Source organism: Apostichopus japonicus, chromosome 15 (assembly GCF_037975245.1).
Source record: "Apostichopus japonicus isolate 1M-3 chromosome 15, ASM3797524v1, whole genome shotgun sequence".
Lineage (NCBI taxonomy): Eukaryota > Metazoa > Echinodermata > Holothuroidea > Aspidochirotida > Stichopodidae > Apostichopus > Apostichopus japonicus.
In genome coordinates this window covers 11933392-12077570 of record NC_092575.1, presented here as the reverse complement: position 1 = coordinate 12077570, position 144179 = coordinate 11933392, and the positions used below count along the sequence as shown (strand labels likewise).

The window sequence follows — 144179 nt, the reverse complement described above, 5'->3', positions numbered from 1 at the left end:
CACTACAATACTGCATATTAGCAAGCAAATGCATTTTTAGTTACCGTGATATCATCACAGACTACTGTCATCAACTTCCTCTCAGCATCGCGGGCTAGCGCTAACTATTATATGTTCCATTCAATAAACCATATCTGGAGACTGGAGTTAGGGATAATATATTGAGATGGGGCTTTCAACTAACAGTGTGTGTACTGTCCATTCTCTTCAAGATGAGTGTTACCTTGTCCGCCACCAGAATACCCCTTTAATATACCCTAAGAGTAACTTTAATTTTAAGGCTCAGAACCAGCAAGACAGAACCTTTCAAAACTTTAAATCAATTTTTGTTTGAACCTTGACCTTTTTTATACTCGTGTCACAGTGAGACCCAGGTTCATCTTTCGACCGAAAGCTACAAAAGTTATTGTTTCGTAGGCTGTTTTTCTTGTCTCTTAAATTTCATTAACCTTGAGAATTCACTGAATTCCTGTGAGTTATCAGCAAAATTACATACGACATGTTTCTTACATGAGACGTTAAGAGCAAGTTATCAAGTAATACGAGCTCTCATATATTCTTAATATAAAGAAGGTCAGAGGTCACCGGCGTAACAGGGTGCTGCATCTTCGATGTGGGTGGGGAGATGTGAGTCACGTGACCTATACACATGATGTTATGACACATAATGTTTAAACCTATCACATTCTCATGTGAAATCTTTCAGGATGAAACCGACAAAACTGACACGAGAGAGCCTGTCATGTCCCATTCTGAAGAGACACTAACTATAGCACCATGGCACGCCGAATCATTTCTGATGTCATTTCGGATCTTATGCTAGCAGATTTTGTAACGTTTTGTTACTGCTTTTGTTTGTGCAATGAATTTGTCACAATATAGAAAACGATCTTACTCAAACTTGTCTATTAAACTCATATCATGCAACGAATGGTATCGGGGGGAGGGAGGGGTGGGGTGTGCACCCACCCCTCCCAACATCACAAAATCGTCCTTTCTAGCTGCAAAGGTTTCATAAGGTGCAAAACGTCTTCATCTGATTGCGTTTGCGACAAAAGCTCTTCGTTTTGACGTTTGAGGCAGTATGCACGTTTTCATTAAAACAGTCCTTTCCGTGTGAAATGGCAACATATAGGTTTTCAATGTCCCTCACCGAACGGAGTTTGTGACAATGTACATGGATTTCACATTCGAAGCTCCATGCGTAGCGCAAATTGCATATTAGCCGAATTGTCCTGTTCTTTACTGCTGGAAAGGCATCGGAGGCTACAAACGGCCGTACGCGCGCTTCAAACTGGCTACCCCCCCCCCTCCCCCAATTAAACACCCTTCCAGATGAAACAAGTGTTGTTGAAGGTTTTAGACTCTGGGAGTTCCAACGTGTGTGTGTGTGAGTGGGGTGGAGGGGAGGGGAGGGGCGGGGAAGGGTTAGTCTTTACGTGACCTTGACTAAAACTGGTTGTAGCAGATCGATAACACGAGAATATGTTTGTGTATCATGGGTTAATACCTATCTCTTTCACAACGGTTTACGGTTTACTTCTCTGCAGTGTTCTTTCCATTAAACAGAACAAGGACACAGTGTTCTCTTGAAACTGCTCAATATTACGGTCGAATGCAACTTGATATATTTCTGCTGCATATATTCTACAAAGACTGACAAAAATAAGAAATGGCCAAATATAGTCCTCCTTTTAACACTTCGTTTCACTGCCCGGATCTTCATAGGGTTGTTTTCTTCTCCTCAATGAGCCATTTGATTGTCTAATTTGAATCTCAAAAAATTCTGAGAAATAATTCGGGTGATTAGACCCAAAAAGGAATTGAAGTAATTCAGCGAAGGTTGAGCAACTTTATCCCTGCTACTGCTACGTATAATTTCATAAAAATGCAATCTCTTTTTTTTCAAGTTCTTTGCATTGCAAAGATCAAAAGCCAATCATGAATATGTAACATACACCTCCTCGGATTTTTGCATATCTGTTTTATTCTGTTTACTTTTTGTTTTCTCGAGAAAAAGAAAAGAAAAACACAGAATAGTTGATATTGAAAGATTTCGAAATAATCGACGCAAGTGTACAGTGATGTTTGAAACAAAGGGGAGAGGGGAGGGGGGGGGGATAAAAAGAGGTAAGCGGACTCGGAGGCAATATTCGGTAGAAACCGAGATAGCGGTGTAAATGCATGACGTTGACAAAACGGTAAGAAATGCCAGCACGGAGGATGCTACAATTTGAGACTTCTACTGGTTCTAAAAGCTCTCATTATTCTTTAATTGTGGATATGAAAGTCCTCCTTGTAGATCCGCCCCTGGAAACAACTTGGGGAATCACTATTGGATCATGGAATATTTCTTTAAATCGTCGTATACTGACGATAAGAGGTTCCTAGTGCAAGCGTGTTGATGCAAAAACTCCAACAAGTTCTCACAAGAAAAGCGGGTTAGGTTTGGAATTGGGGGAGATAAATATTTCATTGGGGAGAAGGAATCTCACATTGAGAGGTTGAACGTAAAGGACACACAAATGCGTGATAAATTTATGTATATTTGTGAGATGATACATGCATTTTCGTTGTCTATTTGTTCCCCCAAAAAACATTCATTCTGCCTGCAGTTTTAAAAAAAGGGGCCCCAACAAATTCAATGACGAGACATTTCTTCAACTTTGAGCCGTCTTATAAGTTATGAAACCTATCAAACAAAGTTAGGGAAAAGATGGGCAACTTGCACGGTACCCCCGAGGGCACACGAACACGCGTTGGTTTCTCTCTCGGGGTCCATGCCGAAGGATAAGCGGAAACTCCCGAGGGTATTGCGGGAACATCCTTCGCCAAGAGGAGGAAGAAGAGGCGTAGTATGGGAGAAGCAAATCGGTCGTGACAGCCAAAACTTGACGGAAAAGATGAATGAACCCCGTCAGGGAATCAAGGCATGAAAAAGTCAGCTGTACTTTCCTTAGCTATATAGAAGAGAATACCACCACTGCAGACAGTACGACGTGGTGGGTCAAAGGAAATCCGAGATACATGAAAGCAAAGAGTCGTAAATATGATGAAAACTGTCAGTTTATACCACATTGGAAGGTACCCAAGGAAGAAGCAATATCTTATCTGACAACTTAAAGGAGCCATGAATAAATATATACACCAGCTTTTCCTGTTTGGTTAATGGTAAAAGATGCTAAATCCATGAAAAGGTCGCATAAACTGATGATATAGCTATAAATAATGAAGAATGTTTGTTTCATAAGAATATTAAAGCTTTTTTTCATGAAATTTTATGAAATATCAAACTCATTGTTCGTGTCCGAGGTTGAGTTGGCTGCCATTTTGATCAAATTGTGACGTCAGCAGGTCAAAGTGATTCTAAAAAATTTTGTTGCCCAGACGATTGCTTCATATTAATATCATTGAAATGCAAATGCGACTTGGAAATTGGAAAAATGTCCAACTTTTCTCCCGTTTTTTAATTTGACTTTTGAAGCTAGTGAAATCAATTTTCGTATTATTTTGATATCGGAAAGCAATGTGAATGTAAATCAACTCAAGAATGGGTTTCAACAAAAGAAACAGACCGTTGAGTGAAGTTGTTATAAAAATACCGTTAATCATTTATTTAGAACCGAGACATTAACAAATAACATATAGACCCCTTTTTTTGTTATAGGTGAAACCTGGGATTTAGTAAAGCAGCGTTCGTTGGTACGTGTAAGAGGCATAAACACATTACATCATCTTAGCCTAATTTATGGTGCTGCACCTTCTCACGTAAGACAGTTCTGATTACACGAAACAGCATATCGATGAAAGGATATAGAATATAGAATGAATGGTTTACGGTTTTACGTTCGCGATGCTAAGAGCATAATCAGCCGTAATCACAATTATCTCACGATTTGGCTCTGCGGTTAAGTTATATCCTTCATATATGTGAACTTATCGATCGATCGAAATCCGTCAGAATGCGATAGATTGATACTTGTAAAAGTTAATGTGCTCGAAGCAAGAAAAATTGCCCTAACTTCGCGCATGCGATGATGTTTACTGTAAAATTCCGGCAAATGGATGAACTAATTCACGGAAGAGCCACAGTCAGAATACGAAATTGATGTTTACTTTTTACACTGTAGCAATTTTAACCGTTTTTGTCAAGGCTCTGTGGATGAAAATTGTGTTCGAAAAAGTAGGTACAAGTCGACTTATGTACACGGCAGCTACAGTGTCTGTCAGTACAGCTACGTATATATAACAGTGTACTAGAAGTTAGGGAACATATACGCAGTTCTGTTACACTACCAGTCCACAGTCATGGGCGGATTTAGCTTGTGGGGGCCCGGGCCAGAATAGTTGGGGGACCCTTTACAGGCGCGTATCCAGGATTTTCTAACCCGGGGGGCGCGAATTACTATCTAAGCGGAGCGCCACCATCGGTTGGCGCGCAGCGTACAAGAAAATTTCTTGTTTTGAAACCCCCCAGATCACCGGAAACGGCACTTCTCGGGCTTGAAATGACCAACCAGATGTTCACTTTTTGCCTGAGAACCAAGTATTTCCTAATAGTTTTTTTTTTCCATCCATAACCTTTTTGAAGATTGTCAACCCGGCACACATCATGTTCGACCTGATCGCATCTCCTGTGGGTCTTTGCTTTTGTAGGTGATTCTACGTCGCGGCCCACAATACCCGTCAGCCCCACTTTTCAAGGTTTTAAGCCCCATATTTGTTCAGAATTTGAAATTCACATTTCTCGTGAATAAACTCACTTCAAAACATACCCATAATGTTGTACAAAATTTCATCTATGGACAACCAATATAGAAAAAACTTCCTTCAACCCCTAACAGACCGGTCAAAATTGCACGAGTAGAGGGAAGTGTGATGTAGAATGTTGGTCAGAAATTTTCGAAAATTCAGACACAGTTAATTTATTGGTGTAGAAATATTAAAACCTGTTATAACGGCTATTATAAAACTTGGTTGAAGGAAATGAAAAAAATAGCAGATATTTCCGAAACCGAACACTACACACATAGGCGTAGGAGGCGCGGCGGCAGTGGCGAAGCTAGGGGTATTTGTCAGGAGTGGCGAGAATGGTCTGAAGGGGCGCTTTCGACACTATCTAAGCGGAGCGCCACCACTGGTTGGCGCGTAGCGTACAGAAAATTTTTGAGTTAAGATACTCCCTAGATCGCCGGAAATGACCCTGTCCGGGCCTAACTAATTTGCAGATAAACGAAGAATAAGATGTCATCGCCAAATTACACCAACAATATGTGACAAATGTCAATAAGATGAGAGCGCAATAAAAAGTCAATAATCTAGAATAAGTAAAAAGTGGTAAAGAGCTGAAAAAGGCGTCAGCAGTCCATTCGAGTCCGTCAGTGGGGCATCCACCCCCCTGACCATATGGACGCTCCGCCACTTCGCGGCGGGGGTGCAGGCCCTAATTCGCCATTACTAATGTAAAAGAGAGTTTTGACATAATTGGACCTCCCTGCTTTTTATACATCTACATGAGACATGTCGTTGTTTACATTAGCATCCCGCGGTATACTGCGCAATTTGAACGGACCGTACGGTACATGATGGCATGCGATGTAATAACCGATGCTTGCTTACATGATATTGACATGAACATGTTGAACTCGCGCTTAGCGCGCGAAAATTTTTGGTTATTTTTTCAGGCAAGTCGGACAGTTTTGAGGCTTTTCATCCTGGAACGCCATTTTCATGCTCACTGATATGTTGTGATATCTGCTGTTTGCGTTACAAATTCGAACAGGCGCGTAGCGAGGAATTTGCCAAGGGAGGGGCGAAGCCTGTAGGCAAATTATCTAAGCGTAGCGCCACCATAGGTTGGCGCGAAGCGTACAAGCAAATTTTGGCCCAAAATGTCTCTGGAAATGACACTTCCCAGGCCTTGTAAGTTGCCTCTAAGCACTTTCTATTTTGAAATTTCTTAGCGATATCATTTAAAAAAATGCTGAATGGGGGGGGGGCGGGCGGTCGCCCCATCCCAAAATGAGTCATGTTCCCCGACGACACGGTCGAGTTCGAGACCAGCCACAGTTGGTTTCATAGCACAATTCTACACACGCGTTATGATACACCATATATAGTATATATATATAGATCATTATAGTGAGAGAGGAAAATTGAAACGTCAAAAAATGGAGTTGTCGGTGTAAGGGGTAGGGTGAGTCACACTTTTACGAAATCATTGATCCGTCACTGGCTACCCTTCAGCGCTGTAATGATGTCACTGTTCTTCTTTCTCTTCCCGGTGTCTTCGCGTTTTGCCTTTACTCCCTCTTTTCTCCTTTTTCTCTCTTTCTTCTTTTTCTTTTCCCTTCCTTCCTCTCCTCCTCCTCTTTTTTCCCCTCTTTTTTCCTTTTTTCTTCTCTTTTTTTCTCTTCTCTTTTTCTTACCCGGGGGGCGCGCGCCCCCAACGCCCCCCCCTGGATACGCACCTGCTTTACGATTAGGTCCACTATCTAAGCGTAGCGCCGCCATAGTTTGGCGCGTATAGCGTGCACGAAAATTTTGGCAGAAAATGCTTCCCAGATCGCTGGAAATGGCACTTCCCGGACTTTGCATCTAAACATTAATTTACATTTGTAAACACTGAATTAATGGGGTTTGTGGTGTCACGTGTGTGACAAGTTACGCAAATGCCGTAGAATAAAGACCATGCATCCTTATAGGCCTCATGTATTTATGGAAAGACAACTTTTGTTCAGTGTGGAGTTTCGAACAAAGGTCCGTATTTTACATATTGACCATCGACGGACGGACGGACGGACGGACGGACGGACGGACGGACGGACGGACGGACGGACGGACGGACGGACGGACGGACGGACGGACGGACGGACGGACGGACGGACGGACGGACGGACGGACGGACGGACGGACGGACGGACGGACGGACGGACGGAAAAGCATGTTATGCCTCCATTTTTGGGACACCCAAATGTGGGGCCCCTAAATGACATTCTCATATTTGCTTAAAGCAAGTTTGGGCGTTTGGTCTACACGTCAGTTCTGCATGGCGTATATTATTTCTAATTGATAAAAACTAATAATATATCCTACTGGATTTTTGCATCACGTTATGACAGCTATAACGAGCGAGTTATCAATTATCTTGAACCGATTCTACACATTTTCTCGCCCAAATACTTTGTTCATGTTAGTAGTGATCACTTGCCAAAAAAAAAAGCCCAACGTTTTCGACCAGTTTGCTATTATTTGAAATAACAACTAATCATAACATAATCATACTCGTAACGATTCAAAGCTGCTTCACTGAGGTGCCTTTATGATCCATCCTTCTCAGGATTGATTGTTTCAATATACTGCCATTTCATTTCCAGAATATTTCTTACCTATTTTTGACCGCTGTACAGAATAGCACTTTCCTTCGTGATACTTTGCGCATGCTCTGTAAAAACACAACCAACCAGACATAATAATTTAAGTTCATGACGTCATTACGCTAACTTTCAAAATGAGATGCGACAACAAAGTGTTTTTTTTTCTACTTGATGCGTCAGTTTGACCATATTTCGAAAAAGTCGAGCGCACGCAAAAAAAAAAAAAAAAAAACATTGTCCACGACACATCAGGAAAACCGGTGAAGAGTATAATACGCGGTACGCCTTTGTGATCTCGACGGTTCTTCCACCCTTTGGTACCCAAAGGTCTAATTGACACAAGAACAACTATATTCTTGTCCTCCCTGGGACAAGGAGTCCCTCTGGATATGGTGAGATTATTCAACTTGACAGAGACGTTGACACCGTATCTTGAAAACAGAGGATAGAGTTATAACGAAGTTAAAAGCAGATACATTTGTCTGTACACCTGTTTTCGATCCTTTACTCTAGGGCCATATCGTTTTCAAGCTCAAAGAACGACATGAAAAAAAAGAGAGGAAAACAAATAAAATAACGTACGAGAATCAATAAACAGCTTGAATCATGATGCGGACCGTAGGAATGCTTTATCAAAACATTGATTTCTTGAATGTCGTGCTCTTCGTCAACCATCCCCACTCTCCCCCCCCCCCCCCACCATCAAGGGTTTATCTCCGACCCGTTGCCGCTTCGTCGGTTCTACTTTGCCTACGACAAGGTTTTTTTCACTGCTCCCTCCCTAATCCTCTCCCCAACCCCATGGCAAAAAAAGATGTTCTTATATACAACATTGGGTCCCTATGGAGCTGAAGTTAGCCAAACCTTCAATGTCCCCGTATCTATGTTGATAAAAAATATTCTGTGCCGTACTTTAGTTCATATAAATGTTAGCATATTCCACTCTCGCAGATTCGCGATCTTTCCATCTAATTATAGAATAGTGACGTAAGGAAAGACTTTCTTTGTAAAGCGCCTTTTGTCTACTGATTTGGCGCTATGTATAAGTCTCATTTATTATTATTATTTTTATTAAAGAGTGACTCCACACTGATGTCCGAGTTACTGATCAACAGGCAGCGCCTTAGCAAGAGTAACGAAAAAGGATGACTTTATAGGCAGGAATTTAGCCTTGATACGTCATAAATGCGAAAGTGCTTTATCTATAGCTATTCCTATTTTCAACATAACCATCTTTAAAAAATATGTTAAAATGTCTGTAAATGCTCATTTTAGAGTACATTGATGATGCCCCCAGTTGAATGCCTAGCACTATCTGTTCATCCATTGTTTTAAAAATTCTCATCTCAACCACAAATGTTGTTTTAAAATGCATATAAACAGCACCCTTGGATATCGTTGAATACCATTTGCTGTGGCCCAGTGGATAAAGTCGGTGGTATTTGAAGCAATTAGGCTTAGCAATCGGGAGGTTCCAGGTTCGACACCCGGCCGGGTCATGGTAAGGTGGGTTTTACATACAAGAGCAATCTACGGTTTACCCATCTGAAATGACTTTCTAAATTGAAAAGATTCCAAATTTGAGTTTAAAATGTTGAATTGGAAGCCACCTGACGTGTAAGTTGTAATCAATTAGCCCTTGCGGGTTTCTCCCATGCACATTTGTGGTCGCTAAACGTTGTAAAAATAACTGTTGATTATGATTATTATTTGCACATGAAAAATCTGTAACAGACCGTAGTGAGGTACTGTAATCTATCATATAGGCTGTTTTCTTATTACTTTGAGTTGCTTCTGAGGAACGTTTATGTTACACACAAGTAGTTTAGAGTCCGTGGCGAGGTAGGGCTGGGGGTGGGGGTATACGATTCGCAGCGCTTCTGGGACTTCTTGTTCTCTCGTAGGGAGCTTAAAGTATGAAAATACATGTCACGGAGGGGTATTAAATTTCTCCGGAATGTATTATAAGACTTGAGGGAGCTGGCACTCCCCCTCCCCCTGCAGACGCCCATGAAATGGGCTGCTCTCACTCAATACAATTTTAACTCATTTTTACATTAATTCGAGGGTGATTCATATTCCCTCTTAACAACATTCATTTTCTCTATTAACTACATGAAAACATTGCTGCATATTTTCATACGAAGTCTTTCATAATGAACCACTGTTTTGGACACTTTCGTTTCAAATGAAAGATCTTATTTGTAAGCAAAATGAAGGAATTTCAAGTTTTGCGATTACTATTTGGCTACCGCTAGTTAAAATTTTATTTAATTTGTACAGCCAAGGACTGTGGGCCATTCCTTCCAGCATTTGTTACTTATAATTATTTTTAAATTTTTTGAGTGAGAGAAACTTCTATAGGGGCGGGGGGGGAGGGGGGATGCAGAAGTAATTTCTTGTTTGATAGTTTCAAGGTTCTGCCTTCATTAACATGAATTAAGTTAACCAGTCATGTTAACCCGGAATTCCTAATTTAACACATATCATATTCCTTAACATCACCCATACATACAAACACACATACACACACAGATCACAGGAGACCACTCAATGATTAATGACAAATGTTATCATATGGCAAAGTATTTATTTCAGATTGCTTGTGATAGTACTGTATGCATATTTCATATAAAATGTAATTTCTCATTAGCATCATAGAAAAATGGAATAACTGAGTTAACAAATTGATTATTTTGTGGATTCATATTTGCACATTCAAATATGGATGTAAAGATCTTAATTATAATAAATATTAACTCAGATTTGATTTTACCCACAAACCATGTTATGATTTCAACATAAAAAAAAAAAAAAAAAATGAGTCTACGTAATTGATAGAGGATTTTATAAAATTCTACTATTTTTTTGTCCAATTTCACTTCATCATTTTGCCCATATAAATTCATTTGCAGTAACCTAACAGTCAAATGGCACTAGGCTCTCCCTACTTACCTGACAAAGACAATACTAAAGCTCTTTGGAACTAACTATGACTAGCATAACAATCACCAAAAATCAATTTACTTAGAATAAAATACTAGCAACTTAAGTTGAAAGAATATAATATGACATTCTTCTTGCGACAGTACTTCAAATAGGTGGCTCATGTACAATGAATTAAAAAAAATTAGCTCTTATTGCGTTTAGCTTAATATTGTGCTATTGTTCTTTGCATACTAGATAAAAACTAACCAACTGAATTGGCCGATGCTAAGTTCAAACCTAGTGTTGGAATTCAAAGAGAAAACTTCCTTCATCCCTTTGACGGTTCTAGTAACTATAATGCCCATTAGAAATATCTGTCTGATGTATAATTAATTCATATGTCAATTGGCTGGATGATTTTTGGAGCCAAAGGCCCCAAAAACATATATATATATATTATATCCATAAATACCCAGAAGCTACTTCAAACATAATTTTCAATTGATAAAAAAATAAGTTTTGCTTTAAGAGCAATAAATTACTGAGGTACTGAAAGGCAGTGTATACATGTAAGAGAACTTGGCTTCAGGAATTAATCAAAAATAGTAAGACCCTACATAATTCACCATAATCTACACATCTAACCAATACAATGATATAAAATGAATGGTAACATATCCTGCATACAACATGTTATACTATCAATTTTACCCTAACTAGCTCAGACTTTTTGCCCTCCACACGAAATGGTGGCGCTATTTTACTATGTGGTGACTTCACTAATGAAACTATGAATATGTGGGGCCTACAGTTCCTATTGTTTCTAGAGTTTATCATTCCCTGTAGAAAGTGTTCAAGATTGTTTTCTTAATGCTTTAAGGAGTTGTTCATAATTAGTAATTCCATTACAGAATTTCAAACATGACCCTGGGGTGTACATTTCCCCAAAATTGCATTTTTGAGTTTATGTTGTAACTTTTATGTCATTCTTACTAAACTGTGTTAAATGCACACATAATGGGGATGTCCAATATTTCTACCGAGGGTGATTCATATCGGTCCTTACCCGCATTCTCTTTCCTTTATCCGTTAAGAACTGCCAGACTACACTATAGTCAACAAAAAATCTACTTTTAAATAAATACCCTATTTGGCCTTATTTGCTACCTTTCCTACTTCACTGTTAGCAGGTATGTTCTTCCAATCATATTCTTAAACACATCTACTTCTGAGCTGTCATTCTCTGATTGGTCCTCACTCCCGGCCTGATCCGCTACCGATTTGTTGAAAGACTCTTCCTGTCCCTCGTCCATGCACATGTCCTTTGCGATGTCTGCGTATTTGTAGGTCCCGAGAACCTCACATTGACAATTGTCTGTAAATATAATCAGGGGTAGCGATGAAGATGACATCTCTCAATTGAAATAAAACACATTCACAGTCACTTTTTTTCTCCTCAAAAGTTTGCAGAATTCACTAATGATTGTATAATGGTATTATACACAGATAAAAAAAACCTGTATGATGTATTAATGTAGCTAGGCCAGGACTAACTTGCTTAAAACTCTGGACTGGGGCTATTGTAGGCTAGGCTAATTTATACCAACTAATCACATCCATCTTGAGCAACAAGAAGTGGGAGTGAATATGGCTTTAGGAACAGGTGGAGAGAAGGAGGGGGGGTGGGGGGGTAAGGAACTTCTCCCCATAGTTGACAGTTTGAGATCAGAGTATGGTTCTGTCCGATAGACCCACCATTCAACGGTGTGTGCTGGTTGAATCATCCATTTTCATCTACTCTTTGCTTTCATCTCTCTGCCTTTTGTTCTGCCCAAATTATTCTATTCAATGTTCAATAAAGTTGTCTGTTCATCTGCATCTATTTCCAATGTATCTTTAAGATCTACTATCATTTCAATGCGCCTTTCAAGAAGATCCTACTATCATCCAAATGTCAGGCCTCTCCAACTTTTTAAATATTTCCTATACAGGCATTTTGCAGTAGATAAGCAGTACTTCAACACTTTTTTTAAATATATTTTGTTTTTATATGATCAGTGAGCAATCCAGGATTTCTCTGAAGGGTGGGGGGAGGAGAGGGGGTGGTGGGAGGGAGGTGAGGCAGAAGACAAGTATAGGTAGATATGAAATTTATTACCATGAAAATTGTCATAGGAAAACATCGATAAATGTGAGAAATGCCCACAGTTTTGGGCAAATTTATGCTTGCTACTAGTTTTTGTGTGCGAAAAAAAAACACATTCAGCCCCCCTCCCCCTCCTTACCCCCATGATCATCCCTTAATCATACATTCCAAATTGATGGAATGTGGTCACCATAAAACTTACCATAAAGTCTCCTGACATCTGCCTCCAACAAGTGGGTAATATCTGCAACAAGATACAAAAATAAAGTATTTTAACCCTACCCTACCGTAAACTTATCAAGCTTAAAAGTCATACATAAATGATATTATAAACAACCACCTAAAGACAGTTCTTTGTACTCATGACAATGGATTTTTAACCAGATGACCACGTGGCTTAGAAATGTGAAAAAACTTTTTAAAGTTTTTATTGGCTTTTGGCAAATGGTAAACAAACTGCAGCTTGATGTGTAAATCATCAACATCCTTTCAGCTTTCTCCACGCACACATACGGCTCTATCTTCAGAACTATAATTTTTGAACGGTAGATTCAATCCCATTCACCACTGTAGTGTCAAGTACAGTATGTCACCCACCATAGCTAAACATAAATATACCACTTACGGTCTCCATCCCCCCCCCCCCTCCCCATAGCACCGGTGATTGTAATTTCAGGTATCAAGTTGATCAAAACATTTCCCTCAATTTTCAGTAGTAAAAGTTTACCAGATTTCATTCTCCTGACCTAACCCCTCCAACCTCAATCAAAATAGCTTAGAATTAGTATTACAAATTTGATGTCCTTTCTTAGAAATAATTCAAACTTATTTGCTACTGCAGACTTGAAAAGCTTCGCCTGTCCACAATTTACGAAAGGGACGTTCATTCGGGCTCAAAATTGAAAGGAATTTAATTAATATTCTGACTACTGTCCATCAATTAATGTCGGCTGCAAAACATGTTCTTGATTGTGATTTCTGTAGAATTTTATCCTTCAGACTGTGTTTCTTTCTTTCTTGCAAATTTGTTTGATCTTTTCCGATAGGCCAATGGTCAACTTTCAGATTTTGGATAAAACACGTCTGACATGAAGAAAACAGAACCGACCTTTTAGGATTTCACCGTTATCATCGTAGACCTCAAAGAGATCCAGCAGTACCTTCGTGCCAGGCTTCATAAATTGCTTGATGAGTTCAACGTAACTGTGGAGACATTTTCATACAATGGATTTGTAGGTCATGGCAGTGGTGGGGTAATGAAGATGAAAAAATTAGAGGGTGTTGCAGGGGGGAGGGGGCAAGGAAATCCAAAGATTCACAGTTGGTATTACCATTATTCCCTCCGAAAAATCAAATCCAAAATCAAACAAGACTTGAGAGATCATATTAACAGCAGGTTTCATCTTACCAAAATCTAATATTTAATGCCAAAAGCTTTACACATTTTTAATTTGAAAATCTCCACAGCTGATGCTGATGAGTAGTGATCCTATAGGGCACACAGTGTGTAAAAGGAGAGTTAAGATGGCTGATGATGTTGACAGAGAAACTATCGTTGGGAAGTCTCAACAAGGCAACTATTGTATCGATATTGTAAGCTCTATGACTACTTTTGCAAGTATGCTCAGCATACTTGAAATGCATGTTATGCTCTGTGGCAGTTTGCTCGTGGCAATGTAGGATTTGGGACCTAAAGTTGATCTTTTTCGCTTCTGTGGCTTGATTATTTCCCCCCATGTTATCCAATTAATGTCCAAATTAACATCCAAATTGCCCGCATAAGAGCCCATGACAACTTTTAAGGCTTTTGTTAGCTCATAATTTACAAGTGTACATACACACTTGCATCTCCCTAAAATATATTGATATTGTCTTTTCAGTGCAAACTCCAATTGCTCAACACCTAGACTAAACACCTCTTTGAGGTTACCTTTCCCCTCTTCCTCCCATTTGAGATAACCTGTGGACCCCTTGAAGCTCAGAGTGAGAATACTGATAAGAGCAGTTTGAGTGCATGTTTAAAGCAAGACTATCAACTCTATGAAGCAGATTTCATTCCTGGATGACTGTATGTTTTGTTGTTATCAACTCTATAGAGCCCCTTCAGAAACTAAACTGAACTGAATTTTGACCAAACTTTGTTCACCAAAAGAAATCATAGCATTCTAGAATTCACAGATTAATTGTAGCTTTAATTTTGGAGTGATCATGTTTTAAAGGTTTTCAGACTTTGACAACTGTTGACCTCATGTGACCTTTACCAAATTCAATAGGGCTCTTGCACTCACCAAGCTGGATCTACCTACCACGTATGATTCAACCCTGTGTCTGTTGAGAGATCGTGTTTACAAGCCATGTTTGACTATTTCCCATCAAACCCAATCCACTGATGAATATTAATGAGGTAACATTTGTTGTTGCAAAGAACACGTACTTACTGTGTTGTTACATGACCATACCGAGTATGAACTAAATCGCACATACGATTGGAGAGATATTGATGTTTTAAGAATTTTACGTTAATTCCTGCCCACTCATTAATATTCACGAAATGAGAACCAAAACCAATAGGGCATATCTACACATCATGGAGCATCTACCCACCCCAGTATGACATTGATTCAACCTGTGTATATTGAGATATCATGTTTACAAGCTAGCCATCACATACACACACACATGTTTGTATTACATTCAGACCGAGGACCCCATTTATTATTTTCCATTGTTCAAATCCACGTACCCTAACCTTAACAATACCCCATACAATAGAATTCGGCGGAGGCCGTGGTGATTATTTAGAAATCACAACCGAGGACCTGGAATTCTTTTGTTCAAGTCCTCGGTCAGATAGAAAAACAAATGCACACATACATGTTTGTATTACATTCAGACCGAGGACCCCATTGTATTTTCCATTGTTCAAATCCACATACCCTAACCTTAACAATACCCCATACAATAGAATTCTTCCGAGGACGTGGTGATTCTTTAGAAATCACAACCGAGGACCTAGAATTGTTTTGTTCAAGTCCTCGGTCAGATAGCAAAACAAACGCACACCCACACACCAGAATAACTGCCAAGGTTACTGAGCCTTCGGCATCGTATAAAGCAAAGAGAGTTAAAAGTGGGCAATTTGGGTGATTACATAATCATTATAACCACAGTAATACATGACCAAAACTCTGACTTACTCTGAAACCTTGCTTTTCGGCATTGCATTAAGGCTCCCCCTGTCCCAGATCACATCAAACTCCTTCAATACATCTCTGTTGACAAGGAAAGTACAATATATACAAGGAAAGTGGCAATAAAAAGTTAAAAACCTCTGTTCTCTAAAATGTATCCAATGTTTACAGAAAAAGAACACAAGAAAGTTTGCATTGGAAGGGGAAAGTTGCATTGTCTAAATTTTGAAAACAGTTAGGACAAGAAACCCCAGCGCCACACCCTTTCCTTTTCAAAATCATGTCCGATCTACCCCTGAAAAGTTCTTCTTGAAAGGAAATGCTAGTTAATCAAATGCAACTTAATCAAATGCAATTAATCGGGGGGGGGGGGGGGCAGATTATGCAATCTTGTGTAATGTTTATAAATACATAGACCTGTGGGATTCTAACAATTTCCAAAACATATGTATTCTTTACTTTTTACTATTTTAATAGCAAGATTTTTCTTGAAACCCTCCTCTTCACATACAAATAAATTTAAAGTTTTTTTTTCATATAAAAATTTTCCTCATTTATAACGGTTTTTGATACAGTTTTTACATACAAAGTTTTTATATATAAAGATTTTCACATATAATTTTTTTTTATAACCACATAAGGGTCTTCACATATAAAGGGGGTGTGATTCTAGGTCACATTGTGTGTAAATTTCTGTGGTCTCTGACTAAGCATCCCTATATAGCCTCACCCCCCCCCCCCCCACCCTCCCCAACTCCCTCCTCCAATAGCAAAAAAAGATTCACCCCAACTAAAGATTAAACAACTAAATTCCTAGACCAAAGTACATACCATGCTATGATCAATAAGTCATATAAATATCTTCCCAACTGAGAATTTCTTTATTCTCTCACAAAAATGACTTACTTTGTCAACGCGAAGTAATCGCACACATAGAATTCAATCTTGCCATCTTTGCTCTGCAATCAGAACAAACAAACGATCAGAATGTAAACAACCAGGAAAGCCTTGGTTTATATTTAATATGAATATTTTTTCTTGGAAGAGGATGTGAAAGTGTGAAGGGGGGATGCGAAAATTTAGAAATAAAAATGACTACAATCATATATGAAATTTTGTTAGCAAAATGTTAATTCATGGTTTTGGAAGATTATAAAACATCAACACTTAAAGTTGGTGAGGGATTATTCATAAGACCTCATGGTATTCATGTGAATGGCTATTGTGTTTTAAAAAATATTGTCAAGGAAAAATTTCTATCATGAGATGATTAAAAGATGTGAAAATTTAGCTTCAGATTAATGCTGGTTTAAATAAATAATAAATTGTTTTATCAGCTGAACATTTGACAATTCCTACTACCATCTTCAAAGTAACAGTGAATACAGGACTTCCATGGAAACAAATTTTGTGATTTTCCTAAAATATCTCTATCAACCAATCACATATCAGTTATAAAGTATATCTTGGACTCAATCCATGGGAGGAGTAGGGCGTTAAAGACATAAACAGAATGCGTCTTTTTCATGAAAAGTTGTTATCACTATCAGAATTGAAACTTTAAATGGTTTCTATGAATCTGCTACGAAGATAATGTTATATAATACTAAAGACTGAAAGCTTTAGATTCAATAAAACCAAGAGTCATTATAAAAACTTTCATTTCCTCTCTGTTCAACCAAAACAATTAATCTGATTATTCAAAAACATTAAGTGAAACAATTAATCCAATCGTCTGGCTAAATCCAAAAACATGTGTCTCTTGTCAATTAATATCCAAAAAATTTTCATGACTTTTTAAACTCTTGGAAGTGTTATTGCTTACCTTTGGCAATTTTGTTTGCAGGATTGGAAACCCAGCTTCAAATATGTGTGATTTTCTTGGGTTTTGTTTGTTTCTGATGAAACAAGACAAACACAAATGAAATCATGTAAATTACTCACTTTGTACAGTGTGCAGTTTTCTATATTTGAGATTTCAGATTCCGTGTATTCTATTTGGTTTTCAGCAAAAAAGTCTACTGCTGCCCTTGGTGCACAGTCTATTCCAACCACCCGATGACCCTTGTCAGCCAACCTGGTGAAGATGCAAAACAAATTAAGGAACAAAAATGGAAATTAAGGCACAGAGGGAGTGGGGGGGAGGGCAAAGTGGAATAAATTATATTTTTAACTTTATAAGGTAAGTATACAAGTGAGAAAGTGAATTTTTCTTGATATTGGGTTCAGTCAGCTCATCAAATCACAACTTTCGTCAAAACACAAATTTCAACTCAATATTATTCAATATAAACCCTAATGCATTGCCTGAATTCTGCCTACATTCTGTAATCTATAAGCAATAAAATATGACACTTGAAGGAGACAATGTTCCTGTCTTGCACTTAAAGGGGACACAACCATCATTTTTGGCTTACATGACCGTAGAGATCTTTGTGCAGAACAACTCCCAAGCAGCAAGAACAATCAAGAAAACCATAACAAATAGAGGAACATGTTCCTTAATGATGTCTTTTCTCAATGTAGATCCATCCATCACTGAAAAGATGAGATCTGCAAACTGCATGGAATGCCATCTGTTTATATAATGTGTGAAACAGAAAAGAAAAGAGAAACATGTTACCACTTCATGTCGAGGGACTTTCCGCACAAGGGAAGGAAGAATCGCATCTGTGATCCACTGTCATCCACTAATCTCTCATAGTATTTTATGAGGAGGCTGCAGGAAAAGAAAGACAGATAATTATTTATACATGTATACTGATAAAGAATTCGGTCCAGAAATATGTTACTATGACAAAAACAACAATGAATGGAGGAGAGGAAACCAAAAACTGTCACCAAGGCCATACAACTACTTTATAGTAGATAGACCTATTCTACTTTAAACATTCTTTAATTTTAAGAAGAGAAAATAAATGTCATGACTTTAATGAACACTTTCAGGAATTCATGTTGTGAGAATTGTTGAGTTCATAAAAGTATGATATCAAAAGCTTATATATGAGAGAAACAACTGCATGAGGACAGCATTTTACACTTAAAATTCAACCTGGCGATCTATGGAAAATCCACTTTTACCAATGTTAATGAATATTGAGAGGAAACAGAGTTGCACTTTCAAGGAGTGTTTTGCCTTGATTTTTGGTAAATGTAGTGTACTTTAAATGTATATACTATGCAATACTAAAATCTCATAGTAATGTACAGCAGTTCACTTTACAGTTTCTAGTCAACTTTAATTTCAAAAGAGACATTTTTAATTTTAAATTTTGCTTTTTATTTATGGTTAATGGTAAAGTGATGAAGTGTCTCTGCAGCCAAAAAAATATTTAAAAAATTTAAAAAGGGAAAAAAATATAACAAAATATATTTGAAACTGAACGTAAGTCTTACTCATTGATTACATTACAGTGGAATCCCCATTGACCTTCATCCCATCCTTTGGTCCAGCTTTCAATGCTGTACATAGACTCATCATGTTGATGTGATTCTCCTTCTGCCATTGTAAAATATTGTATTGCATTACCTAATTCACATTTGGGTGTCCTGCATGAAGAAGAATGAAAAAAAAAAGAAGCAAATATTAATTATGAAAGGAGATAGTATATATAACTTTCGACCATCAGTACTACTGCAAAGAATTAGTTTACAGAACTACACGGAAGAAGCATCTCAGTGTGATATTTCTTTTAAATCTAAGTCATGTAATGCCAAATAAACACAGCAACTAGCCTGTGAAAAGAATTTGGTCTGTGGTGAGTGATGTAATCCATTCTTTTTGTAGAACAAATCTTGATGGGGACATAGCTATAAGGCTTCCTCCTCCTAGTGATTGTCTCTTGACAATGCTCAGCTTGCTAGGCTCATAATGTGGATTTATATGCATTTTATGTGGTCAAAACTTGCAACATGAAATATGAATTCAGTTTACTTGACACCTTTGCCACAGACAACCTACAAGTGGTGAAGATCAGTTTCCAATCTGAGTCAATTGTGGGTAGCAAAAGTGGGCCGGTACACCTTTATGGATTCCCTAGCAGCTATAAACCTGGGAAGTCCTACTTTTAAATTATAATGATTGAGAAATTCATTGGCAAATGTGTAAAAATTGTTGATAGTCTTTAGTGTGCCATAAGTCATCCCACCCATCAAATAATTATGGGTCCACATTTGCAGGGGCGGATCCAGGGGGGGGGCCCGGGGGGCCCGGGCCCCCCCTTTTTGAAAATCCTGATTTTTTTTTTTTTTTTTTTTTTTACCGCGTTCGAGGGAAAGTGCCCCATGCGTGATCAGTGGCGTAGCTACGGGGGGCCTGAAATTGCAGACATGAGATCCATATTTTCAGGCTAGGTACATGCTGCTTAGAATACTCGGGAAGTGCCGTTTCCGGCCATCTGGGGTGTTTGTAAAGCCAAAAATGTTCTTGTACGCTCCGCGCCAACCGATGATGGCGCTCCGCTTAGATAGTCTTACGTTCAGGCGCGGCTGGACCAGTCAGACCCCCCCCCCCCCCTGTCACAAATCCTGCATCCGCCCCTGATATGTCATTGAATATTCCACAAAACAACTTTTTATGTCCACGAAACTGTCGAAACATGATTTTCACTACTGGTAGAGATATAAAATATTGGGAATTCTGAATTTCCTGCAAACATGCGGCTGTGCCTGTTCAATACTCACTACTGTATCGCCTTAAAAAATGATGAGTGGAAATAGTTTCTCCGGGACCGTATCGTATCGTGGGTATCGAGTGCGTCTGATATACGAACGTACGTAGTACGTACGTACGTACGTCTATGATGATATGCACTGTACTGTACTGATAAAAACATAGGTGAATTTCACTCCATGGGAGTGATCACTGAGCACATTCCGGTATAAGAGTGAATTTCCACTCCATTGGAGTAAATCTTAACTCCTAAAAGAGTTACATTCACTCATATTAGGAGTGAGGGTTAACTCCAATAGAGTTAAATTTTACTCTTAATTTGAAGTGCGCCGAGTGATCACTCCAATGGAATGAAATCCACTCATTTGTTTTTAGAGTGTTGCTAGATATAGGAAGAAGAAATTTACATACCAATACATGTTATCGGTCATCGATTGGCACAAAAAGCCAGATTCTGATGACAGCTGCCTCAAGAAACCCAATAAATGGCCTAATAAGCACCGAGCCATCAATGTGGACCATTACCGAAACATCGATGCGTGTTAGTCTTCCACCCCCTTCCTCTAATGCTATTTAAGTCCACATGTGGGCATATCCTGCAAATCTACCGGTAGCCCACAGGGGTTTGAGTTGGGAGAAAGGCCTTGACAGCTTGAAACGACAAATGATGCCAACTTCCCTCAAGTTAAAAGTCTGGCTGAGTTGGCAAGGCCAGTCAGCATGAAAGAGAAAAAACTTTTTTTGCATTTCTGTCACCAAAGTTGCACATCTTTTTGGTTGCTATTTTGCCTCACAGGTGCCATCTCCTGCGATCTGGGGGGTGCTGAAATCTCAAATTTTCTCTGTACGCTCCGCGCCAACCAAGGTGGCGCTCCGCTTAGATAGTAAACTCCGCCCCCCCACAAGAAAGAACAGCCCCCCATGCCCCCCACTCAAAAAATCCTAGCTACGCCACTGTGCGTGTAATTTTTTGTAAAATAAATTTGCAAAAAGAGTACACCATCATTCTGATAAAGTGAAGGTGAGAGGGGCACTCTGACTGCATCAATAGTCTCCATCTGGAAGGGGGCATCCAAGATGAAATGGCCTGGAGTAGCCTGGTAAAAAGTAGTTTGCATCACCACCTACTCCCCAAAGACGTAAATCCCAGCTCATTGCTCGAAATTGCAAATATATGCCCGGCAAACCATGAATACATGATTTATTGGAAATAAATTTTACTCCAAACTTTCACGAAAAGTAGCACCAGATTGCACCGAGGACCTCCATATTTTGAGAAATTTTCCCAAAGGGGAGGGGGGCACCCACTCCCCTTAGACCCCTCCCCCAGGACGACGATTAGGCATTTCCCATCTGGGCCCCCCCTTCGGCGAATTCCTGGATCCGCCACTGATTTGGTGCACCAGTTTTGAAAGCTCTGAGATTTTAAACTGATAAACTACTATGGTGTAAAGAAGTGCTAGGCCTAGCTAGATACATCTTTGAACGTGTAACTTACTGTATACTAGGTCTAAGCAGTTCAACCATTTTGCATGTCAGATAGATTATTCCGTCACTCCATCCCTCCTCCCTTCCTCCACGTTACACATAGGACACCTAACTTATGCCTGGCATACCTTTATTGTAATTTGCAGCAATGTTGGGCTAGATTAGTTAAGGTCAAGTTGAGTTTACTTAACCGAACACTAAGGCTAAGTAGTACGGCTAAAGTATGCTCCGCCTTGACACAAATTTCGCGAAATTGGTTCGCCTACGTTATACCTACTACTAGGTTAGATCTAGTACTTCATTACGGTGCCAGTTTATTGCGATACCAGCGGTCAAAACAAGGATCGGATCTGTCATAAATACTACTACGGTGATAAACTAGTTATTCAGTACTTGGCTAACAAATATTCAATCAACAGCCATCCTTTCTCACACCCTTACTCTCTCCAACTCCTTAGAAAACTCACCAAAGTTATGTGGCCAAATTCTTTTCACTGTACTGTGGAACGCAAGAAGGGACATTACAGACAAATTCCAAACAAATTCTTAGGCCACCTCAGCTTGTGTTAAATATGATAATCTTCAACAACAAATTATTCGTCAATTTACTTGTCAAATTATGAATTGTCCTTCCTTAGCTGCAGTATACCTTTTGAATAAATAAATCTCGTTGTTTCGTTAACGTTTAGAAATGGTAACTTGTACTACACAAATACAGTTAAAACTATGGTTGAAATGATAGCATCGTTTTGCATTTAGGCCCCCTTATAACCAAGGAAAACATATGAGTGAGAACATCAGCCAACATTTGAGCCCCTCCCCAAAACTGTCTACAGGCATATACAGTAACAAGTGCCCCGTTCAGATATCCTGGTATTTTTTCCAGTTCCTCATAGTTTAAAGATCTGCTTCATTGGCTCCAATTATAGCACGCTATAGCTAGGAAAGTTTTGTGATTACGTAATCGACCTGCCATGATTAGCTTGCATAGCTTCTTAACACCATTAGGCTCTTTGTGTAAACACTGTGTGGAATATAATAATAATAAGAAGAAAATATTTATAGAGCGCTTTATGCAAAGGCCTCAAAGCGCTTAAACAAGTACACAAATATGCAAGTCAAATCACTGTAAATTTTGGAATAAATGTGTTTTTAAGAGACGCTTAAAACAGTCAACCGATGGTGCATTGCGAATTGAAGATGGTAGATTGTTCCAGAGGTGAGGTGCAGCAGAGATGAAGGCTTTTTCTCCATAAAACTTTGTGTTTGGGGTATGGATGGTGGCAAGAAGACACTTTGTAGACGAGCGAAGTTGGCGTTGAGGATGATACTGAGGAATTAAATTTGTAATGTAACCAGGGGCAAGGGAGTGTTGTGATTTGTACGTTAAGAGGAGGAGCTTATAAATTGACCGTTGTTTTACTGGAAGCCAATGGAGTGATTGAAGCACTGGAGACATGTGATCATGACGCGATGAACATGATATTAACCGGGCAGCAGAATTCTGAACAGTTTGAAGTTTTTTCAGTGTAGAGTCAGGAAGGCCAAATAAAAGGGAGTTACAGTAGTCAAGCCTGGGCATTATCAAGGAACATACAAGTTTTGTAGTTATATCGTTGGTTAAAAACTTCCGTATCCGGCTGATCTTCCGTACGGCATTGTATGATGATTTACAAAGAGCATTGACCTGTTGTTTCATGCTTAGATGGGGATCCAGTACAACTCCTAGACTTTGACGTGCATGGACGGAGTGATGGTAGTCTGATCAATTTTGACTGAAATAGATTTGATTGTTGTGGATTTAAATTGCGAGGTAGCATGGAGGATTTCAGTCTTTGAGTCATTGATAAAAAGATTGTTTGATATAGCCAATGATTTTACATCTGCAATACAGTTTTGGATTTTTTGAATAGCATCGGAACAATGATCAGGATGGAAAGATGTGAATAACTGAATGTCATCAGTATAAATAACAGTTTGCATATTAGCTGAAATGATTAAATCATGCAATGGAGCTACATACAAGGTGTAAAGTAACGGCCCCAGAACTGAGCCTTGTGGGACTCCAGTTGCAAGCGTAACTTCCTTTGACAGATTTTGATCCACAATAACACATTGGGTACGGTTTGCTAAGTATGATTTCATCCAATACAATGGAACTCCATCAACACCATATCTTTCATGCAAACGTGTTAAAAGTGTTTGGTGATTAATTGTGTCGAAGGCGGATGAGAAATCCAACAGGACTAGTAAAGCATCTTTATGCTCATCAAGGGCACAGAGAAGGCTATTCTGCACATAAAGTTGAGCAGTTTCTGTGCTGTAATTTGCTCGATATGCAGATTGCATTTTCGCATAGAGATCATTGTTTGAAAGATAATCTTGAAACTGTTTGCAAACAATACGTTCGATTAGCTTGGATAGATAAGGGAGGTTTGATATAGGTCTGTAGTTTGCAAGATTATTAGCATCAAGCTTGGGTTTTTTAATATGAGGAATTATCACCGCTTGCTTCAGTGAGCATGGTAACTGACCTGAAGTTAAAGAAAGATTAACAATTTTCGTGATGACTGGTAGTAAGTCTGAAATACACTCCTTGAAGACATATGTTGGCAAAGGATCCAAAAAACAAGAGGTAATTGGTGACGAGTTAATAACTTCTAAAACATCTTGTTCACTCACTTCTTTGAAAACAGTAAAAACTGACTTTGATTTACATTGTTCCATCGGAATATTACCAGTCCCATAGTCAGGATAAGCATGTTGGAGAGAATTTACTTTTTGTTGAAAGAAATCAACAAATCGATTGGCAAGGTTCTCAGCGACATTTTTTGGGAGGGTATTATCCACTTCCGGTGAAGTTAGCTTATTTACAATACGAAACATATCCTTCTGGTTTGCGGAGGTAATCTGTTGACGAAAATAACAGGACTTTGCGGAGTTTAGCAAATCTTTGTAATGTTTACATTGAGTCATGTACAGCTGTTTGTGGACAATGAGACCGGAGTGTTATGTTCATGTCTACAGTGTAGTTAGTCATACAGCGTTCACGCAAAGACCCTCATACATAAAAATAAAAAAAACATGTGGCAGGCGTTGCAGACTAATTGGTAAAAAGAGTTCGTTTTACGACCAAGTAAGGTCGATTACGTAATCTTAAGAAACTTTTCCATGATAGCGTGGTATACTTGGGGTCTATACAGCAATTACCCACTATTTTATATCTTTCATTTGAACTTGTTTGTCAGTGGAGATTTGAGATGATTATTTAACTTACCCTTTGATTGAATTTATCGTTACAAATTATACAATGAAGCAATGATGACTACGCCAAATATCAAAATATCCTGTCCGCTGCAAAGGACTTATTGCAGTTATGCGTATACTGCTAACGTCGAAGCAACTTCATGCTATAGTTTACAGTTTGCAAGATCATTGGCGTAAAACGAGATTTAGTATCGTTATACGCCTTAAGTGAGATAATGTAAATGTATCATAGATAGCCAAAAGACTACAAAACAACAGTATCTTAAAGTTTACACCATTAAACCATACTCCCTGACTTAACTAACACACTGAAAAAAGTGACATTTGCAAATTTATACCGCAACTTTCCCCAAATTTGTAAACACGGAATCTGTCAATTAAATGAGGTATGTGGTTGTGAAAGGTTGTGTTGCATTCTTCTGGTAAATTACTATAATTATAATTATGAAGAAAGACATGATTTTTGTTTACACTAACTTTTTTACCTATTCTGGAAGGTGAAGGTGGGGGTGAAGGATAGGGGCAGGGAACGTAAGATGTACCAGGTACTTATATTAATGTTATGTATTTCTATATTGTACGCTATTATGTACGTATAGATCACAGTTACGCCTTGAATTTTGTAAAAGGTGGCTGTATCCCGTATACTTGCTTCAAAGATAAACTACAGACTGTAATATGTAATCTATATAATAGGTGTATATAGGCCTACTAAAAGTCGTGATCATGATTGTAATAGCGACTTGGCGTTTACAGTTGATTTGGCTTCATCCGGAGTATGGACCACGTGAGTCCAATATTCTTTGGTCGGTATACTTGAAAAAAATCTTATACAAACATCAACTGAGGAAAATACATATTTTAATAGAAACCTACTTCCGATCACGCTCTAATAACTATAAATGAATAAGTGAAACAAACGTATCACACACACACACAAAAAACACCGTATTGATAAATTCCAGGAAGATTTATTTCCATTTATTTTTGGTCATTTTTTGGTCATGATCGAAGTAATAAAGTATATCTATATAAAAAAAATGAATATAAATTTCATGAAGCCTATAGTTAAACACATTGATGCAAATACTATTCAATAAATAATAATAATAATAATAATAATGTTAATAAACCCATAAAGGCGTATATAATGGTGTCCTGCTATGTAAAGGTTATGTCTAGTTTTTAAGTATCATCTAGAAAGTCATTCATCTTGCGGCTCCTTTATGCCACGTTCCCAATTCTGTTGTGCTAATTCCTGCATGCGTTTATTCTGTGGATAAGAAAATATGAAGACGATTTCATATTATGCTACTGTTAGTTTAGTAGACTCCGTAAGAGACTATAAGCACAACATACAGTTCCTTTTCTAAGTTTGTTTAAAACTCAAGAAACTTCAAGAATAACAACTTTTAACATCAAGGCTAGATAAATCAAATAAAACAGAACATAACCAAAACGATTATAGGCCTACATGCAGACACGACAAGGTGTATGTATGTATTTGTATGTATTTTAGATCCTTCTGTAAGCAGGAACTCGCGAAGAAGCCATCATTGGCTTATCAAAGCCGCAAGCTGACCGAATTAGTTAGTCTCTTATATTCATATTTAACGTCCATGATTATGTGGTGTGTATATTAGTTATGTATAGCGATATGTGACCGTTCGGAGTGAAAGCTCCAAACATGAAATGACTAACACTGAAACTAGATGTACGGCATAAAATTATAGATTATTTTCTACAGATGGAAGCAGGAAAAGGCTCCAAAGCAAACAGTAACGAAGAGACTAAGGAGAGAGAGAAACGTTTGACCTTTGACATATTTCGGAAGCGGCTATATAAAGGTCATAACGTAAAGTATGTTTAAAGTGAAATGACATTGTATGTTTGTGGTCGTAATCTGATTGTTTCTTCATGAACTATACCTATTGTATAGAAATAGTATCGCTGCATTAAACTTTTGATATGCTACTGTATATACTTGATATTAATTGTGTCAAAAGTAGGTGTGATAACTTGCATACATTATGGACAAATTAATTAGGATTCGTTGTATTTTACAGGCCCCGTTATTTACGTATAGGTGTTAATAATTACTTTAGAAAAGTCCCATTCTGCCCATTCTGGAATTGATATTCTTGGCGGATAAACTTTAGTCTGTAAATAAAGCAAATATGAAGAGGAAGTATAGTATTATGAATATGTAATAATCCCATAACAATATGCTATTGATTAAAGGTTGATAGTGAAAAGGCGCAAAAGCTTCCGGTTTTCTTTTGCATTTGAATTAAAACTAATATGAAATGTTTCCAGCTATAATGGAACAAAATTGTTTGAAGATAAGGGAACGATTAGGTAATCACCGATTATTTGTTTTAGGTTTAACTTAAAGCAGGTAAAAATCTAATTTTAAATATAAAGGTTATTTATTAGGTTGGCCTTGATTGCCATATAGCCGTAGAAAATTTATGAATAAATGAGTTTAAGGAGGGGTTTCAGAACATTCACTTAAGGGGCTACCACCCTCATATATACCGGGTGCCGACATTTCAACACGATATCAGTAAATATTTACACTTTAGAAACAGCCCAAACGGCAACCGGTTTTACGTATTAATTTATAGGTTAATATTGTTGTTGTTCACACGGGGTTACATAAGTTTCCCGGGATGGGGGGGGGGGGGGGCTTGTATGTTAAATAAATAAGATGGTGAAAAAAGTGAAATGATTTATTACAAACATTTTCACAACGCTCACAACCAAGCTTCTCTCCTCCTTGACTCGAACCGGCACCCATACGCCTACACCTTAATTAATTTAAATTAACAATTCGTAGCCAAGAATTAATCATTTGGTCAAACGAATTAAAACATATTTCATGAATGGCATGCACTATTATAATAGTCCTTCGTTAGAACTGCGCTTTCTATACTAATAAGAAATAATTACCGAGTTATAAAAACGCTTGGCCTTTTCTTTCTCCCAATCAATCTCGAATTCAAAGTCATCATCGAAACAGACAACGAAATCAGAGGAGCTAGTCGACCCCCCAGACGACCCGACAGAGGACCCAAATACGTCACTGTCTGGTGAATCAGCTCTACAGGGATCGGGGACAGGGATAGGGATCGGGGATGTGACAGGTGCGGAGACGGAGAGACTAGCTAAGACTGCGGGTTTGGCTTTGTCTTCGCCGCGAGGTGATGACGGTAGCGACCGTTCTCCCGTCTTCTTTCGTCGGTGTCTTGATTTCGTCGGTGTCTGTGGGTTCTTTTGTTGTTGTTTTTTTGGGGGGGAGGGGAGAAAGAAAAATGATGAAGAAATAATAGAGATCATTTTCTGAGCTTGTCAATTGGTAGTTTTATTAGATGCATATAGTTTAAACCATCAAGGGCGTAGGAACCGGGGGGGCTGGGGGGCGCCAGCCCCCCAGTGAAAAATGTGGAGGGGCGGAAGTATCATTCCGCTCCCCCCTGTTCGCAAGTCAGAAAACCCCTTTTTCATTCCCAAATGAGAAAAAAATCTCATTTGGAGCACCAAATTGCATCTAAGGCCAGGTGAAAATACAAAATTAAGTTTACAAAATGGAGTGGGTGTTGAAGTGTGCTATATTGCACCAAATTGCATCTGAGGCCACCTGGAAATGCAAAAAATTCCAATGGGAGGGGGACACCCCCTCCCCTTAGACCCCTCCCCCAGGCCGGCCATCAGTCTTCAGCCCCCTACTCAAAAGTACCTTCCTACGCCACTGTAAACCATATTTTAAAAAGAAGATATACGGTTCATCAACACTCAGTACATAGAAACATGGTCTCTTGCCAAATATGTGCAAAATGGTTAAACAAAATCGGAAAAAAACTTGAAGGAAGACAGAGAGAGAGGGGGAAGGAAGGAAGGAGGAGGAGGTGGAGAGAGTGAGAAAGAGAGGGAGGGAAGAAAACTTCTTCACAAATAGATTCTACTGCAAAAAGCCTATATAGGTAAAGATATAATTTTGATCAGTGGAAAAAAGAAAAGAACTTGAACAGACCTTCAGGCCGATTAGTGCGAAGGATTGATTATGTTGATCTAATGAATGATTTTGTATCAAAATAACTTCAAATGCTGGTTACTTGTGAATACTGTTACTCATTGAGTTTGTTTACTTCTTGAGTGAAGGTTTTAGTTTAATTTTATTTTAAAAATTTTTTAAAAAAAAACATGAATAACCATGATCTGAATTGAGCTAACAAATGACCTTAAGTCAACTCAAGTTGTCAATGGAAGATAATAACATTTCTGTTTTACGAAACGAAATGCAATATTTTGATAATGACGTCATGTTAATTTATACACTAACCACTGACAAATAATGATATACATGTCAGACAAATAGATCAACTCAAAGGAGGTTTTCTTCCAAGGCCTACATTAGTTGATATTTCGATACAACCTGATGACACATTGTCTCACTATCAGAGAGCTGCAGTTTACAGTTCTGCTATGATTCTGTAGATATTTTATGATTGTTTTTTAAGGTTATACAGGTTGTTATATAGTTGTAAAATGGATCCGTTAAAGGTTCAATTATTCATTGTTCGGAGTCAGCGTCTACGTCGGTTGCAGAGTTGTCGTTTTGGGAAATCATGGTGTTGCTGGGAAGTTTGAAACATTTTGTCCGGACAAACATACATTTTGTTGGGAAAAAATGTTAGCATCCCCAGTCGTTAAATCAAGTTACTGACGCATATGGTTTAACCTCAAAGAACATTTATCCATGCAGGCAAACATATGACTAGGGTAAATATACAATTTTCTTCAGGTTCAGAAACCGCTGTGAGAATAAATAATATAAATACAAATAATATAATTTCGACTAAAAATAGTTTTAACTAAAGCGACGCCGACAACACCAACTAGTACTATTACTGCAACAAAAGTGACGAAAGATGGAGATATGACTAAACCAATGAAATTATACCTTTTTCTTTACATCCATTCTTCTTAATTTCCGATGGTCCTCGCAACGTCAACAGCCACCCGTTTTTAATTTAAACCAGTTGTGTACCCGGCCTGGCGCGTACGTTAGACGCACAGACATAATAAGCATGTGTTGTTTGAAAAGAAGTATGCGTATAACCCTTGCACAAAGCGCGCGTTGAAACTGCACGCAAATTCCGCGAACGCGTAATGTCGAAATCGTGACCAGAGAGCCTATCGGTGCTATACAAAATCTTGATAGTGACCAGTGATACGCGATACTGTAAAATGACAAACCATTACCCAGACGTCTGACTGTGTCTATATATGTCGTCGCGTTGTTCGTACGTAGTGTCTACCGTTGTCATTCAAAGTATGAAGTATAAAGACACAAACATTATGGAAGGAAAAATGGAATAAATTTAAACGTAAGATACTTCAAAAAATAATATAACATATTAAACTTTGTCAAAGGGGGGGGGGGGTGTTTCTCATCCCGTAAACTCCTTCCCTAGGCTACAACAATCGTCTCTAGATGATTGCCATGACGACGAAGGTGAATATTGGTGTCACCAAGAAAGAAACGTTTGAATAACAGGCTGTTTATATATACAATATGTTGAGTATACGTCATTTTTTAGGTAGCGTATACACGTCGACATAAATGGTCATGGATATAGTATCGATGCACATGGTTATGAGATAGAACCTCGTTCGGCAGGTGTATTAGTGTTCAATATTTAAGGATACTTTTAATCCATACTGTATAATAACGTTTCAGATTTATTACCTATATTAAAGAAACGATATTAGCTGGTCTTTTTTTCATTGTGGCGTGGGGAAGGGCCTAGTAAAGGCTGAGTGAGTGTAACCCTATATGTGAACATTTCAAAAGGTGTTATTCGTAGGTTCGTATATGTAACGGTTACAAATATACCACAAAGGCACATCAGTGTTATTAATGCACGAAGGCAACGTAAACCCATGTATTATATATGATTGTCAGACATGCGCACTATACAGCCATACATAAACAAAGATCTAAGGAAAACGATATTTCCTTTCGTATCGGATATCCATACTTAAAAGTGTAGAGTTGGGCATTGAGAGAGAGAAGACTACCATTTTGTCCTATGTGTAATGTCATACAGTTCCACCAGATGATAAGCCTTTCAAAATGATTCCCATTCATTTTATGCTCATATTTTCTCAATTCTGAACTCGGCATTTCCCCAATGATTATCAATCCGTTTAACAAGAGACACCGTAATAATAACAATGAACTGAGGTCATTTCAACCACAGTATAAACAGTTAGCACTTTATTTAGGCCTAAATTATACAAAACTTTGTACCGTTTACCAGAGTCCGTTCCAATACACGCGTGTGAAGATAAAACTTATCCTTTTCGTTGTTCGTCTCACTTTACTCGTCAATTGAAACTAATCCTTGTCTTTGTGAACTGAAAATGTATTTCTCAATTGTAACGAAAAACAAAGGAACTTCCAGCAATTAATGGAGCTATACTTGAAACTGAGGGCGGGCTCTGGGTCCAGCCCCATGCACAGTGTATATTAATGGCACCCGGCCGGGCCTATCCTTCGGCTAGATATAACATTTCCATAGTAATGATTTCTTCTCTATATCCGACAGCACTGTCGACCTATCGTATTATCTAGCAGTCTATAGCGATCCGGTTGAACTCCCACCGTCATGATCCCCGACAATTTCTTGATTTCTTGATGTTCTCGACTTTTGCACTGCTATCCCGGCCGACGCTGCGAAAATGGCTGCCGATCCCAAGATAGAATAAATACCGGGCACCTCAGCCAGAAATATAAACTGGAACGCGAACGCAAAGAAAATATTTAATGTTAACGTAACTGTGACGCGAACTGCTTTCTCGATTTCCAAAGCCTTAATAAGGAGAAATTGCTGAGTGGTGTTTAATATTCCAATGAGTACAAGGTATATACGCACCTTGCCGCATTGTGGTATACTCCAGACACCGATGAAAGAATTGAGTGGAATTCCAACAACAGCACCTATTAACGCATAATGAAAGAGATTTGTAATGGAACGTACATTTCTTTGTGATAAAATTCTAGACAGTACGAAACTAGCTCCAGTTACTATCGCACCAGCAAAGGCAAATAGAGTGCCTACAAAATGGCCACCGTCTTTACTACCCGCAGGGTTTCTATGAAATATAAATGGTGGTTGTGAGATAAGGAGAACACCGATTAAGCTCATCACTGACAGTAAAACTTCAATTTTTGTGAATTTTTCTTTCAGTAATATCCGTGAAATCAGACCAGCGAAAATCGGCATACTGTTGAATACCGCAATCACGCTCCCCATATCGGCATAACTGTAGGCAATTACTATAAAAATTGTACTTGTGGTTGCAAAGAGAGCACGAATTATCAGAAGTTGGTATTCGTTCTGTGTATCGTACTTCAAGTATCTTCCATCCTCCATGAGTAGCAAGGTTGGAATCGAACACATCAATAAAATGGTCATCCTTATACTGACCAATTGAAGAGCACTCATTTCGTCTATGACCAGTTTCACGAACAAATCAGTCGTAGTGACGAGAAGAGCACAGATTAACGCGTACAACAAGCCACGCTTGCGATGCACGTGTTGAAAGAAGGACGACATCGTGTACGGCATAACATGCATAGGCCTACATAAGCTACAGGCAGATAATACTTTAGCTAAAGAAAGTAGAAAAGCATAACGAATTGAAATCGTTATCATATAGATATATATATATGTATATATACATTCTTTGCTATAGATTAGTTCGGCGTCTGAATATAAAACGTGTAACACATAAGATATGAACGATCACCAATTGAGCTGCTCTGCGAGATGACTATGAATTTAGCGTCCAGGTGCAAACAATAATGCTTGTTTTATTTGTTGACCAAACTTCCAAAGTTCAAAGAGTTAATATATTGTGTTCATAGACAAATCTTCACAATAGTAGGCTACGTCGTCGAATAGTAATTAGTCACAGTTTTTCCTCTACCCGTGAGGCCATTCTTCCGGTAGAGAAAACCAAGTGTCATATTTATAGTTGCCAAAACAATAGTCATCACCATTTGAGAACGTGTAACACTATTTTTTTATATTTTTTTTTATGATTGTTAGTCTAAATCCATATGTTCTTTGATAACCAAGATCAGTCTTATGTGATTTGTATCAGCAAACTGTATGTACGGTTAGAAACGCGTATACGTAACGTCTACGTATCCTAGGTAGCAATGTAAACACACACACTCTTGTGAATCACAGCATGGAGGTAAAACTGTTTCAACTCCATGATCACAGTAACTTGAACGGTGGGAGTCATGCATGTGACCTGCACTGTCTAAGCACGCTGTTCGCTCCATATAAAATTATAAATAGAAGCCTGCATATCGCAACAGCTGACAACAGTACGCTTTGCAGCTATTTGAAAGTTTTAATTTTTTTTTTTTTTTTTACCACGCTTGGTATCTTTATTGGTAACATTCTTGTGCCAATTTGAATATATTTGAATACAATAAGGTCAAAAACCTTTTACAAATAATGATAAGTACATACAAAAACAATGATGCATCGTAATTTAACTGAACAGTATAGTGCAATTACTAAATGATTCTTTTAAGTGCTCGTAAGAAATAAAAGCAAATTGCCTCTTTGCTTGAGTTCTTTCTCAAGTTTAATAGCAAAATTTAACTTATATGAAAAATCTCTACATCTCACTTTCGTGTTTGTAATTTTTTTTTAACTGAAGATGAAGTAGGCTACTTGAGATGAAAAATTAAGAAATTATATGGGTGGTTCATAGAATAATTAAAAAAAAAATTGAAAGTTGCTCGCGCCATCTTTATAGGCCTAAACTCAAAACAATGACTCGCGCAAATGGTGCCTGTATCCGTATACTAGTAACGAAATCCTAATCTTATCGTCAAAATATCTATCATTTTTCAGAAAGACTTGATGCACAAGATTAACTCGATCGAGTTTTGTGATAAAAGATATACTAGTTGAAATATATTATTATGCTGGTTTAGACTTCAACGTGCGTTAAAAAGGCATTGAAGACTCGCCCCAAACCGCGTGCTGCGCTCTGAAAAGGTTAACTTTCCGTTGCTTGCAAGTGAAGTTTTCTGCTTTTCGCTACAAAATGCAGACAGCATTGAAACGTGATACCTTGTTATCTTTGGCTGGACCTGAGATGTCCATCGCTGTATTGTTTATACACTGTGCTGTGGGTATTGACCGCAGCTGTATATACTGACTGTGCACTAGTGTCTAATTACCGACGGTAGCAAGCAATGTGCGTATTTTGTGGGATCGATGGTGGTGTCTAACACTTCTGTTACACCTCATTCGAAACTAGGTCAGATTACCGGCATTAGACGTTTCTTTTTGCGCGAGTCGTCATACCAATTTGCCCCAACGTTTCTTCAGACATCAACGTAAGATTATACATCAACGTGGTAAAACAGCAGTAACAACGTTAGTTCGGGCAATTAAAAAACTTATTGTAAGCCACAAAATAATGTTCGCGTTCCATACAGTACACTGTTGTCAATACTTACAAGTAGTATCTTCTTCTGTTATATTATCTTGTTTGCATTTTGCAAATTAATATCCAAGTTTTCTGAGATATCTTCGGTTATGCATGGTGACTCACGTGTGCATACTTAAAATTGTCATGAATTACAATTTATCACTTTATAAACTTTAAAAAGCATTTACCACAAACATTTATTCTTTATCATCATTTGCTTTGAATTATGTTACAAGGAATCCGTCGTGTTGCATCTTATAGGCTTTTTCATTGACAGTTTCATATCAGTAATCCACATAAAGAGGCCTACTGGACAAACAGCAAGAGCAGACTGTCACCTCATTCTACTTTCCTATCCTAGCAATTGGATATAGGCTAGGTCTATATATAGTCACTACTGTAGCTCCAAAACAACGATAACTTGATAGTTACACTAGTATAATTCACTACTAGTTAACTTGTAGCTAGGCTAGGCAAGCCATGTGCTATCGCCCGTCTGTGTCACTGCCAGTAAAATGCCAACGGACAGTCGCAGTTTATAGCGGTAATGATGGTAATCTAATACTGATCGATGAAAACTTCGGTTACATCCTATGAGTTGTATATTTGTTCTATTAAAAGCCGCATTTCAATTTCTTGGAACCTTGCAAACGCCGTTACACCTGCAGTATACTTCCGTATATGTACTGTTACATCCCGTGCAGCAGTACGGATCGAGCAGTAAGGAAAGGATATAAATTGATGCTGTGATGTAAAAACGTCTGGCGTTCCATACATTATGCATGTGAACGCGAAAACGGCAAATCTTGGGACGACGTTAACGTTGTACGTAACGATGTTAACTTGATCTGGGTGTGATGAGAAGTATGGACAAACCATCGGGGTAAAAACAAGAAGAAAATAAACACTGCGAAAATGTGGCAACTACTTTAAATTAAACAACTTTACTCTCGGACTCCGGGCTGATATTGAGTATAGTAACACCATTGATGTTAGTCTCTGATATCAAAACATGGCATGTTGATTTAAATTTTGGAAATTTTGATATTCAATTCGAATAGGCTGATATTTTGCATATGATATATTGATAGTTTTCTTGAAGTTTTGAAAAGAAAAATCGGACTTCGTTCCGTGTAGTTAATTTCGATATAACACGTACCGAATCATGCACGATGTGTATATGTATACGCCCGAAAGGTTGAAAAAAATGTCGAGAAATCGAAATCGTGTTGCTTTTGAAGTTGATATAATCTGTTGGTAACGGTATAAGAGTATACTCGAAGAAATCTATGAGATTTTAATAAAAGTAAAACTGCTGTCTACAAAACATAGCAGTTATCATTTCTAGTAGATCATTCACATCGATCGGTCTACCTGCCAACTGCTCAGTTTAGTCGTCTCGAAGAATATAATATACTTCGCCAAACCTATACAGATTTATAAATAAGTAGGCTTTATATATACAAAGTGGCTATTCTTACGACTAGTTGTAAGAATAATTTCCGACTACGCATGCGCAGTTGCTATTTTCATGACCAGGAGTACTATTTTTACGACGAGGAGTAACAATAATTTCCGGTTAGGGTTAGGGTAAGGGTTAGGATTGAGGTTTAGGGTTATGTTTAGGGTTAAGATTACCCCTACTACATACGCAGTTGCTTTATTTACTTTACTGCGCTTGAATTTGCCTTTGTCGTAAGAATAGTTTATAAATAATTGTTACTATTAGTCGTAAGAATAGCCACGGCTTTATATATAAGTCTCACGAATAACTGTTTTACGAATAAAAACAGTGCGATTTATAGAACAAATTTAATTCGAATAGATGATATAATTCCGTACAGTACTCACACGTATGAAGTGACACATCTGATTACAGCAGCAATATTGATGACGTCATTGATCGACTACCTTTACACTTTGTCCGCCTAGTTAGAAGCCACCACTCAATCTGCAAATGGAATATCATATTTAACCCTGCCACCACCATGAGAAGCCAACTGTGCATATATATTGTTCCATTTGAAAAATGAGCGTCTAAAGCTCTGCAAGTTATAAGTATTCACATTTTCTTACTAGGTAACCCCAATTTCCCCTTTAATAATCTTTGCGACCCTCCAGTGACGTACCTTGTGGTTATGGGGAAGGATCTACAGGTATGGGAGGTATCCTCTTTCGAGAGTTTTTGTTGTTGGTGATTACAGGAGACACAAACACAAGCATCATGATTAGCTTATATGAAAGAGATCCGTGTGAAAAAACAATTCCTTCAAACAGAAAAAGATAATCATGTTCCGTTTAGGTGATATTCCACTTATAAAAGTCCTGTCTGTGATTCTTTTGTAATTTGTGATGTCATCGTGCCACTAGGCAACCGAAATCATTTATTTATCTTTGGTTTCCTTCAATATCTTCAAGATAGAATGGTAACAGAATTGATACTGAAAACCAACACCATTATGAGGTCAGAGCATGCAAAGAGTTTCGATATTTTAGAATGATTCAGCATTTGCAATATCTATATCTCCATTACATGAAACGAACATTGTAATAAGTAAAGAAGAATACTAAAAAAACTGAAGCATAAGTAGCTCGATTACGTCCCATTTAGACTTGCTCAAGTCTTCAGCTTTGTGTGTGAATGAACATTAAATCTGCGATACATCCCTAATGGAATAATTTCCCTAGCTGTTTCGGGAAACTGTCTATGACACTGGTCACATAAGCCAATAATAATGTTTTTTTTTTTTTTTTGTGTGTCTCATTTGTGGGTGCGAACTTGTAAAATATTGTTATATTTTATAACCTTTTTTTGGAAATAATTTATTTTCAACAGTTTTCCACTATTTTCCTCCAACTATCGACAGTAGACCTATTCTTTCGAATATTTTAGCCACCCTCCTAAAAAAGAGGTCGCGACCCACAATTTGTCTAGTAGGACTGTAGGCTATACAGAACCCACCATAATATCGTTTTTGTTAGATCAAGGAAATACCTGCGTGGTAAATCTAACCAAAATTCAGCCAGTTGACATAAGTTCGTAATGCTAATACCACGTTATACTGTTCTCCTGTATCACTCGTATTAGCAGTACAAATAGTTCATAACCTTTATAACGCTAGAACAACACATACTGCTCACGAAAGCACAATAGAGAGAGCAAATTGTCACAACTGGGTGCGAGATTTCGATGCATATTTTTTTAGAGTGTGTTCTTCGGCTTGTTCTGCTTTCAGGAACCTGAGTTAGGTGATATACACAAACTTACATGAAACCACGTTTTACGAATATAAAACTGATGGCGACCTTTACATAATGCATTGAAATACATCACAGGCAAGACCCACTTCAAAAGGTCAATGAACTAACGACTTGGAGCAAGTTTGAGGGCGCACCTCTATTTATTTATTTTTCTCAATCGGAAGTCGGCCTCGATTTATCAATGAACAGAAAATCCGCACGAATAGAGGCCGAACCACTGGCAATTACAGTCACACACCATTACGATATTTCCCAATGAAAGAAAGACGGCCAATCGACACGGATTGCCCGTCTATAAACTGTAAAAGAGTCGTGTTCGCCCTGGTATGGCAGCGGCCCAAAGACCAATCGAATGGGTTTCATTACTTCTAGCAAGATTCGAGTTACAGGTTTGTCATATCTTAGTCTATTTGTTACAGCATACATATATGATACACACATGTATGGTAGGTCAGTATGTGTATTGCTGAATACGTGCGGTACTTGGCCTATTTGTTAGTGTACAAGCCTAACGTTACCATTGGAAGGCTATGTAAAAATGAGAAAGTTAACTCGCAAATACCAAGTCCTTGCTGAAAGGATGTACACCTATAACTGTTAGAGTAAGTGTTGTCAATGCAAGCTTTATGCCACTGGTTGGCAGTGAAGGTTTGCTTGTAATAGACCTAGTGTTACTGTTCGTCCTTTCGTGTGTTTCAACATTCTGCAATTTTTATAAACCAAGGCTTTAGGATAACGTGTGACTTCATTCATCGTTGTATTGGCTTGAACATGGTCTGCTTAACTTAGACCTAAACAAATGATTCCACTGCGGACCTACACAATGGACAGCATTGTCAATCAAAATTTCAGCGATTGGTAAGAAAATGTTCATATCTGTGCAACAAAACAAAAACAATAGATGATGCTGATATATGTTTGTGAAATTTTGATCAAAATCTGTCAGCAGAACAAAACAAGGCCAAGGCCTACAGCTCGTAGAAATTTCAATGCACAGGATGTGAACTGTAAAAATGTGCCAACTGGTGATCACAAGCCTACAAAAATCAGTAAATATTCAACTTCACAATTTGGCTACAGCAAAATTAAGAATCTGCCTAACTTCTTGTTATTGATGTGTAATGCTTCATGTTCATCCTGTCAAACCATGATCAGTTCCTCCATACCCCCCCCCCCTCCCCTCCACCTCCTCCAAAATTAAAAATAAATAGGCTAGGCAAGTAAGAACAATTCTATAAGAAGTAAAGCCTAACTTTTGTACCCAGGTTTGACAAAGCATTTTACAACAGTCCTAAGGGAGTGATCTTACCTGCTGTAAACAACCCTAATAAATTATACAAACCTCTTTGATTTCTTACAGTTTCATACATGAAATGTAAACTCCATGAGCAGTTCTGGAGATTAAATGCATTTGTGGCAAGGAAAAACCTACTTAATATTATTAGCCCATGTGATGTAAGAAAATGGAAATACTTTGTGTCAATTACAGCAATCCAATTTTTGCAAATTTGGATACCATTTGCAACATTGGACACCTTCTATCAGCATTTTGGTCTGCATACCTCTTCATCCTATAGCGTAATACAAAAAAAGTGGGTTGAAAAAAGATTGAATTTCCTGCCAACTACAGGAATAGTTCTATTTTCGGGGTTCTTATTTTGATTTGTCAAATTGATATCAATACCATCAAACTAGAGTACTTGGCAGTTTAAATTGCACAGAATCTTTTGCAAACTATCGATTGCGCTCTGAGACAAAATCTCAGGTAATTAGGGAAGAAAATATTAAATATCCTCACTACAAAATGAAACAAGATGATGATGAAATTTTGTTAAAACTTCAGTGAGAGGAAAACAAATGCAAACACAAAGGGCAAACAATTAAATGGTATTTTGGAGGATGTAGACTGTAAAAGCTAATGAGTGATGGTCACATGACTAAACTATTCACAAAATTTTCAATGTCATATGTAAAAGGAACATCTACCAACCTACTCCCTGTGATTGAACTAATGTGTTGCAATTCAATTTCAGCCTTGTTTGATCAATTTCCGTTATAAGAAAAACAACCACAGTTCCTGTGAGAACACCTGGATATCAAAACCCATAAACTTCTAATGAATAGAGTCACAGACAATAATTTTTCTTTCTAATGCTAATTTGACTCTGACTACAGGCCAATTTATTTTCATGGCAAATCTTGTTTGGTGTAATTAGATCATGCACAGTTTTAAAGATGATATGATGCGAAGATATACATGCAGATCCTGGTTTGGGTTGCTTAAATCAAAGTTAAATTGTATTACCCCAGGCCCCCCTCCCCCTCCCAATAAAAAAAGACAATAAGGGCTGGTTGTCCGAGGGATAAAATCCTTAACCAGCTGAATGGGTTTATAGTTTTGTATGATATCCTTGCAGGAATATTGCAATGCGATTTACCTAACTTATAATGTAAATTTTTTCATTTGCCGTATATCTAGTCTAGTTGCAACATAAAACAATGCTTATTACAAAGTTGAGGCCTACAGTACAGTACATTAAAAATAACTGTAGTTTTTTTTTTTTTTTTCAGTTTTATTATCAACATGTCTCTATAGAAATTTATTTTATCAAGTTGCTTGTTCTTCTTTTGGAATTCAACTTTGGACCCAAATATAATGTGTTTTCTACTATAACAGACAAAATTTAAATTTTTTATATCTTTTCCCAGCTTCCATACTATATAAGCGGTGAGGCCAGTCATGTTGGTGCTGACTTGGAGAGAAATAGAGAATGCCTGATTAAACTAAGTAGGAACTTGTTCTCATCGGTCATCAATGGGCTAGCCAGGTTACTAAAGAATTTGTCACTGGTAAGTTAATAGAAATAATCATGTCCATAGGTAGAGGTGGTCATTTGAGTCACTAGGGAGACTAGGTTTTACGAGTGTTTCTAAATCCAAGTGCTCAGCTGGTTGAACTCTTGCCATTGGAAACCTTACTATGCATTCCACTGTTACTTTTCATCCTATCCTGCAGTTCAGTCTTGAACATTGAAGCAGCTTTTTTAAATTATGATTATGACCAGGGTTATAGCCACGCCGGCCGGCGGCGGCCGGTGGTAACCGCCACTCACGCCTGCCGGCCGGCATTGGAAGTGAATAAACAGTCCACCGGCCGGCACAAAAAAATAGTAAAATGCTTGTGAAATACAACAAAAGTAACAAATTTTTCTTTCCCTTGCCGTAAAACATGATAATAACGTCACCTTTTTCTGTTATTTACCAAAATACCCTCGACCCCCACCGGGGCGTTGCCCTGGACCCCACCAGGGGCCCTTAAGCGGGCCCCTGGACCCCCGGCCGTGAGATGCGAGAGCTTCGCTCGCTACGCTTCGCAAATTTATTTAACCAGCACTCACAATCTCCTAGCTATAACCCTGATTATGACTATTAATTTTTCATTATTGTCATCTTTTACGAGGGTAGTCCTGCTCCTGCTTCCCAGAGGAGCCCTCAATACAACATACATGTATACAATAATATGCAGTAGAAAAACGGTAAACATCCAAAAGCACAAAAAGGTCTGCATTTGGTCCGTAATGTCTTGTAAAAGAACCAGAAAATGATATGCAAAATCAGCTTGCAATTGATCAAGTTAAGTCGTTATGCTGTATGTTCTTATGATATGGATCATGCTAATTAATCAGAGAATAAACTACAGTAACAGATCCAATTCAATTCCCAACATTTTGTCAATCAGACACTTGTCATACTTCCACTGACCTCATTAAAATGCAAAATGAAGCTTGCATAACTGTCGACTTCACACTGCTGCACGGTTTGGTGCTAAAATATCAGGCCAATGGCTTACATAGTTATGTACAGGAGTTTGATATAGCATTGAAATGGATTATCAACGTTATCTCAGAAAGGGTGCTTCATGCTGTTATACCAGCCATCCACTCATGATCATCGGGTGGGCACTGATGGTCTGGTAATTGTTGAATTACACATTGGTAGTCAGATTTTTTTTTTTTTTAGAGACGATAGGAAAATATTTCTGTATGTAAAGGCTTTTTTTTTGAGACATGCAACTGTCCTGGCTACACTTGTGTGTGAGGTACTTTTAGTACGTATGAACCCATTTCTTTTTGTGCAGATTTCAATTAAAACAGATTAGTTTCTCTGCAGTTGGTCTTCTTAGCTTATCAAATTACCACAGGGTATTTGCCTTGAATTAATACCAAAGCCTGTACATGTCTCTTTTAATCAAAGAAAAATGCCAGTGGTTTTCATTATCTACTGGCAAACAGCAACATCCACTGGCATTAAAAGTAACATTCTTAGCTGTTTATACGTTCTAGGTTTGTGTCGGAACTAATCTTTCCATTAAAATTATTCTTACAGTTCTAAGCTACAGTATTGCAAGTAATGTTTTTGGTCATGTGGAAATTATTGTTCTGTGGCTTAAAAAGAACAAAAAATATCATTTGAGAATTTTCGGTTTTCTTCAACGTCACAATCCTTTTTGAACCAAATCCAGTAACTATAGTCCAGTACTATTGAAGCAACATGTCCTAGGTTTTTTTTTCAGAACTAATGTCCATTTTCAATTGTTTTCTTCTGCAGAAGCCATTGACCAGTGGAGAAAATGAAAAGAGCCTTTATCAATCACAACTCATCATTCTAGATACTCTTGAGAAATGTCTCGCAGCGGTAAGCTTGTACTCATTGATATTATCTTCAGTGTGATTCGACGATGTCGTGTAAGGTGTTATCTCATTAATGTTCTCTATGAATCTTCATAACCAAGACCAAATGTGGTCAGAGAATGTCTGTTCTCCCGCCCCCCCCCTCCCTCCCCCAAGAGCTTAGCCAGCTTAACATTTCAACCGTTTTCAAAAGTAGTTTCTTCAAGTTTCTCATAGTTGGGAAACCTTGCTGAAATTCCCGCAAACTTTCTTCGTCGGTATGGGTGACTTTCCACTAAATGGTCGCTTGTGAAGCAGACAGCCTAGCATTCCTGCTACATTTACAGCTACAGTATCTTCCGATGTTCAGTTGAATTGACATGAGTGACCAGTTATTAAAATTTCTAGCATATCTGCCAGGGACAATAAACAAACGACCCTATAATAAACTCCATGTTACTTATGCAAATTGTTTCTGCTTCTGAAGTTAAAATGCAGGGAGTGGATAAACTGTCAAACCTTTTTGTCCTGCTGTTTGAGAGTGTGATAGTTAAGTCTAGCATTGACATGGGTCAATGCTGAGAAGTAAAAAAAAAAAGCAACAGGTTTCTGTTTAAAAGGGTTCAAACATGTCTGATCTGTGCCATTTATACTGTAACAAAACTCAGAAAATGGTTGTTTCCAAAACTATATTTAATGATAAAAGAATTCTTGTTCAAATAAAATCAATAAATATCACAGACCTACTACACAGGGGTTAATGTTTACACTCTACTGTACTGTTATCATTACTTCATGCCACTATAGCAGTCTAAGCCATACTGTATATATACTGTACTGTTTGTTCACTGTTTTTTTTTTTTGATAATCCATATCACTTTTGGCCCACTGCCAGCATACATTTCAGAGTACTGTTTACACTCTGCAAATGAGGGCTGTAAAGTAAGACCTTAAAAGGACATGACCTCTGTGTGGCCTTCCATAAGGCCAGTTAAAAGCTATGTTTGGACTAAAAATTAAAAAGGGAGAAAAAAAGAAGGGCAGCCAAATTCGCTAGGGCTTCTACAGTATAAAATAAAATTTACATTCATTAAGATGATGTAGCCATCTTGTCAATCCAATAAGAAAGTTTGATTTTTTTTTTTTTTAAATATCATAAGTGATTTATAGTTTTGCTATGGCCCAATCTTAACTCAATACCTATAGCATCGCAGTTGCTTAGTCTTCTCAGCAATGTTTGATCATGGAGTATCGGCCCAGTAACTTACTTAAGTACGGAGGGGGGGGGGGGGGATGTTAATCTCGAAGGGTTAAGATGAAAACTTCTATTGATGATGTCACTTTGTGCTCGAGTTTCAAGTCCCAGTCGTCTGTTATTTGTCAACGTTCGTAATTCCTTAGTTTTAAAGACGGTCTCTTTTGATTAAATTTGTCTACTTTCAAGTTTACAGTAATATATACTCACAATTTGACTTTTCTATACATTCCGTGCATGCAGTTATATGTCGTGTAAGTCATACAATGTGGTAATAGTAGCAAAAACAGAAAGAAAGAGTAAAATATAATGTATGACCGATGAACATATACATATATGGAACATATATATGTGTACATGTAGATATATATAAAACAAGGAACTACTGTCTTTCTTGCTACATATTACAGCAACCAAAGGACACCACAAGGTCGGACGAGACCATGCTGGTGAAGACGCTCCTCCCACAGCTCTGCCTCCTCTTGAACTACGATTCTTGCGATCATCTGTTGATCTCACAACTCAAGACTTCGGCAGCCAGAGTCCTCTATGCTCTCAGTCTTAACAATTTCAATGCGGTCTTCAGCAGGATATCAGCCTGGTACGTCGTAAAAGGTTTAAAGTATATAACAGTCCACCTAGTCAGTGTCGTAATAATTACGTCACAGTTTTAATGCTGGTGCTCACATCAACGCTCCGGTTCAACATCTTCCTTTTGGGCATGAGATGAAATCGTAACCTTTGCAAATCTTATTGGCATCAATGTTTATGTACCTGTGTGGGTGTGTGTTTGGGCATGTGTGGGTGGTGCTTTGCTTCGTAAACAGGGTGTCAAGAAGGGAAACATGCATCGATCACATTTCTTTCCCATGATGTCCCATATTGAGTTTCAAGAAGCCTGTTGGTCGTCATTAAGGTCAAAGGTCATTTGAAGTTAGTAGCGGTCGAAATGTGAAAACATTGTAAACACAATATCTCAAGAAAGGAAAAACTGGATTGATCTCGTAGTTGGCGTATGGATGCCTTATTGTTAGTAGATGAAGCCTATTGCTTTTAGTTGAGGTCAAATGTCATTTGGGGTCAGTATAGGTCAAAAGTTGAAGGCCTTGTAATCGTGATATCTTAATTAGGGAAGCTTTGGTTGATATTCATACTTTATGGATACTTTATCGATATTCATGTAAGTTGCATCCCTATATTCAGTTGACGATGCCTGTTGTTCTTGGTGACGGTCAAAGGCCATTTGAGGTCAAAGTTTGAAAATCATGTGAACTTGATATTTCAGGAGGGGCAATCTTAAAGTGCAGGAATCCTACTGTAGAGTTTAATAAAGGTTACTTGAGAGCAGCAGGGGTCAAGATATCAATACCTTAGATATTCAAAGTCTCAAGTGGGGAAATTAGGATGGTTCTCATTGTGAGGATACCTCATGAATAATTATTTAAAAAGAATCCCTAGCCTGTGGAGAGAGGGTCGTAGGTCATTTGAGGCAAACAGACATAAAACCAAGTGGAAAACTTGCACGCACAGTGTCTCGAGACGTGACTCAATCTCCAGGTACATCTGGTGCATAAAGAACACAACTAAGTATGTTATAAAAACCTTGGCTCATTTGTCGCACTTCTCGTTGTAGTTAAGGATTCAGCAGCCCATTCACATTTGTAACCGAGTTCAAGGGCAAACTTGAAACGCTCGTGGTATCACGTCACACACGAATGGAAAAGACGCTGCACTTGAGCGATGAAGTGAATGCCAGTCTCAGAGACGTGGCACGATAAATTGTTGGATGTTGGCAATAATAATTAGGAGTTACGTAGTGAACCCTGTAACGCTGGAGATGTAAACAATTTTTCTTGTTAAAACTGCCACACACTGACTGCCCGAAGAGTACGGCCTGATTCAAGTCGACTGTCGTGGCCTAGTTTTTTTTTTTTTAATTAGTCGCCGAGTCGCAAGCACACACACACATACTGTCCGACTGTCCGTGACTTTTTGTGTTATGACTGTGGGGTTCAGTCTGATCAAGTTCAGCCGGGCTGTGTGGGTTTAAAGTCATCGTAAACACATATGCAGCAGAATGGTGAAAACATCTCATTGAATATTTGCATACTTTGTACGGTATATTTCTTAACTGGCAGATGGTCTTCCATCTTTTGGATTTCATTTTGAGATGACTAGAATATATCTTGTGGAGACATTCCTTTTTGTTTTGAACATTGTTCATATTTTAGTTAAGTTGGGGGGAGGGTGGGGGTGGGAAGTTGACAAAAACTGAAAAAATCTGGCCTTCCCTTTTTGCATAAATATATAATTTAGCTACCTGTCCCTAAGTCCATTCATAATGTTGCAGTTATAAAATCGTCTGGCAATCTTAAGGTCGCATCATATGTAACCACTCGTATGGAGACAATACGAAACTGTCATGCATTTCATAATTTTTGCAGTTAATCATCCATGAAGTATTTACGTAACATACAATTATGCTTTATAGTGTAGTTGAATGCGAAGAACTAACCTTCATTTTGACATTGTCGAAATCGTAATGATTTGAATGTTTTCCACTTTAGTTTGGAGAGTTTGACAAAAACTAGCGACGAAGCCTGCGATGAGAGTGATATAGAGCTGATACAACACATCAATGTCAACCTGGAACGGTTGATCAAACTTCTCAATGGTAGGTCTTATAAAAGCTTCCTCTGATGGGGTTACTGTGCTTGTAGGTGGTGGGGTAGGGGTAGGTAGCGATGAGCCTGCGACGAGAAAGATATAGAGCTGATACAACACATCAGTGTTAACCTGGAACGGTTGATCAAACTTCTCAATGGTAGGTCTTATAAAAGCTTCCTCCGATGGGGTTACTGTGCTTAGAGGTGGAGGGGTAGGGGTAGGTAGGGATGAGCCTGCCACCAGTTCTTATTTATAGTCACAAATAAGATCAGACCGGTTTGCTTCGAATCATTATTCCGTTTAAGTCTATGATCAGCTTACTCTCTCTCTCTTTCAAAATGATGCCAGAGCTGAGGAGAATTTCCACCTAAAATTCTTCTATGATAATGTCATGGAAATGTGCAATTTGCAGGACCAATAAAATGTGGCAAATATATAGACAAACCATCTCAGAAAATTTTGTCTGGGTGCTTTTGGGCTGCCTTTAAGTTTCTGCTTTTGTTTTTCTGGCCGTTTCTATGAAGGTATTCATATCCTGGTATAATTTAATCGTCTCCACTCTAGAACCCATCTGCGGCGACGCTGGTTCTTCTTCACGACAAACGGAATGTTTGTAAAGATAATTAGATAATGTAAATACACTTGTGAAGAGGAAGTGTTGCAGGATGTGTGAGGGCTTAGTTAAGTTGATAATGGAACACTTCCTGAAGAAGACAAAGGAACAGGAGTGAAAAAAGAATGTCTAAGAAGAATGTCTTATAAACCAAAAAAACTAGTTTATGGGGATGCACAGGAAACGAATATGTAAACAGGTTTAACTTCTCTACTGAATGTATACAATCACCATAAGTATCGGTGTTAAATGTTGCCTCGGGTCTAAAATAAGCCTTCGGTTGGTGGGTGTCTCTCACTTCCTAGCTTGGCTGTCTGCCAGGCTTGGGGAAGGAGGGTTGACAGCCTCAGCTTCTATTGCTGAATGTGAAAACCTCTCTCCATACCAGGGAGATGCTATTTCCTTCAGGTAGATGCCAGTTGAAGTGGAAGCCAAAGTTTTTCATTGCTTCCAACGAGACAACAAACAACATCCCTTTGTGTACAATCAACTAGTCTATTGTTTAGCCTGTTGTATGTTTTGCCAAACAGCATTTTAACGGATAAATTCTAATATCAGTTAAAAAAAATTTTTTTATTAAAATGAAGTACTGTTTATGCTGTGTGTATACTGCATCACACTTCAAAGTTAAGATATTCATGGATTGTTTGACAAAATATATCAGGGGATGTAAAAAAAAAACAATAAAAAATGCAAGAAGACTAGTTACCACGATACTTCCTTCTAGACAAAGCCTCCAATTTGGGATAAAAGATGAGGTTGTTTTCTATTGTCTTTCAGAAACAATACCAAAGTTTTTCATGCTGAAGAAGAATTCCATGTCCACACTAGCAGTCAGTCTGGAAAAGGTAAGTCTTTTTGTTGATCTTTCTCCACCTTTTTTGGTCATAAACAAATCTTGCATCCCCTGTATATCTCAAGGACAATTTTTTTATCTCTGACCATTTGATTCACAAAAGTTTTTAGAAAACATTTGCTTGGTCCGTGTCATTTATTTTTAATTTCCATTTTCGGAATGGAAAATAATCACCTCGTTATGATAACAGCGTATTCTGTTTGATACGAAATCCGTTAAACAACAGGGTTTTAATAGGATGACTGGTTTCGGTAGAAACGGATTCACAGTCTCCGATCTGCCCATTTTGCATCTGATTTTTGTGTACCTACATCTTCAGTCTTACTTGCTTACCTGTCTTTACACAACAATCGTGCTCTTTCTACCATATATCCAAATCTGAGTACTAAAGTTCCATGTTCTTTGAAGTAGCATCATCCACTATATCCCTGGTGCCAAACCTTTTTTGTCTTTGTGACCCAAATTTGCACCCACCAGTGGTGGATATTGTGACCTGGCCGAGGGGTCTCTGGGAAGGAGGAGTTACCCCTCCCATTTTGAAAAATGATGATATTCTGGAGCATTTGGAAGGAATTTATGTAAAAATATGCTTCCACTTTTATCCCTACAAATATTGGTAATTTTACTTACTCCCAAAATTTTTTTTTTGGCTTCCTTCCAAATATTTTTTGTTGACACTTGGAGAAAGGGTCGCGACCCCAACTTTGAATACCAGTGTGTGCTATATAACAATCTTTTATATTTATATATTCAAGTGATCGTAATTTGATCTGATATATCCTAGAAGCAGGATACCTTTCCTATGTGAAACCAACAGTTGGCTCAGATTGCAAATTTTCCTGTCATTAGGTGCGTTCTGTAGTTAGGGTTGATCTCTGTACCCACACCAGTGGGTTGTTGTTGTTCTCAAATGAATAGAGCCTTGCCCATTGTGGTTCTCTGTCCTTCATCCCATTTCATATATTTTCTCCTTTACGTCCTCTTGCAGGCGATATGGAATTGGATGGACAATTACCCCGACGAACTCGTGAAACTGGAACAGAATGGAAATGTAGAAATAAAGAGTGAGTATTATCGTGTGAGAATGTGTGAAATTTAGATTAATATTTAAGGATATCAGGTGGGAAATCGTTTGAAATGGGTGTGCAGTATAATAAACGCTATTTCAGGAAATTCTTGCTCTGAGGGGAAGAAATATATATATTTTTTAGGTATTGTTTTGCACACTGACCTCCCAATCATATTGAATTATCTGACTCATTCAGAACACTGCAAACTTTTTGAAAGCTGTAGTTAGTTACAAATATTTATTCTTGTTTCAATGCTTAGGTTGTTGTGACAGGTTATTCCAACTAGCTGATACCCACCCTGAGATGCAGTCACACAAAAAGAAAAGTTCTGTCTGGCTTCTGCAAGTCATGCTGCTGGTACTCTGTCCGGTAAGTTTGTCGCAAACAGACAAGAAACTTCATCGGTAATGAAATACAAGTTTATATATCTCACTGGAAGACGTTAAAAGAAATCGGCATGTTGGATTTAGAGCAGCTTGAATTTGGTCGGCAATCATTACTAAATCATTCGCAAGTGTTACTCAAAAAAGTTAGTTTCCTGTCGGTCAAAATATAAAAAACACTGGTCTAGATTTTTATGATCCATATGAATATTGATGAGGAAGTAATTCATGTTTTTAATTTGGTCCTCTACAGAAACCTTAAGGTTCCATCGAGATTGTTAATTGTTCAGTGAATGTATTACAAGTTGCAATGAAATGAAAAAATTTCTTAAAATCTAATTAGTTTGAAGTTCAAAATGGTGATACAAAGTGATTATTTAATCAAATGTTAGCGACTGACAATTTGCGGCAAAATGATAAATTTGATCAGGTATAATGATAAATCTCATCAATTCAACATTTGACAACAAATCGATGAATAGCACTCACATTGGAAAGTCATCATTTCAACATTATTTTATGATGATTATTACATGTATAAGTATAATGGGTTGGGAGAAAAAAAAGATTGTGAATACCAGGACAGTTTCTTTTGTACTCGGGCCGTGTCACCAAGAAAAACTATATTTGAAAGTCGACATTTTTTCAGTATAAATAGTGAAATTTTTTTCTGCTCTGATTTTAGTTACTGTTGAACAAAATTGTGAAACCAAATCCAGCAACACAGCAACCACCACTGCAGAAGCTCTTCCTCGATAGTTTACGCAAATGGCTCTGCGCGACGAGTGGCAACAAACAACTGACAGAGGGCGCTGTTGTGGCGTGCGTCAAGCTCTGCAAAGCCGCTTCCTACGTCAAGGAGAAGACCGATTCAAAGCTTTACGAAATCGCTTTCTCGATGTTGACGGATCTCAAGGTACGTCCCGTACTCCCAAGTTTCTATTCGTCTCTTTATTTATTGATTGATGGTAAAATTTTGGAAGATGGGTAGATGTTGGTTCTGGAGAATATATTTGTCAATCCTATGGTTGTGTTTCCATGGTAATGTTTCTCGGTAGAAAAAGACAGGATCGTTAACTATGCAGTTAAGATTATTCGCTGTATCATCATAATGAATGTTTTATATACCTGAAGAAAGGTCTGATGCTTTTTAGAAAGTTAGAAACAGGAATCCTTAACCCAGGACTAAGGTACTTTCACTTCTGTAGCTGAGTGTATCTCAATTTAGCCTGATCTGCCTATCAAAATCTGCTTTTAAGTCATTATTCTCATCAAGTCATTAGGTTAGTCACTATTCTCGGATTTTATTGATCGAAATTTGATCTTAAAATGGCATGATTCATACAACTCTGTTACAAAATGCGCTGGATTATATCTTTGTTTGCTGTTAGACATGGAAAGATGAATTATTGGGCTTTTGTTTAGTCATGTTGGAGTCTGTTTATCAACTCAACAATCCCTTTCCTCAGCTTTTACTCTTCAACCCGTTGAAACCGTTGTCTCGTTTCCAAGGCGACGTGGGCCTGATGATTGAGTTTGCAGTCGCCTGCTACCATCTACGACCGGGTTACCCCGATCACTTTGCAACCTGTCTCTCGGCCAATGCCCCTCCATACTTTGCCGTGGTCTTAGTCCGGGCTCTTCACACCATCATCACAAAGGTGAGTTCCGTTTATTGTATGATTTTCATCTTTATCATGTCCTGAGAACTTTAAGACGATGTGAGGGAGTCTCTGATACGGGACAGCCTCTCTTGTTTGGTAGTTATTTAAGTTACAGAACCTGCAGAGTGTGCAACACAATGTTATGATCCATTTCATCGATAAACTTGCAAGGAATTAAATTTCTCAACAAATTACTTGATACAATCGTTTGTTATCAATGTGTTACGTACTGTGACATGTCACACTGAAACACTGCAACGTGATGGAACGTAATATGTGTGGGAACTCAATATGTGTGGAACTTAATATGTGTGGAAATCAATATGTGTGGAACTTAATATGTGTGGAACTCAATATGCATGGAACGTAATATGTGTGGGAACTCAATATGTGTGGAACTCAATATGTGTGGAACTTAATATGTGTGGAACTCAATATGTGTGGAACTCAATATGCGTGGAACGTAATATGTGTGGGAACTTAATGTGTGGAACTCAATATGTGTGGAACTTAATATGTGTGGAAACTCAATATGTGTGGAACTTAATATTTTTGGAACTCAATACGTGTGGAACTCAATATGTGTGGAACTTAACATTTGTGGAGCTTCACAAGTGTTCAGTAGTACTCCATAGGAGGATAGATAGAAGCAGGTATAAAGTGTGTAATCAGATGATGTGAGTGCCTTTGCCAAGCATATATATATAAATATGTAGAAATAATGCTATTGCCTTCTGGTCAAAGTGCGTTTGGTAGAAGTTTGCTTCCAAAAAAAGGATACAAAAAGCTGTTACTTTTCAGGTATTACCTCTTCAATTGTTTTTGGTACATCCTTCAGTATTGTTTTATCTCTGTCTGTCTTCATCTTTTTTAATCAGAATAACATGCCGTGGTGGCCGAAGATTGATAAACTCTACGCAACCGCCGAACAACTGAGGAATCTGTTTGCAACGATGACGAAAAATATACAGCAGGGTTCCTCAAAGTACCCCCCAGTAAGTTGTAAATCTTGTATTTATAAACTAGTTTTGATTTCTCCAACAATAAGGGAGAGCATTTAACCAACTTTTATATGATGGACCCCAATGATGTCTTTAAGTCTAGGATGGTGAAAGGCTCGATGTTTCGGTTTTTAAACTTATGGCCAAATCCGTGTTTTTTATCAAAATATTGTTTGGTTACTGTCTTACCCTATATTTCACTACCCCAGTGCATTCTTGTCGAGTGAATTAAATGTCATATTTACTAACATAATATGACTAGTTATGTAATAAGACTAAGATAATGTTATATATATATGTTGTTGTGGAGTACTTCTCCTTGTATGAAAAGTCTGCTTAGAATATTGTCTGAAGAGTAGTTTTGCTTTTGATTCAACATATTGCTTTTATGTATGAAATAGATGACTCAAGAGTTGAGTCACAGTTGTAATATGTTTGTACAGTCAGCTAACGTACATGTGGCTCGCAGTCAATCCCATCTTTCAGTGGTGGTGTCATATTGGTTTCATATCTTCTCATTCAATTGCTGCTTTTGTTTATATGTATTATTTTTTCCTTCATAGTCACTCACCAGCCTTGTTAACAGTATCTCTTTTTCTAGTGCCCTTTCATATTATGTTATTTTTCTACCGTACTGCGTCATGTTTTGTTCTGTGTGATAATGTGAGAGATTAATTTGAATTGAATTGACAAAGGCCTAGATATCTTTCCTCAGATGGAATCCTTCCACATGAAAATATGTACATCATACATTGATAAATTTTGAATTTTACGTCTTATATTAATCTTCTGATGACCTTGTGCATTATTCATATCTCTATGTCGGTTATAATTTAAGAACCCAGCCTATTCAATCAATCTTTGTGTGATATCGATCTGCATTTGCCTATTTTCATAATCTTTTGTACGGTTCTTCCCCCAACAACTTTTCTCTTTTCCTCAAACAGCTGAGTAACTTCAAATACAAAGTCGGGTTAAAGTCTCGAGACAAGCCAGGTGAAGACTCTCCCTACCCCGTCCTTCTGTGGCTGGTCAAGCTGGTGCATGCTGATCCAAAACTTATGTTATATGTGGTAAGTGAAAACAACAAATCTATCAATATTCATAGGTAGTAGATTTTGAAGCCTTCTAATGCATTGCAAGATGTTGTGTTTTTGGTTATTTTTGGATCCTATCTGCTACTTGTAGAGGTGTCACTCTCTTTAGCAGCTATCCTCTCTTTAATCTCTAATCAGTTCCACATCTCATGTTTTATTGTGTTCCTGACCGTGCATTTGCTAAGCAATGTTACCCTTTCACTCTCCCCCCAGAGCTGATGAGCCCGAGATTTATTATATTGTTTTTCAGCATACCATTCTTTGATCCAATCTGTAATACCTACACAGACCTTTTGCAGTAACAAAGCATTTTGTTTAGTTTTTACTCTCTTTGATACAACCAGACATGAGCATTTTCCGCGAATTTGCCGAATATCCGTGATTTCTTTTCTACCTCCGAGATTTACACCTCTCAATTTCTGTGAATTTCTAACAACAAGAGTTGTAACATTTGATCCGTCGTTCTCATGTTTTTCATTACCTATGTATATCCAACCTGCAGGTGGACAAAAACTTTTATCCTAACACACTGTAGCATACGCAAACTGGAGCTATACCGAAATTTTTCCGTGACATCTTTTTACCCCAGGCTCATCACAGTACAACCTAACACCATTTAAGTTCTTCTTGTATTGGATGTTTTTTTGTAATTTTTCTTTCTCTTTGAAAAAAAACTGTCGACCCACACAATTTTTTTCCTGGGTCGTTTAGGATTCATATCTGTCCATCCATGCCTGGTTGTTCAGGTCAAGTTATATTGTCACTGATGCGGTTAGATTGGAAGCTGTTTATGTATGAAACCTCCTTTGCAGAATTACAAACTGTGTTTATGTGAGGATGGCATTTGCTTCTCTACCTGTAAAATATATGTTTAACGTATTTTAGCGCCATGTTTTAATTACTGTAAGGCAAGATTTTTTTATTCTCTGTCTGAAATGTACACTGCTGGAAATAAGTAATTTGTTTTTACAGCTTAACAAAGACAAATTTTTTTGTAATATTTAGGTTTTTAGATGAGTTATCCTTATTTAAATATGTGCTAGAATCATTTACATAGGAAAATGATTGCTTCATTATTTTTGAAGAAACAGTCAAGTGTAAAAAAGGCTACCCCAATCGGGTTATCCCTTTAGATGTAGACTAGGCCTAAGCTTTAGCTGGCTGTCACCTTTTTTTTTGCATACAGTAAGTATAGATGTCGTACATCCAGAGCTGTTAGGCCGCTACAGAGACATCACTGCTCTGTATGTGACATTTCTTTCATTCTAGAATCCATGTGTAAAAGTAAGTTGGCCTGATGTTTTGATCCTGAAGGATCTTCTAGTAGATCCTGCTAGGATCGAAACGTCAGGCCAACTTACTTTAACACATTCTCTTACACAGGCTCTCTAGTGGATAAGCAGTTTGCTAACAGTTTTATATTATTTTGATTCTAGAATCCAGACAGACAGGGGCATGAGATACAACAGAGTACGCTGCAAGTAGTTCAAGGCTTGATGCAGCTGATGTGTCAAGACGGTGCTAACGTCCACGCCGATGTAGCCATGTTAGCTAGCGAGGCCTTACTCACCCTCCATAAACCAGAAAACGTGGAACTATGGAACAGGGAGGCCCCGATCGCAACCTTCTGGGACATCAGGTGAGGGAGAGAATATTGTAAAGTCATCATTTCAAAATTAGTATTATGATTATTACATGTACAAGTATAATGGGTTGGGAGAAAAAAATGGGTGTGAAATACCAGGACGGTTTTCTTTTGTACTCACCATGTGTTACCAAGAATAACTATATTTGGATATGATAAGTTTAACACTGAATTTAAATTTTGTTTTTTATTACCAAACATCGATAAATGCTTTAAACCAGTTTGGTTGCAGAATGAATCCCAGGATCCCCACTTTATTTAATGAGTTGTTTAGTCTATAGACCCCCCCCACCTAAGCTTTAATTTGATGCTTTAATTTGAAGTCTAAGCTGTGCTATGGTGATCTTTCTCCATTCTATATTGTATATTTTAAGTCATTTAGCCTTTGAAGAAGATCCTTCTAGGATCGAAACGTCAGGCCAACTTATTTTACACATTTATTTTAAGTTGTAATAGATTCATTTACTGTTTGGAAGTAACCTTAGGTTAGTCAGTTGGTGTCGTGTCATGCGGTAAACAAATCAGTCGATGCTCAGCACAAATTGGCCTTGAAGTGTGCAAGTGACCTCTTGTACAACACCAGTACCGAAATGCAGGCCTAGAAAAAATTTCACAATTCTCGATGCTTGCTTAACAGTGCAAGTGCTTAAAATATCAACAGGACTAAAGTCAAGTTTTCAATGGCATATTTCTTGAATTACAGCACACATAAATTAGTACAGGCCTTTGCCAGCAGCACAACAATATTTGCTTATAATTAGTTAGTAACACAGCGCTTTATGTTAAGTACGAAAATCGTACAGATTCCTCGGCTGATGATTGTTAACCGACTTACCGTGTGTTTATGTTCTTCATGTCTATACCCACAGAAAGTGCAATTTTTTATTTATTTTTTTCTACCGGGAAATGGCAAAGCCCACAGGCATTGAGCCAGTAACCAGCCCATATTTGAGGGCCTGCAGAGCCTAGTAAAAGCCCAACAGTTTTGACTAATGTAAAAACCACTCTATATTTCAGGGTTTGATGTGAAAGCCCCTTGAGCTGCGCATAATCTTTTAAATTAATGAAGTAGGTTTCATTGACAACTGAATATTCCCTGGGTATTATTATTTTTGATGGCATCATCTTCATAGAGTCGATTTTGATCCATGTAAAAATCTCTCCTTTTAACCTTATTTTTGTTCCGACCTCTTAGAGAGCAAAAATAACTCTTTTATCTATTGTCTGTCCCACAGTTCACAGATACTATTCTCAGTCGGCCAGAAACTCCTTCTACAGCAGATCGCTAACACCACTGATATCTTGAAGTGGTTGAGCGAGGTGTTGGCGCTACGCAACAGCTTCCTGAACAAATACAAAGATCAAAGCACGGCAGCCAGTAACATTCCACGCACTAGGGATGCTCAGAACAAACTAGAGGTAGGTTTGATTAGGAACATGATCACCTTGCATTGAGGGAGTGGGGGGGGGGCAGGTGGTGACTTAAAAACCCCAGGCCACATGTAGGAGGATTTGGGTGACCTGCAAGACAACGTCATGCAGAAAGGATTAGAATAGAAATAATAATACCTGCTTTTTGTTTTTGAATAAGATCAAACTGGAGAACACAGCCTATAAACATTCAACAGGGTGACCTTCCCATATTCTAGTTAACCTTTTAAGGAAAAACACAAAATGAAAGGTGACAACAACCAAATCAAACAGTTGTCATCATGTAAGGTGTATTAAGGATTTAACGACTATCTTTCTGGGGGATGGGACGAGCATTTGTTGGCAGCATTGCACTATTTACTTGAGTGAAAATGGAAGAAAAGTAAGGGTAACTTTTCTTTGAGCAGTTCAGTGACATAAAGATAATAATAAGAAGTGCAACTTAATGTCCTGGGTGAATTAACAAAGGTCAGTGTGCTACAAGAACACATATTTTCTTTACGTTTTTATAAAAATGTTTAAAAAATTTGTTTTTACCTCTTCATTCCAGTGTGTTTTCTTCATGAATATCTGGAGCACTGACCAGGAGGCCGTATCTACCGCCCTCACTTGCCTGGGACAACTCTGCGAAGAAGCTGAAATATGTTGCGGGGCAGACGACTACGCCCTGACGCAGGTCGTTCCAAATTATACCATCTATTCTGACATCGCTGACCTGGTCAGGATAGGTCCTCAAGGTAAAACCCAGATGACATCTTTGTGGTAGCTTTATAATCCATCCTCAAGACAGGATTATTTTTGAACCTTAAGGTCCTTGGTTAATATTGGTTTTTTCCATTGCAACCTTTCATCTCACAGCATAATCACTTGAAAGAAAATAAGCTAAGTTTACCCCCAACATCCCATTGCCAAAAAGTGCCCTCTTGCTTTAGTACCAATTTCTGCGTCTTAACTACCTTGTACCTCATACCTTCCTCTTCGCTTACCTTCAGAGATGGTGGGTAACTGCTTGCCTACCTTACAGACGAGTTGACTAGTCCCCCCTATCCCAACCCCACCCCCTCCACATGCCTCTACTCTGCCAAGTGTACATATTAAAGATTACCATGTGTTGATTCCACATATCTTTTTTCTGCTGTGCTTTAATACTAACTACGTCAAATTCGAAATGTTGGAAAGAGAATCGTATGCAAGGAGAATGGTTTATGGAAGTTATATTACTCTCTGAATGTTTTGTTTTGTCTCCCTGCGTATCATATGATAGATAATGTTGCCTTCAATTTATTCATTCTTTTTCATGCATCATATTCATTGTTTTTCATACATTCCATCATTTGCATGCATAACTACAAAGCAAAGGGTGTATGAATATGTCTGTGATGGAGGGGAAGGGGGAAGGGAATTTGATGGGGCAAGTGAATATGCCAGTAAATGGCCATGTTGGTAAATGTTGGGTGTAAAACAAAGGTTGGATCCAAAACAATTTTGCTCCTCCTCTCACCCCCCCCCCCCCTTAGCAGGAATTCCTCCGTGTGATGGAACTGTTGCAAACCACAACCTCTGTAATGTATATCAACAAGATGTACAAGAATGACCTTGCCATGTTTTCATCAAACCAAGGAAAGTGATTTTTTGACAATTTTTTATTGCTCTGTTTCTTCCTTTTCTTCTTTCTATTTTCAGAGAAAACTGCGATGAGAAGAAGAATTTTTTCATTACTTAGGAAAATAGAGTACGTCACTCAGGGAAATAGCCAGGTAAGAGAATAACCCAGAAAAAGCCAGGTAAGAGGGTAGCCCAGAAGTAGCCAAGTTAAGAGGGTAGCCCAGAAATACCCAGGTAAGAGGGTAGCCCAGAAATACCCAGGTAAGAGGGTAGCCCAAAAATAGCCAGGTAAAGAGAATAACCCAGAAAAAGCCAGGTAAGAGGGTAGCCCAGAAGTAGCCAAGTTAAGAGGGTAGCCCAGAAATACCCAGGTAAGAGGGTAGCCCAGAAATAGCCAGGTAAAGAGAATAACCCAGAAAAAGCCAGGTAAGAGGGTAGCCCAGAAGTAGCCAAGTTAAGAGGGTAGCTCAGAAATACCCGGGTAAGAGGGTAGCCCAGAAATACCCAGGTAAGAGGGTAGCCCAAAAATAGCCAGGTAAAGAGAATAACCCAGAAAAAGCCAGGTAAGAGGGTAGCCCAGAAGTAGCCAAGTTAAGAGGGTAGCCCAGAAATACCCAGGTAAGAGGGTAGCCCAAAAATAGCCAGGTAAAGAGAATAACCCAGAAAAAGCCAGGTAAGAGGGTAGCCCAGAAGTAGCCAAGTTAAGCGGGTAGCCCAGAAATACCCAGGTAAGAGGGTAGCCCAGAAATACCCAGGTAAGAGGGTAGCCCAAAAATAGCCAGGTAAAGAGAATAACCCAGAAAAAGCCAGGTAAGAGGGTAGCCCAGAAGTAGCCAAGTTAAGAGGGTAGCTCAGAAATACCCAGGTAAGAGGGTAGCCCAGAAATACCCAGGTAAGAGGGTAGCCCAAAAATAGCCAGGTAAAGAGAATAACCCAGAAAAAGCCAGGTAAGAGGGTAGCCCAGAAGTAGCCAAGTTAAGAGGGTAGCCCAGAAATACCCAGGTAAGAGGGTAGCCCAAAAATAGCCAGGTAAAGAGAATAACCCAGAAAAAGCCAGGTAAGAGGGTAGCCCAGAAGTAGCCAAGTTAAGAGGGTAGCTCAGAAATACCCAGGTAAGAGGGTAGCCCAGAAATACCCAGGTAAGAGGATAGCCCAAAAATAGCCAGGTAAAGAGAATAACCCAGAATAAGCCAGGTAAGAGGGTAGCCCAGAAATAGCCAGGTTAGAGGGTAGCCCAGAAGTAACCAGGTAAATAGGTAGCCCAGAATAAGCCAGGTAAGAGGGTAGCCCAGAAATAGCCAGGTAAGAGGTTAGCTTAGAAATAGCCAGATAAGAGGGTAGCTCTAGTAATAGCCAGGTAAGAGGGTAGCCCTAGTAATAGCCAGGTAAGAGGGTAGCCCAGAAGTAACCAGGTAGCCCAGAATAAGCCAGGTAAGAGGGTAGCCCAGAAATAGCCAGGTAAGAGGTTAGCTTAGAAATAGCCAGATAAGAGGGTAGCCCTAGTAATAGCCAGGTAAGAGGGTAGCCCTAGTAATAGCCAGACTATTTTGGATATTAGTCTGGTGTTGAATCTAGTGAAGAGAAGGATATGCAGATCTGTTATACATACCTACCTGCCGTTCATGTTAATCATAGACTCTACTTTTCCCACCGAATTCCTTCACATTACTTTCATCAATGTTCCTCTGTTGACAAAGTGTGTGAGGGCTTTTCCTTTGATCCAAAAGGCACCATCCCATTATAAAAGGCAACCGAACCCAATCCCTTATTCTGAACTATTTTGTACTAAATAATCGCATAATCATTAAGGTGTTAGCTTTTTGCCCAAAAAAATTGGCCAACAGGCAGAGATCAAAGGAATGACCCTTCTGTTCAAATCTGTACATTAGGCTACATTCCTGGCTATGTATTCTTATGCGAATCACTATGCCCAGCACCATTACTCAGTGTGTGTCTCAGACAACAGCAGGACTGACGTCAACTCTCTAAAGCAGGGGTGGGCAACCTTTTTAAATGAATGGGCCAGATATTAGGGGTGAAAAATTGACTGGGCCGCACCTAACCAACGACCTGTTGTTGATTTCAAACCTTTGATTCCGAGGACTTTCAAGCAATAGGTGTGTGTACTTAATCTGTATTCACAGAAACATTATGTCAATACAGTACAGTTGATAATTAATGGGGATAATAGGCCTACCTGACAGCATCATTAGTGCCAATTAATTCTAAGCAGCTAGCTCTTTTCTTGTGATGATATAAAATGGATTGATTCCTTTCCTTTTTCTTGAGACATCTCACAGTCTGCAAAAAAACACTGGCGGGCAGCATGTGGCCGGCGTACCGTAGGTTGCCCACCCCTGCTCTAAAGTAATGTTTACATAGCAGAACTGGCCGTTTCAAGGAAGCATTAATACAATCAAATCAAATACTTGCTCCACTGGTAGGCTTTCATACCCGATTTGTCAAGTGGATATGGGATACTCCCCATTCTAGTTTGGGCGTGATTTAAAAATGTCAAGGTTCTGTCTCTGTCTATACCAGGCTTGGAGGGAGACCTACCATCGCTGGATGAAAACCATCACGATACAAATGATGAAGGCCAAGGAATGTGATGGCACCCAGGATACCAGGGGCAGCATCAGAAGGAGGGGTTCTAGTTATACGGTGCAACCAACGGAACAACTGTTTGAGGTGAGGAAAAGAATGGGCATTATTTAAGAAGACTTGCTTTGATAGGAGAGAAGAGTAAAAGTAGTATAAGGCGTTACAAAACTGAATATTATTTTGAGGGGTGAGTAACATTGTATTATAGGAGATTGTGTTAGGGGCACAGCAATCGTGAGAAAAGAAGTTTGCGTAGGTCAGGAGAAGGATAATCTTCGTTTACCTTCGAGCCCTGATTCACACGATTCATCTCTTCCCAGTCAACAAATGTAAAATATTTTTTCATCTGCACCTTTTGAAGTTTTTTGCTTTCTTAATTTTTTTTCATACAGTTATGTATGTTTCTTTTTCATTTTCATTGCAGACCTGGCAGAACATGACAGGTTTTCTGTGTGCCCTCGGAGGGGTCTGGTATAAGCCTCATACCCCCAGAGTCAGGTAAGGGTCATATACTTTTTTTTTCTCCTTCCTATTTTCCCATAGCTATGGACATCAAAAAAAAACTCTAAAAATTACAAAAATTAATAATACCAAAAAATGTATTTTCAAAGAGTTAGTATTCATTAACAGGACAAATAATATTAAAGTTGCTCTATTGTGTATTTGTGTTTACTTGGAGACTTTCATGAATTGATTCAGATTGAGGGAGGAGGAAAAAATATCTCTTTGAAAGCTCTATTTTTTTTCAAACTCTGCTGTTTAGTTGCACTTTGTTGTGGTGAAATATACATATAAAAAAATGTCATAAGGTTATTGAGGCTCAAATTTGTGGGAGGTAAACGTTTAGGTGAGTGGATGGTTACATATATTGTTCAGCTTTGTGCAAAAATTAAGATTTGGTTTGGAACCGAGATATTTTAATAAAACAATCATAATAATAAATTTGCTGAAATTAAAATTTTCGAGCAAGGAAGTATTCAGAGGAGTGGATGTTTTTTTTGATAATTTTGTTTATAATTTTTTTTATAAATATATTTTGAGATCAAATTGCCTTGTGTTTTCGTATTACTTGCCTGTGACAATAAAAAAGCAAATTTGAACTTGAATTATTATTTTTCTTTGAAGGTTCCCTGCTAAAGTTTATGTTACGTTTTGAGCATGTTGAATGTTATCGCTTTTAAAAAAGTGAATCTGTTTGCAAAAAATGCTGCTACAGTACTCTCGCTATGAATTTAACATCTTCTGTCTCTTTAAGTTCTCTAAAGAAGGTGTGCTTAAACGTTTTAACCTCCCATTTTGTAAATTTCAGATTAGTCTTTGTCGAAAGACCTAATCATTACAACCACTCACACAACAGGTACCAGTATCATTTCGTTTAAATTACTTCAAGCCACTTTTTAATACCAAAGAAGCAAGAAACATGCAGAAAAAACCTCATGTATAAACCAAGCAATATATATATATATGCATATTCATCAACTTTTATAGGGGATACATAAACCCATAATAATATTAACCATTCTTCTTCATCATTTCCAAAAGGCTGCTCGACAATTTGTATCAACACCACCACCACCGTCTAATAAATTTGGCATTTTTAATCCATGGTTCTTCCATTTAATGCATAATCCGTCTCGACCACGCATATATCATATTCCCGTTATCATCAAAGCATTATGGGTAAATGAGTTTACTAACTCGGATTAACCAGTTCCCGCCATTCCATTAGAAAGCTCTTCATTGGGAAAGACACACAGGCCCGTCCCTACTCCCTCTTCCCCCTACCCCTACCCCCACCACAAATACACAAAGCCTGGGTAAATGACTTAAGCAAACAGACATGATCCTGGCATGGATCGTTGCATGGTTTAGCTTGAAACACTCACATTAATTCTGTTAACAATGTAGAATTAGTCCTGCATGTTTCATTTTCTTGACATTGACAGATACAATTTTGTGCAATTTTCATGAAATTTTGTTTTCTGACATAATGATATATATTTCTTCCATCATCTTTTCATAAAAGTTACTAACAATAATTCATGCATTCATATCCCTGGGTATTATCTAAAGATATATATTATGTTTGCTTGACCAACCTTTAAACTCTGCTTTCTTGCTATCAATATTTAACTGCTGTTTGTGAAACAGATTATTTTATTTCTTGCCTGCCATGGAAGTTAACTTATCTGGTTTCTCTCCGATTTATTTAAATTTTATTGCATGCATTTTTTTTAAAATATTGACTTACTTGAATTTTTGGTATAAATAGTACTTTTTTGCAGGTTTTGGGTTTAAATTGGCTTTGATCGCAGTTCCACTTATTTAACACATATTCTGTTCATTTTTATTTGTTTCATTCATTCAATTTCAAACTTTAACCAAATTTAACAAAATTAAGTAAAACTACTGTAACAGCCTGTGTAGTAGCAGGATTCGTGTTACCAGTTGGGAATATCATTTCCGAGGCAAAAATCTAGTAGGATTTGCTCCTATATGAAAAAAAAGTTCACACTGTGCTTCAGTGGTTGACCATGTACTCTACCCATTTCACATAAATCTAGGGTTCCTTTAGCATGTAACGTCACAGGCTTTATTCCCTCAACTACGGCACAAGCCTAGCACAATAAGAAGTTATACTTTAAAAAAGTCCCCCGTGCATATTGTTCTCCCGATGATGCAGAGTTTGTGGTTATTTTGTGGGCACTTTTAAATGTGATCTAGAAAAATGTGTACCACAGACCCCCCAAAAAAGAAGAAATAATGGTTTGATTTAAAGTTGAAGAGGCCATTATGTCTAAACCATTATCAACCATTTTGACAGGGTGTTCTGCCAGAAAATCGACAATGGGAAGTCGTCAATTCCTGTAGTATGATGCCATAGGCTTTACGTGTGATGGGAAATTGAAAAATTAACTGTGATCATGAAATTATTGCCAGTTTTTGTCCCTTTCACAAAAGATGTCAATTTAGTTTGAAAACATTTTCCATTGGAAATGAGAGGGATTGGGGGGGGGGGATTTCTCCCTTTTTCTGTGTGTATGTGAAATTGTTTTTGTATTCTGAGTGAGGACTTGAACAAATGAATTCCAAGTCCTCAGATGTCATGTGAAAAAAAATCCCCATGTCCTCAGAAGAATTCTGTTGTTAAGGGGTATTTTGTTCAGGTTAAGGTAGGTGGATTTGAACAATGGAAAAGACAATGGGGTCCCCAGTCTGAATTGTAAAACACACCTTTGTGTGTGTGTGAATGTGTGTTTGGCATACTGATTAAATGCTAGAAATTTCAAGTGAAATATGGACCAAAGCCTCACCTACTTGACCCTTAAGTCCCTATGGCTTTTCATGGGAAGTTACATTGTTCTCACCATCGATCATTAAATACATTTTATTTAATTTTTTTTTCATGTCAGATTTGATTCTCCAGATGGGGAACCATTTGTGAGACAGGTTTCCCTCACATCGAATGGATCTTGCGCTGAAGACCAGCAACAACTTCCTGTTGGGGAGTAAGTTGAATTTTTTCATCCTGAGATTTATAATAATCTCCCAAGTTTATGAATACAGTAAGCATAATTTCGGCGATTAAACCAGGTGCATTCATATACATTCACATAACCCATTTTTGAAGGTCTCTGATTGGTGCTTTCAAAGTTCAACGAACTATCTGCACTGCCAGCCCGAGATCAACGACAACTATTGCCGACCAATTTAAGAAGCGACAGTTACAAATGAGCAGGGTTTTCTCCCCGTACTTTGCGATCACCAAAGACCCGACTCTAAAGATATCGTTAAGTATCCAAAAAGGGTTTCAGCAGTAGTAGCTTCTTAAGTAGGATATTATGATGATAGTTTGCTTTATTTTAGTTTATTGTGATATTTTAAGGATACTTAGTGAGGGACTCCATTAAACTATGTACATAATACACACTAACTTGCTCTGTAGGCATATCTATATTTGCGTGCATTGGTTTGAGTTCCACTACTTTACAAGCCACGCTGTATGAATCAGTATGATATCAATAAAGCGCGAGACAAGACTGCCTGTACTTGTATATGTAGCTATAGTAAACTTGACTGGAGTATGAAGAGGACTTAATGCTTCCAAACTAGTTTGCCTTTATTTTCTATTTTATTTTCTTCAAGTTCATTGTAATCTATTCTTGTGAGAATGTTGTGGTCAACTGGTTAAGGCAGTGGACTTGTGATCTAAGGCTTGCAGATTCGAGTCCTGGCCAGATCATTACGTTGTGTCCTTGGGCAAGGCACTTTATCTCCATTGCCTCTCTTCACCCTGCAGGTGTATAAATGGGGACCTGTGAGATATCAAAACTGTCAGTTGGGCACAATTTAGCTGCTACCATGTGGAGGGATTGTCTCTATGTTTGACAGGTTCTCATTGACCAGGGTAATATTGTGATGCGCCTTGAAGCACCGTTATCGATGGATATGTCTGCGCTTTATAACTCCTCAATATTATTATTATTATTAATCTTTTTGGTGGTGTATCACTGCCATTGTTTCACTATTGATTTGAAGAATCATATTCCTCTTTTCTCATCTCTCTTAGCTTTCTCAGCTTCCTACTGAAACTATTAGTGTGCAGTAATGAAGCTTTTGGGGCACAGGTAAAATTACCTCCTCTCCTTCTTTGCTCTAAAATGGCAAACGGTCCCTTTGTCATTATTTAAACAGCCAAAAGGAATTGTAGATATTAAGTCCAACTTCCTTAGTACTGGGACTTCATATCACCTTCTTGTATGTCTTCTCAGAGCGTTACCAGTTTATACAAATTATTGTTCTCCTTTAAAGGAGCCTGGCCACATTTGTTGTTGTTGTTGTTATTCCAAATATGATAGTAATGTTTTATTTGTTTATGATATATATATGAACATTTGCAGGGAATCATTTCTACGATGGCCATATACTGAAATGTGTTGTATGATAACCGGGGTATAGGTTATCTGGTTTTGGAATGCAGTTAATCACGTAAAAGTTGCCTTAAGTGTTATGAAATACAAATTAGTGTAGCAGCTGTGGTACACAGAACCTCTGTATTTTCAGTGAGTGGGGAGATACAATGTTAATATGCACCCCAGTATCATTAAGCATTCATACATCTACCATGCGAAAAGCATGTCCTTATACAATAAGACAAGAATTCACCCTTTTTTTCCCCCTTCTCATGTTGTCACCCACCATCGTCGTTCCATATTTCAATTTCAGATTCGAGAGACAGTTAAGGATCTGATTGGTCGAGAACTGGACGCTACCTTGTATCCTCAACTCTTTCAACTTCTCAAGGAATATGTAGATAAGTTCTTTGATCCAAACTTACAGGTACGTATCAGGAAATCCTCTCTCGGTATCGCATAGCAAAATTGCTCTGTTAAAATAAGCAAATTGCTATGCAAATGCAAAACTGTATGGCATTTCCTGTGCATTTGACCACAGCAGTTTTGGCATTTCCTGTGCATTGGACCGCAGCATTTCAGCATTGTATGAGAAAGAGAGATCATATTGCTAATAAATGCTATACAAATGTGAACACTTAATTATTTCCTGTATAAACCTATGGAAATATTTATGAAGATATTGCAAGATATATTTGTGGACCTAACAGGTTTTTTAGAAGATTGGAAGAAGTTGATGTTAATATGGCAGACTGCTTCTTTTCTCTGAAATTTGTTTTTCATTTACCCTTTGAGAGGTTTTTTACAGAGCAAACTACAGAATAGAATTTTCTTCTTTAATTGTAATGAATTATAGGGCAGGAAATGGAATGGGAGTTTTCAAATTTTTAAAGGATGGGTATTGCTTTTTAGGAGTAGTGGTTGACCATTTGGCATTTCATCCCATCAGAACAAAAGAATAGTTGGGATGTTAAAGATATCTGAGATTGTATAACCATACTTAATTGTCACGTCAGAGTTTTCCCAAAAGTGTTTAAAAGGTTGTCATTCCGACAACTTGAAGAATTCTGAGCTCTCAGACCCAGCTCTCAGATGTGGCAGAATGGTGCAAGTGAGTTTGGAAAGGAAAGGTCAGGTCATATTAACATTATGTATCTTTCCAAACTCTTTAAATACCTTAAAGTATATCCTATAATCGCATGACATAAATAAAAAAAAATAAAAAAAATAAAGAATAAATTGTAAGATAAGATAATGAAGACTACACTAAAAATAAAACAATACTCCTTGTTTATGGCCGTGGTTCAGACCAGTGATGAGGAAAGTTCCTATATATCTTTCCAAACTCTTTAAATACCTTAAGTATATCCTATGATCGCATGACATCAAAAAAAAAAAAAAATTGTATAATAAGATAATGAAGACAATAGTCAAAACAGAACAATACTCCTTTGTTTTACGGCCGTGTTTCTTCCGGTTGACATTCAGGTCCAGGCCAGTGATGAGAATACAATGTTTGTGGAGCACGCCATCCAGGTGTTGAAACAGATACTGGAGAATAACACGGAGGAGGATGAATCTGCAGAACACCTGGGAGTCATGAGCATAGAGGAACTAATTCTAGCTATTGTCAGGTAGGAGGGAACACATGTGTCAGCATCATTGTTTATCAGATGCCCTTGTATTCAGACCAACTTTAGGGTTGCGCCAAATTATTTTCACGGGTGGCAAAACAAAGTATTGGGAAGAGTGGGCAAAAAAATTGTTTATATTTTGTGGGAATGAATTGGAAAAATCTTGAAGATCAATTACCTCAAAAGTTGCAAAACATTAGACTATTTTGTAACTGAGTGTCCTTAATCAGATCAATATTTCTCAAAGAAGATAGGGGAGAGGGGAAGGGGTGGGGATGGTGCCTACTCTGCAGAGACTCGTTCCCCAGGCCATTGCATCGAACACTGGAGGGTTGTCAAGATGATGGAAGGTGAAAAGTGGGGATCAAAAAGTTTGAATACCAGGGATATTTTATGCATAATAAATTACATTTTATGAAACATGAATGTTTCTCTGGTCTGGTTGATGATGGTTGTTTGAAGAAAAGAAAAAAAAGAAAAGAGATAGTTTACCATTGCATTTTCACTGTAGGTGACTTCATAGTGCAGGGCAAATCTTTAACCCTAGTCCGACCATCTGAGATGACAAAATTTCTGTCGAGACAACTAAAATGAGCCTCCGTAGATTGCATAGTAACTAAATATACCCAAATATGTAGAATGGTAAGATTGGTGTCCCCTCCATCACTTTTCAGATACTGAAATAAAACAAATGAGTCGTAAGACTATGATCTGCCCCAAGGGGAGTTTCATCGGCCTAAAACTGGTGTTCTATTCACCATACCTAGACATTTCACCTACATTGTTATATATTGGTTATTCTCTGTTAATTTGATACATTTTTGCAGATCAACCAAATTTCCTTTTCGTAGGAACGAAAGGTAAGACCTGGTTGTCTGAGTGAACAACCAGAAAGAAACCAGAAAGGAATCAGTAAATATTTGCCCTGTAATGGATTATTTCACATTTTGAAGTAATGATAATTTTTCTCTTCTGTTTGCAGATATGTTCGAAGACTTGATCCAAGTCCTACAAATACCTATGTTATGAACATTAAAGTGCAAGTTTGTAGACTTTTATCAAAGGTAAGAAGCCCTGTGGATAGGTATCTAAGATAGGTCTGTAATAGAAGGGTCTGTGAAATGAAGGAAAAAGAAGTATTGCTGTACAAAATTCATGAACAGATTGCTATGTTCACTCTCTGTGACTGTGACAACAGCTTAGGAATATCAACGGCAAAATTATGTTAAAAAGAATCCACATTGAATAGTTTCAAATTGTTACGTAACTATTAAAAAGCATTCTAGCTATTTAATAGACCTATTTTGACATTTGTGGTCAGAAACACAATTCCTTTGTGGTACAGCATACCTTTTTATTACGCTCTGATATTAAGTTTTACAAAATTTTACCCAGGTTTTTAATGGTAATAGAAATGAAACTTAAACATAGTAATTCATGAAAGTTGTGTTTACTTTTGATACTTTCAATGAATTTTTCATAGCCTCTTTAGCTTAGCCTCTTTGGCATAGCCTCTTTGGCTTAGGCTCTTTGGCATAGCCTCTTTGGCATAGCCTCTTTGGCATAGGCTCTTTGGCTAAGCCTCTTTGACATAGCCTCTTTGGCTGAGCCTCTTTGGCTTAGCCTCTTAGGCTGAGCCTCTTTGGCTTAGCCTCTTTAGCTTAGCCTCTTTGCCTTAGCCTCTTTGGCTCAGCCTCTTTGGCTTAGCCTCTTTGGCTTAGCCTCTTTGGCTCAGCCTCTTTGGCATAGCCTCTTTGGCATAGCCTTTTTGACATAGGCTCTTTGGCTAAGCCTCTTTGGCATAGCCTCTTAGGCTGAGCCTCTTTGGCTGAGCCTCTTTGGCTGAGCCTCTTTGGCTAAGCTTCTTTGGCTTAGCCTCTTTGGCTAAGCTTCTTTGGCTTAGCCTTGTTGGCTTGGCTTAGCCTCTTTGGCTTAGCCAAGCCTACAAAGTCTGCAAATTGTTACTGTTTCACAGATGATGGTCAGGCGGGACATTCTCTCCTTCCGTCAAGAGATCTGGTTCCGGAACAAATTGGTCGGCTACCTCTCCGACTGGATCCTAATGTTTTCTCATGACGGGCCAGTCAACGACATCAAAGCTCTGACAAGGTATTGTTACATGTGTTATCTTAAAAAATGTCAACAAAGGAACATGGCGTGAAAGCACCATTTATTTCAGCCTGCTCATCTTCTAAATTATATTTTTGTTTTTCATTTGGTTTATTTATCGATCTCATCAGAAGACATGAGAAATGAACAGAAAATGTTGAATTACAAAGGAAAGTAGGACTACTAAGAAATATTTGGGGATTTTGATAAGTTACCATATGGAAGAAAAATCAACAAAGAGCAAAAAAAATCATAAGAATGGAAATAAACCTAGGAAAATAGCAACCCTACCCCGCACAACAACACCCATCACTTTCTAATTTTTAAGCACCCTTTCCTTCCATCCTGCATTAAAATTCTTTTACAATTAGTTGCACAAGAAAATTGTAAACCAATGGAGTGAAAATTGAAATCTTATTTGTTTAAAATTAAAAGAAATTGGAGAAAAAAAAAAAAAAACAATGAAATTTCTCTTTACAAAATCAAAATTTCTTTTTGTGTTTAAAAAGGAAATGAAAAATAGTTTTCGATTTAACTGTTTTGTGTAAATTCATCAAAAACCGATGTTTTACTTTTCCTTGTTTTATTTATTTTTCTTGATTATTTCAGGGACCTAGATGAGGCCAGTATGGATGCAATGGCTGTGTTATTAGAGGGCTTACCCCTGCAGCCTGAAGAAGGAGACTTAGGAGATATCATGGAAGCAAAATCGGACCTTTTTCTGAAGTAAGGGGAGTTTTTGTTTCTTTCAGAGTTTGTAAAAGAAAATTAAAAAGATAGAAAACATACAAGAGAGAGAAGGAACTTTCTTGGAAGTATAGGACTAAGAGATTCTCAATGTGGTGTTGCAAGTGTGTGTGTGGAGGGTGTTGAGGGGTGGGGGGCAGTGGGGGGATGAAGGAGGTCTGGGACTCACGTACTAGTATTTAGCATTCTCTAACATATCATGTTTTCAAACTTAATAAAAAAGGAAAATGTGTAGCTCAGGGCATTAGGTATAAGTAGACTGTCAGTTTAATGTATGTTTTTGCATCGACGCATTTCGAAGAGAATTTTCTGTTTTAATTCCGTCAGAGTGTGATTCATCTTTTTTCTGTCCTCTTTTCTTTGTTTCATTCAGATATTTTACTCTTTTTATGAACCTTCTCAACGAAACCTCGGAGGGTGAAGAAGAGAAATCGAACGGTGTCAAAACACCGACGACCACGGACAACGTCAATGCAAATCTACGGACTTACACCATTCAGGCCATGACCAACTTACTAAATGCTAATATAGATAGTGGCTTGACTCACTCTATCAGTAAGTTGTAGGGAACAAAGGGTTAAAGGCATTGAAGACTCGTCCCAAACCGCGTGCCATCCTCTGAAAAAGTTAACTTTCCGTTGCTTGCAAGTGAAGTTTTTTTCTTGTCGCTACAAAATACAGACAGTAATGAAACAAGATACCTTGTTATCTTTTATCTAGACCTGAGATGTCCATTGCTGCTATGTACACTGTGTTGTGGGTATTGACCGTAGCTCTATGTATTGACTGTACACTAGTGTCTAATTACCGACGGTAGCAAGCTATGTGTGTATTTTCTGGGATCAATGGTGGTGTCTAACACTTCTGTTACACCTCATTCGAAACTAGGTCAAATTACCTGCATGAGACGTTTCTTTGTGCGCGAGTCTTCACACCCTTTAAAGGTATATGCAGGAGGTGCATTTAGCTGGGCTTGACCTACTTGCATAATGATTAAATTAACAGAATACACTCTATCGGTCAAGTGAAATGGTCAAAGGTTAAGTTAATAAACTTTTAACACTTCTTGAGAGCATTAACAACTTTATTACTCAATTGTTAATTTACATAAAGGCTTGACTCACTCTATCAGTAAGTTGTAGGGGTCAAAGGTTAAAGGTATATGCAGAAGCTGCATTAAGCTGGGCTTGACCTGCTCGCATAATGCTTTCATTAACAGTATAGACTATCAGTAAAGGTCAAATGTTAAGTTTATAAGCTATTAACACTTTTTGAGAGCATTAACAACTTAATTACTCAGTTGTTAAGTTACATATTGGCTTGACTCACTCTATCAGCAGACGGTATTATATATGCATAGAATGTGCATTTATCATGGCTAAGATAAACTTTTGTTAAGTTCGAACAAAGACAAAATGGCTTGACTCACTCTACCAGTAAGTTCAAGGGGTCAAAGGTTAAATTCATGGGCTTTTAACACTTTTTGTGAGCATTAAAAAATTAAGTACTCAGTTGTTAAGTTACATATTGGCTTGACTCACTCTATCAGCAGACGGTATTATATATGCATAGAATGTGCATTTATCATGGCTAAGATCCAACTTTTGTTAAGTTCTAACAAGCTCGACACACTCCCTCAATTAGTATGTTCAGTTGGGTCAAAGGTTGTATTCATGATCTTGTCCACCACTCAGGACTGGAAGAACCTGTTTCGGTCTGTTTCATCTTTTAACCTGTAAGATAGTATTTTTAGTAATGACATTCTTTCTCCCCTCCCCCCCCACCCCCGACAGGTTTGGGTTACCACCAAGATGTACAGACGAGAGCAGCATTCATTGAAGTGCTGACCAAAATACTTCAACAGGGGACAGAATTTGACACTCTAGCCGACACGGTCCTGGCAGACAGATTTGATCGGCTGGTGGGATTGGTCACCATGCTGGGAGATAAGGGAGAACTGCCAATAGCAATGGCTCTTGCAAACGTTGTGTCTTCTTCGCAGATGGTAAAGAAATCATTTATATAAATCACGCTGAAGGAAGAGTGGGGGGGGGTGTGGTTGCAGGGAGCCCATGTTTCTGCCAATAATTTTCAGATATTTTTCTTTGGGGTGTGGTCTTTCCAACTCCAGTGAACTTTGGTGTGACTCCTGGCTAGAGAGCTCCATTATGTACAGATACTGCATAGTTACAACCCAGTGCAAAATGTAAACGTTTTATTGTGTAGGAGTACAGTAATGGTCATCTCTGTTGAGTTGTCCTGCTGGTTCTGGTTCATCTGTTTACGGTTTCTTTTTTTCTTTCAACCCTCTCACCTACAGGATGAATTAGCCAGGGTATTTGTGGCAGTATTTGATGCTAAGCATCTGCTGTACCAACTTTTGTGGAATATGTTTTCAAAGGAGGTGAGCCATTTAATCATCCTTTGTATTGTGTAGTGTTGTGCGGTGTTGTGTGTTGTTGTGCAGTGTTATGTTGTGCGGTGTTATTTTGTGCTGTGTTATGTTGTGCGGTGTTGTGCGGGATTTGCTTTGGGATGTTTTATTTGTTTGGCTGTAAACTTGCTAAAAGCAGGGTGAAATACTTTTGTGTAACACGCTCCAGGGATATTTAGGTGACATTTTAATCTAATGAGTGTTAGTTCAAATTAAAAGAGTTGAGTTGGATTTAAATCTATTATCTAAGATCACTCAGATAGATAAAATAAAAAAATCATGTTTTTTGGTTCCAGAACAAAAATGGCCCAAATCACTCAGGATTGCGCCTTCTAACGACTAATGTTTCAGCCCACAAAATTTATTTTTTGTAATCTCTGCAGTAAATTATTAAGAATTGCTTCCTTGTTCTCTCTTACCTGGCAGGTTGAGATTGCAGATTCCCTGCAAACTCTGTTCCGGGGCAATAGCTTAGCGAGCAAAATAATGACATACTGCTTTAAGATGTATGGCGCCATCTATCTGAGAGGTCTCCTCGAAGGCTTGGTCTCCGATATGATGTCACCAGATTTGAACGCTATATCGTACGAAGTCGATCCCAAACGGTAAAAGTTTTGTTTTAACTGGACTGTGTTGATTCATTTGATTCATTGTTTTTGTTTTGTTTTGTTTAGGGAACTATTTTGTATTGTGATGCAAGGAGGAAGAAACTTGTATGAATTAATGGGAAACCATATAGTCATGAAAAGAGCCCCTGTTTTGTCAATACTTGAGATGAAATTAGCATGTGAAAAAGGGAGATCGCACCATTTCTGAATTAGAAAAGTCTACATCCAACTTTTAACATCGAGTTGACATAATGGGATATATGGAATGGTACTCAATGCATATGTTTCATTTTCAAGTGTGTTTAGGTTTACTTTAGAGAATAGAGGGAGCCAAAAGACTCCATTTTTTTTTCTTTTTTCCAATTGATTTTGTTTATTTTCTTCTTCGTTTTTGAAATCTCTAGAATGGATCAAGATGAAAACCTTGAGAGAAATCAGAGGAACCTGATTGAGCTGACCGAGAAATTCTTTTCAACGATCATCAAATCGGTGATCAAGTAAGTGCTTCTATCATCGATTTGTCTAGAGGAATTTGTATTTTAAAGTGAAATATTATGCATTTAGTGAGGAAACTCGTCGGTCCTACCTCTGCTTTAGAGACCTGTAGTTTTTGGCTCATTACTGAGATGGAAATTATTGACAATTCTCAATATTTTCATTTTTTGTAATCTTCTGTTTTTTTCCTTTACACCAACAAATTCTTGCTAATTTCATATAATAACTAAAATTGTTCATGTGACTGATAAGAGAGACTCAGCCATAGCTCAACCAAGTGTTGTTCCGTGTTGGCCAGGTGTGATCATTTCACTTTGCCAGAATTAATTTCTATCCACACTTGCGAGCCTGTTATTTGAATTGAATTATTAAAAGACTTGATGTGGAAAGTTTTTTTTAAAAGGGTAAAAACAAATGGAAGCTATATTTGTGGTTAAGTTTGCTACTTTGTATTTCGCTGTACATGTTGCTGGCAATTTTCAAAGCTATTTAGCTGTCTTGTTGCATGTATTGACATGTCAGGTCTCTGGTGTCTATAACTTTTGGATAAAAATGGCAATAGAATAAATTAGTAGATTTCTTCAATGCTTGAAGGAGAGAGATGATGGTCTTGACATCTGATTGGTGGTCAGATTGCAGTGTGTACATTTGCTAGAACGTTAACCAAATTTTCATCTGAAGAGTCAAAAGGCAGGAATGTATGATGTGGACAGGAAGTAGTAGAAACAGTCAGAGCTGTTGTTGAGTTTACTATAAATACAACTGGTTAGCTTTGTGTCAACTGTTAACATGGAATTATGTATAAATAGTCATGTCCACTTTGGTGTAATACTGAATTGAGCTAATGCTGTGTTTACTATAAATACAACTGGATACTTTTGTGTCCAATGTTAACATGGAAATGTGAATAAATATTCTTGTCCACTTTGGTTTAATACTGGATCCCACGTCTCTCTTGTCTTCTGCAGGTTTCCTGCTCAGCTACGCAGCGTTTGTCACTGCCTGTACCAGGTCGTCGCTCAGAGATTTCCCCAGAATGCATTTGGTGCTGTTGGAAGTGCAATATTTCTAAGATTTATCAATCCAGCAATTGGTAAGATACTAACTAACAATGGCCTCTAAGAATGGTTCTCTCCCTATGTTTAATGTACTTAATGTTTTATGAAATGAAATGTTGTCATGGAGTTCATATGAAAGGTGAGAATGACAAGTCATGACAATTTCCTGAAGTGAACCTTAGATTCCTGGTATTCAAACATTTTTTGGGGGCTCAGTGTTGCAAATATTCATATCTTATCGCCAACCCTCCAGTGAGATATGTTGTGGCCTGAGTAAGGAAGGGAGGTATTCCCAACCCCTTTATGTGGTAGTTGGTGCTTAGTTGCAAAATGGTGTTATAACTTGCAACTGTTTGAGTGTTTAAGATTTTGTTGGTGGCCATGACAAGGGTTTCGACCCCCACTGAATACCAGGGCCTTGGATTTCAATAGATGATGCTCCATTGTTCACTAGCAAATATGCATCTGTTTTGCTTGCATCAGTTTGCTCATAACAAATATTTCAGATCTCAGAAGTATGAATATAACTGTAGATATCATTACATCGCTGACCAAAACGAAATGGTTAAATTTGGATCGCCTCCAGCTGTGAAAGGGCTTTAATATTGTTAGAGAACACACAAAACTTCTGACCCTGAGTTCGTAGGTTCAAACCGCAGACATCTTTTCCGTTTGCATTTTGTTTCATGAGTTTGTTTCTTTATAATTTCCCAGTGATTTGTTCATTCTCTTTGCATGTCATTACTACTTTTATCTTCATAACATGAGATATATTTGCACACATCTGTCCCTTTTCTGTGTTTCCCCTGATGCAGTATCACCATACGAGCATGGCATAGTCGAGCCCAAACCATCTGCAAGAGTCGAGAGAGGATTGAAACTCGTCTCCAAGATTCTACAAAACATTGCCAACCACGTTTATTTTAAGGAACAACATATGACGGAGTTTAACAACTTCCTGAAAGATCACTTTAAGGATGCCAGAAGGTAAATGATAAAACAAAGGAAACCTTAATAAAGAGAGGGTAGATTGATGTGTGTGTGTGGGGGGGCTGGGATGGGCGGAAGGTGGGGGTGCGATGGGCGGAAGGGGGGGGGAAGGTGGGATGTACGGTTTAAAAAAAATGTATCTTGATGATGGAGCCAAGAGATTGCTCTTGCCCAGCTATGAATTTTAAGTCAGTCATTTTTTTAATTTAAGAGATATCACGTTCAGAGAACCTCTAGTTTTAAACTACTTGAATCAAATTTTGTTTCCCTTAAAAAATTGAGAAGTACAATCCACAAATCAGGTAATTTAGACATAACGTTGTCTGTTTTACACAGTTTCTTCCATGAGATCGCCTCAGATAACACTCTACCAGACACTACCAACACCAGCACAGCTTTTATCCTTGAGAGTAACATCCTCGCCCTCCACAGACTCCTATGGAACCACCAGGAGAAGATGGGCGCTTTCCTTTCCAGTAGCAGGTCAGTCAACAATTCCTATGGTAGCCTTGGTAACCAGAACCGTCTATACGAATCACAGACGTCTCTGTGGTAGAAAGCAACTTCCTGCTTCTCAGTAAACATCATTCTTAGTTGAAAAAATGCCTTACATGGGTGATTTTCCTTTCATGAACTATGTTTTCACCAGAGGGTTGTTGATTACTCACAACTTGGGGAATTTTGAAATGGGTCCTCGTCTTTGACTGCAGTCTCACCTTGTTCCTTTTTAAACAGGCTTGAGTGAAAATAAAAAAACATGTTAAATGTGAAGACAATATCATTTGCTGATTGTCCCTTTCAAAATGAATGAAAATTTTCAGGATTTTGGAGAAACATTATGTCTGTTGTAATTTCAAGAAAGTGTTTGCAATGTTGTGACAACCAATGTCATGATGCAAACAACATTTTATTTGTATAGAGTCATTTGTCCCTGAGATGAAATACCATTAATGGTCAGTAACTTATTTACCACAGGCCTCAAAATTCTGGCCACTGGCTAAAATACCAGTGGATTTTGCAGTTAGCCAGGAAAAGTAAAAAGGCACCTGGCACTAGACATGAATATAAAGACTTGGTATTTGGTTAACATAATCGTCAGTCAAAGAATCTGCATGACTTCTGTAGCTGACATAAAGCCCTGTATTACTGCTTGTTATCAGCAAATATTACTGAACCGCTTTCAAAAGCCTGTATGGACACCGAGAACTTGATCTTAGCCGGTTTATTTCTTTAAAGCCCTTGCAATTTATCTTTTAACCAAGTGGCTTAAAATTGTGAAAATTGTTGGCCTGTTATCATGAAACTATATTTTGTGGTCAGTTATGATTATATATTCCAAACAGGATTCCAGCTGGGAGGGTTGTTAGTTGTGTTCTTATGTCTCATGTTTGTTTTCGCTTCTGTTTTCTGATGTTTGTTTTCTCTTCTGAGAGGGATCAGCCTTTTTTTCAATCAATGCCATGTCTGGACTCATGTCTGTCTTCCTTTCGCAGAGATCACAGAGCCGTTGGTAGGAGACCGTTTGATAAGATGATCACCCTATTGGCTTACATTGGACCCCCTGAACATTCCAGATTAGCTTTAGATTCACAGTAAGTAAAACCGGAGAGTGTTACCAGTGAAAGGAGAAGAAAATACTCTTAAGCCTTACTTCTCTATTGCTCCCCCCCCCCCCCTTACCCTCTCGTTTGTAAAACTGAAAAGGAACCGTTCGAAAAGTTTCACATAAGCCAGATAGAAGAGAGACACTTATCAAAAAACTGGAAACTAGACTAAAATCCCCTATATACCAGGTATACCTGTTTTTTTAATATTTTTACTTTCTAAATTCATCACAGTCAACTTTGGTTGATATACATAAATATATAAACAAAAAGATTCATGAGCTTTGAAGAAAAATTTGTGTGAGATGCGAAGGTGCGACTAACTGTACTGGTTCTTTCTGTCTGGTTCCCATTTTAGAATAACAGTTTTTTATAATTTAAATATTTCGATTCGAATAAACTGTCTGTGATCGACTTTGCAAATCTCTGATATCACATCTAAAATTTGGACAGGGAACGATTTTCTTTATAATGGTAAATACTTGCTGACTTTTTCTTTGTGGAGTTATTATTAGCATTCATCTATCCAGTAGTCAACAGTTTCAGTTTGAAAAGTATGTCAGCTCCCCGGTGAGTCGTATCTTTTAATTCCATTACAAAATCTTCACCTCGTCTAGGTAACTCGTACCGTTTCAGCTGCCAGTCAGGTGTATCTTTAATTACAACCCAAACTTCCTGACTCCCTCCACTTATGTTTGTTCTGTTCTTGTTGAACTGTCCTAGATGGGGCAGTATGGACTTCACCAGCAACAATTTCGACGACATGTTCACGAGGCGGAACTTCCATAACGAAGAAGATCTGAAACACATCAAGAGTCTGAACATATTCTACCAGGAGGGGTTCAGCAAGGCCGGCCATCCAGTCTTCTATTACATCGCCAGGAAGTACAAGTAAGTTCAAACGGGTCAAAGGTCAGGACGTCTCTGTCCATTCGCATCAGTTCATGATATGATCTGCTGGATTGTCGTCTTTGTGCTATGAAATTCTTTTGCGTTAATGTCAGGTGGATTTCAATCTTCATTGTTTGGTTTGTTGTCTAATTTGCAATGAAAATCTTCCGTGGTTAACATCTCCTCGGTGGATTTCAACGTTCTCCCAAGGGAATACCAACTGAGCTTGTGTAAGGGTTTAGAATATTCCGATGCCCATAGGGTTGTCGGGTTACAAGACATGATGCTATCGTAACAAAATCCATGTTTATCTGCATGTTTAAGTTACTGAAATGTAAATATATTTATATTCATATTTATATTTTTTATATTTTATAAGGGCTACTGGGGTTGAGAGTGGATCCAGTTGATGAGTTTATGTGCCCTGGCTCTCTCTCTTAGGTGGCTTTAAAAGGTGTCATTTCTTTTACATTTGAAGTCATTTCACTACTCTGGTACACTTCTATGATGTCATATCAATTTACCAAGGCAGAAAACTTTTACATATAATCTTACAATTTTACAATAGGGCAATTTCTTTGCAGCTGGTCCCAAAGTCGCTCTTACTAACCCGGTGAAGAATTAGTTTTTATGTGGTGTTTCTATGATATGCTAGAGGAAGAAATGAAGATAGATATTGGAAATGGTATACAATTACTCTGTGATAGCAGTCTTTGTTTTTTGTGTCATCTCTTATATCCTCAGTCATTATAAGGCTTAACTGTCTTTCTTTGTCGTTCAAAGGTGCAGCCAGGTAGAAATCGATGCCCTGATTTACCACATACGAATGACCCTGAAACCGCACAAGAAACCGTACGAGGTGGTCCTAGATTGTACCAACTTGGGACCAGATAATAGATTCAAGGTTAGTGTCAAAGGTCATGGAACATTTTGATACTTTAACAAACTTTTCAACAACAAAAAAATGAAAAAAGAAGACTTTATGAATTGGTCCTTGACTGGTCATTGCTACTTTACAGGTAACAAAGAACCTTTGTCCTCAACCTTTGGCAAATACTTATATAAAATGACCAAATTAAGTAAACAACATATTCTTGGAAGGAAGTGCTTTTGGAAACCTCTGGGCTTAACAATGTATAACACTCCCAAGCAGGACAGAGGAAAGAAAATCAGAAATAGAAACCAAAAAAAATTGAAATGTAAGTTACTCTGTACAAACACATAAACAATAATGAAATGAAGAAAAAGAAGAACATCTTAAATAGTCATCACTGAAATGCATTGTTAATTTTAAAGAAAAAGATACCTTACTGTAGAAATAAATGTTATTAAATAGTTCATAGTTTTGTGTCTAATAATGCTTTCCTTAAAATAAGAGAGGTTAGACCCTCATAAATGTGCATGTAGTAACTGACAAAATGACAACACGATAGTAGGGATTATTAGTAATCCAAGTTTGTGAACAGGAGAAATATTCTCTTTTATTTCTTCTCCACAGCAACAACATCTAACACGATGGAAGGTGTTTCCCGAATGGCTGAATCAAAATCTCAACGGGGTCTACGTATACAACTGTAACTCCTGGCTGAAGGAATATGTCAAGAGAAATGAGAAATTCTTTTCTCCTCTCAAGGTAGATTTGTAACAAATATTTCTATATAGTGCCTTTTGTTCTGTTCGTCTGGAAGCCCTTATAGGATGTACCTTGGTGGCAGTTGATATATATTGCAAGCATAGGCTAAGGTGTTCATGTTTTATTTTAAATTAGGAACAGTTTTTTGCCTTCAGATTTTGGCACTTTTTAAAGTTATTCAAAGTTTCTAAAGAATTGATTTCCTGAAGGTTCAGACCCTCTGATTTTTTTCTAGACATTGAAGAATGTTCAGTTAGACAGATCTGTCACATGGTTTTGTGCCTTCTTATGTTGCTCGTGTATGAATATTACAGTAAAATCTGCATGCTCCAATTACATTAACACACCCTCTGTGTGAACGTATTCAGGAGTGAAACACCTCAAGGATGAGGACATTACCGTTGACCATCCAGCATCTGCACTTATCCAACAACACAGCAAAGTAGTTTCTTGATATTTGTCGCCTATGATGTTTTTTTTGCCAAAAATTATTAACTACAAGAGCTCTGACCAGTGCAGACAATGAACAGTCTCCTTCGACCACATGAAATATCTCTGTTAAATCACCCGTCATATTTCTTCTCCATCTTCTCTGTCTTTCAAAGGGATCTTGTAAACTTGTCTTCGTGGAGTCGGTCACCAAATTATCAGAGTACATAGAGTCCAACCAGCAGCATCTCCCGAAGTCGACTCTGGCCTTGGACGAAGATCCCAAAGTCTTTACTAACGCTCTGAAACTGTCAGAGACACACCGGGATATCAGAGTATCTATCAAGGTAAGGTCTTCCTGTTGCTCTCTCTGAATCTGCTTAATATGCCTATCTCGTAGCGAGAAGGAATCCCGACCCTTCATTCTCGATTCAAGATAAGACGTGCCAGTTTGACATTTTTGACCGCTGAGCAAATTTGTCTGTGAACACTAGTGTATGTTAGTTGTCCAACTAGGAGAATCTGTAGAGCTCTTTAATTCATAGATGGATGTCACAGGTGTTGTTTGCTCTGTTACCTACCAGTTACTAGGTCACTCTCATCATACTGATCTTTCAGATGGGGATGCTCGATGGTGTCAAGGTAGCAGGAATGGAATGGATTCATTGTCATTCATACCTATTTATTCACCGAATATGTTGTGAAAAGAGATGGCTTGATATTAGCAGATGGTTATTCGTAATCAACTCACATAGAAGACTCTCCCACCCTCTGCCCACCCACCCTGCCCCCAACCCCTCCCCTGACACAAGGATTGAATGAGTATGGTAGGGCTACCTAACTCGTTGGACTTGTCAATTTAAGCTTTTTAAACTGAACCATTCTATCTACTTACTTGATTTGGTGTATCCATTAGTAAAACTCCTTCATTCTTGTTTTATTTTCTTGCTTTCTTTTCCTTCCTTCCTTTTTTCTTGCTTTCTTTATTTCTTTACTTCCTTTAGATCAGTGCTTTTTGTCAGATAGATGTATGTGTTCACTCTAACCCCATTGATGAATAATTATTGATTGATTAATAAATATTGTAAAATGTCACAGAAACGACTATAAATCTCATTTGCACATATCATCTTTGGGCCTTCTGCTCTTCAAGAATCAGCCAGTGTTCATTCCACTTTCTTACATAATGTATATATTTGTTTCCCTCCTCCTTTTTTTGCTCCCACTAGGTTGGTAGTACAGCTATGCAAGTAACCTGCATGGAGAAGACCAAGATTATGAGTCAACATGTCCTCCTGAACGACATTTATCATGCTTCTGAAATCAAAGAGGTAATGTATGTTAATGGGGGTGTTCATGGGTTAATAGGGTAGGGATGAGTAGGCTACTGCTCTCCCATCCTCTACCCTCCCACCCTCCCTCTCATCAAATTATTGCCCTTTTTGTAGAGTTTATATATCATTAATCAGTACAAGGTGGAGTTATAAATAGCCACATTCATGCAAATGCTTTCGCCTTTGCAATGCCACACTTCAGTCCAACTTTCATCTTCGGTTGTGCCACAAACTGCCCCTGATGTTGCTTGACAGCAAACTCTAGCTTCGTCACTTGATTATTATCAAAAAGATATTTTTCCCTACATGTTACTCTACTGTGACTAAAATGCAATTGTTATTTGCATTGTATATGCAGATATTTTCTTTGCCTTCTGACTTCCTCACCCCCCCCCCCCCAGCCACAAACTTGCCCACCCCACATCCTTCCCTTCCTACATTACAAGCTATAGCATTGAATTGACCTAACTGGCTCTATGCTTTTAATTTATATTGGCAAGATCAATGTTAACATTTGAATGGATTGCCTTCAATTATCTTTGTCATCGATAACTGTTTGACAAATGGGCCTCTGTTCTAGGTAACTCTTATGGATGTAATATCCAGTTTTTCCATCGTTCCTTCCTAACTTCCTTTCATATCGTCTCTGTTTATTAAGGTAACTTTTGTGGATGAGACCCAGTTCACAGTCTTCCTCCGAGACGGTCGGATGATATCCTTCATGCATCAGGAGTGCGAGGAGGTTGCGAGGACGATTCAAAGAATCAAGACTAAATGGGAGAGATCAAGAAGGGTAGGCTCTGTCACATCACATCACAACACATCTAACAACTTAACGTAAACAGTATAGGCACTGTGTTAAAAGACTGTCGCTGAGGGGCTGCATCCTTACTGCAGCCAGGCTGCTTAGGATGTAATCTTTTGTGCTGTGCAGTCTCTCACCATAGCCCCTGCTGGTCTGCAGAGACAATCTGTATTGTTTGGTATTGATTCAGCCTTGCTGCAGGGGGCTGCATGATTCAGCCTTGCTGCAGGGGGCTGCATCCTTACTGCAGCCGACTGCTTAGGATGTAATCTTTTGTGCTGTGCAATTTCCCACCATAGCCCCTGCTGGTCTGTGCAGATAATCTGTATTGTTTGGTATTGATTCAGCCTTGCTGCAGGGGGCTTCATCCTTACTGCCGCCAGGCTGCTTAAGATGTAATCTTCTGTGCTGTGCATTCTCACACCATAGCCACTGCTGGTCTGTGCAGATAATCTGTATTGTTTGGTATTGATTCAGCCTTGCTGCAGGGGGCTGCATCCCTACTGCAGCCAGGCTGCTTAGGATGTAATATTTTTTGCTGTGTAGTTCCCCACCATAGCCCTTGCTGGTCTGTGCAGATAATCTGTATTGTTTGGTATTGATTCAGCCTTGCTGCAGGGGGCTGCATGATTCAGCCTTGCTGCAGGGGGCTGCATCCTTACTGCAGCCAGGCTGCTTAAGATGTAATTTTCTGTGCTGTGCAGTCTCACACCATAGCCACTGCTGGTCTGTGCAGATAATCTGTATTGTTTGATATTGATTCAGCCTTGCTGCATGGGGCTGCATCCCTACTGCAGCCAGGCTACTTAGGATGTTATATTTTGTGCTGCGCAGTTTCACCTAATAGACACTGCTGGTCTGCAGAGATAATCTGTATTGTTTAGTACTGATTGCAGCCTTGCTGCAGGGGACTTTTGCAGCTTCTGCAGCTTTCCTTTATGATATAGTGCCTAAATGAAAATGCCATGTTGCTTGTCCTCTTCAAATGATCTCTTGTTCCATAGTTAACTTCCATGATGTATTTGCTCAATTGTGAAATTGAAATATACAATGATCAAGACTGGAAGTACCGAAAAAATTAATATGCATAAAAATTGTCATCAAATTTACATATATTTTAGTAGTGTAAAAATGATGTAGTGTTTGAGAGGGTCAGATGTTTTGCTCCCAAGATGTTCTTTAAAAAAGTCTTAACACTGATAATTATTGATCCGATAATATAGTCATAATTAAGATGATCGACAGCAAACATATCTCCTTTATTTATCTATGAAGACTTCCAGTATTTGTGTAAATGAAACATGAATATTTATTGGGAAATAACCAGCAATTGTTAAACCCAGCCAATAATTTGTTTGCCCGTACCCCCCCCCCCCCCTCTTTTTTCCATTTTTGCTAACCCTTCTCTCCATTTGTTCTCTTTGCATTATAGCAAGGTGCACCTGCAGTGCATTCCAAAATTCGACCTAAGGATGTACCAGGAACAATTCTCAACATGGTATGTTTATTTTCAGGATTATATTTTTTTTCCAGACTGTAAATGAATGACGATGAAGTTTATCAACTTTTGTCTATTAAAATCATTTCTAAAGCTTCTAGTGGCTCCTTAAACAATTCCAACAGTATTTCTTTTTCTCTCAGACTTAGTTGGTAAAGCATGGTAATCCTGTTGTTTCAAAATTGTATAAATTTTCGCATAATTGTTAGAATAATAACTAGGTTCAGCCACTTTCATCGAAAGGGTATTTCTTCAAAAAAATGAAAGTTCCAATCACATTTAACCTACAATAAGAGTAGTGAATGCTTTAAAGATATGTAACAAATTGCACAAAATAAAAACTTGCCCAACTATGACTATTTTGATATTGATCTATGTCATGTTTGAGTGATGTCTGATGAATCTATGCATTAAATAATATGGATTGTTGAGTGTGAAATCATGGTGTTTATACAGTGTTTAATCTACTGTTGTGTCTGTTTGGTACCCCTACAAAATGGACCTTGTGAACTAAGCCGCTACCATACAGCAGTTCAAAAGAACTACGAAAAGAGCTAAAGATTGTTGTCTTCTCCCCTCTCAGGCACTTCTGAATCTTGGTAGCAACGATCCATGCCTGAGATCGGCAGCCTATAATCTGCTCTGTGCCCTGACCGCGACCTTCAACCTCAAGATGGAGGGCCAACTCTTGGAGACCTCTGGTCTATGTATTCCAGCAAACAATACCATCTTTATCGTATCAATTAGTAAAACCTTGGCAGACAATGAACCGCACCTAACACTAGAGGTAGGGTGGTCATATTAATTAATGCATTTATGCAAATGAATCCATATTGATATGATATATTAGTAAAACCTTGACAGACAGTGACCTACACTAGAGGTAGTTTGATCATTTTAATTAATGCAACTATGCAAATTATGCCTTATTAATATTATACATTAGTAAAACCTTGGCAGATAATGAACCAACCATAATAAGAATAGTCCAGATGTTTTTCAAGTTATTGGTAGATAACCTCGAAAAGTGCTAAACAACTATTTTAGCCAACACGATAAGCAAGGTCATAAATTACATTACTATGGAGTTTTAATATGGTACAGCATCGAAAAATATGTTGTCAATACCAGCTCAGAGAGCTGCTTGAAGGATAGGGGCTTATTAAAATTGTGTGGTCTATTTATGTGGTATATAATGGACAATAATTTTGAGACAATGTGGTATTTTTCTAACACTTGTTCTGTCATCTCTATTCATATCATTTCTCGCAGTTCCTTGAAGAATGCATCTCGGGGTTTAGTAAGATCAGCATCGAGCTGAAACATTTATGTTTGGAGTACATGACCCCTTGGTTGAGAAATCTTGCCAGGTAGGTTGTAAGCTTTTGCCCATTGTATGCGTGTGTGCGTTTGTTTTGCTATCTGACCGAGGACTTGAACAAAAGAATTCCAGGACCTCGGTTGTGATTTCTAAAGAATCACCACGTCCTCGGAAGAATTCTATTGTATGGGGTATTGTTAAGGTTAGGGTATGTGGATTTGAACAATGGAAAATACAATGGGGTCCTCGGTTTGAATGTAATATAAACATGAGTGTGTGCATGTGTGTATGTGTGTATGTAATGTTTGTTACCCTATACCAAGTCCATAATAACGGCAATAAAAACATATCATGGTGGTATGTTGCTTTGTATATTTGAAGCAACATTAAAGCTAAAATGTTAAAGGTTTACAGTCTTGTATCAAGGCCACAGCCTTCTGACATGACTTTTTCACACAAACACGAAGCATTTCCATACAGCCATTAATATTGTGTCATACTGCCATTTGGATGGTATGATATGTCCATTCACACTATTATGGGAGTTCAAAGTGTTTCTTACACCCCTTTGAAACTTTCCATACAGCCATTTGAAAGTTTTCATACGGATAGTTTTTGTAATGGCCGTCCAAAGGGTTTTGGTACAGACACAGAATTCATTTTGTATGTATAAAATAAAATAATGCTGCAACAGATAGCTGCATATCCCAAGCAAAACTTAACATGCAGTTTTTTATGCTTTTTTGTTTGTTCCAGATTCAGTAAAAGAGCAGAAGAAAGCAAACGTTTTGGACTTACAGTGGTGCTGGATAAATTGATATCAATGACCATCGATGAGGTTCAGATGTACCCCTCCATCCAAGCTAAGGTTTGGGGTAACATTGGCCAGGTAGAGGACCTCATTGACTGTGTGTTGGACAGCTTTATTAAGGTAAGACTCTTGCATATTCAGTATGCTAATATTGGTCTATAGTCATACAAGTGCTTCTTAACTTATAAAGTTTTAAAAATTTGACACTGTCGGATTTATGCAGTCAATGTCTCACCAATTCTTAAAGATCCCGACGTTCTTAAAATAGATAAATATTTACTTTAGATTATGTTAATATTGAGGTTTATCCAAATATGTGGGAGTCCTTGCCCAGATTGCTACACAGTGACACCCTAACACTAACTGCAGGTTGTAAAGGAATATATCCAGAGGTTTTTTTTTCTCATATTAATTTAATTTAATTTAATTTAAAAATAACCTGAAAAGTACAAAACAATACTTCACCAAACCATAATTACATACCTGATATTACAGGTGTTCAGAGAAAATGACATTTGAAAACTTACCACAAACCCACAAAATTTTGAACAGTAAGAACATGGTCATGGCATCATTGATTCACATTGTCCAGACATCCCAAATTGTTTCTAGGACTTCTATAGCTGGACCCTGTTTAGATGGAGCTTAAGAAAAACCTTCCTAGCCGTTACATTGTAAATAATATTTCAGACCATTTTACATACATAAATGTAATGTCACTAAATATCAAGTATTTTAATTTATGAATGGAGTGTTAGATGTTAAGTCGAACGAAGTATAATCAACTAAAAGGGAAGAGAATTATCGGTGCTACAATCCACAAAAGTAAATCAATAGGATTGTGAGGCTCACTCAACATTACTTCCAAGTTATTTTATTGCTAATATGAGAAAAAGTTTTACTTTAAGCATAGAGAGGGGATCGAAACAATACAAATTTTATTCAGTGTAAGTAATTTGGAATAGCATTTTTTAAGGGAGGGGGGGTGTTTGCATTCATTGTTTTAATGCCTGTGAGTTTGACAAAATAGGCATCTGCACCCTGTCTCTATGGGGTATGTTGTCCATCGAGGTCAGATAAAATGGTCTCTAAGTGGGTCAGTGACGTCACAACCACGTTGGTTCCGTTTCAAATCTTGCAGAATTTGAGTTTTTTCTTCAAATGTCATTTTTCCAAATTTTCTCTTTACCTGTAATTCATATGAGTATATGCTTTGGAAAAGTATTGTTTTGCATTTGTCAGGTTTGTTTTGCAATATAAAACAGGCAACAAACCTCTGGACTATTCTTTTTGAAGATACACAATAGTATTGATGTATTATCCATTACATGTATCATTTTCTCTTTTAAAACCACCTGCGTGTCCTTTTTTCTTCCCTTCCTATTTGTGTTCTCTAGACGAGTGTGACAGGTGGTGGGCAGCCCAGGGTGGAGGTGATGGCGGACACAGCTGTCGCCCTGGCGTCTGCGAATGTCAAGCTTGTGTCAGCTAAGGTCATCGATAGACTATGCCAGGTAAGACTTCCTTTAGATTTACAACCAAAAGATGATTTTTATTTTTTTCATAGGAAGCAAGTTTTATCCTGTTGGTAAAACCACAATTATTATGGGATGTTTAATTTGGTTTGAGGCTAAGACACCTCCCCATTCCCACCCGCCCACCTGTTCCTACGCCAATCAATTGAAAAATTTTGAAGAACAAATGTAGTGTGTAGGAAATGGTAGGAGGCTCATCGTTTATCAGTTTAGGGTCACACGCAAAATAAAGTCATCTGAGAAGTCGTTCTGTATTTATCACAAAAAACGTGTAACACTAACTGGAGCCATGGGAGGGGTTGTTCTAGATTTATCAGATAGTGGTACCATCAGATTATTTCATGAGAGAGGTTTCCTTCCCTTTACAAAAGAGGTGAATCACAAATATTAATTATCAGTGAGGTTGTGCTACCATGATCAGAGAAGGAGGTGGTCCCACAAATTAAGCTACAAGAGAGGATGTCCCAGGGTATAATTTAGTGCTCAAATTTTGATTAGAAATTTTGAAGGCCCAAAATGTTGTCTCTAGCAAAACTGCTATTGTTCCTGTGTACAAAATTGCTATATTGTTTAAGCACTTGTATGGCAAATTGGCCAATTTACTTAGCACTTTGCGATGCAACACCGAATAAATGTACCCTGTGTTCTACCTTCGTCAGATAGGGGTACCACAAGTTATGTCATGGGAAAGGTTGATCTACTTTTAGCAGGTTTACCATGGGACCCTTCATTCTTTTAAATCTATAACTGTAAAAAAAGGAACACTTTGGTCTTTAAAATCCCATGTTTTTGTTATTTTGATCTTTAAGCTCGTTGATGGATTCGAAAAGGTAATGCTACAGCGATCAGCAGTGACTCGTATTTAACTTTTAAAACTGTAGATTTGGGAAATTGGGTCAATTAATAAATAAAGACATCGTTCTTGCTCTGTTTCTTAACTCTGCAGAAACTAAACAAGACTTGCCTTTCCCCGACGGCTACTCTGGAGAAACATCTGATGTGGGACGACATCGCCATATTAACACGCTACCTCCTCATGTTGTCCTTCAAGAATTGCCTTGATGGTGAGTGTTAACCGGTATGATCAGCGAGGCAGAAGGCATATGGTTGTACCTTCAGAAACCGTAGTAACCTCCACTGATTTCAGTGTTCTATATATGATCAGCGAGGCCGGAGGTAGATGGTTGTACTTTCAGAAACCGTATTAACCTCCACTGATTTCAGTGTTCTATATTAAGTCCTTTTAAGTCGTTTGTGGAAAAGATAAAATTATTGTGTTGATAAGCTTTGACAGTTTATGGCATGAACAACCTACCCCAGAATTCATTAATGTCTTGTGAAAATAAAACAAAGCCCCAACAGTTACTTGTTTACTGGTAGTGTTCTTCTTAGTTCACAATGTTGACTTTGTTGGTTGGTGTCTGCAATATTCCTTTTGTATCGTGAGTGTTCAAAAGCCAGTCGGGAGGTTAATCTTTCAAAAACTTATTGATAATTTTTACCAGTCAATAACCTTTCATTTACTTCATGTTTTGTGGTTTGAATATTTGGAGAAGATTGTTCAGCATTTATTTAAATGAAAACATGTTTCTTCTTCAAACGGTGTATTTTTTTTATACTTCTCTCTACAGTGAAGAACAACCTTCCAAAGTTATTCCACATTGTGGTGATGTTAGCTTCAACAGGTCCACTCCCTCTCAGGGCATCCCTACACGGTCTAGTCATCAACATCATACACTCTCTCTGTACATGCTCCCCATCAGAATTCAGTGGTGAGTCTCCTTGTACCCTCCCACACCCCCCTTCCTTCCCCTGCCCCCACTATCTCTGAATCGGTCCATCATTTTTTTCAAAAAGTCCTTAAATCAGTAACAATGGAAGAACAGTTTTAGTAGAATCTGTTTGTGACGATGAAATGTATTTTGCTATTTGTTATAAGTACTGGCTCAATTGCAATTCAGATAACCACAGACATAATAATGAGGACTTTTGTTCCAGATGTGATATGTAGATCCACCTTAGTGAATGTACGAATCTTGTGTACGTAGTTTACATTAAAACGTTCTCAAGCAAAACGTGACAAGGTATCACTGAGTGGGTTGGCTTTCTGGTTTTTAAATGGTAAACAACAAGAAAATTCTTATAATGTGAAATGGTAGGAAACAAACAGTCTGTTTTCACTTTATTGAAACAAAACCTAATTGTTTTGGATTAATCAGGAAAGCCATCCTTCAAAGTGAAAAGATTATCCCAATTTCTTTAAAAAAAAAATTTTTTTAAGACACTAAGCGAATTTTTGTTTTATCTCCATCTTAGATGAAACCCAGAAGATCCTTCATCTGGGGCTGACAGAGTTCTCCTTGCCAAAGTTTTATCAGATGTTTGGCATCAGCAAGGTGAAATCTGCGGCGGTCACAGCATTCAGATCCAGCTACAGAGAGAGGCCGGCGGGCCAAACAGCCGAGATCATGCCCCTCAGCTATCTGGAAGCCATTACTGATGCATTGTTGGAAATTATGGAGGTAAGACATCTCTCCACCATTGGGTATCACAAAAGCCTCCTCATGCACTAGAGGAACACGATTTATTAAAAGAAAGGTGGCTTTGGATGGGAAGTCAGTGTTATGATCTGGTCTAACAGTGAAGGAACCTATGGTTGCTAGCTGTTCTGGTGTTTTCTCTATACATTATATAAGTCACCATAGGTACTAGAGAAACATGATTTATTATAAAAGGTGGCTTTGGATGGGAAGTCAGTGTTATGATCTGATCTAACAGTGAAGGAACTTATGGTTGCTAGCTGTTCTGGTGTTTTTTTCTATACATTATATAAGTCACCTCAGGCACGAGAGAAACATGATTTATTATAAAAGGTGACTTTGGACCTGAAGTCAGTGTTATGATCTGATCAAACCTATGGTTGCTAGCTGTTCTGGTGTTTTTTTCTATACATTATATAAGTCACCTCAGGCACGAGAGAAACATGATTTATTATAAAAGGTGACTTTGGACCTGAAGTCAGTGTTATGATCTGATCAAACAGTGAAGGAACCTATGGTTGCTAGCTGTTCTGGTGTTTTTTTCTATACATTATATAAGTCACCTCAGGCACGAGAGAAACATGATTTATTATAAAAGGTGACTTTGGACCTGAAGTCAGTGTTATGATCTGATCAAACAGTGAAGGAACCTATGGTTGCTAGCTGTTCTGGTGTTTTTTCTATACATTATATAAGTCACCTCAGGCACGAGAGAAACATGATTTATTATGAAAGGTGGCTTTGGATGGGAAGTCAGTGTTGTGATCTGATCAAACAGTGAAGGAACTTATGGTTGCTAGCTGTTCTGGTGTTTTCTCTATACATTATATAAGTCACCATAGGTACTAGAGAAACATGATTTATTATGAAAGGTGGCTTTGGATGGGAAGTCAGTGTTGTGATCTGGTCAAACAGTGAAGGAACCTATGGTTGCTAGCTGTTCTGGTGTTTTTTTCTATACATTATATAAGTCACCTCAGGCACGAGAGAAACATGATTTATTATAAAAGGTGACTTTGGACCTGAAGTCAGTGTTGTGATCTGATCTAACAGTGAAGGAACCTATGGTTGCTAGCTGTTCTGGTGTTTTTTTCTATACATTATATAAGTCACCTCAGGCACGAGAGAAACATGATTTATTATAAAAGGTGGCTTTGGATGGGAAGTCAGTGTTATGATCTGATCTAACAGTGAAGGAACTTATGGTTGCTAGCTGTTCTGGTGTTTTTTTCTATACATTATGTAAGTCACCTCAGGCACGAGAGAAACATGATTTATTATAAAAGGTGACTTTGGATGGGAAGTCAGTGTTATGATCTGATCAAACAGTGAAGGAACTTATGGTTGCTAGCTGTTCTGGTGTTTTTTTCTATACATTATGTAAGTCACCTCAGGCACGAGAGAAACATGATTTATTATAAAAGGTGACTTTGGATGGGAAGTCAGTGTTATGATCTGATCAAACAGTGAAGGAACTTATGGTTGCTAGCTGTTCTGGTGTTTTTTTCTATACATTATGTAAGTCACCTCAGGCACGAGAGAAACATGATTTATTATGAAAGGTGACTTTGGACCTGAAGTCAGTGTTATGATCTGATCAAACAGTGAAGGAACCTATGGTTGCTAGCTGTTCTGGTGTTTTTTTCTATACATTATATAAGTCACCTCAGGCACGAGAGAAACATGATTTATTATAAAAGGTGACTTTGGATGAGAAGGCAGCGTTATGATCTGATTGAACACTGAAGGAACCTATGGTTGCTAGCTGTTCTGGTGTTTTTTTCTATACATTATATAAGTCACCTCAGGCACGAGAGAAACATGATTTATTATAAAAGGTGGCTTTGGATGGGAAGTCAGTGTTATGATCTGATCTAACAGTGAAGGAACTTATGGTTGCTAGCTGTTCTGGTGTTTTTTTCTATACATTATATAAGTCACCTCAGGCACGAGAGAAACATGATTTATTATAAAAGGTGACTTTGGATGAGAAGGCAGCGTTATGATCTGATTGAACACTGAAGGAACCTATGGTTGCTAGCTGTTCTGGTGTTTTTTTCTATACATTATATAAGTCACCTCAGGCACGAGAGAAACATGATTTATTATAAAAGGTGACTTTGGATGGGAAGTCAGTGTTATGATCTGATCAAACAGTGAAGGAACTTATGGTTGCTAGCTGTTCTGGTGTTTTTTTCTATACATTATGTAAGTCACCTCAGGCACGAGAGAAACATGATTTATTATGAAAGGTGACTTTGGACCTGAAGTCAGTGTTATGATCTGATCAAACAGTGAAGGAACCTATGGTTGCTAGCTGTTCTGGTGTTTTTTTCTATACATTATATAAGTCACCTCAGGCATGAGAGAAACATGATTTATTATAAAAGGTGACTTTGGATGGGAAGTCAGTGTTGTGATCTGATCAAACAGTGAAGGAACTTATGGTTGCTAGCTGTTCTGGTGTTTTTTTCTATACATTATGTAAGTCACCTCAGGCACGAGAGAAACATGATTTATTATAAAAGGTGACTTTGGATGGGAAGTCAGTGTTGTGATCTGATCAAACAGTGAAGGAACTTATGGTTGCTAGCTGTTCTGGTGTTTTTTTCTATACATTATGTAAGTCACCTCAGGCATGAGAGAAACATGATTTATTATAAAAGGTAACTTTGGACCTGAAGTCAGTGTTATGATCTGATCAAACAGTGAAGGAACTTATGGTTGCTAGCTGTTCTGGTGTTTTTTTCTATACATTATGTAAGTCACCTCAGGCACGAGAGAAACATGATTTATTATGAAAGGTGACTTTGGATGGGAAGTCAGTGTTATGATCTGATCAAACAGTGAAGGAACCTATGGTTGCTAGCTGTTCTGGTGTTTTTTTCTATACATTATATAAGTCACCTCAGGCACGAGAGAAACATGATTTATTATAAAAGGTGACTTTGGACCTGAAGTCAGTGTTGTGATCTGATCAAACAGTGAAGGAACCTATGGTTGCTAGCTGTTCTGGTGTTTTTTTCTATACATTATATAAGTCACCTCAGGCACGAGAGAAACATGATTTATTATAAAAGGTGACTTTGGATGAGAAGGCAGCGTTATGATCTGATTGAACAGTGAAGGAACCTTTGAGTGCTAGCAATATTTTCTTTAGCTGTTCTAGTTTTCAAGATATTCACTGTTCTTCTTTGGTTGACTCTCCTACTTATGTTAGGGATGACTCTTTCATATTAGCTTCACCTGAGCTACTTTTAAGTTCCTCATAAGTCTAATTATTTTTTATTGTACTACTTGAATGTATATTTTTCTTACACTACCTGTTTTGGTTTAAATAAATGTGTGGTTAGAAACTCAAAGTAAAAAAAAAAAAAAAATTGGGCTAACTATTTGTGGATTGTTCAAGCTAATGGAACCCGATGCAACCCAACGGTGACGTCACCCTTCTAATTTAATGCCTTATTTTTAACGATGACCTAATAACTTTAATTAAACTTTAATAAGGGGTTAATCAACGGTCTAGCGTGCGTTACTCACAGGATTAATGCACGATCGGGGGATAATGCAAGCGATGCAGGAGGGCGGAGCCCGAGTGCATCCAGCGATAGCATTAACACCCGGAGTGCATTAATCATGTGAGTAACGCACGCTAGACCGTTGATTAACCCCGTTCATTCATACACTACCATTTGTGTGTGGGGAAAATCATTAAACAAAACATTTTTGGTCACATATAACCAAAGATTTATTAAAGTGATGCCCCGTAATTTTACCGTGCGTTACTCACAGGATTAACCACGGTCAGCTGACCTGAATGGACCAATAGGATTTAGGAATCTTTACTAAGTATGAATGAATAATTATTAATTATCTAATAACACAATCTAATAACGCAGCCTCGGAAATGTTCGTTTAGCTTCTTCGGTCATGCAGCAGCAGGGTATGATGTCATACCTATTTTAAGGGTAAAATTGAATTTTAAGGTTAAATTAAGTCATTCTTTGCTTTCCATTAAAAGGCTTGTATGAGGGACATCCCAGACTGTAAGTGGCTGCACGAATGGACGATGCTTTCATTTAAGTGAGTATTATTCAACTTTTGTGAAATTTAATCTGTTATGGACTATGCTTTCATTTAAGTGAGTATTATTAAACTTTTGTGGAAAATTTAAACTGTAATGGACTATGCTTTCATTTAAGTGAGTATTATTATACTTTTGTGAAAATTTAAGCTGTAATGGACTATGCTTTCATTTAAGTGAGTATTATTTAAACTTTTGTGGAAAATTTAAACTGTAATGGACTCTGCTTTCATTTAAGTGAGTATTATTCAACTTTTGTGAAAAATTTAAACTGTAATGGACTATGCTTTCATTTAAGTGAGTATTATTCAACTTTTGTGGAAAATTTAAACTGTAATGGACTATGCTTTCATTTAAGTGAGTATTATTAAACTTTTGTGAAATTTAAACTGTAATAGACGATGCTTTCATTTAAGTGAGTATTATTAAACTTTTGTGAAAAATTTAAACTGTAATGGACTATGCTTTCATTTAAGTGAGTATTATTAAAACTTTTGTGAAATTTAAACTGTAAAGCAACAAATGTGGAGTTTGTAACATTCTTTTAAACTTTCTGTTTGATGTAAAAGTTTAGAGCGCTCGGACTTTTCGATCTGTGCAGGATTCTCTTCGAAGGGCAAACCGAAAAAAAATAAAACAGGAATAATAAGGACATATGAAAAGTAGACAGACAGACAGACAGACAGACAGACAGACAGACAGACAGACAGACAAACATTTTTCACAAACCGTAGATAACAATTTAGCAAAATCGGACAAGGTGTGTCTGAAAGATAAAAAATTGTAGTTGGATCTACAAAGTTTATGAATTGTTGTATTATTCTGAACTGTAAACACTTAATATCCTCTGTTTGTAGACATTTTAAAAGCTTCCTGTAAAAAATTGTAATGTAGTGTTGTTGGAATTAAACTCGAAAGAAGTGGTCGATGATGAAATTAGAAAATTTGTAAGTTGGAGTAAAGTGTACACAGTCTTTCGATGTAGAGTAGTCGAATGTATGTGTAAAAACACCCTGAATATGTGTAAAAATACACATTATTACTAATCATTAAACAGAGAAAGTAAACTCAATAAACTGTCAGAGTAAAACAACTAATAATTAAAGAAATATTTTGCCACCACTTTTTAATTTTTTTATTTCCTACTTATAATGTTTACAACACTGAGTAAATCTCCTGTCACATTGGCTCACACGTTATCTTCTCATTTTGTGATTTTTGTTTTGTTCATATGCTCTTTTGCTTGTTTCATTTCTCTCCAGTTTTGCATTTCAACACAACCCTGCCCTTCAACCCAGGGCTATGGTGGTTTGGGGTTGTATCAGTAAGACCTCCTCCACCAGTCAGGTCCGGGATCTGCTCCTCTACCTGGCCGAATCCGTACAGAATATGGACTGGCAGTCGGACCAACAGCCTGGGGGTCTCATGCTGGTAGAGTCGATAGTCATAGCTCTCACCAGGCTCCAACCATTATTAGAAAGGGTATGTTAGTTAGCTCTCCCCTCCACCCCTCCCAACCCCCCCCACACCACCACCACCACCACCACCTGGCAAAGTAAACAGAAAAGAAATCAAACTGTTTTCTCTCTAGAATATGATTCTAATAATAAATATGTTCCGCTGAGTTCGAAACAGCTGTTTGATTTTACTTTTGATAAATGTCTAGATGACGACTATGACAATGATAATGATAAATTAATTATATATACTGTTTTGAGAAAAAACACCTATCTGTGCTATGAAATGTTGAGAGCAGTACCAAGTCATTGAACACTCGCTTATTACCAATCAAATGGTGGAACAATCTTGTAATACCCTCCCCGTAGGTTCAGTAAAATGATTGATCTTAAGAGAAAAGTAGCTTAGAGGTATGCTGCATTGGTCCCAAACATGCTAGATATTCAAATATGGTCACCTGTGGTCAAAACTCTTAAACTGTTTTTATGACAACCTTGGAGGAAATTTTCCTCACTGGGACATTCAGTCATTTTGTATGTTCCTTAAAAATGTCTAAGAACCATTTGGAGAGTAAAGACCTCCATGAAAGTACTTTTTCAAAAACTTCTAGTAATTAATAGTGTGCTATAATTTTGGGCCTATACTGACTACCTTTAAGTTAGTCAAGCTGTCATTATTGTGGGTTTCTTAATGTAAGCCCTTTAAAATTTGAATGGTATTATATTTGTACCTCTTTGGGTTTTTAAAATACTTTGCTGATATTAAAATGTTTTTGGGCTATTTCATCGTCATGACAGACAGACAGACAGATTTGATTTTTGAATATTACACTGTAGCTATTAATAATTACAGAATATATCAATTAAACATATGATTGTAATTTGCTGACGTTCTTTTTGCCACGACTAAAAAGTGAACAGTGCTTTTCTTTTCTGAGTAATATTAAAGAAGAGTTTTGATTACAATATATTAGATTTCCCATTTATACATTTTTTTATTTTCATTCCGTGTTGGCGATAGGATTCACCTCTTCATAAGCTGTTATTCTGGGTGGCGGTAGCGGTCCTTCAACTGGAGGAACAGTCACTATACGCTGCAGGATTGCAGATGATGGAACAGAATATCCACTGCCTGGATGAACAGGGAGCATTCAATTCTAAGGTAAAGAGAAAGACCATGACTCAAGGCAGAAACCTTTGTTTATTTGTTTGTTTATTTATGATATTTCATATTTTTCCTTCTTTCTGTTCAGAGTGTGTACAGAAGTACAAACATTTTGTTGTTTCTTAGGTTTTTTTCTTTTTTGGGTTTTTTTTTTTGGTCATGGCAAAACGGTTCCTGTGACATTGTCAACCTCATAATTTCATATATAGAATTCTTTTAGAGATTTAGAAATTGGTATATTGAATCACTGTTGTAATAAATTGTTAAATTAAAATTAGTCTTGATGTAATCCTTATCTTCTGTTGGACCATTGACAGAGTCCGGAGAAGATCCTGATGCATGTCCGTGAACCTCTGGAGGAATGGCACTTTAAACAGATGGACCACGCCGTCGGCCTCAGTTTCAAGTTTAACTTCAACTTTGCCCTGGTCGGTCATCTCTTGAAAGGTAAACAGGAAATCTCCACGTAGACCTTAGAGGATATCCTCATATATCCTCTCACACAGAACAGATCAGATCACCATACGTGGTATAGATCAGATCTTCATATACAGTACAGATCAAATCTCCATATACAGTAGATATTACACAAGATCATAATTCCACAGATCAAATCTCCCTATAGAGTGTAGTCCACATTTAATGCAAGTCAAAGCATTTGGTTATACTGTCTTCCTTGGGATATACTTGCCTTCGATATATCTCCATTTTTTTTTCTCCACATACTGGCAAGATTAATGACAGGTTAAAGTTGCAGACCTTTTGTTCTTCCAGTTTTCTTGAAAACTTTTTTTTCTATCAACCACTTTCCAAATTTAAGCTCACCTAGTATCACAAAGAATAGAGATAGATTGGCCTCTTAATAATTTAATACCGCCCATTAATCCGAAAATCCTTTTGACCACCATTTTGACATATTAAGCATTAATTATTGTATCGTCCTTACTGAATCTGTTCATGCATATTCATTATATGTTGTCTCTTCTTCTCACCACATGTGTCTGTTGCTCTCTTCAGGTTTCAGGCATTTGTCGCAAGCTGTCGTTTCAAGAACGATCCGTATTCTGAATCTGATGTTGGAGATCGTCTCCAAGCATCGTAACTGGTAATTCAATAAATTTTGTCTCTTCTTAGTGATACCTTAGACTTTATGCTTATAGAAAGTAGCTCTCTCTCCTTGACTTGCAGAGTAATAATAATATGGATCAGCTTTTTCTACAATATCTGGTGATTATTTATTTATTTTTTCTTTCCATGCCCTAGCCGCATAACAGTGCAGCTTACCAACTTACTCTGGTCAAGGTTTATTTCAGGAACAAGAAATGTTTGTTTCGGTTTTTACTTTAAGGTAGTTAGGATTATAGTGTGCATATATAACAGTTGGCATACACCTGGATATCTAGATGTATTAATAGTCCATTTGATCTTCCATCACTGGAAGAAGCGATACATTGCTTTCCAGTGGAACAATGCACTCATCATTGCATGCTGCATGAGAGTGAATTCTGTGGGAAGTGAGGTAGTGCTGTGGAGTTTCTGTTGTAGAATGAACAATGCACAAAAGCTCCTTCTGAGCAATTTTAACAGTCGACCATGAAAAGTGTTACCATTCCTCATGAGATTGGTGTTGAGATGTCATGGTAAAGGATGTATTCTTTGCAGTTTAACAGTGGACCATGAAATGTTATACCATTCTTCATGAGATGGGTGTCTAGAGGTCATTTCATGAGATTGGTGTCGAGATGTCTTTCTAGAGTATGTGTTCTTTGCATTTTAATGGTCCACCATGAAACGTTATACCATTCCTCATGAGATCGGTGTCAAGTGTTCATTTCATGAGATTGGTGTCGAGATGTCATTCCTCATGAGATCGGTGTCGAGATGTCATTCTTCATGAGATTGGTGTCGAGATGTCTTTCTAGAGGATGTATTCTTTCACTCAGCATCTCTTTGCTTCTTCTGATTTTCTCCGCAGCGATCAGTTTGATGTTAACGTGGAGAGCGTGCCGTACCTCGCCGCCCTGCTGCCATATTCGGAGGAAGTCAGGAGCAGATGTAGCATGAGGAAGAACTGTCCTCCCATCACCCCAGAGTCCATGGAAATTGACAACTCTGTTTTTGCCATGCCTCATTCCCAGCAGACGAAGTCACCCTCGAAGAAACTGAAATCGCCCCATCGTAGTCCAGGAGTCCAGAATGCCATGAAGACCCAGAGAAGTCTCGATTCGGCCATGCAAAAGCACAACGCGTCTCTCTGCATGGACAAATCTCCCCTGAAGCAATACAAAAGTCTGGACCTGTCCCAAGGCTCCACCACCAGTCGCTTGGGGAGGAGTCCCGAGATCGTGGTCAGCGGCTCGAGCGGTGACCTCACGCTCAGCGAAAGAAGGTTGCGGCACGAGAGGAGGACCAGCGGGGGCAGCAGCATGGAGGTCCCAAAGTCCAGGAAGGAAAGGAAGGTGTCGACACCGTCGGAAAACGTCCTCCTCAACGAGGAAGTCCTGACAGACACTAGAATTCAAGTCCTCTTGTTAACTGTTATGGTAAGATGGAAATCTGTGTCATACAACCCCTAGGAGCTTGGTATAGGAAGGGGAGAAGCAGGGTGAAGGAAGGGTAGGGATGGTTGCAGGCATAGGTGAAGAGGGATATATAGCTGTAGGAGTGAGGGGTAGGCTTAACTGAGGTAGGAGGTGGGGGGGGGTAGGAGTGGTTGTAGGCATAAGTGAAGGGGAATGTAGGGGTAGCTGTAGGAGTGAGGGTTAGTCTTGTCTGAGGCAGCAGGGGAGGGGGGAGGGTTAGGAGTGGTTGCAGGCATAGGTGAAGGGGGTGTATAGCTGTAGGAGTGAGGGTTAGTCTTGCCTGAGGCAGGAGGTGGGGGGGTTGGAGTGGTTGTAGGCATAGTTGAAGGGGATGTAGGGATAGCTGTAGGACTGAGGGTTAGGCTTGCCTGAGGCAGGAGGTGGGGGGTAGGAGTGGTTGTAAGCATAGGTGAAGGGGAATGTAGGGGTAGCTGTAGGAGTGAGGGTTAGTCTTGCCTGAGGCAGCGGGGGGGGGGGGGGGGTTAGGAGTGGTTGTAAGCATAGGTGAAGGGGAATGTAGGGGTAGCTGTAGGAGTGAGGGTTAGTCTTGCCTGAGGCAGCGGGGGGGGGGGGGGGGTTAGGAGTGGTTGCAGGCATAGGTGAAGAGGGATGTATAGCTGTAGGAGTGAGGGTTAGTCTTGCCTGGGGCAGGAGGTGGGGAGGGCAGGGGTGGCTGTAGGCATAGGTGAACGGGGTTGTAGGGGTAGCTGTAGGAGTGAGGGTTAGGCTTGTCTGAGGCAGCAGGGGGGTAGGAGTGGTTGCAGGCATAGGTGAAGAGGGATGTATAGCTGTAGGAGTGAGGGTTAGTCTTGCCTGGGGCAGGAGGTGGGAGGGCAGGGGTGGCTGTAGGCATAGGTGAAGGGGTTTGTAGGGGTAGCTGTAGGAGTGAGGGTTAGGCTTGTCTGAGGCAGCAGGAGGTAGGGGTGGTTGTAGGCATAGGTTAAGGGGCTTGTAGGGGTATCTGTAGGAGTGAGGGTTAGGTGTGGGTGAGACAGGAAGTGTGGGAGGGTAGGGGTACTTCCCATGAAAACCCACTTACATTTCTGATTGTATTTGCAGCATGGTTTTCTTTTGTCATGAAATAAGCTATAAAAGAAGTATCTTGTCTTTTACACTGGTCAATGTTCATCTTATATGTTACATGAAACGTATGAACAGATACTTCATATAGAAATTTGTCAAAGTACGTTGACCTTCAGAATCAGGATCAGACTTTAACCCAAACCTAACACACTGTCATGGATACAGAGATACTAATTTATAACTGTATAACTAAGATACTATTTTGCATATAATAATCAGGGCTAAAGTCATAATTGTTGAGACTAACCATCTCACTTGAGAAAATTGTGTTGGACCATAAAAGTAAACCTCATAACAGACTTGTAATGATTTGGTACTCACGCTAGTTGTATTCATACATGCTGTACTCATGCTTACCCTCATGGACTTGTACTTGTACTCATACTTGGAGCATTTCAGAAGTTTCCATTTTCTCATATCTAGGAGGATTCTACTGGTACTCGTACTCATGCTATTGCACTCGTACTCATGCTGTTGTACTCATACTCATGCTGTTGTACTCGTACTCATGCTGTTGTACTCATACTCATGCTGTTGTACTCGTACTCATGCTGTTGTACTGGTATTCATGCTGTTGTACTCGTACTCATGCTGTTGTACTGGTATTCATGCTGTTGTACTGGTACTCATGCTGTGGTACTTGTTACTACGAGTCTGCTTCGTAGACTTTTGTACTGAATATTGTACTCAACATCAAGTATAACCTGAGTGAATCTGTTCAGAAGTGGACTGTGGTTACAAGGGAATACTTTAGTGATAACATTTTATGCAGCAGTGTTTGAAGGTTATTTATTTTGTCTCTTATGAAATATGATGCATTCTGCAGTGAAATACTGCTACAAATCTTTGCACTTGCTTAATAGCGAGTTGCCCCATTTTTGCATTTATCATTTTGGGACGTGATACCAGATAAATTATTCCCCAGACCTCGAAAGGTAACCAGCGTCCATATGGCTCGTGGTTACGTTAGAGGTGCACAATCACGTTAGATTATGACAGTCTGCTTCAGAAGTCAGTCCGGACAACATTGCATGAAGTTTCTTCTCTTGCAGGTGAAATGTATCATTTCACATTTTGTTTGTCACACAGGCCACTCTGGTCAGGAACATGAATGAAGAAGATGCGGGCATACTCTACGAGTATCTAGCCGAGGCCAGTCAGGTGTTTCCACAAGTCTTCCCAGCAGTGTGAGTTGACAATCAAGACAATTGGAAGCTTCTTTTTTTTCCTTTCGATATTCTTTTTCAGTAAAAACGGAGATGAATTACAAAAATATAACGATAGTTTATTTCCTCAGCTATCCATGGAGATAAATATTTGACTTTGTTTTTGATGAATTTTCCTACCATTCTCATGAAATTAATGATATCAATAGTTATCAATTTATACGTGTGTCTTCGCAAGCTGTTCTGGTTTATATAATAATAAACCAATGTTTCTGTCTTTTGTGTCTGCTGTTATTGAGATAACGGTGAATTGTAAATTGATTTGATACAGTTTGCTGATTTTAATATCTCTCGTAGGCATATAATATTCATCTCCGTCCTTTAAATCATTATTTCTTGATTTTCTATTTTTATTTAAATCTCTCTTTTAAATTGAATTTTGATACATATATCTATATATGTATATATATAATTAAATATAATTTACTTATATATATATATATATGTATATAATTATATATAATTTACTTAATTTACAATATTACAATTTTAAATAATTCACTTATATATATATATATATATATATATATAAAGTGAATTATTTAAAATTGTATATATTGTATATATATATATATATACATATACATATACATATACATATATATATATATACATATATATATAATTTACTTATATATATCTCTTTATATTTTTTTGGGGGGGGGTGGTGGAGGTGCAGATTAATTTATTTACTTATTGTGTTCTTTGTTGGTTCAGGTACCCATTGTTGGATTCCAAGATAGCCAACGTACTACGTGATTGCCACAACCAGGCCATCTTGGCCGCCGTACAGAACATCATTACAATGGCCAGCGATGAACCCGCCTCCCAACAAACCGCTCTCCTGCATAGTAAGTAAAAAATGTATCCCTGCCGTAGACTTGACGTTTAAGCCAGAACCACGAGGAACGCTGCTACATAGACAGTGATCAAGCCAGTAGCAGACGGGAACACATTCTTGGCAGCAGTGACCAACCATTTTCAAAAAAATGATTAAAAAGTTCAGGTTTAAACATTACAGTGTGTTGTTATACTTAACGTTTTGTGTTGGGTTACGAAATCAAACAAAATGAATAAAAAAAAATTCTGTTCAGATTTTTCTCTTTTAAATGATCTTTCAATATGAAATAAGACACCAAAGTTAATTGGTTACATTACATCTTTTGATTGATAAGGACCAGCAATCCTTGATAGATTTCAATCTGTCTTGCAAAAAAAATCATTGACTCACCAGAAAGTCAACAACTGTTATGTTAAACTTGCTGGCCATTGTCCCTTGGTAACAATGCTTAAATTTCATTTGGTAATCTACCAATTTCTGTTATTGGTTTTACCCTTTTCTATTTTTCTTATTAGTATTTTTCTCTCTCTCTCTCTCGCTATTTTCAGGTATTGGCTTTGGTGCGTTGTGGCGATTCTCTAGCCCGTTCACAGAGGTGAGATTTCTGACATAATTTTGTTGTTTTAACACTGTCAGGTATGACTTTTGACAAGAATTGAAGCCAATCTGTAATAGTTCTTGTCATATTACAACTACTTTGATGCAAAATAGATAAGAACCGACTTGACTTCTTTCAAATTAATTGTCATTACTAGATCTCTATCCCAGCATCCATCTTTACATCTCTGTCCATTTTTAAGAATATCATTTCCCAGGAGTAATCAAATGTTGCACTAACATCTAAGTTGAGCCAGATTTGTTGTCACCCTTCAGTAGTTGTTTATTTTCCTCATAACAAAACAAAAATAACTTGAAATGGCCACAATCTTTGTAATATGGCAAAGCAGCTCCCCCCCAAAAAAAACCTCCCCCTCACCCCCCCCCCAAAAAAAAAAAAACCTTGTTCAGGTCTATAAATGGCCAGCAAAAGCAATTTTAGCATTTTCTTCATGGCATTGTTTGTTTAGGCGATTCGTGTATATCATTTTTGGCCCTATATATCCTGGCAGTGTTTATAGGACATGCTGCCATTGCACTGTTATATATGTCGTTGTCATATATGTTACTGCACTGTTATCTATCTTTTATCGCAATGTTATAAATGTAATTGCACTGTTATATATGTAAATTGCATGGTTATGTTATCTCACTGCTGTATATGTCATTGTCACACATGTCACTGCACTGTTATATCTGCTATTGCACAGTTATATGTATGTCATTGCACTGTTATATCTGGCATTGCACTGTTATTTATGTAAATTGCATTGTTATGTTATTGCACTGTTATATATGCCATTGCACTGTTATAAACAACATTGCACTGTTGTATATGTCATTGCACTGTCATACATGTAAATTACATTGTTATATATGTCATTGCAATGTTGTATATGACACTGAGCTTGAATGAGGTCCCTTACACTTAAAAAGTGGATATTTGCTAACTACAATTGTTTTAATTATGGAGGGGGGGGGGGGCATTGGGAGGAGGAGGAAAAACATTGTTTGTTTAGACAGTTAATGTATATAGCACTTCTTACCCTTTAAATCATCGCAGTGTTGCATAGGACATGCTGTCATTGAATTGTTGTATATGTCATTACAATGATATATAAATGTCATTGCAATGTTATATATGTCATTACACTGTTATATATGTCATTACAATGTTATATATGCCATTGCACTGTTATATATGTGATTGCACTGTTATATATGTCATTTCACTGTTATATATGACATACTGTGAGATTGAACAGAATGCCCTAACCTGAATTTGGAGACAGTTGTTTACCATAATCTTGAAGTATATCCTGGTTGCAAGAAGACCAAAGACAGCATGCTTTATGAATTGTTGTTTCTTCACACTGTACAGCTACATGTGATTCAATCACGATCTGCTCGACAGTATGATAACCGGTTCACTGATTAATTCACTCCTTACTACAAGGAAACTGGAGAAGGGGATAACACCTTTATGGATTTCCTGGAGAATTCTTCAATCATAATTACGTTTACTATCACTCTAGGGCACTTTTTTTAAAAAGAAGCTTTCTATATTTAATGAGATCTTCCTGTGTGGATTATGATGCGGAGCCTCAGCGAGAAGACACCTTTGCATAAACAGCACCATCAATGATGGCAGCTGCAGTTTGCTTAGACAAATGATGTATCAAACACTGCACAGTTAAGCCTGGTCTGGACTGTGATAGCACATACTAGGTCGCAGTTGCATGTAGTCTGAATCATACATGGAGTATTTAGTGTACATGTGCTCATCGTAAAAAGGCCGTCTTTGAAATGAGTGGAATTATATCAGTCTTTTATGCCGGATCAATTTCATTAATTAATTCTACATTCATCTGAAAGTTTGCCAATAGCCGAGGTCTTTATCACATCTCTCAATTTTCGACCCACAGAAACCACAGCTTCACGCAAGCGGGGAACTGTTCGTGAAGCTGCTGAGGGCGCTTGCCAAGCAGTGCGGAAATGTCATGGACGACGGCGCAGTCCCCATAGGATCCCCCATCCCGTTCCTCTCCTCGTCGGTACCCACCACGCTCTCCAACTCCATGTCGTCTCTCTGCTCAGCTCACCCCATCGCCGAGGCGGACCACCACGACCTCTCGGCGTCCGTCGGGACCCGACGTTTCCGGCACTGCTCGGCCAATCAGACCACGACGTCGCGGGGAGGGGCATTCGGGAAGAAGGCGGGTGCTAAAAGGTAACCTAAGTCATTACGATGCGGTGAAAAAAAATTGCCGGCGAGGGGTGTCGCCAGGGACCATGTTTGGAATCTGTTCCAAGTGCGATGGGTGGCAGACGGGTCTTCGCAATCAAGCAGGACAAGAAAATGCGAGATTGGGGAAAAGGTCAAAATTAAAGAAGGGTTATTAAAGAAATATCTATTATAGGTTGTTGACGTTGTCTCATCTTCATTAAAAATAATAAAAGGGGAGAAATGTTGAAAGAGGGCAAAGAAAACAAGTTTTTGTTGAGTTTTATATTCAGATGTAGTCAACAGCTAAACACAAGCTGACCATGAAGAAATATACTTCATTTTACAACAAAAAGATATCAAAGAAATTTTTATCTTCTATTGGACTTTTTGATAACTTTTAATTTAATTAATATAAGGAGAAATTTTGATTTCTGACGGTCTCTGTTGCCGTATATGTGTGTTGATGTTTTCATTGTACCTAACAATTCATGTCCTAGTTTGGACTTTTTAGTGGCAAGGGTGATGCCAAAAATTTTGGAATTTCCTTTTAATAAATATTATAACTTTGAATTTGAAATTACTTATTGCCAAATAAGAATCACAAAGAGAACTGTTTGGCATTTTGTACTTAAATGAGTGAAAAAAGTGCAAATACTAAGTTGAGGGACGGGTGCAGGGGGGGGTGGGGGTGTAAATGTATAAATAGTACTTTCTCATTAGTTTCTTTGTCAAGATTTCCAAATATGTTTTGGCAAGTTTTAAACTTACTGTGTTTTCCTAACAAAAAGTTGGGTTTAGTAACAAGGAATTAATAGATTTGTAATTAAACTTAATATCCATTAATATTCCGATATGATAATCACTCTAATGAATGATCTTTGATATGAATATCACTCTTATGAATACTTCAGTGAGTTGTACATCTTGGGCAGCCTCTAGGGACAATTTTTCCGATGGTGATACCATGCACTCTACACTGTCCCCCCCCCCCCCCCTCATATCATACCTCAAAGCACTCGTATCCATAGTATGAACCATTCCTAAGCTATTTCTAATGGAAATAGGATATTCATACTGCTCATACTGTCAGTAAGAATGCTTTGAAGGGTGAAGTGAAAGTACAGTATAGAAAATTGTTTCCCAAAGTTTTGGGACACTGCATAAGTAAAGAATATCATGATTACCATGTCAAAGTGAATATTATGGATTTTTTTAATGAAATGACAAGAGTTTTGGCCTCTGAAAGTTGGTTTTTTAACCCAGTGTGGGGTTAAAAGACATGCAAACCGGGTGAAAATATTTGCTACTTGCCTACTTTAAATAGTGAGAGGTGATAACACAATTTTAATTTTTCTCATTCTCTTGAAGTTTATTTTGATGGGTGGGGTGAGTGGAGGGGGTGGAGTGGGGGGGGGTAATACAGCAAAATATAAGAAGGCAACTTTGGGAATAATGATACTACATTTTGGTTTATCCTTTCTTCAATAATTCAATAAAAAACGCTTGGAATATGTACAAGGAAAGATCCGGTAAGCCACTCTATGACAGCCAATCAGAGCTGAGCTGGACAAGTTTTTTCTTTTTTTGGGTTGTGGGTGCTTGCGGGTATCGAGGGGGTGGTGGGGAACGGGGGGAAGGGGATATGTGACTTCATTTTTAAGCCCACCAAAATAATGAAAAACTCCTCTTATTCATGCTTTAATAACAGAACCGTAGCCCTAAGTCTTTATTTCAAACGAGCCAAAACTGGTTGATGTTGACGATAATACATACATTGTGGGCGTTTGTGACTGATTTTGCTACATTAATAAATATGCTGGAAGTCTTTGTTTTCAATAATTTAAACTGGCTCAGTGACGATCTTAAGGATGCCGACTGTGTTTACCTGACTTTTGTCTCTTTGATTTTTTTTTCACTTTTTACTTTAACTGTTAACGATCACATATTTTGAAAAATGCAATGTCAGTTACGCCTGATATTAGAGGCTTGCTTTAACATAACAAAAAGTGAAACTTTCCAATGCCAAAATTTTGAAATTTTGCTTTAAAACAAGAAAATATATATATATATATATATATATATATATAAATATATATATATATATATATATATATATATATATATATACATACATATATATATATATATATATATATATATATATATATACATACATATATATATATATATGTTCTACATGACAATGGGAAGTTACAGAAGTCTCATTCACATTTAAATGTGATTTGGATTACATTGATCGGTCTCTTTTATATTTTGATGTGAATCAGGGGCTCACTAGGGGTTCACCTTGGTTGACCGGGGTCTCACCTTGTTGAAGAATGTTTATGCAAGTTCTATCATTTCCTCTTCCGTTTTTACTTGGTAACAAACAAATCGCACCGATGTTTGTCCTTCCTCGCCATGTTCGAAGGACATTTTTTATTTTGTACCTATCTCTTTTTTTATTTTTTAAATTGTCCTTTTTATATTTTAAGCATAGGTGTAACCGACTACTCATGAATATTTAGCAGTTTCTAGTCTGTATATGCATATTTTGTTTGAGTGTGGATGCAGCCAGTTGGGACATTTTGTTTTTAATTTTTACCCCAGTACCACCCTGTACTGTATACCTATACTCTCATATCATGCAAAGCATTAGACACTGACAGTGTCCATTGGTTTTGAAACTATGTAATGAAAACATGTTGTTTCATACTGTTGGTAATACTGTAGGAATGCTGTGAAGTATGACATTAGAGTACAGTATGTTAAACAGAAACATCGTCCAAGCTGGCTGCTTCATGCAATACTCACATTCATTCTGCAGTATACTGACCACCGAACAACCTGTCTAATGAGAAAGGGGTACAATGGACAGGTGGGTTTAAGTTATGAATAAACATTAGTTAAATATGAATATGCATATGACCAGAAGCAGGGGCAACATTTTTTTTTTTTTTTTAAAGTTTGGTCAATTTTACAGGTCGTTGACTTTCTTCCTATACGGATGTCTCTGCCATTTCTCTGGGATTAAACACCAAACATGACCTCATGACCTCATTTGCATAGCTCAGGGTGTCATCCTGTTGGGGTATCACCACAACCGGTACGGTTATTATGTGTAAAATTCAGGGCACACCAATTGCTTTAACCTTATGATCTCAGACATTTCAAGAGTAAAATTGTTTGGTAAAGGTAACGACGGCTTTTTCTTCTTCGTTACTCACTGTTTGTACATATCACTGTCGTCGGGGGAAGACTCGCACACAAAAAGAAGCATGTACATTGTCTTTGGCTAAACAAATTTACTAGAGTTTGACTTATTTAAGTAATGATATAAAGGAAAGAAACACACAAACAGTCTGACTATCATCAACTTGAATAAATAAGAATTGGTTTGACTTTAGGGACTGTTTAGGGACTTCTTTGGAAAGGTACCAACTAATATGAATGGTGCAGGATCGGGAATAATACTTTCAACCGTAAAACATGCATATTTTTTTTTAGAGAAAACCTGTTTTATCAACTGCCAAACGTATTCCTATCATTTTCCAGGAGTATCGTTGTCATAGGAAAATCGATATAGTAGCTACGGAAACAGAAGTATTATTATTAGGTTGTATTCAGAGAGAAAAGCAAAAAAAACATTGAAACTGGCTAACTTTTTGAAATTAGGTTATAAAATTAATATCTAAAAATTTGGAACGCGAGTGCTAAAAGAAGATGGCGGTAAAAAGCAATTATTAATTTCTGCCAGTTATGTAGATATTTCAATAATTATAAATGTAAAATGCTATTTGACACATTCAACATAAGCAAGTGCTTTGGACTTTAGTTAAGAGTTCTAAATGAATAGACTTGCCTACATGTAACTTACATAGTTGTTTAATAAAACATAACTGGTCCATGTTTGATGATGGTGCTATTCTATTATCAGGTTAAAAAAAAAAATTTACTTTTAAATATCTTTGGCAGCCAATCAAAGATGATGGTTTCAAAAGTATCAGTCGGTTGTCAGCCAATCGGCATCTTCTATTACGTCGATGTCATTCTGTCATCGGCCACAACAAGTGACTTAACACAGATTTCTTCTTTTGTGTTTAGCCAACCAGCAGATCACCGTTACATAAAAATTTCATTAGAGTTGTCGGCCACTTAGCTATTCAGGTTTAAAAAAAATGTTACTTTTAAATATCTTTGGCAGCCAATCAAAGCCGACGTCTTCAAAAATATCAATCTGATGTCGGCCAATCGACGTCTTCTATTTCGTCGATGTCATTCTGTCATCTGATGTTTTGTTTTTTTCAATTTTGATTTTGATTTAATGTTGAAGAATGGTGCAATAGATATATCCTGCACTATTATATTATTCAGTAAAGAGGGTTTAAAGCTCTTGTTTATTTTGAGCAATAATCCTGTAATTCTGGTTGAAATATTAATTGCACTTTGTAGCAGTCTTAAAGGAGTTATTATCTGTTAATTCAATTTTGAACCACCTTCATGTAGGTTTCTATTTTGGACGGCTGAATATGTAAAGAAGGCGAGCAGCCTATTGTTAAAGTTTCCCAAAGTGTTTTAAACCAATTTATTGTGACAATAATGCCAATGGTCTACAGGCCTCAAGCATTTTTCATGACAAGAATAAGTTATGTCAAAAATGCCTTTAATAAATATGTATGACATTTCACTGCCTCTTAAATTGAAAAAAGAAAAACAAGGAGAAGCAGATTATTGCCAGGAAATAATCACATAAAGAACCTTTATAATCATCTGCTATAATATACAAAAATATTCTGTGTCATTCACACCAGGTGGTTCTTCAATATAAACTTGAACAGCATAGAAATACATGAATATTCATTTAGGATATGCTAATAGAATAATCCATATGACGATGATTTCCATACATTTAAATCATTTCCAAAGGCATTAAAATATTGAGTACTAGATATTTTCAGTTATGCTTTGACAGGAATGAATTCATTCCAGCATGGAATGTTATTGGTGTTTAATGTAAGTATGTAAGTGGGGGGGTGGGTAGTGGTCTGGGGGTGGTCAAGGGAAATGTTTTTTTTTGAAAACTGATATCCTTTGATATGATGTAATAGTGGTTTTTGCCACCAATGTGTGCTGTGGACCAGGTTTGGTCACAATGACACTTACATAAATGGGAACATAATTTAAGTTAAATAAAAAAAAAATTCTTGAACGGGAGGGGGAAGGTTATTTTTTCTTGGGTGGGGGAGCAGGGGTGGAGTATTTGAATTGTTTGAAATGTAAAGATAGTATTATTTGCCACCAATGTTTTCTGAGAGGACCTTTGTTACCTTGTGTTTATTGTTGTTTTGTATCCATTGTATTTAAACCATTATTATTAAATCAATCCTTTTGTTATTTTAAAGAACAAAAAATGTCATTGTATAAATGCTGAATTTTAATCTTTGAGTTTTTTTGTTTGTGTGTTTTTTTTTTCTCACTAATCTCTCAATATTTTTAATATAAAAATGCAAATTCATATATGTGTGTGTGTACGTGTTATAGAAAGACCTATATTTTATGTTTTATTATAATTGTTTTGTGTGTGAATGTGGTTTTTTTTTTTTTTTTTTTTGCATTTTGATCAAACATAATGTGATATTTATAGTTGTAAAGTCAATGGTTCAATTCATTTCGTTTCTTTTCTATTTCCAAGTGTGAACCAATGAAATAGTTTTTAAAGCATTTGGAATGTTAAATTGGTGGTGTTTCTAACCATTTGCCCCTCCCCACCCACCCCCCTTCACAGTTTATCTTTCTTTCTATATAAATATCTCATTTTCAATTGAATTTAAGTTTCATTGTTCAACAAACACACTATCCTGGTGTGTGTGTGTGTGCACTTGTTTTGTATTCTGACCGAGGACTTGAACAAAAGAATTCCAGGTCCTCATCTGTGATTTCTAAAGAATCACCACATCCTCGAAAGAATTCTATTGTTGATGGGGTATTGTTAAGGTTAGGGTATGTGGATTCGAACAATGGAGTCCTTGGTCTGAATATAAAACATACCTGTGTGTGTGTGTTCAGGAAGGTATATACAACAACAGGTGCAACTCTTTTGTTAACACTTTGAGCGACTGAGAATAACCTTTGTCATTGGGAATACCCAAATTTTAGAAATGCCAAATCTAAGAAGATTAGAGATGTCACATTCATTTATTTGCAATTATTTAATAATTATAATAATAATATACAGTTTCCTAAGAATAAGTCAGTGTGTGAATTTGGGGGCAGTCTTTGTCTTTTTCTCTTTGTAGTATTTGATGAAAGGTCAGAACTAATAATTCCTCCGCAAAACAAATTTAAAAACAAAAGAGTTCTGTAGGATATTTACTCAGCGAATGTAAAGTGAGAAAGAGAACGATCTCTGAGCATTAATTGAAACAAAAGCAAAATTAGAAAGTGATTAGAATGGTCAGTTGATTAAGGGTGTTCTTTCTCTCACTGTCTTTATCTCTCTTTCTCTCGTAGTAGAGCTTTGAAATTTATAGTATTGATTACATCAAGGAGTTTAATTTATAAACAAAAAGTCATAAATTACACGTGAAACTCTCGTGTTATTTTCCATGACGTCATTTTGAACAGCAAAACATAAACATGGATTAAAATGATATCGAAAAAGGACTAGCTGCGTTGGTTCTGCTTTATGTGAACTGAAAAAGACACTGTTTGATATTTCTTTATTTTTTTTCTTTTCTTCTTTTGAACAAAAACAATTATCAAGAGAGTTTACACAAAGCCCCTTCTCTTTCTCTCCCTCCCACCGCCTCTAATGGTTAGCCAGTTTCTAACATTATAAACAACTTTGTAAGCTCTTTTGATCTTTTCTTTTTTTTTACTTCTTTCGTAAACATAACAATGCTAAACCATTCTTGAATATATAATGACTGTGTAAACATAGCTTGATTTTGATTGTCATTAATTATGCTTGGAATATTGGTAGAAGTTATAGCAGGTTAATTTGAATACAGTCACCTATTCTTTTCTTCTTTATTTTTTTTTGGTGCTAATTTGAAATGATCGAGAGAGAGAAAAGACACATTTTTTGCTTTTGTATACAAGAACATGCACTGCCATTTGCTTAGTACTGTGAACGGATTGTCGTATTGGTGACCTCACTTCCTGTTCTTCAGATATTAAAAACACACTTTTGTATAGTTGTCAACACTTACTAATATATATATATATATATATATATATATATATATATATATATATATATATATATATATATATATATTAATATATATATATATATACATATATACATATATATATATATATATATATATATATATATGTATATATATATAGATATATATATATATATATATATATATATATATATATATATATATATATACATGCATATATACAAACATATACAAATATATAGATATATGTATATATATATATACACATGTATATATTTGCATGCATATTCTCTTCATGCTATCAAACTCACTTTGTGTAATATTAATTGTAATAGTGGTTGGCAAAAATATTGTGATGTAATTTTGCTTTAAACAATTGTCTCTCCCTTCGTTTTATTTTTTCTTAATTAATGAATTTTCTTTTGACCATTTGTGGTTGTTGTCATTGTCAGTGTATTCATTTTCAAATTGAATGATCAATACCATTTGCAAAAAGATTTGTAAACATTTTTAAACACGCTAAATATAAAATATTTAAAAAATAAAAAATTAAATAATACTAAATGGTCCAATTATACCCTGTTGTATACCCTCCCCCCCCCCCACTCCTTTATCAAACCTTTGCCTGTAAATACATGTACTCACACAGTGTATAGAACGTTTGTCGCTGTTGATTCGTCTTAACCCGACGTCATGACTTATTATTATTATTATTATTATTATGTAGCATAGATTACACCAAGCGAGTGTAATGTTGTTGTTTTTTCTGCCCTTCCCACACACTGCAGGAAGGATTTTTATGTGTATTATAGTTATTTGTGTATTGTAATATAAATAAAAGTTGATCGTACCACATTTCCAAGGCTGTTCTTTTTCCTCCCCCTCCTCCTCCCCCATCACCCTTCTTTCTTCTTATTTTTTCCTTCTCAGTATACAATATGTTGTATTCAACCTTAACAATAGGCGAAGAGTCAAAAGAGGTGTGAAGAAATATCAGTTCCTTTAAAAAATGTGTTTTATAATTTTTATATTACTTATAGCTTTCTTGTTTACTCACTGAGTATTTTTCTTGGAGGGGAGAGGGGCGGTGGTAGTATGGAGGGTGGTTATAATGATGGAGGGTGGTTGTATGGATGGAGGGTTGTAGTATGAAGGGTGGTTATATGGATAGAGGGTGGTAGTATCTAGGGTGGTAGTATGGAGGGTGTCAGTATGGATGGAGGGTGTCCGTATGGATGGAGGGTGGTAGTATGGAGGGTGGTGGTATGAAGTGTGGTGGTATGAAGTGTGGTAGTATGGATGGAGGGGGGTTATCTGTATAGAGGGTGGTAGTATGTATGATGGTAGTATGAAGGGTGGTAGTATGGATAGAGGGTGGTAGTATGGAGGGTGGTGGTATGGAGGGTGGTAGTATGGAGGGTGGTCATACGGAGGGTGGTAGTATGGAGGGTGGTTATATGGAGGGTGGTGATGTGGAGGGTGGTGATGTGGAGGGTGGTAGTAGTAGATAATTCCAAAACGTCGATACACAGAGTAATAACTCGGGGGAGGATGTGGGATCGATATACTTTCTGGGACGGATCCAGGAACCTAAAAAAATGTCACCAAAAAATAGATAACAAACTTCATATTCTCATAACATGCTACATATAATGAGAAAAGTCAGGACGTTTTTAGCACAGTCTTTGCTTGCTTTACCGATCTTTTCTTGTACAGTAATAACTTCGCCAGGCCTTTGTAGATGTAGTAAGTTCGGTACTCAGTACGATAAACTTCTTTTTTGAGTTGCTACGAAGAGGCACCCAGTGGCGGAGCTAGGGGTATTGGTCAGGGGGGCGAGAATGATCTGCAGGGGCGCTTATGGCACTATCTGAGCGGAGCGCCACCACAGGTTGGCGCGGAGCGTACAGACATTTTTTGAGTAAAGATACTGCCTAGATCGCCGGAAATGACCCTTTCCGGGCCTTGCAAATTTACAGATAAATAAGGGGTTAATCATCAGGCATTAATCATGTGAGTAACGCACGCTAGACCGTTGATTAACCCCGTTCATTCATACACTACCATTTGTGTGTGGGGGGGGGGGGGAATCATAAAACAAAATATTTTTGGTTACATATAACCAAAGATTTATTAAAGTGATGCCCCGTAATTTTACCGTGCGTTACTCACAGGATTAACCACGGTCAGCTGACCTGAATGGACCAATAGGATTTAGGAATCTTGACAAAGTATGAATGAACGAAGAATAAATAGGTTTCATTGCCATTTTGTCAGAAAATTACACCAACAAAATGTGACAAATGTCAATAGGTAGATGAGAGCGCAATAAAACAGTGAATAATCGCGAATAAGTAAAAAGTGGTAAAAAGCTGAAAAGAGCGCCAGCAGTCCATTTGAGTCCGTCAGGGGGGGGGGGGCATACGCCCCCCTGACTGTATGGACGCTCCGCCACTGGAGGCACCGGTATGTCTGTGTAGGACATCCCCCTGAGTATTCCTTGGATGTCTGGTTTTTCTCTTCATCTTCGGACTGAAGAAGAAGAATTTCTGTAATGCAGGATATAATTCCTGTTCTGTTTGTTTTTACCCCCCCCCCCCCCACCCCACCATCGTTCCCCAGTAGTGTATCCGGGAAGTATATCTGATAGATTGTCATTGACGGTGGAAGCAGTGAGACATGTTACATGTTTGATCTGAGCAGGCAAACAACAAAAATCACCGTCATGAAACGTTTCCGATCAAGTTAATCCACTGCGCATTTTGGACCACAAATGCCAATATTTTAGTATTTCAAAAGAAAAAGCGACAAATATTAATTACATTTTTTACACATTTTATCCAAATAACAAAAGGCTACTTTTCAGCGAAACTTAAAAAAGGGGTATTATTTTCATTAGCAAACGTGGAACGTTTAGTTGATAAAAATGGGGAAACCTTGAAGCGGTTGGGGTGGGGGTTTGTACACGACATGACCCCATGTGACACCCAAATCCCCGCCGCCCCTGGGGGTATTTGTAAGTGACACGGAGGTCTTTTAACGTGGTTCCGCGGGTTGAGTCAAACCTTGATCGCTTCTGCTTTCAGCGGTCTCTCAAACGGGTAACCAAAACGTCATAACTTAAAGACTAAACAAGATCCAGTAAACAAAATGAGACATTCTTCATCTCATCGCTTCAGATGCAACTGTCCGTAATTAGCTATAGACGCTATTAAGGGCTTATAATATTCCTTTGATATGCATGCACGTTGACATATATATATAAAGTAATTCACTAACATTGGAAAATCCTCATTCCGCGACAGGGGCCCAACCACTACTTTTGTAGTTGGGGTGAGGGGTGGTAAGATGGTTTGTCCAGCCTGAGGGGAGATATCTAAGGTGGCACCTCCTCTTTGTGAAATGTTTCTAAAATGCTAGGTTCTTAGATGCAAAAGTATACTACTTTTGCAACTTTTGTACCTCGCATGTTTGTTATGATTATGTTCATGTACTATATACACTATATTTATGTTGTTGCTGTGATATCCAGACTGCCTGTAAGAGCTTGAGGAAAGCGAAGGGAGGGGGAGGCTGTATACGTGGCTTCTCCCCACCCCCCCCCCCCACCCCCTCATGTAGAGGTCGTTCTCGGACACTTCCATTTGCCCACGTTAGAGGATCCAAAGCGTTGGTATTTGCCGTACAGGCTGTATGGTATATACCTACCATATTGGCTTCATTATTGTTGTTCATTTTCGCCATGTTCTTGATTGCGCGGGATAGGTTTTTTTTTTTTTTTTTGGAAATAAGTTACAGGTACAAATTTGGCGTTCTATGAGAATCCCTGCCGTTAATTTACTATTTTCGTCAATCTGTTTTGAATTAAAGTTGTGGTGTTTTTTTTAAGTGTTTTCTACATGGGGTACGTGACCGATCCATGATCACTGTGCATGAGATCTTTGAGCTCTTCAATATAATATAATAACATATCATAAATTACGATTGACGGTGAATGTAGTCTACCCGGTATAGACGAGTCCATTATAAACCCCAAAAAAGGTGATAAGAAATTGTGTATACGTGACTTAGTTATTGGCAACACTATTATCGTTGGGAAGTTGAAGAAGAATGCAACCACAAATTTTACATGTTATGGATCGCCAAAAAAAAAAAATGCTAGCAGATTGTATTTGTCTACGCCAGTTCGATTGCTCTTGCTGTTATTTAGACGTCATCAGTAATTGCCCCTGAATATGCTAGAAAGTCTGATAATGGTCACACATGCTCAAATTTCAACAAGCATTTTACTGACACTCTACCCACATGAATGAGACAGTTATAATCTTATATTTTCACAAATTTCCATAAATATCTGGGAAAACTTTGGAGAATCACAACTAGCAGCAAAGTATTTTTGAAAACTGTTAGCAGTTATTATTATTATTAGCGTACTCAAATTGTGTGCCAAATTCATGACCTAGTATAAACTAAAAACACTTTGAATTTACACATTCATTACTAAAGGTCATAGGTGAACTATTTAGTCTAGCACAAAGACCATCCTTCAGGTCAGCCCCTCAGGAGTAACAAAAATTTAAAAAAAAAAGGAATTTGAGAAATATTTGAATTTTGTATGGCCTTAAGTAACATGGCCTTAAATAAGATTTTGTCCAAGACAAAGGGTAATGAATGCCATACAATGGTTCTCAGTTGTTTTGTTTGACGTTTTAAAAAAAAAACGTAGTTCGTTTTTTTTTTTTTTTTTTTTTTAAGTTTTGTAGTTTACTACCCTTTATTTTGTTTTTGTTTTTTTGGGAGTTAATAGAATTTCAAAAAAGACAATGATTCACATAACGTTAAGGCCTAGGTTGATGAGGAGCTTACATCATCATCTATTTTTTATTTTTTATTTTTTGTTAAAGGAAACGTGCGTGCATTTTGCTTAAATTTAGTCTTCAATACTTAGAAAAACCAGAATATATTATAATAAGCATTCTTATTTTCATACATTTTTGCGAGCGGGAAAGTTAGGTCGGAGGAGGGCGCCGTAGAGGACGGAGGGGGTTATTTTGGTTATTTCATGTGACTGATTTACTAGTAGTTTGTAATCGAGCGTGAGAACTTTGAACTCTGTACAACGGAGGTAAATTATGAAACACGTACGTGGAAGGCATGCAGTATGGTCTGCGCGGTGGACGAATCCATTATAATGAAAGGTATCGGTTACTAATAGAGGTTGTGATGAAAGCAATACGAACACAGCAATTGAGAATTAGACTTTGATATGTTCATTAAATGACCTGAAAACAAGCAACATCAACACCAAAATTTTCTTTTAAAAAAACAGCTGATTTTGTTCGTCAATGTAAAGTAATCCCCGAAATAACATTGGCGAAGTTCAACAAGGATTAGAACAGTGTATAATGTAATTAAGCTGGCTTCATATTTGTAATAACAGAGGTGTATCCAAAAACTCCAAAAGGATATTGTTTCAGAAAAGGGCAACAGTGGGCTATTAGCTAACCGATACCTTGTAGTTGGTGGAACGTAATAAATATTTCAGAACACTAATAGCCTACTCATAGAATTACAACGTTTCTTTTCAATTAACCGAGTCAATTAAATAAATAGTACAAGCTTATGGCGGGCCATCAGTCGCAAATTGTGGGAGATCGACTTTACCGATTTAAATCGACATATATATATACTAATTTCCTTCGACTTATACCAGTTTCCAGCAGCTTAAATTGACTTCTACCGATTTAAATCGACATATACCAGTTTAATTCTACATATCATCGATTTAAATCGACATATACTAGTTTAATTCGACATATCATCGATTTAAATCGACATATACCAATTTAAATCGATTATAAGTAAATAAATCGGTATATGTCAATTTAAATCGACATATACCAGTTTAAATCGATGATATGTCGAATTAAATCGGTATATGTCAATTTAAATCGACATATACCAATTTAATTCGACTTATACCAGTTTAAATCGACATATACCGATTTAAATCGACATATACCAGTTTAAATCGATGATATGTAAAATAAATCGATGATATGTCCATTTAAATCGACATCTACCAGTTTAAATCGATGATATGTCGAATTAAATCGGTAGAAGTCAATTTCCGTGGACTTATACCAGTTTCTAGCAACTCAAATTGACATATACCTATTTAAATCGACATATCATCGATTTAGCTCATTAACATATTCCAAATCCCGATTTCGGTGATATATGTCGATTTAAATCGATGATATGTCGAATTAAACTGGCATATGTCGATTTAAATCGATGATATGTAGAATTAAACTGGTATATGTCGATTTAAATCGGTAGAAGTCGATCTCCCACGATTTGAGACTGATGGCCCGCCATACAAGCTGAGGTGACGTAACTTAAGTGACAAAAAACATAACGGATCGCCTGAGTTGTACTTGCAGTCAGTTGAACGTGATAACTATTTCAGAACACTTAGCCTACTCATATAATAACAACGTTTCTTTTAACCGAGTCAATTAAATAAATAGTACAAGCTGAGGTTACGTAACTTAAGTGACAAAAACATAACGGGTTGCCTGAGAAAGCAGTGTACTCTGGACAAGCACTTTAAGCATTGTAAACGGGTCTGAGTGTTTGTGTCGTCAGTTTGTTTTCTTCTCTCCTATAGTGTCCATGATGGGGACTCGAGTGTCCCTCCTGATCCTTTTTTTTTCTACTAAAGTAAACTCAACTAAAATCTACGAGCAGATGATAAATGGTGTTCATTGATTTTATACGTGTGTCTTGTTAATACCTATATGAACAGCCTAGACCTAATTTTCCCTTTCTTTTACACAAAGCTATTTTCCCGTATCTATTTGCTGACATGCTCATATAAAGAACACAACAGCAACGCTTTCGATCGATCGTGTATTGGTTAATAGAAGAGGCACGGTCTTATCCCCAAACCAGAAATAAAAACTTAAGGATGATGCACAGATAAGAAATGCAAAACTATTTCGGAAAACTTCTCTGCGGGTTATTATCTGCTGGTAAATGTGTGTGATATTACTGCGTCATATGTCAGAAATCGCATTCGTTAAATGGTATAGCTGTATGTAAACGTGCTGGTATTGAATGTACTAATACATCCACTTTACTAAGACTTGATCCTCAGTTATACGGTAGTACACTGAGTCTCCCTCACGACTGCAATCTTACCCCAACCAGAATCTTTGCGGACTAGTTGCATTCTTACCCAACCATAATCGTTGTGGAAGAACAGCGCCACCAAAACTCTTGTTCCGTTTCGGAGTTTGGCTTTTAGTAGTGTCTGAAAAGCTGTCACTGTGTCACATTTGTGAAATCTGTGATGTCATAGTGCCGCTAAGATCTGATGCCGTTTTTATTTTCATTGCTCCCCCCCCCCCTCCCTAATCGCCAAGCATGTCCCCGTATGTAATCAGACACGTGTCACTTTTTGACAACATTTTCGCTCTCACTAATGCTCTCCGCACTATGTGTGGATGTGTTCCGAAGTATACCTAAGGTATCCAACTGCTGGTTTTGACATCAGATCCATTTCGGATCATCACACCCTGTTGACTAATAGTACTGACTATAGTACTAGCAGGCCATAACAACTCCCTGGTACTAGTACAGTCACACGAGCTATATCGTAAATGTAAATCTCGCGTATACTAACAATGCCTTCAAACCTTCAAAGTGTGTAAGCGTCCTTGTTTATATGATCATTTCCCAACAGAGACTGACTGACCTGTTTCCTGGGAGATGACCTTATTTATAGGCGATATGGGTAATCGGGTAACCTCTAATAGCCCATCGAAACATCAATTACTAACGCTCGCTGGTAATTCGATCCTTCATTATAGCTAGCGCATATATATATATATATATATATATATATATATATATATATATATATATATATATATATATATATATATATATATATATATATATATATATATATATATATATATATATATATATATATATATATATATATCGTTAACTACCTATCTTCTATATTTGTGTGTAGCGTCACCTGCCCTGCTATTCCAATCATATATTTAGTTGTCATTTCCCGAATACTTGCTGAGTCAAACGCTAAGGGTAATGCCCTGCTCTCAAACCTCCAAACGCAGGTTTGAATAGGCAACGATCAGACTGCGTTATATCCTATACAACTACTGCTAATGAGTATGAAGTATACTCAGTGTTGAGTGTAGGTTTACACTCTTCGGGAGGTCACTAGAATCGCAGTGTGAAATATTTAGGATGCATGCGTTCTGCCGCCGCCGTCTCGTACCAGTCAGCCGTGTGTTATTGAAAAGTTTCCTGAGCACTGTGTACATAACTGTTCTGGAAGTTGTAAACGTACCTGCTATTTTACATACGCATTTGCGCAGGTTCCTTACTGTAAACAGATGGGTTATCTGGGACTGTAAACCGCTGGTTTATCATTTTACTATAAAGATATTACCGGGGAGTGTTACGACATCTTGTGACAACAAGGAACATGTTCTGCAAATGAAGGCTGTGTAGAGCCAACTAAAGTTCATGGTTTGATCATACACGAAAACAGTTGACTAGTCTATGAGTCCAATCTACCAGTTATAACCACATATCACCGTCAGTCCTATGCTACAGTGTGGTTTTATTGGTTGGTTGACTATTTGGAGAATGGAGACCCAAATGACAGGCTTCTTCTCTCTTGGCATGACTGCAGATATTTTAGTGAACGGAAGGTAAGTTTCAACAGGGTTAGCTTTTTGGTAAGAAACAAACCGTATGTATAGGTCTGTTAGAAGGAAGGTTGAAAATATGCTGTCAATTGTGGTTCGGTAGGACTTCTTCGTGACAACTTATTCTCGCATTACATGTCCTAGTGCTATACGTTACGAAGAATCATATCTAGAGAGCGGAATATCGGAGGTCCCAAACATTTTTGAAGTGTTAGTGCTTCTTTCTATTTTTACCTCTAGTCTCATTGAATCGTTGCATTTATTTATTCAGCCAATGTGTACAAAATATTACACATCGAAAATCATTACGTTCCTCTTGCTCTGTAATAAATATGAAGTAAGAAATTAAGAAAAATATGTAAAGATATGCAAAAATGTAAGAAATCTAAACAGAGAAAATATATTAATATAAAAATATGTAAAAATACGTAAAAATACGTAGCAAAAGGCTGAAAAGTGTCAAAAATGTGTCCAAAAAAAGAAAGAAAAAAGTGTCGAACATTCGGTATACTACGACTAGTCGAAAATCTATATTGTTTTGTGTGTCTTTACTGATCCCCCCCCCCCCAAGTAATGAACTGTGTTATGGTATTGTGAGAACTAATGTCAAATTTACCTGATACCTCTGCGGTACAGGGAACTCACCTCTCTAAACCTCTGACCGTATTTACGGCGTCACGTAGATTCACAAAGACGTGGCTTTTTGGTTGTATAAGCTCCCTTTTCATAACATGGATTCATATCCCCAGCAATCATCTGTGAATTCTCCAATCCTGTGATTTTCTGTTGGGTGAACATGGTTTGGTTAAATTCAGTTCAGTTTAGTTTCTTCATATAACATGGATCCATATCCCCAGCATAGGGTTTACTGCCATGGTTAGTGGTTACGGAAGGTTACAAGCTCAATCTAAGTAACTGTTGCCTTCCATTCAGAGTAATAGCTCTTTCTGACTGATTTATTTGTAATTGACAATAACTACGAAGGGCCTAAAATATCTTAAACTACTACACCTTCGTATGAGTTCCGCACCCCCCCCCCTTCCTCCACACCCCTGTTATTCACACCGGGACTATAAGATACGCATTCCACACAAAAAAAGACTTCTTTCTACCACGTATATTTACACGTGACTACGTAAGTATCTGAAATTGTCAGGGTTTCCCCTCCCATTTTTGTTGTTAATGGAGGTTGCATGCTTAGATGCAAAATGGCACTATATATTTTCCAACGTTGGAAACAAAGTTGAAAAATGAGTTTGAACTGTTTTGGTTTGTACTGAACATGTTCTATATACAAGGAACTGTTTTTGGTAATATCCTGTCTGTCAATGTGAGGGGCTGGGGAGGGGGTGGGGCTGGGGAGGTTCTCTGTTGTTTTTATTCTCGGAGGGTGGCTGAATCCCCCTATAGAAGTATACCTTGAAGTATACGAGGTTGCGTCCATGGACAGTGTCGAAAGCCTACAACATATAGCTCGTATTGCTTACAATTATCATTCCAGTGGCTAAATTTGGTTATTATGACATGTCCTACATGCACGAAGCCCATCCACCTGCAGCCGACCAGCGGCCCTTAGTGTGAGTCCATATTAACCTAATTAGTGGTTAAATAATGAAGACCAATGGTTGCCTCATGTAGTGTTCGTTGCATGTATGATACCATGTACACCTGTGTAATTGGTGGTTTCAACGCGATCGACAGCATGCTCGACGCGTCTTGCATTAATGTATGTATTTTAGATCCTCCTGCAAGCAGGAACTCGCGAAGAAGCCTAATTGGCTTATCAAAGCCGCAAGCTGACCGAAGTCAGTCTCTCACATTCATATTTAACGTCCATGATTATGAATTGTTAATTGTCAACAACTCTGTAACTGGACGACATACATTAATCTGGGAGTGACTCGAACCGGGGACCTTATGATTGAAAGGCACCGGTGTTAACCACTGAGCTAACACTCCACTCAATCAGATAATTGGTTCGATTCCGGTTCGATTCCCCGCCGACAGCAAGGTGTGTCGTCTGGCAAGGGTGTTGTTCAATAACAACTTCCCGACATGGACGTTAAATGGATGTGTGCCGAGAGATTGGCTTCGGTCAGCTTGCGAGTCTATAAGCCTCCATGGCTTCTTTCGCGAGTTCCTGCTTGCGGGAAGATCACATATACATACATACATACATACATACATACATACATACATACATACATACATACTTACATACATACATACATACATACATACATACATACATAATGTGTATTGTAGTCAATCAGATAATGTGTATTGTAGTACATATTGTCTGGCTTTTCCATTCGTGGTCGATATTTCTATAAATTTCGAGCACGCCGTTAATCAAATACAATACATGGGGAAAAACAAACAATTAAATCAAATTTTGATAGACCAGCCAATCCAATCGTGTATTGAACTAACCAGTGTTGGAAAACCTTGTTCAATTTCCCGCGAACACACTTCCGATTTCCCGCTGGTGTTCGCGCAGCGAACACGCCGAGCACGCGTAGCGTGCGAGCATAAAGGTGTGGGTCCAGGGGCCCGCCCTAGGGCCCTGGTGGGGTCAAGGGGTGGAACCCCTTGTGGGGGTCCAGGGGGCAAAGACCCCGGAAAATTTTGGTATTTTTGCGTGTCTAGCGATAAAAAATTCGCAGTTGAGGATGCAAAATACTGACAACATTTTTGAATTTAAATTGTCAAGAAGCTGTTGAAAATTTTCAAATGACAAGTTAGAGTAGCTATATTACGTTGTAAAATGAAAATACATTTAATCTGTCTTACAATCTTTAAAAAGTTTAACTTAAAGAACTTACGATATTATGAAACAAACAGCGTTCGGCAAAGCCCCGTTTCTAGACTGCCTAACAATGAATAGCACACACAATGCGTACATCAGTTTACAACTGCAGTACGGTTTACCCTACTTAAATACACGGTAGGATACTGTACATGTGCTGCGAATTTTCTCAGGTAACTTACCAAACAACTGCGCGCTCATCCCCTGTCTAACCCTGTCTAACACCTGTTTGTTAACATTTTTGGCAAGTTTCCAAGAAACGTTTCATGTAGTATTCCCCATGATACACGAGGTACAGTCAATACCTATACACGCAGCACATCGAGGCCCCACTAGCTATGGCCATCTTTATGAAAGTAAACCTTGTAATAAAACATGTTTTAGGCCACTTGGCATTATAAACTAAATGCTTAATATTATTTCCATGTTCTTGTAGAAAACGTAAAGTTCACAAAATACAATTAGTAGTGTTTTTGTTGTTACGTGAGATCCGTAACCGACGAGGTGGTTAGGCTATTTGGTATGCACTTAACTATGGTAGGATATTATTTTTTTCCGTATTTTTGGAAATTCTAGAAAATACTTTCTTTTCCCCCAGCTTTACACCAGATGTGGTCTTACAGTTTTTTGCTTAAATGGGTGTACTAGAGCCTTGTTTACATGACATTAGTTGCATTTAGCACGATATGCCAGTTTCGCGTGAATTTTTCGAAATTGTTTTGCTGGATCTTTCAGAGTTTTTTCTCTGTCAAGTTTTTCTCTGTCAAGTTGTGCATTGAGTATAAACTTATCGCGAATGCAAGAAAACGATGCGGGGATTTCTAGCAAACGAATGTTTTCTTTGCGGGATTACTGAGTCAGTTGAAGGGAATCCGGCACCTTAGAGGGAACACTGAATTGAAGTCAAATTCATACGAAAGAAAACGTTTACTAGCTAAAATACAATATAAGTATTAAACAAATGTGGAATGGCAATATTGTTCAAAACATTTCCCGCGAGGCTGATTTATTACAGCAAGCTTCCCGCGCTGGGCCGTGTGTGTCCGTGTGACATTGCCCTTGTGAGTGGGTTGGGGACACATCATTACTCATTATAGGCTATTGTGACTAAAATTGCCAGCACGCTCTCTGGACATTTTTCTTTTGTTTCTGAAACTTTTCTTCTGAAATTTTCCTTATTGTTTTTACAGATGTACTTTTTTGCTCCTTCGTGTTTTTTTTTTAAGTTTCGACCCGTTTTTTTTCCCCGATTTTTTTTTTCTCCAGCGAGGCTGGATTTCCCGCGAGCATCGCGGATTTCCCGCGAACCTGGTTCGGAAGGTTCGCAAGGTTTTCCAGCCCTGGAACTAACAACAGGGAACTTGAAATGGATAGACATGATTACGACGATTATATATACAAATGAGTAGCGCGCTTATATATAGATATGAGTACGGTAGCACGCTTATTTGTAGAAGATATAAAGATATATATATATACATATATATATATATATATATATATATATATATATATATATATATATATATATATATTTATATATATATATATATATTTATATATATATATATATATATATATATATATATATATATATAAACAAGGGCGTAGGAACCGGGGGCTGGGGGCGCCAGCCCCCCAGTGAAAAATATGGAGGGGCGGAAGTATCATTCCGCCCCACCCCCCCCCCCCCCGCTTCGCAAGTCAGAAAACCCCTTTTTCATTTCCAAATGAGAAAAATATCTCATTTGGAGCACCAAATTGCATCTAAGGCCAGGTGAAAATGCAAAATTATTTACAAAATGGAGTGGGTGTTGAAGTGTGCTATATTGCACCAAATTGCATCTGAGTCCACCTGGAAATGCAAAAAATTTCCAATGGGGAGAGGGAACCCCCTCCCCTTAGACCCCTCCCCCAGGCCGGCCATCAATCTTCAGCCCCCCCCCCACTCAAAAGTACCTTCCTACGCCACTGTATATAAATATATATAATATTTATATATATATATTTATATATGTGTGTGTGTCGTATGTAGACCATGTGTTCTTTCTTTATTTTCCCCCGCAGGTTTCGTAAACAAGGGCAGAGGGTATAACGAGTCCCCTAAGCACTATCAATCTTCAGTTGATGTTAATTTCCAGTTGGAGTCTCTGTCAGCCAGGCTGCATTGCTGAGTCAACTGATTGTCACGTGGCTTTCGTCGTCCGTGATGTTGCTATGGTTGGATACAAATGGCTCACATCGCTAAACGCTGACTGCTTTATCCGAACTCAGATGACGAACAGAAATAGTTAACTGAAATGTTAGACAAACGTGAAAATAACCGCAACAAAAACGGGAACATGTGGTGGTCTCAAAGCAAGAGCATCGATGGGTCATCTGTACAATTACGGGAGGGCTTTCACGATAAGTGTCGTCGTCTGAACCAATTAGACCAAGCAAAATACTGATATCGTACTTGTGTCTACCATCGTAATGTGTACATGACTATCGGCTTATTGCGGTAGCCATTTCAAAGGTTAATAGGCTAAAACATTACCTAGGCTATTTAGCCTAACACACAGACTGTTGACCAATGTCAAGCGGTTATGAAAGTCACATGATGCACGGACGTTTATCGTTGAGTTGTACAGCTACAGCGTTATGAATAATAAACAAAGGTTTTACAATAATATACCAGCAAACCGGAGTCCTCTTGTTGCCATATGGAACCGTTCTGGTAGCCACAGGCGTTTCTACTTGCTAAATAATAATGGCTAACCAGAATTTGTTTACTCATTTGGCTATATTTGTATGTTTCATCTACGTTGTTTTCATTGTTGGAGTGCAACTATCGTGGCATTCAAGCGACAGTCAGTTGTTGACTCTCAAGTCCTTTCATGAAGCAGACGTCCAACTAGAAACTGACCAAACTACACCGGTGTATTTAAATGCAACCAAAAGTGTCGGACAAAGCTTTGGCTTTTCTCCATCCCCTACTACAGTCTCACATTTGAGTGTGAATGGTTCCTTTCATGATCCGCCGAAATTAAAGAAGAATTCAAAGCAATCAGACGCATCTATATTCAGAAAGATGGAGAGTAAAATATTAAACCAAATTAATAACTCTAAGGCATCCGTGCCTCAAGCGAAAGCCAAAAATGACTTACATCTATCAAGTACTAAAGTACCGGTATATAACTGTAGTAAAAACTTATTGATTTGGTGCGATATAACTGCGCTGATACGAGACGGTACTTACCTTTGTAACAAATGCCAATGCCATATGCAGATAACGAGAAGTGTAAACATTGAAGATTTAAAGAAGGCCGACGTCGTAGTCTTTTATCATATGATTGAAAAACCTTGGGACAAGCTCATACGGTAAGGAGTGCTTTTCAAGGAGGTAGTTGTCATGGTAACAACTCCTTGGTTCAAGTTAATTGCATGGTTTGCACAATAGGATGAATGTAGGCACAATTATAGGCAGGAAAACTCCTGTTGATGTCAGTGTAGCATACCTATATTAGGTGATATTTCTCTAGCATTTATTCACTGAGACCCTTGAAAATATCAGAGCCTCGGCGATCGAAGAGGCTGTATACTGCTTAATCTAACATAGTACAGCGAGAGTTTGGGAAGACTCGCCCAAACCGCGTGCCGCGCTCTGAAAAAGTTAACTTTCCGTTGCTTGCAAGTGAAGTATTCTTCCAAGGGGGGGGGGCAAAGGGGGCAGCCCCCCCCCTTGAGCATATTTAAAAAAAATCTTAAATGTTTTTACGATATCGCTAGTATTATCAAAAGAGAAAAGATGCAACTTACAAGGCCTGGGAAGTGCCATTTCCAGCGATCTGGGAGGCATTTTCAGCCAAAATTTTCTTGCACGCTTCGCGCCAACTCATGGTGGCGCTACGCTTAGATAGTTTGCAATGCCGAAACTACAGTTTCGCCCCTCCCTTGGCAAATTCCTGGCTACGCGCCTGTTGTCGCTACAAAATGCAGACAGTAATGAAACGTGATTACCTTCTTATCTTTTAGCTGGATCAGAGATGTCCATCGCTGCTATGTACACTGTGTTGTGGGTATTGACCGTAGCTGTATGTATTCACTGTACACTAGTGTCTAATTACCGACGGTAGCAAGCTATGTGTGTATTTTCTGGGATCGATGGTGGTGTCTAACACTTCTGTTACACCTCATTCGAAACTAGGTCAGATTACCGGCATCAGACGTTTCTTAACCAAAGTTTTTTACATTGTATAAAACTTAAATAGAGTTAGCTAACCAGATTGATTACAATCCATTACACATTTGTCGAGGATATCTTTAATCATCTGTTGTTTGTATGGACTTTAAAAAAAGGTTCTTTTGGTTAGGTGATTTCAAGGGTTTATACATTACGAATTTGACATTAACAATTGATAGTCATCGACTGAAGAGCAAGCGTCATCCTGAATTCAGCATTATAGCAATTTTACAGAAATAAAGCACATCTTAAAGTCCTACGTTTTCGTACAAGGTTTAATTTGGTCTATTTCCGAGTATGTGCATTATGTAGGCCTAAGCCAGCCAAGTTGCATGAGGAACCTCTTTATTTCCAAAGTTTGAACAGTAAGTTTTACGTTTTCGGACACGTTTTGGGTCATTGCTGATCCAACCACTTCGTCTGAGAACGACAGATGTGCAAAGGAAGGCGAACAAAATGTTCATACATTATTTCTCAAACATTAAGAGCGCTAACTACAAGTTTGTTGGTCAAATGAAATTTCAAATACGAGCACACAAAACAAGTTTTCGGTTCAACCAATATCTTCTCATCAGCCAGGAATTAGCGCATTGCGGCTATATCATGCGGCATAAATTTAACTTTTGTGGTCGCACCGTACGTATAGTCAAAGCATCATTTCAATGTACCACGCTATTCAAGCAGAAGTGGTTTGTTTGAACTATCAAGTGTCTGGTGGAAGGAACTATATCCAGTGTCTGGTGGATGTTTTTAATATATCGTCGACTAAATTTCCTATCCATTCTTCATGGCAATCAGCTATGGCAGTGCAACGAGGACATGATTTTGAAAGATAATGTCACACCGGGAATCCAAATTGTCAAGTTAATTGCTATATACATAACTTTGTGAGACAGATGTTCCTTTGAAGTACTCTGATCAGAAGAACATCGCCATACGAAAATGTAGGAAAGGAAACAGCCTATTAATAGTTTCCTGTGAAGCTGCGTCATTGGAAAAGTCATCAGCAAGGCAAAGCGCCCGACCATAAAGTAATAATATATCTTTTGTTTCTGCAGTTAGAGTCTTGCGGCATCTTCGGTGAACAGTTCTGAAGACAAAGGTTAAACTGTCTGCTCTGAGCGTTGAACATTGGCCAGGGTTAGGTTGAGGGAGGGGTGGGAGTGGGGGAGGGGAGGGGAGGGAGAATGAGGTTAAGTCGGCCAGGGACATTTACCTGGAAGACAAGCATGTTTCACATTGCTCTCTTGAACTACCAGTATGTGTTCTAATAGAGTTATTTCGCTTGAAGGAGACTTCTTGCTGTGGTTAATTGGTACATTTTACCGTACGCCGCATACATTTTGCAGTCATGTTGAAGTGTGTTTTTCCTCTGTGCGGGTGCGTATGTTTCGTGAGTTTGTGAGTGTGTGTGTAATGTATGTACGTGTGTGTAACGACGAAGCTTGTATAGACACGATAACTCAAGAAGAGGGCTTGTTCAGACATATGACATAATTGCCACGTAGGTACCTTGCACATACCTGTGAATAAAGTCAAATATCATTACAGAGATCAAAACTGTGAACAATTCAAAAGCTCTGTATTCTAAAACTCATGAATCATAACTTGAAGAACGTCTGTGCATGTATTATGTATTATTATGACGAACAGCAAGTCTAAACTTTACGCTGGAGGTCAATTGAGGTCAACAGAGACAACAAATATGAAAGCCTTTTAAGCACGTTACCTTTGATCAAAATGAAATAGTCAAACTTGACGTGTGGGTCGTTCGTTTTTGGTACAATGTCCCTATGTTTGCGGTGGTTCAAATTTCAATTACACTGGCTCAAAAGATATCTGAAAGTAGTTCTTGATTAAACGCTATTTCAAGAACCGTAACTGGTAGAAATTTGATTATGACGCTTTGAAGGATATTTTATTTTGTGTTTATAGATTGTTGTTGTCCCTTACAACCCCACCCCCCCCCGTTGTCCCTGATGCTCACTAACAACGCCCCCACACACACCTTTGTCCCTGATGCTCACTAAAAACCACCCCCCCCCCCACACACACACACCACCCCTACAACCAGCACTTGTTTTGCAAATATCAATTGAATCTTTTCTCTCTCCTCTCCCTCTCTCTTTTCGTTTTGCTTTTCCTTCTCAGAGCCCGTCCAAAAGGTCAAATATGGGTTTTCTTCTCTCGAGAGAGTCCTGTTCATTGTAAATACTGCATGCTACCGAAGTCTTACGGCGCTGTCTTCAATATTACCTTAACCTATCTCTCTGATTCTGATATTGTCGTTCCTTATGGAGTATTTACACCTTTCAAAAGCACCACGAAGAAGAAGAAGAAGAAACAGCTTAAAGACAGCCCAAGTTTAATCAACTGGGCGGAAAACAAAACAAAGAGTGTCTTATGGGTTGCGTCGAATTGTATCATGTCTTCGTGGGATCGATTGGGTTTTGTGAAGCACCTCTCGACGTATTTACCGGTGGACATGTTTGGTAAATGTGGCAATCTCTCATGCCGAAAGGAAGAGAAGGATCACTGTGAAAAAGTTTTCAGTCAATATAAATTTTATCTTGCTCTGGAAAATACCCCTTGTAGAGAATATATCACTGAAAAAGTTTGGCATAATTCTTTCGAGAGAGGTTTGATCCCAGTAGTATTCGGTGCTGACAAATCTGATTATGTAAAGATATTACCAGAGAACTCGTTTATATTCGCGGAGGATTTCAATTCGACTCAACAACTTGCTCGTTTCTTGGAAAGAGTAGATCGCAATGATACATTATTTAATGAATATTTCAAATGGAGACAATTAGGTTCCATCAAAAGATGGACGAGAAGTTTAACGTTTAAGCCAGAAAGTTTATGTCGTGTAGTGCAGAAGTTAATTCATCTTGAAGAAAAGAGCGAAAAAGAGATACGTTTATTACGAAAACAGAAAACATCCATTGAGGATTGGTGGCGCTCCTCTTGCAGAGAGCTGGGACCACTCAAATTTTCAAGGAATTAAACAGTGGCGATCGGACGTGTTGATAAGAAGTAGTATACCTGTGCGTGTGTGAAAATCATATATACTAATATTACCTACAACTGGAATTTGTTAAACCAAACGCATATATGGAGTCAGATTATTTTGTAGTTTACAAGAATATGACACATAATATGTCAAAAGTCGGGCTCTGAGGTGATTCTCCACCCACCCTACCCCCACATAACCTCCCCCCACGCCCCCTTGGGGATCTGATGTATCATTTGGTAGTTGGTAGTTCGCAGTTCATTCCATAATGATAAAGTGTGTATTAGTATTGCCGTGTTTTTAACTATAGATTCAACAAATAATTTTTTTTTTTAATTTTTTTTTAATAAATAAAGAAAGAACAAGAGGAATGTTGACATGTTGAGTTGGGTAGAATTTTATTTTCTTAAACACTCCACATAAAATATACGTGCAAAATATCAGTACGATAAATATTCGATTCCCCGTAGATATTGTTGGGAACCATCCACTGGCCTATATATGATTGATAGAATGGCCCGACGTAGTCTATTTCGCTAACTTAATGATAAAAAAACAAAAAACTATATATGTTCATGACGTGAGCACCTTTTTTTTTTACTTGGCTTGATGTTTTTCTTCCATTACTGTCGATTAACTTGCTTCCATGTCTTTAGTATACACCAACATAATAATATTTATGGTGTGTGTATGTGTGTGTCTGGACGATAAATTTGTCATAATTACGAAACTGTCTATAGAATGTGTTGTAAACTAACTCGATAATAAAGAAGTTTTGAGCAAGAAACATTTTAAGCAAAACTAGGAGGTTGTCGGATGTTCGAATTGCATGGCATACAGCATTGACTGTCAAGACGTTTAGAACTTGTAACGGTCGTTTACGGGTATACTTACCCGAATGAACATTATTAATGGTCCATATTGCATTTATCTGGAATTATTAGCATTCCATTCTCACTTGCATCCATTTACCCGTCAGCAACTTGCGATTGATGAAAGAGAGATTACTGTGATAGAATTTTTTACTCGGCGAACCCTAATTTCACGAGAAATTAACCTTTTCGTAAAACTTGACTTTGGGCTATAGGGCCCAAACAATTATGCATGCACATCACACCTTTCTTATTCAAATTTTAAAATCAGCCAATAAAGTTTATCTCTATCACGTGACGTCGGACAATAACAAACATTGTTTATTGTTTGACTATAGGCCTATGCTGCTAATTGCCTTTACAAATACCAATGAATACCTCCAAAAGAAGAAAACTAAGCTCTTGATAGACATATCCAAATCTTCATGATGCGTATTGAAGCTGTCGTTAACACGAACAATCAATAGTGACAAATGCAAGGCGCATAAATACAAATAAATCATAGACTAGACTTACGCTATAAGTTCTAAGACATAAGGCCTTCGGTATATAATCCACGGTATGTTCCGAAAATTTCGCTAACTGTCCTCAAACTTTCAATTTAACGTACATTTCATATTTGGTCTGTAGGTTCTCCTTAGGTCGAACTGGTTAAAGGGATCGTTGTTGGGTTTTATCATTAGGTCATTTGAGGTCAGCACGGGTTAAAGTCTGAAAACATTGTTTTACACAGTATCTCAAGAAGTAGAAGTTGCAGGAAGTTCAAACTGGTGTGTAGCTTGCCGTTGGGTGAGTAGACGATGAGTAGTGGTTTTCATGAATATCAAAGGTCATTTGAGGTCTACAGGGTGAAAAGCTTGTAAAAATGATATCTGACGGAAGGTCGCCTATGAATTCTTATATTTGACATGTGGACTTCAAGATTATAGAATTGTACCCTTTTCCGTACCTGCGTTGCCTTTTGATACATGGTCAACGTGACTGCATGCCAGGATTCACCTATCGACACAATAAATCTATTTAAATTCCTACATTGGTATAATAAGATACTGCTAAGTCCTAGTTTAGAAAAAGTATCATGAAGCGCAACAACACTACATGTATGGATTGTCATGGTCTCGGCTACTTCACCGTAACGGTATACCCTAGAAATAATTGAGTTATTTTCGGCCACTTATAACGCGCCATATCTGTCAACGACACTCCTGGCGCAGGTGTACAGTCTTGTTCAAGGCCAAGGCCCTCTCACACGACTTTACAACTTAACCCTGGTCATTGGTAACTTGTCACACCTACACACCAAAGTGTGCACAATTCAATCAATCTCTCATTGGGGGGGGGGGGGGGCGGGGGACTTCCCATAGGGTACAGCCACAAACCGGCGCACGCAACTATATTTACGAGTTACCTCGTAAGTCCCCATTTATAGAAGAAACTCGTCAACTCGACTTGGGTCCTGCTGAACATTCACAACGCTTTATGTATTACTAAGTATCAGATAAACATGTTCGACATTGCCGTTACATGCGAAGGAGAACCCCTCTCATATATTTCAAAACTCAATACCAGCGACAATAAAGGGTATGGCGTATTCACACCGTCTAAGAAGGCGGCGCCCTTCTCCTTCTCACTCACCCCATTTACCCACCTCGTTAACCATCGGTTCTCAAAAGGGTGCGAAAACCACACTAATGTACCCAAAAATATTGATTTATCACTCCTGATAAATGTAAGTTAAACTTACTCGTTCACCTCATATTAATAGGTTTTGCATTGCCTGTATACATTATGCATAACATATTTATATCGTAGTAAGCCATATATGGTTGTTACTATATTCATATATAAGTTTGCCACATACAGCTTTTCCCTATAATTTTGTCATACTCGGCGAGCTTATATATATATATATATATATATATATATATATATATATATATATATATATATATATATATATATATATATATATATATATATAAATAAACACTGTTTGCGACCGGTAAGTGTGCAGCCATCGTCCACTGAATACGTGGCCTGGCAAGGCGCTATTTTCCTTGTATGTGTCGCACCACAACTAGAAAATAGCCCTAACGTGACCTACTGTATTGAATGTTTGAAAACTATTATCTATTATCTACCGGCATTCGGAAAGTAACGAATTTAATGTGTAAGTCATTTGGAGCAATTTACTGTGGTGCGACACTTATACGGAATATACAAATGCTTTTATGCTCCAAAGTAGTATTGGCTATGCAAATAGCGTAGAGTTGTCAACTAGCGCCATCATTTTTCGTAATATTTGTTTTGTCTGGTCGATTTACAAAAATAATAATCAGCAGTTATTTTTATGACGCATAAGCGACCACTAATGTGGAAGAAAGCCACAAGGGTTTACGGATTACAACTTACACGTCGGGTGACTTCCGATCCAACATTTTAACTCAAATTTGGAATCTTTTTAATTTAGAAAGTCATTTCAGATGGGAAAACCGTAGATTGCTCTTGGATGAAAAACCCACCTGATAATGATCCTGCCGGGCATCGAACCCGCAACCTCCCGATTGTTAAGCCTCGTTGCTTCAAATGCCACCGCATATAACCACTCGGCCACCGCACCGGTTGTTTGACTGGGCTTTGCAATAGTCTATAGGTATATGCATTCGACACGTTTGTATTTGTACGCCAACATTTTGATTTTTCATAAAACTCTCATATCGACAGAATTTTACCGACGTCCGGATGTTCTTTTGTTATTAATGAAGAGTCAATGCCTTCACATTCCGCAGAACAATTAAAAGATACCAATTAGCCAATTATCCCCGCTGTATGGTATCCAGCACCTAACTCAATGGGTTTTACCGCCCTTTATACTGCAGTAAACTGAATAATGACAACCAGTCGCAGCATGGGACAATGACTAATGTTAGTGTGTTATTGTTGCCACTGCTCATGTCCTTCACTGTGTTCAAAGCTCAGACGTGTATGAAAACATTAGATTATGCACACAGTAATAACAGTTTCAAGTTAAGAAGGTATATAGTCACATTGGACATTCGACTGAATATGTGAGTATGTTAACGGAGTGCAGCCATTAGCAGGTGGATATTAAGTACTCATTTAAGGTAAGTATCTAATTCAATTGGTTATTATCAGTTTCTAAACAAATGCAAGTTTGTCGATAAATGCTGTTACTAAATTTGCGCTTGAAAGGAAAGATGAAGTTATTCCACCAAAGCAGGTACAGGAACGATTGAATAAGACAAACTCAACGAAGCTGAATAAAAAAAGTGGAAGACTTAATTTCCTGCACTAGATTAAACGGTTACCGGTCTAAACCTCACAGGTATCCAATTGTGTGTATGATCTATAGGTAGTCTCATGTTTCATTATATGCTTAATGTGACGCAAACTCACAATCCCAGTTAACCTGCAACAATGAAATTCCTTGTAATAATAAACAATGTAGATATAAATTCGCAAGTTCGTCATTTTCATAAATGATCATAGGCCTAACTCTTAATTTTCAGGTTCACTTCTACTCTTTATTAACATATGGGTTTTACTTCTTGTCATTTTCTTAGAAAACATATCTGAGATTGTCACTCGTTTTTCCCGAAAATTTAGGAATAACATCACTGAATCTCTCCGAAACAGAAGGTGCCATATAAAGCACATTGTCTTCATGCTCAGCAGGCCTATACTAAGCCTAATGAAATGTATTACCGGCGTAGCTGAAAAGCAAAAACATAAATCAAACATTATACACGTCAGAACTGCGCATTAATAATCGAAAATCACTCCCTATATATCCCGATCACACATGCAGGAGCTAATACTGTGCATGTACTTGCGATTCCATGTGCTCAACACATCCAGGGACCAGTTGCCTTTCGTTGCCCTACGCGTAATGTCAGCAGTTAGGCTACACCAGACCTTCATCTTTACATGGACCTTCATCTTATAATCTGGCTACACATGACAAAATTGCACCAAGTAAATTTGTCAGTTCATTTTCCTTTGCATATTTTCAAGTACTTATAAATCATGTGCAATACAACGTACAAGTTCGAGCGATGGGCCTAATTCCGTTTGGCGGGCGCGATCGCTCTTTTCAACCGGTGTTTCTCAAGTTCAAATGCACGGGCAATGAATTTCGTAGTATGGATGCATTTTAGATCCTCCTGCAAACAGGAACTCACGAGGAAGTCATCATTGGCTTATCAAAGCCGCAAGCTGACCGAAGTCAGTCTCTTAGATTCATATTTTAACGTCCATGATTATGAATTGTCAATTGTCAACAACTCTGTAACTGGACGACATACATTAATCTTGGAGTGAATCGAACTCGGGACCTTATGATTGAAAGGCACCGGCGTTAACCACTGAGCTAACACTCCCTCCTTTCTAGTACTTAGTGCGAAATGCGCGGAATTGAAATACATGAGTACACAATTTGCAATATACTCTAGTCACATTTGATAGAATGTCAACAAGTTGCCATGGACTATTTGAAATTAAAATGTAGAACTTTCAGTTGATGAAACCAAAAATAGTGTACAAACGCTCATGTGAACATTGCATACTGCCTTATTGTGTATGAAATTTCGTAAAACGGGTACACTACTTATGAATCAGGAAAGTGAAGTCGGGTAGCCTCAGAAATAGAGTGGGCAAACAGAACGAGTTCACAAATTGTTTCGAAATATACCTGTATCAAGAGCAAAAGTTTTGTTTTGGAGTAACAAGCTATTTTATCATTTTTCGTATCAAGTTTCATAAGCAATGCAAACTTTGCTGACACATCAAGTATTAGTCTACACTATGAACGTTGTGACTGCAGCTTCTCGCTTCATGTCACATGCTATGTTCACTTTTCTTTATTTGTAATAGCCTCTGGTTTGAGGAAAAACCTAATTTAAGCAGGGGAGAATGTAGAGCCATGCCATTTGGGCATAGCTGGCCTGCCTTAGAATTGAACTCCACCGGAACTTGTCAAACCCTTCCGCTCAGATTGGGAGACCCCGCAGGGCGTGGGATAGCCTTGAAATCCATTGTTCTGAGACACAACGTTACTTTCACTAGTTAATACAACACCTCTAAGATTTCCATTTATCTTTTATCTACGTTTTTGTCTGCTTTTGCAGCAGTTGAAGTTGTTACTTTAATAGCTCTATGAGAGCTCGCTAGTACGGTGTCAGAGAACACGCTAGCAGATATAATACATGGACTAGAACAAAAACCAACGTGTCTATTCCATTCTTGTCGTCACCGGCAGAGACCCGGAGCTCCCATCATCCCACCCCCAGGAATGTCACCACCGAACATCCTTTCCCCCGGCGTTACACCTACACCAGGTTATCAAATAGAGCCTGATCTTGTGAATCTGTTTCTTTATTATCTGAGGACCGCAGACTGTCTGCCAACACACTATCTGTTTCTTTAAAGGGTGTGAAGACTCGCGCAAAAAGAAACGTCTAATGCCGGTAATTTGACCTAGTTTCGAATGAGGTGTTAAACACCACCATTGATCCCAGAAAATACACACACAGCTTGCTACCGTCGGTAATTAGACACTAGTGTACGGTCAGTACATACAGCTGCGGTCAATACCCAAAGCACAGTATACAACCGATACAGCGATGGACATCTCAGGTACAGCTAAAGATCACAGTTAAGGTATCACGTTTCATTATTGTCTGCATTTTGTAGCGACACGAACAAAACGTCACTTGCAAGCGGTTTGAGGCGAGTCTTCAATGCCTTTAACAACTTTTTTTTCTCCGTCTTAAGTTTTCTGTTTGGCTGTTGGTCTAATCATGGAGCTATAAACAGATAGCTCCATGGTCTAATTGAGGAAGATTGCCTATATATAGGCTGTTGTGCTCAGAATACATACGTTTGACGTAGCCTGTTGTTTATGTGTCTAAGTTCACTAAGTTCAAATTTTATCGTATTACTCCCCTTCCCATCTGCCAGCTGTGGCTGCGGAACTTCTTGTTTCACCCAAGATTTTCTAAAGTACTTTAGATCATCTCAATCCTCCAGATTTTTAGAGCATCAGTAGTTTATTACATCCTCTTCAACTTCCTAGCTTATAACAGAATGAAGATGAATCAGAAAATGCCGCCAAAAACAAAATAAACACAGCCGGGCACTTTAGGGCTGTTTTTCCGACAATGGTTAACCTCTCAGGCGATACCGATAGGCATAACGTTACCGTATCACAGCTGATGGCATGCATGCAAATGCAGTGGCGTAGGAAGGTACTTTTGAGTGGGGGGGGGGGCTGAAGACTGATGGCCGGCCTGGAGGAGGGGATGCAATGTGGTGCAATGTAGAACACTTCAACACCCACTCAATTTTGTAAAAACTTTTGCATTTTCACCTGGCCTTAGATGCAATTTGGTGCTCCAAGTGAGATTTTTTTCTCATTTGGAAATGAAAAAGGGGTTTTCTGACTTGCGAAGCGGGGGGGGGGGGGGGCGGAATGATACTTCCGCCCCTCCATATTTTTCACTGGGGGGGGGGGCTGGCGCCCCTAGCCCCCCGGTTCCTACGCCCTTGTGCAAATGTATAGTGATGATATCATAAGTCTTCCACCTCACACCAGGGAGTTGTTATGGAACAACTCCCTGCTCACGCCAAACAGCTGTTGCGGGGGACTATAGGTCATACAACAAGACAAAATGGCCGCTCTTCAATTAGCAATTCAAAAACGACGGTTTCACTTGATATATTTCAAAGTCGTTTTAGTTGAAGATGAGGGTTATTAGTTTGGAATAGACATTGTCTAGCACATACTAATGTCTGGTTTTATCCTCAACTTCCCCTTTCAGAAATATTCCTTGGTTAGTACAGCGGAAGCATATTAAGTTATTCCATAAAGTCCGCACTATTTAGACCTACGCAAAGACCATACTCAGGTTAATTCAAGATTGAGGCAAATGTAAGATTCCAGTCTCTAATAGCAGTTGTTGCTGCGTGAATGCTTAACACTGAAGAAGATCTTTCTATGACACATTACATAAGTGTTCTCCTAGGTATTTCTAATGGTAAACTTCACCACTCGTGATAATGTTAGTTAATGAAGTGATTGGCAGTCAACAATCTGCTTTTACTATCATCGTAAAGAGCGTTATATAACTGAACGATTTCAATATTTGTTCACACACTTTTACTGTCACTTCATGAGAATAATATGAACATTACATAACTAGCAATGAGCTTACGAGAGCGTGGTGGCCAATTGGTTAAGGCGTCGGACTCGTGATCCAAGGATTGCTGGTTCGATTCCTGCCTAGTTCATTGCGTTGTGTCCTTGGGCAAGATGCTTTATCGCACTTGCCTCTCTCCACCCAGGGGCTACATCTAAATGCATATACCTGTGAGGTAACTTGTCATTGGGCGGAGTATATAATTGCTGCCGGCTGGAGCTTGTCTCTGGGACAGGTTTATCATTGTGTTATATAACATTTGGAGAGCGCTTTGAGACCTATCGCTGGTGTAAAGCGCAATATGAAAATCAAATATTATATTATTATGTAAGATAAATTAAAAAAAAAATATATAAGAAAAATCTTGCATCGTATATTAGCTTCTTTGCTGTTGACTATCACACTATACAGGAACCGAAAACCTCACCATATAAATTGTAATGATATACAGTGAACACTCCATTGACTCGCCGGTAGTATTATTACTTTTTGAGGTCAACGTAAAGTACGATTATAGGTTTTTCAGGAACAGATAGCATCACCATGTGATTGTATTGTGATGTAGCGGAACCTACTACAGTCTAGAGACGCGCCGTCAGGGAATTATTATTATTATTATTTTTTTATAAAGAAAATAGCTATGTCAACAAATATTATGACTATATGTGTTCTGTTACTTCTCGGATTTCCGAAAGAGCCTATTATTGGGAATGTGGTGATGGAGTTCGAGGCCGCACACCAACAATTACAGAAAATAATGAAGTTGAGGGAAGGAACAGGATTGAGTTTTTCCTCTTTTAAAAATTAAACAGTTACAAGCATGTCCGAGTCGTAAAGCTATCGAACTCATATACAACAACCCGACCTTAACGTAGTGTCCAAAACAGACTCTTGAACTTCTTAAAGAGATATGCAGATGTTCTTATGATTTATGTCAAGCTATACTCATCGTCGTATCCGGGAGATCTCCAAGTGCGCTATGCGGGTAAAGTTTACTCGTGAACTCCGAAACGCAAGTTGCTCTGTCTGAGGTCACCTTTTGTTGGCTTCTGGAATTACCACCGACGCATTTATTGTAATAAGAGAACCTTCCTGGAAACAGCAGCAGGCAACGAATGCTGCTGTGCCCGCTGTTTTGCCCATAACATATTAGAGTGTGTTATAGGCCTATATACATGAACCAAAAACAACATCATGTTACTGTGATTATATTGTGACGTGGCTGGAACATAGACGCGTCGGTATAGCGACTTATGAAGAACTTGAAGAAGAATAGGTTGGCCAACGTGAGTATGGTTGTATGCTACATAGGGACCGAAAACATCACCACGTTACTTGTTCTTGTATTGTAACGTGATGGATGCTAACACCTCACATGCCAACGTCAGCATGATTATGTCGTTTTACTATCACTGTGCAGGCTTTGCATGATGGCGGGTAAGTACGTAAATCTTTAGCATGCTGTTTACCTCAGCGACAAAAAATATCACTGTAAAGTAGGCATAAGGCCTATATGTGTATAACTATATACACAAACTGTTGATAGTATTAATGCTGTCTAGCATTATTATATGCACTAAGTGACCAGAAGAATTATTGAGACAGAGAATGCGTCTTTGGCGTCAAGATAAGAAGCAGTAAAAGAGACCAAACCAGACCCTTCCGGAAGGGTCAAATAATCAGACCAAATTGACCAAACAGATTTTGAATAATGCTGAAAATGAAGGATCTTATTGAATTTGTCATTTCAAAGATTTACAACAAAACAAGAAAATACTCACTTTCGACCTGTGTAATAATTTCCCCGAAAAATAATTTAAAAAAAGGAGAAGGTAAATTTGATCAAAAGAGAAAGGCGTAAATTTTTGCATAAATTGTTCATTGTCTAAATTCAACAGGTAATTCTATATGATTTTGGTGGCATTTTGCAGTTATGTAATTGAGTGTCCAACACTTTGCATATAATGTCTGATAAAATAATGTAAAAAATCTCAACATTTTCAATCAATACGTGACATGTTGATCAGTGATCCTGTCTAAATTCGAATTTAGAAATTCATCAAAAGTCATAAGTGTTGGCAAAAAATGTTAGCACGCTAAAATTGCTAATATTAGGAGTTTTCAAAAATCACTTTCGTAGAGTTTATGATCTACCAAATTAGTCCCCATGCAGCTAAGTGAGGGTTATAATAATAGACAATTAAAAATCTCAGTGTGGGTAAATAATTTATATCTTTTTTCGAGGAGCGCTAAGATTCTAGATGAAATTTGAGTATGTGTGACCATTATCTGCCTTCCTAGAATATTTGCAGCCAAATACTGATGGCCTTTAAATATTTCCGTAATTCAGAAACCCCCGCTCAATGCTTTTTGCGCAAAAAGGAACAAACTGTGTCTGCATAAGTTGCCATGTTTATTGTAATCGTGCCATTGAAAGTTTGAAATGACTTCGCATTCTTTAAAAGACCAGGATAACTTTAGCAGATTGATGTTCTCCGCCTGTGAAATTGACTTCTTGTTGCTGATGTGTCTCGTGGCTTTTCGTTAAACCAGGGAGTTTTAACTCCCTGGTGAGAACTCTTTTTTCCCCTTTTACACTAAGGGTCATTAATTTCAAACTATCACTAAACTTGTTTTTCGGTGTGTTAACTACGGAAGCGTAGAAGGAACATGCACATTGAAGACTTACACACATTTTGCAAAACGTCACAAATCTGAAAATTAACCTTTTGCACACTTGCTACCAACTTGAACAAAACCGCCAAAAATCTGGAAATTTCCTTTATAGACGAGAAACTTAATACAAATCGCCCAAAATCTGAAAATCGTCGTTCAGCAAACTTACTACGGTATCATCTTGAAGACAATAAAAAAAAAACGGTTAAAATGTGAAAATAACCTTTTGGCACACTTGGTACCATCTTTGCGAGTTTGGCAAGATGGTAGTAAATGTTTGCAAAAATTCATGATCGCATTTTTTTACATCAGTATGGTATACTGATTACATTATGATCGTATATTTTACATCAACGGTCCGACCAGGAGCTTCCGTGGGCCTGAAAGTCTGAGAAATCGAAGGCCAAAGTTGTAGTCGGATCTTGATCGTTCTATTAAAGGGAGTGAGGACTCGCACACAAAGAAACGTCTGATGCCGGTAATCTGACCTAGTTTCAAATGAGGTGTAACGAGAAGTGTATGACACCACCATCGATCCCAGAAAATACACACACAGCTTGCTACCGTCGGTATTTAGGCTAGTGTACAGTGTATACATACAGCTACGGTCAATACCCACAACACAGTGTACATATCAGTGATGGACATCTCAGGTCTAGATGAAAGATAACAAGGTATCACGTTTCATTACTGTCTGCATTTTGTAGCGACAAGAAAACAACTTCACTTGCAAGCAACAGAAAGTTAACTATTTCAGAGGGCGGCACGCGGTTTGGGCGAGTCTTCAAAGCCTTTAAAGTGTTAGTAGTAGTTTCATGATTTTGTTTATCGCAATGACGAGTATTATTATACTCATATAGCACAACCAGCGGCGTGAACTGCCGCACTTCAAAGGTGATGGGTGGAAATTCCGGTTATCCCCCAAGTGGGGCAGGGGGGTGAATCTTTATGGATGGGCTGTAGGGAGGTTATGCTGATCAAAACTTTTACGAAAGATGGAGGTGGTTGGTGGGTGTCGCCGAATGCGACTCCCGAATGGAGGGAGGGTATGGTGGACCTCTAGCAGAAAAGTTTATACGTCGAATGTTGCATTCTGAGGCATTTTCATACTAAAAATAGGTATATCAAAGCAAGGTTGTACTATTAAATAATTTTGACTTTTGAAATAAAGTCACGGACGGAACGTTTTTTGCCCCTCAACTGACTGACAATTTTCAATTGACAGCGGTTAGAGCGGAGAACTGTCAGTTTTCAGGTATAGGCTAGCAGGACAATTAATAGTGAGCAAGTTGGTATACCCTGAAAGGCTGCTGGCTCTCCCATGGCTTGTATACGCTCGAATTACCATTATCCGTAAAAGTATACATAACCACACTGCACAATGCATCATTTAGCAGATTATATTTAGTTAAGTGCACCGGCTATCTCTTTATGAATATTCATATCGGCAGGTCTGTGATAATTACAGTCTAGACACGAACTTTCGATGTTTTTGACATGCAAATGCTATATCTATACTTCCGGTTATCGGTCGGCCCCGATTTATATACTATCAGTGGAGGTGAAACCCAAGTAGCGCTCTGAGCTTACCGAAAGCCAGTGGAGGCGACCTTGTTCACTTAATGTAATCATGAAACCTTGGATGAACAAAGAGGTTGGCACTTCTTTATGCATACCGTGGAAATACATATTCAAAACTGTCGAAACTTGCTCAAAAGTACACTTAAAGGTTTTAAGACTGTTTTTCCATTGAAACATATCTAGCTGTTTGGTGTATGTATGTGTGTGTGTGTGTATGTGTCACTATAATGACCGTTCAAAACAAAAAATCTGCTGATTAAGGGAATTTAACGTACCATTGCCTCGCAGCTTACATATCGACCAAAGAATCTGACGAGTCCCTTATAAGATGAGACCGCATCATAAAGTTTCCATTTCAAATTTAGACTATAGTTAATCAAGTATAACTTACGTTTAGCAATATTGACAATAAAATTCATCTCATCGATCAAGTTCTTTAACTTCTGTCTTTTCTTTCTCAACAGGTTTAGAGGCCGGGGTAAAAACGAATCACCTCAGCAATCTCACTGATGAGATCATTTCCAGGTTTGGTTCGGTACTCCGAAGTTGGGTGTCATCAGATCATTGCTCAATGTGCTCATTTCACTGCGCTTAACGCCGAAGACCTCACCCGAAACTCAGATGTAAAGAAAGATGCGTCAAATATTTGAAAGTTATTTAATAACTTTAAAACACGACAACTATTAGTACGGCGGGAAATCGTGGCGTCTATAGCATATGAAAGTAGAGGTAATTCACTATAGCTGTAATACACTTTTGCGAGGGAAT

At 38.1% G+C, this 144179-nt stretch overlaps 5 protein-coding genes across 11 annotated transcripts in view; 3 read left to right on the top strand and 2 right to left on the bottom strand.

The window, feature by feature from the left end:
• Window positions 1-9978: 9978 nt before the first annotated feature.
• On the bottom strand, window positions 9979-19166 carry LOC139981192 (probable thiopurine S-methyltransferase). The gene is made up of 8 exons (XM_071993398.1): window positions 19038-19166; window positions 18265-18360; window positions 17586-17718; window positions 16548-16600; window positions 15648-15722; window positions 13559-13653; window positions 12653-12694; window positions 9979-11679 (listed from the first exon to the last, which is right to left on the bottom strand). The coding sequence occupies exons 1-8, from the start codon at window positions 19145-19147 to the stop codon at window positions 11477-11479; spliced, it is 807 nt and encodes a 268-aa protein (XP_071849499.1). The 5' UTR covers window positions 19148-19166; the 3' UTR covers window positions 9979-11476.
• Window positions 19167-26025: 6859 nt separating this feature from the next.
• On the bottom strand, window positions 26026-33261 carry LOC139981470 (uncharacterized). 3 transcript variants are annotated; one of them, XM_071993878.1, is made up of 4 exons: window positions 30032-30402; window positions 28021-28341; window positions 27169-27228; window positions 26026-26341 (listed from the first exon to the last, which is right to left on the bottom strand). In XM_071993878.1, the coding sequence occupies exons 1-4, from the start codon at window positions 30047-30049 to the stop codon at window positions 26273-26275; spliced, it is 468 nt and encodes a 155-aa protein (XP_071849979.1). In that variant the 5' UTR covers window positions 30050-30402; the 3' UTR covers window positions 26026-26272. The 3 variants fall into 3 exon arrangements, 1 of the variants encoding a protein (XP_071849979.1); XR_011797853.1 differs by lacking the exon at window positions 27169-27228 and having other exon boundaries at window positions 30032-33261; XR_011797852.1 differs by lacking the exon at window positions 26026-26341 and having other exon boundaries at window positions 30032-33261.
• Window positions 33262-38024: 4763 nt separating this feature from the next.
• On the top strand, window positions 38025-106067 carry LOC139980611 (neurofibromin-like). Of its 3 annotated transcripts, XM_071992372.1 has the most exons (59): window positions 38025-38249; window positions 40570-40710; window positions 42469-42555; window positions 44196-44386; window positions 46353-46459; window positions 47846-47913; window positions 48910-48985; window positions 49251-49360; window positions 50060-50290; window positions 50844-51035; window positions 51917-52033; window positions 52987-53112; window positions 54573-54775; window positions 56017-56200; window positions 56763-56949; window positions 57896-57969; window positions 60359-60508; window positions 60846-60919; window positions 61731-61778; window positions 63835-63930; window positions 64992-65049; window positions 65648-65761; window positions 66823-66968; window positions 67951-68032; window positions 68944-69077; window positions 69687-69803; window positions 70198-70379; window positions 71618-71829; window positions 72145-72228; window positions 72685-72863; window positions 73271-73363; window positions 74330-74454; window positions 75235-75406; window positions 75746-75892; window positions 76903-77001; window positions 77737-77904; window positions 78688-78808; window positions 79403-79537; window positions 80143-80313; window positions 81196-81297; window positions 81959-82093; window positions 83538-83603; window positions 84187-84390; window positions 84876-84973; window positions 85681-85855; window positions 87133-87249; window positions 88217-88334; window positions 88902-89042; window positions 89587-89792; window positions 93832-93893; window positions 95157-95376; window positions 96373-96513; window positions 96834-96963; window positions 97534-97621; window positions 98492-99059; window positions 101271-101368; window positions 102125-102258; window positions 102797-102843; window positions 104771-106067. In XM_071992372.1, the coding sequence occupies exons 1-59, from the start codon at window positions 38187-38189 to the stop codon at window positions 105077-105079; spliced, it is 8223 nt and encodes a 2740-aa protein (XP_071848473.1). In that variant the 5' UTR covers window positions 38025-38186; the 3' UTR covers window positions 105080-106067. The 3 variants fall into 3 exon arrangements, with proteins under 3 accessions (XP_071848473.1, XP_071848474.1, XP_071848475.1); XM_071992373.1 differs by lacking the exon at window positions 61731-61778; XM_071992374.1 differs by lacking the exons at window positions 38025-38249; window positions 40570-40710; window positions 42469-42555; window positions 44196-44386; window positions 46353-46459 and adding an exon at window positions 46539-46609.
• Window positions 106068-120353: 14286 nt separating this feature from the next.
• On the top strand, window positions 120354-131409 carry LOC139981625 (3-galactosyl-N-acetylglucosaminide 4-alpha-L-fucosyltransferase FUT3-like). Its single transcript, XM_071994151.1, has 3 exons — window positions 120354-121021; window positions 125895-127190; window positions 130204-131409. Exons 2-3 carry the CDS (start codon window positions 126580-126582, stop codon window positions 131057-131059), a joined length of 1467 nt encoding a protein of 488 aa, XP_071850252.1. The 5' UTR covers window positions 120354-121021; window positions 125895-126579; the 3' UTR covers window positions 131060-131409.
• Window positions 131410-133988: 2579 nt separating this feature from the next.
• Window positions 133989-144179, top strand: part of LOC139981626 (4-galactosyl-N-acetylglucosaminide 3-alpha-L-fucosyltransferase FUT5-like) — a 14998-nt gene continuing 4807 nt past the window's right edge. The window contains exons 1-2 of one of the 3 annotated variants that reach the window (XM_071994155.1): window positions 133989-135062; window positions 143876-144179. The exon at window positions 143876-144179 is cut by the window's right edge and continues 822 nt beyond it. The gene's annotated coding sequence lies outside the window, so the exon portion shown is untranslated. Of the gene's footprint in view, window positions 135063-139963; window positions 140592-143875 lie in introns of those variants that run through there. The other 2 variants (XM_071994154.1, XM_071994152.1) reach the window with 2 other exon arrangements.

What these genes read in the sequence shown, in the direction of transcription:
- LOC139981470 (XM_071993878.1), bottom strand. An exon ending in CCAAGCGTTTTTATAACTCG is followed by an intron (nt 27,229 to 28,020) that starts GTAATTATTTCT and finishes CTTTATTTACAG; the next exon opens with ACTAAAGTTTATCCGCCAAG. An exon ending in CAGAATGGGACTTTTCTAAA is followed by an intron (nt 26,342 to 27,168) that starts GTAATTATTAAC and finishes TCTTATCCACAG; the next exon opens with AATAAACGCATGCAGGAATT.
- LOC139981192 (XM_071993398.1), bottom strand. Translation starts at nt 19,147, where the DNA reads ATGGCAGAAGGAGAATCACATCAACATGATGAGTCTATGTACAGCATT. An exon ending in AAGTCCCTCGACATGAAGTG is followed by an intron (nt 17,719 to 18,264) that starts GTAACATGTTTC and finishes CATCTTCACCAG; the next exon opens with GTTGGCTGACAAGGGTCATC. An exon ending in AGATGTCAGGAGACTTTATG is followed by an intron (nt 11,680 to 12,652) that starts GTAAGTTTTATG and finishes TTATATTTACAG; the next exon opens with ACAATTGTCAATGTGAGGTT.
- LOC139981625 (XM_071994151.1), top strand. Translation starts at nt 126,580, where the DNA reads ATGGCTAACCAGAATTTGTTTACTCATTTGGCTATATTTGTATGTTTC. An exon ending in CCTTGGGACAAGCTCATACG is followed by an intron (nt 127,191 to 130,203) that starts GTAAGGAGTGCT and finishes TTTCCTTCTCAG; the next exon opens with AGCCCGTCCAAAAGGTCAAA.
- LOC139980611 (XM_071992372.1), top strand. Translation starts at nt 38,187, where the DNA reads ATGGCAGCGGCCCAAAGACCAATCGAATGGGTTTCATTACTTCTAGCA. An exon ending in TACTAAAGAATTTGTCACTG is followed by an intron (nt 40,711 to 42,468) that starts GTAAGTTAATAG and finishes TTTCTTCTGCAG; the next exon opens with AAGCCATTGACCAGTGGAGA. An exon ending in AACCGCACCTAACACTAGAG is followed by an intron (nt 84,391 to 84,875) that starts GTAGGGTGGTCA and finishes CATTTCTCGCAG; the next exon opens with TTCCTTGAAGAATGCATCTC.